Source organism: Liolophura sinensis, chromosome 2, assembly GCF_032854445.1.
Source record: "Liolophura sinensis isolate JHLJ2023 chromosome 2, CUHK_Ljap_v2, whole genome shotgun sequence".
Taxonomy (NCBI): Eukaryota; Metazoa; Mollusca; class Polyplacophora; order Chitonida; family Chitonidae; genus Liolophura; species Liolophura sinensis.
The window spans coordinates 17,070,661-17,214,839 of NC_088296.1; the positions used below are offsets into that span (position 1 = coordinate 17,070,661).

At 40.2% G+C, this 144,179-nt stretch overlaps 5 protein-coding genes across 6 annotated transcripts; 1 reads left to right on the forward strand and 4 right to left on the reverse strand.

The window, feature by feature from the left end:
- Positions 1 to 12,993: 12,993 nt before the first annotated feature.
- On the reverse strand, positions 12,994 to 26,594 carry LOC135463200 (dynactin subunit 6-like). Its single transcript, XM_064740514.1, has 8 exons — positions 26,518 to 26,594; positions 25,834 to 25,898; positions 24,458 to 24,563; positions 20,396 to 20,472; positions 18,803 to 18,850; positions 17,106 to 17,248; positions 14,277 to 14,363; positions 12,994 to 13,522 (listed from the first exon to the last, which is right to left on the reverse strand). Exons 1-7 carry the CDS (start codon positions 26,562 to 26,564, stop codon positions 14,277 to 14,279), a joined length of 573 nt encoding a protein of 190 aa, XP_064596584.1. The 5' UTR covers positions 26,565 to 26,594; the 3' UTR covers positions 12,994 to 13,522.
- Positions 21,844 to 40,052, forward strand: LOC135463199 (ornithine decarboxylase antizyme 1-like). The gene is given in 6 exon segments (XM_064740513.1): positions 21,844 to 21,977; positions 26,778 to 26,922; positions 31,021 to 31,075; positions 31,077 to 31,333; positions 31,903 to 31,988; positions 34,298 to 40,052. Coding segments are annotated over 5 exon segments (627 nt in total). The 5' UTR covers positions 21,844 to 21,977; positions 26,778 to 26,824; the 3' UTR covers positions 34,429 to 40,052.
- Positions 40,053 to 50,898: 10,846 nt separating this feature from the next.
- Positions 50,899 to 75,238, reverse strand: LOC135462536 (fibrinogen-like protein 1). Its single transcript, XM_064739762.1, has 5 exons — positions 75,056 to 75,238; positions 67,480 to 67,596; positions 52,458 to 52,557; positions 51,899 to 51,967; positions 50,899 to 51,563 (listed from the first exon to the last, which is right to left on the reverse strand). The coding sequence occupies exons 1-5, from the start codon at positions 75,236 to 75,238 to the stop codon at positions 50,899 to 50,901; spliced, it is 1,134 nt and encodes a 377-aa protein (XP_064595832.1).
- A 6,558-nt stretch (positions 75,239 to 81,796) lies between these two features.
- LOC135462537 (fibrinogen-like protein A) lies at positions 81,797 to 86,373 on the reverse strand. Its single transcript, XM_064739763.1, has 3 exons — positions 86,161 to 86,373; positions 84,775 to 84,895; positions 81,797 to 82,461 (listed from the first exon to the last, which is right to left on the reverse strand). Exons 1-3 carry the CDS (start codon positions 86,371 to 86,373, stop codon positions 81,797 to 81,799), a joined length of 999 nt encoding a protein of 332 aa, XP_064595833.1.
- An 8,713-nt stretch (positions 86,374 to 95,086) lies between these two features.
- Positions 95,087 to 128,454, reverse strand: LOC135462789 (1,25-dihydroxyvitamin D(3) 24-hydroxylase, mitochondrial-like). 2 transcript variants are annotated; one of them, XM_064740049.1, is made up of 10 exons: positions 128,384 to 128,454; positions 104,598 to 104,998; positions 103,991 to 104,216; positions 102,954 to 103,144; positions 101,890 to 102,091; positions 101,349 to 101,523; positions 97,109 to 97,275; positions 96,168 to 96,249; positions 95,593 to 95,808; positions 95,087 to 95,289 (listed from the first exon to the last, which is right to left on the reverse strand). In XM_064740049.1, the coding sequence occupies exons 2-10, from the start codon at positions 104,923 to 104,925 to the stop codon at positions 95,161 to 95,163; spliced, it is 1,716 nt and encodes a 571-aa protein (XP_064596119.1). In that variant the 5' UTR covers positions 104,926 to 104,998; positions 128,384 to 128,454; the 3' UTR covers positions 95,087 to 95,160. The 2 variants fall into 2 exon arrangements, with proteins under 2 accessions (XP_064596119.1, XP_064596120.1); XM_064740050.1 differs by lacking the exon at positions 95,087 to 95,289 and having other exon boundaries at positions 95,649 to 95,808; positions 96,157 to 96,249.
- Positions 128,455 to 144,179: the final 15,725 nt, after the last annotated feature.

Sequence of the window (144,179 nt, forward strand, 5' to 3'; positions counted from 1 at the left end):
GGGAGGGAGTATGTACATTTCTGTTTTAGAATGAGATGTTACGACAACACCGTGGTCTCCCTTTGCATCATGGCGCCGACGTCTTACGATAAATGCTTTCCTGTTTAACTCAATAAGTCAAGGATTTAATATTTTTTTTCACTATGTAACATCGAACGACACTGAACAACAAAATTCAGTTGAAGATTGCAATAATGTGGGTATAATGATAACCATTGTCCATATCGTTCATGTTTAATCTTACGAAGACACCGTGTGTATGCCGTGGCGTACAATATGACAAAGTTTCGCCATGAATGGAAACTGGATATCTGTTATTACCAATTACAAAGTGTGGACGTGTCGTGGAAAAAAAAACGCCATTGGCAGGTAACAGTACTGAAGAATTATTGCATCAGTATAAACTATTTTTATTTCACCAGAAAAAAAAACCCAGCAAAAGCGATTGTCCTTCTGTTGCACACCAGTACGTTCAAGTTTATCCTCAAAAGGGATCAAATTGTCTTCTTGTTATATTTTTTGTTCAAGTGTCTCAAATGGCAAGACTGACAAAATGGTACATCTCGATCTCACAATGTTAGGCCTCATATTTAACGACCTTTTCTCGTTTTTACTGCACCCCCAAAATGTTAAAACACTAAAAGAGAGCGCACATAAACCAACTCTGGGATCAACCCTCTATTATTTATTGGAATAAAGGCCAAATGGCAATTGTCCATGAACCTAGCGCATCGCACAAAAGCAACAACATTAAATCACAAAAAAAAACCCCACGAAAGCAGATGTGGGAGCTAACATGCAGCCCACACACCTCGTCGCTGACGAGATGATGGCAGGTTGGTTTACTGACCGTCCTGTGTGATAATACCTCGTATTTGATGACTCCACCTGGGGGCCTACTCGCAGGGATCCATCACCCTTACCGTCAGGGGTTATCCTCCCCAACCCCCGGGTTTAGTCACGCGATATCATCATCAACGAGCCCCCTTATACAACCCCAGGATACGCGTGACCCTGTGGCTTTTGTTTTGCCCAAAGCGCGGACTATTTTAAATCGCGGATGGATTAACTTGAAAGAGATTGAGTGAGGTTATTTTGAGAGTGGTAGAGTCCCTATGGACAACTCGTTTAATTGTCATTTTTATCAATGTCTAACAACTGGACACATCGTTTTTGTATTGTTTTTCTTTTCTCTTTTGTCTTTCCCTCGTTAATTGCGTTAATTGTGAATTCACGCCTACATTTCATCCACTCTTTTTGATGTACAAATTCATGCCTCGTCCCTCATTTGCCTAATCCCTCACTTGCTTCATCCCTAACTTGCCGCATCCCTCACTTGCCGCATCTCTCACTTACCGCATCCCTCACTTGCCGCATTCCTCACTTGCTTCATCCCTCACTTGCCGCATCCCTCACTTGATTTATCCCTCACTTGCTTCATCCCTCACTTGCCTCATCCCTCACTTGCTTCATCCCTCACTTGCTTCATCCCTCACTTGCCTCATCCCTCACTTGCCTCATCCCTCACTTGCCTCATCCCTCACTTGCTTCATCCCTCACTTGCTTCATCCCTCACTTGCCTCATCCCTCACTTGCTTCTTCCCTCACTTGCCGCATCCCTCACTTGCCTCATCCCTCACTTGCCTCATCCCTCACTTGCCTCATTCCTCACTTGCCGCATCCCTCACTTGCCTCATTCCTCACTTGCCGCATCCCTCACTTGGTTCATCCCTCACTTGCCTCATCCCTCACTTGCTTCATCCCTCACTTGCTTCATCCCTCACTTGCTTCATCCCTCACTTGCCTCATCCCTCACTTGCCGCATCCCTCACTTGCCTCATCCCTCACTTGCCTCATCCCTCACTTGCCTCATTCCTCACTTGCCGCATCCCTCACTTGCTTCATTCCTCACTTGCTTCATCCCTCACTTGCTTCATCCCTCACTTGCTTCATCCCTCACTTGCTTCATCCCTCACTTGCTTCTTCCCTCACTTGCCGCATCCCTCACTTGCTGCATCCCTCACTTGCCGCATCCCTCACTTGCTTCATCCCTCACTTGCCGCATCCCTCACTTGCCGCATCCCTCACTTGCTTCATCCCTCACTTGCTTGATCCCTCACTTGCCTCATCCCTCACTTGCTTCTTCCCTCACTTGCCGCATCCCTCACTTGCTTCTTCCCTCACTTGCTTCATCCCTCACTTGCTTCATCCCTCACTTGTCTCTTCCCTCACTTGCCGCATCCCTCACTTGCCTCATCCCTCACTTGCCTCATCCCTCACTTTCCTCATTCCTCACTTGCCGCATCCCTCACTTGCTTCATTCCTCACTTGCCGCATCCCTCACTTGCTTCATCCCTCACTTGCTTCATCCCTCACTTGCTTCTTCCCTCACTTGCCGCATCCCTCACTTGCCCCATCCCTCACTTGCCGCATCCCTCAGTTGCTGCATCCCTCACTTGCCGCATCCCTCACTTGCCGCATCCCTCACTTGCCTCATCCCTCACTTGCTTCATCCCTCACTTGCTTCATCCCTCACTTGCTTCATCCCTCACTTGCTTCATCCCTCACTTGCCGCATCCCTCACTTGCTTCATCCCTCACTTGCCGCATTCCTCACTTGCTTCATCCCTCACTTGCTTCATCCATCACTTGCTTCATCCCTCACTTGCTTCATCCCTCACTTGCTTTATCCCTCACTTGCTTCATTCCTCACTTGCTTCATCCCTCACTTGCCTCATCCCTCACTTGCCGCATCCCTCACTTGCTTCATCCCTCACTTGCTTCATCCCTCACTTGCTTCATCCCTCACTTGCTTCATCCCTCACTTGCTTCATCCCTCACTTGCTGCATCCCTCACTTGCTTCATCCCTCACTTGCCTCATCCCTCACTTGCCGCATCCCTCACTTGCTTCATCCCTCACTTGCTTCATCCCTCACTTGCTTCATCCCTCACTTGCCTCATCCCTCACTTGCCTCATCCCTCACTTGCTTCATCCCTCACTTGCTTCATCCCTCACTTGTTTCATCCCTCACTTGCTTCTTCCCTCACTTGCCTCATCCCTCACTTGCCGCATCCCTCACTATAATAAACAAACATACACAATATTTAAACTAATAAAGTAGTTAATTTTTTTAGTACTGGAGTATGTAGTCTAATGTAGGCCTTGGTTTTTCTCCAGTCGCTTCATAAGGAGGAGAGAAACCCGTCATATTTAAATGTATAAAGAAGCACTGTTGCTTGATACATGGATGCTGCTTAACCATTCTCCACGCTTCGGTTTTGTGCCTGCCTATGTTTTGTGTCGGTCTGATTGATCTCCCCCATAGCGTTTCCCGTTTCCGACACCAGTGAGTCTCACAACAGTCACATGCGTGAAATTACAACGTATGTTGAGTGCAAACCTCGCTAAAATAAACCAACATTTCGAGGTACTTAAAGACTTGTAGGGCTTTCTCGTGGGAGAGAAAATGGATAAAGTGGAGGGGAATTAACAGCATGGTCTTAATCCTACTTCAGAGAAACGTATTGCACATGCGCGTATACTCATCGATCTAGGCCCTAGGTCCCATCCCCTGAGCGATGCAACGTAAGTGGTCCGAAAATCATTCACTATACATGATTTTTCAATTAACGCAACGATCGCAGCCTTGTTTCGAGTAAGGCCAGAGGTCAATTCGCTTCCACAGTAGGTCCTCAAAACACCGCCGAATTCTCACGGTGGAGCCACGAGAGTGGACAAAACTGCGCGTGGCATTGCGTTAGCGTTACGTCATCCTTTCGTCATCATACTTAGTTTTATAATACATGCATGGATGATATGTAGGTCTATAAAAGTGCCTTTAAGTGTCGACCAAAGTTACGATTCTTCTTGTTTATTCCTTGCCCTGCCCGGTTTCCTCCCACCATAATGCTGGCCGCCGTCGAACAAGTGAAATATTCTTCAGTACGATGTAAAACACCAATCAAATAAATATATATATTTGCAGAAAACATAATGTATTAGATGCTTATGTACGAAAACTGCACTAGTTACTTAAAAACCTCCATGACCTGCATGTTTATCCCCAGCTTAGCAAGCTGGCCATGTCATACATGTGGGCTAGCGCAGCGTAATGATTTCGAAGCCTCTCATCAATGCGGTCGCTGTGAGTTCGTCCTGCTCATGCTGGCTTCCTCTCCGGTCGTAAGTCGGAAGGTCTTGCAGCAACCTGCAGATGGTCGTGGGTTTCCCCCCGGGCTCTGCCCGGTTTCCTCCCACCATAATGCTGGCCGCCGTCGTATAAGTGAAATATTCTTGAGTACGGCGTAAAACACCAGTCAAATAAATGCATGTGGGTAGTAGTCGAGTAGTTAAAGCGCTTGCGTTCTAATCGCTTGGACACGCGGTCTTTGTGGGTTTAAACCCGGTCATGGACAAAGAATTTGTAAATTTCCCAGCACTCACTATTCATAGGGTTTTGGTGACAATAAGTGATAAATGGCCACCAAGAAGTTAAAAGGTCTGTTTTTAAGTTGCTTAGGACATACGATGCACGGGTTCAAACCCAGTCAAGAACAAGGAACTTATAGATTCTGTAGCATTCATTGTTCATAAGGCCTTAGAGACAATAAGCTGTTAGCTCAGTGAAACGTTCGTTGAATACCACTTGACCTTCACCAATATTATGTAGTACACATGTAACACGTGGGAAAGTTCGTCAGTAACTTACCAAAGGTGGGAGATTTTTTCCTGTCTCAGTGCTTATCCTACGCTTAAAGGAAGCCTAAACTGGTGTGAGTATAGGTGTCAGTGAAACTTATCAATTTGTAATATTTTAGAATTACAGAGGGGCTCCGTGGCTCCGTGGCTCCGTGGCTCCGTTGCTCAGTTGGTTAGCTCGCTAGCACAGCGTAATGACCTAGGAGTCTCTCATCAATGCGGTCGCTGTGAGTTCAAGTCCAGCTCATGCTGGCTTCCTCTCCGGCCATAAGTGGGAAGATCTTTGAGCAACATGCGGATGGTCGTGGGTTTCCGCCAGACTCTGCCCGGGTTCCTCCCACCATAATGCTGTCCGCCGTCGTATAAGTGAAATATTATTGAGTATGGCGTAAAACACCAATCAAATAAATAAATTAGAACTACAGATGAACACCACGCAGTTAAAAACTTTCTACCCATGGTCATATGTGCTTCTAGACTTCAATAAAGCTTTGCACCATCGGGCCATGGACATTAAAAAAAAATAAGCTGTCTGCGATATTGGAATAATATATTCTCCGTGGCTTACGTAGTGGACATTTTGACATTATTCCAGTTCTTAAGTTCTTAAGAGTGTGTCGGGGTGGAGGTGGGGGGTGGGGTAAGGGTTTTGTTGGGTGGCTTTGTTGCGGCTTCTGTGATGACCTCATTGCACTAAGCCGTCCGTGTTTCTTTTAAATACAAACCGACCATTCGTCCTATTTCCAGTTGCCATGGTACATTTACAATTAACTCCCTTAGGTGACAAGACTGATGTCACATGTCAGTCGGATCTCCTAATCTCGAGAGGCCCGAGATTTGCCAGAAATGACATAAAAAATGGCCCATAATTTTTAATTGGAGTGTTAATGCTGAAAGCTGCCACAGGTATAGTGCACACATATATAGACATACACATGTTAAAACATCATATACTGATAATGGCATAGGTAGATCGATTGGCATATTCATCGATTGATTGAAAAAAACTAGATTATTCTGGTCTTTTTACGGAGATACCTTTAAAGTACATGTAAACACCTACGTCGCGAAAACTTAACAAACAAATTCGACTGTAAAAAAAAATATTGAAATAATTATTTAACCGGAATCCGTTTTGCATCACATATACAATTAACATGTCATTACTTGTCTAAGGTAGTCATGACAGACCTCCCCACGTATGACTGGAGAGGAAGCTATAGCGTTGAGACGTTCCTTGGTGCTGAACTAGAGCGATAATCATTAGGATCCAACTAAAATCTGTTCCACGCGCCTGTCAACCACCAGGTGTCCATAGCTACATCGCCATTCAATGAAATTCCAATGGCTGTAATTATAACTACATTTATGTCATCAACTGTCCAGATCTGCTGAAACTGAAATCAAGTCCACATCAGGTTTTGATTGTGACATATACTAATAGGTGGCATAAGCTGCCCAAATCTGTAAAGGTTGAAAACAGTCCAAGAGTTAAATTAATTCAAATGATCGTATACATTATCGTTAACTTTTTAAAAATAAATCTCAGTAAGTTTAAATAGGCGAGTCGATCGTGCATGAATGTTAACTGTATATTAATATGAGTTTATTGCACAGGTTTATGTTGATCAGGACATGTTAATCATTGTATACGAGTCTTATACAGTCGTTGTCTCGGTGGGTTGTATCGTACATCTTGGACATAAAACATCTCATCTCGTACATTGCTATTTAACTGTGACAGGTGCTCTAATATACTGCACTATCCGCTGTTGAAACTAAACCTTTTCAGTAGTCTTCAGGTACATTTTTAAGCCGACGATGAAAAAAAAAATTAGTTTCAATTTAAGAATCAAATTTTTTTTTTGTCAATTTGATGATTCTGCCTCAAAGTTTAACAACAAATCGCACCTAATTTAGGAGAAACGCTCTTTTATAAAAAGACCTTTACACACTTGAATAAAAACAAGTTTCAGTAATCATTATTTGCCTGTCTTTCCGTTCGCTGATTCATGAATTTAGAACCTGTCTTGAAATTGTGTCCAAGAAAACATATGGCTGGTGATCTCACTAATTTGTTACACAAGAAGAAGGAGACATATATATTAACCGGTGCCCACAATTTCACTAGGATGACGCGCTATATAGTCAAAACCGTTAGAAGGTCTGCTAGTAACCTGCGGATGGTCGTGGGTATCCCTCGGGCTCTGCCCGGTTTCCTCCCACCATAGTAGTGCTGGCCGCCGTCGTATAAGTGAAATATTCTAAAACACCAATCTAATAAATAAATAAATATATAGTCAAAACGTTCTGGTCCAAACTTTGCTGGTCATTTAACAGCAGAAATATACATTCAGAATAGAAAGAGTCATATTTTAGCCCCCCCCCCCCAAAAAAAAAAAAGAGAAATAAGAAACGTTTAAACGTTGCAGTTACGTGTTGCTTTAACATTTTACTGTGAGATTTGAGGCAGATTGCAGTCAGGAACACAGTTACCTTTTGTTTTCTTTTGGGAGGGGGTGGGGGGGGGGGCGCTTTTTTGTCTTGAAAAATCATTTAATAAATACTGAAGCTAATTATAAATGTGTTTGTTATTTGCTTCCAAACGCCATAATGAATAATGCTTTTCGGATATACTGGACAGCACACTGGCCAGCTTAGTGGGTACGTACCACCACCATTCGAAGTGCCATCATTTTTTTTGCATTATACATAACAGTTAATTTACTGTGAAACTAAGGGCACTCCAGAGGTACATTTGATTTTAATTATTCAAGAGCTTGTCACATTGGAGTTAATTAAAGTCGGATTGTTGGCGTGACGGCTGCAAAGCTAATCACATTCCCGCCGAATTGCAGTCAGACCATCAAAACTTTTCGCCCCGTGGTCGTTAAATTATTAGAGAGCTGCAGCGTGTTGGGTTTTTGGCAGCGTTACAACTACTCGACTCCTCTGGATCGTGGGGCATACCGTGTCCCCCACGGGGCGAGGGAACGTTACGTGAGAGACACCTATTCAATTACCAATCGTCCTGTAGGCAAGCTTTATACCCAGGGGGTAAAATATCATTAAAAACTTATGCTCCAACATGGAGACGCCAACGGAATTCGTGCCAAACTGAATGCGAATGCCAATGGCGTTCAAGTTTCGGCATTTCGCAAAGCTATAATCCTATAAAACAAAATACTATCGTTGATGTTTACTGCGAAATAAATGCACTCCTGGCACGTGTTCATCTTACAGCATTGAGGATCTCTCACAATTATCAACTTATCGCCAAACCGTTATCTTTGTTAGTCTGAAACTTAATTAACGTAACACACATAACTACATCCTCAAATGTAGAATGAGCCGATCTTTCGCCACTCAGATGGCCACCCCTAACATTTTACATCGTGGTGTTTTTTCCTCATAAAACTGGCCTTCAACAAACGTGACGTCACAAACAAATTCACATTTTCAGATTCGAATAGCACGATCTCGCAATTCGCTGATTCGTTCAGATGTATAAACAACGTAACCAGCTGAATAGTCACTCTACTTTCGATTTAATAGCGGATATTTTGTTCTGCCTGTATGGTGTTTGTTGGTAAATTTTGTGGACAGTTTTTTTATTGCCAAAAAGATTTAGTGATCGTTGGTTATTGATTACTATCAATACACATAGTATGCGTCAACAACGTGTCTTAGATCAAATCAAGGGAAAAGTAAAAATGAAACAGGGGCCTCCGTGGCTCAGTTAGTTAGCGCGCTAGCGCAGCGTAATGACCAAGCAGCCTCTCACCAATGCGGTCCCTCTGAATTCAAGTCCAGCTCATGCTAGCTTCCTCTCCGCATGTGGGAAGGCCTGCCAGAAACGTGCGGATGGTCGTGGGTTTCCCCAGGGCTGTGCCCGGTTTCCTCCCACTATGATGCTGGTCTCCGTCGTATAAGTGAAATATTCTTGAGTACGGCGAAATCAAATAAATAAATAAAATGAGACCCTTGAATTTCTGCTCAAATCTGTGTCGCTTGTCCCTTTATTGGAACTATCGAAGAGATTGTTTTGGTAAACTGAAAAATAAAGGTTATAATAAAGCGCAAATATTAAAACCAAATTCGGTGAGATTATTACGCAAAGAACCTTGCCCCGGAATCACGAAGCCATCTTAGGTGTAAGTCAAAACTTCAATCATTAAATTTGGCATTTTCGTTTCCGTCATTTTAGCTGAAATTTGTTGTACACTAACTTACTCAAAATTTACGTTGTCAAGAAATATATTGACCTTGTTACATCAAAAATAACAATTTCAAAAATGATTTGAAAGTTTGACTTAAGTTTATGTTCACTTCGTGATCCTGGGGAAAAGGCCTGCTAAGGACAGACACAGCTCATGTTACCATGGTGACAATAAGCGGTCGACGACGACGGCCAGGTTGGCTGTTTGCGTTGTCTGACGTTCACTGAAGTTCACTTGTCTTCCACCATAATAGTGTCAATATCTGTATGTCACATGTGAGAAAGTTCGTTAGTAGCCTGTTGAAGGTCGACGGTTTACTCTGGTTCCCTGCACAATTAAAACTGACCGCCAATGTGCAAATGAAAAACCCTTGAGTAATGCATAAAGCATCCATGAAATAAAAAAAATTAAAAGTAAAATCATGCATGTTTCAGATGGTATTCGAAGACATATTGATTGATCTCTGTGGATTTGTTCCAAATTAAATCTCCAAATTTGGGGAAATTTCTTTGGTGTTTTTATATTTAAATATAACATGAATATATAAATAGTATTTATATAATTTCCGGGCGTGTATCAAGATTCCTAAAATCCATGCTTGTCTACTTTGATTCTCCTCCCCCACCCTCACCGCACCGCCATCTCCCAGCAACACACCCAATCCACACACCCCGGGTACCGATGGCACTGGTCGTTGTAGCATTCTTCTTTACTAACCGGGCCCACGTCGATTGGTCGCACGCTTAAATTCAGCTCTCGCTAGTTCGACCGCGGCTTAAATCTGGGAGTTCTGTCAGGTACTTATAGTTGGTGGAATGGTTTACACCAGACAGCCTGGTTTCCTTGCCTGACCAAGAAAACAGTAAATGTAACACTTTCCGTCACACCCATTCAGGCACAGTATCACCGCCAAGCACTGTCACCAATAGTCGCTGTACAGACCTCTGAAATAAAGTAAATCGTCTACCTCCAATCTTTCCTTGTGTTTTTCCAAATATGGGCCGACCGTATAAAAAGAAGATGGCTGTACGTAACCACCTGTTCGCTGTAGATGGGTACATGTATACTGAACTCCAGCAATATTTTTGTTCTTACCGTTCATGCGAAGGAGGAATTGCACTTGTGAATTACTGAAGACCTTACAATGTTGTTCCAAGAACACAGTGACGACTTCCAACAGTCGTATTTTAATGGTTTGTTTACGATTTGCACATATACTTAAAGGAGAGGTACCCAGTTCCTCTGGATAACTCATGACGGCCCCATTGAAATGGAAAGTCAGTGAGGCAGCATATACATCTGTTTGTGAGTGATTGAATGCTTGGGGTTTAACGTCGTACTTAAAAATGTTTCGGTCATACGGCGACGAAGGAGTCTTTAGAGCGCATGTAATGTGCCCCCCTGTTGTAGGATGAATTTTCAACGCTCTTTTATCCAGAGCCGCTTCACTGAGATGACCGAAGGCAAGTAAACCCCCACATCCGAGCCATTACACTGATACAGGTCTACTTCCCCTTAATGCTGAAAGCCACAGCTTCCTCCTTTAACGTCCTAGGTCTGGACTAAACCTGGATCTATCGCACCCAAAGCGGACGCTCTACCAACTGAGCCATAAAGGCCAGTGCATCTCTTTGTTTCACGAGTGTGAAACGTTACGGCTAATTCCACGACCAAATCGTTGTAAGAATTGGTGTTATACAAAACAAAGGTAAGTGGGAAGGTCTATCATCAACCTGCGGATGGTCGTGGGTTTTCAGCGGGCTCTGCTCGGTTTCCTCCAACCACAATGTTAGCCGCTGTCGTACAAGTGAAATATTCTTGAGTACCGCGTAAAACACCAATCAAATGAATAAATAAATACAAAGCAGCGTAGTCGACCAATTAAATGCAGTGATATATTCTCATAACTTCTCTTTAACGCAGCGATGATGAATATTTCACTTATGTGACAGCGGTTATACATTGTGTATCTCGCTGCAGATCACATGCACCAGTTCTGGAGGTCATCATATTACCTGGCGACAGATTTAAGCTGTAGGTCTTAGCCAAATGTTCGAGGGGTTACACCCGAAATTTTTGTCCAAAAACAAAACAAAACAAACATTCGCCTACAAAATCCAATTTTCTCTAATTATTGCCACTGAGTAAATAATGAAACTCATACCTGTACTATCTACAGTGTTAAAATTATTCCAAATTTTGACAATTTTATAATGCGTCTACATGTAATTTATAGCCTAGAACAAAAAACGCGCATACGACGCTGTTATTTTGTGACATAGTAGTCTATTTTATGACAAGAGCAAAAATTCGACTGCATTTTCGCTGATCGGTTTGTTTAACTCAGATCTCTGGTATATCTTCTTTAAGATAAAATGAAACGATAGTGGTGTGCGAAACATATTTTCCGAAGAAAACATCGGTGATTTCAACCATGTTCTCCATCGTACTCAAGAACATCTCACTTAATACCACGATCTTATGGATGGAAGAGATTGCGTAATCCGCCGTGAAATGGTTACCATTACCCCTCTACTTCCAACCAGCCCTGTTACTTTGCTCTAACCTCTCACTTCGAGCGCCAAGTGAGGCAGCAGCAAAAACCATTTTACGCCTTGGGTATAACCCCACCCGGATTTGATCCCAGATGTCCCAACTTCAAGGCGAGACGCTATAACCACTGGGCCACTAAAGCGGTCATAACCACATTGCGAGTGTTGGTATACTGGCGCCCTTACTGGCTCATTGACAAAGAGCGTCACACTCGCGGTGCAGACAATACAGGCCCATTTTGACTTATCAGTGAGTCCAATTACCCGAATCCAATCTCAATGATTTCGGCTGGAGCATTAAGTCACAGGGTTTTTCACGTAATTGACTAGCGACAGAGGTTCCATCACGATCCGATTTCTCCATCCATTAACCTTAAAATCTGTCTATATAGCTCTGCACATATTTAAGTCTGGACAGAACTTAAAGGAAAAGAAAACATTAAGGCGAAGCATACAAATAGTGTATATGAAAGACCGTTAAATACTGTCCATAAAAATAGCTCGATTTATTTCTTTACACTTTTTTCAACCTAGTAAAATGTATTTGAAAGTTTGCATTCTATGTTAGTCTTTTCCGACAACACTTTGACCAGTAAGGTCACAATCATGTTTTTTGGCACTGAAATTACATTGTTAGATTTCATCAATAAGAATTTATATATATATATATATATATATATATATTTCATGATCACATTAATTGAATGGACTTTAAAACGAGCTATTTCAAGCAGAAAGTAGGGATGTGACGTCACTGATACCCTGCAGTTCACGATGTCACTGATACCCTGTAGTGATCAGTAGTTCACTACGTCACTGACACCCTGTAGTTCACTACGTCACTGACACCCTGTACTTCACTATGTCACTGACACCCTGTAGTTCACTACGTCACTGACACCCTGTACTTCACTATGTCACTGACACCCTGTAGTTCACTACGTCACTGATACCCTGTAGTTCACTACGTCACTGACACCCTGTAGTTCACTACGTCACTGATACCCTGTAGTTCACTACGTCACTGACACCCTGTAGTTCACTACGTCACTGACACCCTGTAGTTCACTATGTCACTGACACCCTGTAGTTCACTACGTCACTGACACCCTGTACTTCACTATGTCACTGACACCCTGTAGTTCACTACGTCACTGACACCCTGTACTTCACTATGTCACTGACACCCTGTAGTTCACTACGTCACTGACACCCTGTAGTTCACTACGTCACTAATACCCTGTAGTTCACTACAGACGACCGTAGTATCAGTTGTTATTAAACTATTTTACTGAGTTGGAAAACTTCTAAAAAATAAATGAAACAATTTTTGGACAGTTTTTGGTGGTCCTTCATCTGAAACATACTTCATTTTAGAGTTTTCCTTGCCTTTAAACAAGAAAAAAAAACAAAACAGACAACCAAATGGTCACACTGCAAACACTTCATGATCTTCATATAAACCGATTCAGTGACAAGAACTTGTATAGTGCAAATGAAAAGCCAGGACAACTGTAAAACCTGTTATGCATAGCATATTTAATGCAACTGTATGCCAGGTAAATCAAAAGAGAACAAATCGCAATTGACAAGTGAATAGAGCTATACTGAAACATTCATGAAACTCGCACAGAGATTTCTCTCTGTATAATATGTATGATGTAGGTCTACGTGTACACAGCAGCTTCTGAAGTGATATGAAATTTTGACTTATATCTAAGATCGTTTGGTATTTTGACTTAAATCCAAGATTGTTTTGTGGTCTTGAGACCTGACATGGCATCTTACATGACGATTAACTTCCCAACAGAACAAAAAAAAAAAAAAAATCACACTGCCAACACCACAGATTTTCAGCATTTTCTTGGGTTAAGTATTTGTCTACATATCATGCCATGAAAAGCTGGTCCTCTCTAGTTACATAGCAGCCTATACTGTACATAATGAAACACCGTTGTCTACAATCAGGTTGTTGAAGATCAGTACATCTTCAAACATGAAATGATAAATATACATAATAAATAAGAATCTTCCATCCTCTGCACAGGACACTGGAAAAAGAGAGAAATGGAAGCTATTACAGCCTGGAGATCATCCAATTACAGTAAATAACTCATGGCATTTGTCAGCAATCACCCCCTGGCTGCACAAACTGCAGTACAGAAGAATCATTTATTGATCTATTTGATCGGTGTTTAACGCCGTACTCAAGAATATTTCTATTATACGATGACGGCCAGCATTATGGCGGGAGGCTCACCTCCAACACACTCAGGAGCATTGCTCCCATCTGAAAATGTGCATTAGGCAAGAATACCCAGTCTTGATTAGTAAGTGAATGAGTGCCTGGGGTTTAACGTCGTACTTACCAATTTGACGACAAAGGAATCCTTAGGGTGTACGTAATGTACCTCCTTGTCGCAGGACGGAGTTTCACCCGTCTTTTATCTAGTGCTGCTAGACTGAGACTATCCTCTTCATGCTGAACACCAAGCGTGGAAGTCACAACTTCCTCTTTATATATATATAAAGTCTTAGGTGTGACTCGATCAAGGATTGATCCTGGATCTACCACTCCCGAAGCGGACGCTCTACCAACCGTGCTATCCGGGCCGGTTGTCTTGATTGGGGTTAGACAAACTAGAGTGTACAGTATATAGTGAGTATGTCCAAAACTCAATGTACTGATCAGCTGATCACTGGAATTTCATAAGATAATGAGACTGACCTATATCAGAGGTAATGATAACAAGCTATCAAACTTATTTGCTGTATTTCTCCGACATTGTTAGAAAGCAGACTCACCTATTTGGCTCCCAGTTTCTGAGACTTCATCAAATAATGGTAGTTAGGGATAATTTTTGTCAGGAAATCCAACTGGAGTGTCTGAGGCTGAAAGGCAAAGCAAACAACTGAAAATACAAGACACTGGTTTGCCTTTTGGCTGCCATTATCAGTGGTTGGTGGGAGCAGCTTGTGTGGTTATCTGGGCTTGCCTTCAAAATCACTGGTACACAAGAGATGCAGGTTTTAAACCAGTAGGGGAGTATGAAGATTCCTCTGCTCTCAGTGCCTCTGGGGCCATGATGACAACAAGCAGTCCATGAGTGACCGTTTGCACAATCTAAAATTCGAATCTAAAATTGAAGACTTCTAGCCTTCCACCATTACGGTATGTGGGAAAGTTTGTCAGTATCTTGCCAAAGGTCGGCAGTTTTCCCTACATGATCTGGTTTCCTCCACCCATAACACTGATCACCATCATAAAAGCAAAAAAACAAAAGCATCAATCAAATGAATAAATACATGTACATAAATAAATACATTAAAAAAATTAAATGCATGTCAATCAATAAGGTTTTTGAGAAATACTTTATCACGTGTGAGCCTAGCTGAATTTTGGTTGAACCAGTTGATTTGAACAAGTACTGGTTTATTTATTTATTTATTTATTTATTTGATTGGTGTTTAATGCCGTACTCAAGAATATTTCACTTATACGACAGCAGCCAGCATTATGGTGGGAGGAAACCGGGCACAGCCCGGGGGAAATCCACGATCATCCGCAGGCTGCTAACAGACCTTCCCACTTACAACCAGAGAGGAAGCCAGCATGAGCTGGACTTGAAATCACAGCTTCCACAGAACAAGCACTGACCTGACTGGCCTTAATTTGTCTACACCTGATTCAGTTACCTGTTGACCAACAAGTTACCTATACAAAATAATCATAAAACAGTCAAAATATGGCTTCTAATTTGATGACAGTGATAGAGGTATAATCCCTGTGCATAATTTCTAGTCCCAAATGATCAAACCAAAAGATGCTAGGCATTTAAATGAAAGTAAATGATACAGATGTTTGATCATGTACCCCTTTGTTTACCTCAAGGATCATCTGGTATTGAGTAAAATCAATGAGCCTCAAAGGATGCTAATCCTTTTCACCAGGAACCTTTTGAAGTTAATTCCAATCTCTGATTTACTAGTTACCAAACAAAAACAGTGAAATCTGCACCCAAGGACCCATCCAAGGGACACTACTCTAAATATGAGTAAATACTTCTTGGTCAATTTGAATTACCTCCCTTCATTGAGATTTCAACACAAGCTTTAATATTTCTGGAACGCACAATGTTTAAAATTCGACATTTTCTGCAATATATATGTAAATACACATTTCACCAGCACCTAAATGCTGGAATGATTACAGAATGACTAGAGAAAACCACCAGCCTTTAGCAAGTGCAATGTAGACAACTGTTCATCCACAGACGTATGCAAGCCAGATGTCCACCACTGTCATCCCTTCGCCAACTCGTGACGTGTCTTAGAAATTGACAGATAAGGATCCTTACCCCTAGACTACTTCCACCCCCGCCTCCCAACCAACAACATTTCAGAGAAAATGTAGCAGGTTAAATATTTCAACTATGTATATATCAGTACTTCAGATTTTAGCCTACATGGTCATTTGGTAATATTATTATTTTGGAGCTAAATCTGACAGTTGAAAACTGCTTTACGTGTGAATATATCGATAAATTTTATTGAATTTCCCGAAAATAATAGGCTCAGGTGCCCTGTTTATCCTTACAGCTAAAACTTTCACCTCCGTATCATTCTCAATAAATAGAAATATTTTATAATACATGCTGTATTAACTCAGTTTAGTCCAATGTTTAGTTCCATTTTCATCATTTTCTGATACTTTACTTAAAACGTTTAATATCACTGAACTCGTGCTGTATCTACCCTTCAGCAGACTGACAATCTACTACAAGAATAAAGTGAATTGCCACAAAACTAAATCAGGGGAGGTCACTCTAAATACTATTTAGAAATTCTTAGTAGTTCTGAATTATCCCCCTTGCTTCGCAAATATCTTATTAAACAGCGTGAAAAGCTATTTGCAAATAGGGTCGTCAGTATTTTTGTCCAAAAGAGGATTTGAAAATATTTTTGTATGGTGGATATTTGGGACCGCCTCTTGGTATATAACATCTTCACATAATAATGTTTTAAATCAGGGTGTAATGAAAGTAGGCCTATAATGAATTTATTTCAATGTAAATTTGTTGTTTATATCCAAACACATGCACTTGATCTGAATTATGGTAAAGGTAAACATCATGATTATGAATATGGTTTAAATGCATGCTGAACATATTTGTTAGCTGAAAAGGCGAAATTCTAGCACAAATATATTTTACTGAACATGTGTCAGATCCTCATCTACAATACTATTACACAAAACCTATTAGTATATATACCAAGAGGACGTTCCAAGTACCCGCCATAATCAAATTATTTTCAAGTGGTTGTTTTTGCATTATGGAAAAATCAAAACAAAAAATATCTAAGACCATACATAACTAACTTTTCCAACTTTTTCATCTTTAGGTTTTCTCCACCTTTGAAGGAGAAGAAACTTTAAATATCAAACAAATACCATTGAAAAGCGTATGAATTTCCTTGCATGTGCATCCCATAAAAAAAAATTCTAATATGCTGCTAGTTTAGCTAGTCAGCTCCCGGTTTTTAGTGCAAACCATCCTCCAAACCATTGCGCTGAGCATCAAGACAGAGGTGTTCGATTTTAGACTGTTAGGCAGGCCTGACACAGAAACTTACTGGTGGCTTATCTTGCTGTATGCGTCTCTCGCAGTCTGAACTGAAGATGACTGTGTTCTCCTGTAAGACTTCGTTACTGGCCACTGAGCACATTGCCCCGATAATACAGCCATTGGTTAGCTCTGTCTGACGTCCCACTCGGGCTGTGTGGAGAAAAACATATATATGTACAAGACCATCCATGAGAAGTCAGATCCCACTTCTGCAATACACCCATTTTAATACTGCATCTTATTTTATATATTTGATTGGTGTTTTACGCCATACTCAAGAAGATTTGACTCATACGAGCAATGGTCAGAATTATGGTGGGTGGAAATGGGGGCCTGAGGGAAACCCACGACCATTTGCAGATTGCTGACAGACCTCCCGGCTTACGACTAGAGAAGTCAGCATGAACTGAACTTGAACCCGCAGCGCGCAGATTGGTGAAAGGTGCCTAGGTCACCATTTCAGCCACTGAGTCTTTTATCTATAATATTATACATCAAATGTTTTCATATTGCCTAGGAGAGGCATGCAGTATTCACTGAAGGTCTAAAACGTGAAAACATTCGATAACTAATTATTTCATTAACTGAATGTGTTATGTTATGATCCAAGTATTGCTGTAAGAATTTGATCTCTCTTTTTGTGGGCAACTGTCCTGTACTGAACTGAACTGTGCAGCACTATACTGAACTGCACTGTCCTGTACTGTACTGTACTGAACTGTGCAGCACTATAATGAACTGAACTGTACTGTATTGAACTGCACTGTACTGTACTGAACTGTACTGTACTGAACTGTGCAGCACTATACTGAATTGCAATGCACTGTACTGTATTGAACTGTGCTGTACTGTACTGAACTGTACTGTACTGGACTGTGCAGCACTATAATGAACTGTACTGTACTGTATTGAACTGCACTGTACTAAACTGTGCCATACTGTGTTGAACTGTACTGTACTTTATTGAACTGTGCTGCACTGAATTGCACTGTATTGAGCTGTGAAGTACTGTACTGAACTGCACTGTATTGAACTGCACTGTACTGCAATGAACTGAACTGTACTGCAATGAACTGCACTCTACTGCAATGTACTGCATTGAACTGCATTGTACCGTATTAGACTGCACTGTACTGTATTGAACAATAAAATGTACAGTTTGCAAGTCAAAACTACATCATTTACCCTAATTCTTCAACCTACACAACCACCTCTTCAACCAGTATTTTGAAACATTCTGACAGAGCTATGAGGATCAGAGAAATACAATTTAATTAGCACAGTTTAATGAAGCTTGCATCTTCAATGACACAAACAAATAATTTTTGGCATCATTTTCATAATAACTGTATGCATAACTTCCGTTCAAAAAAGTGCTTTAGTGGTTGAAAAAGCTGAAGATCTACAGTAGTTTTTCAACTTCAAAATGACCCACAAGCCTCTCACCAATGCGGTCGCTGTGAGTTCAAGTCTCAGCTCATGCTGGCTTCCTCTCCGGCCGTATGTGGGAAGGTCTGGCAGCAACTGGCGGATGGTCGTGGGTTTTCCCCGGGCTGTGGCCAGTTTCCTCCCACCATAATGCTGGCCGCCGTTGTATAAGTGAAATATTCTTGAGTATGGCGTAAAACACTGATCAAATAAATAAATAAATCAACTTCAAAAATATTAATGATCCAAAACCTTAAATTAAAGTTTCCTACTTACCTTTGGCCTCTATGACGTTGTGCTCACCAATTTTTAACGCTTCGCTATCTGATTTTAAGTTAAGTTCATGTATCGCTATCTGATTTTAAGTTAAGTTCATGTATCGCTATCTGATTTTAAGTTAAGTTCATGTATCCAAAATGCGAAACATACAAACGAGAATCGAGATGTTTGAGATACCATTCGCCAACGTTTCCAAAAAAAGGAAAAAGAAAACTATTACGAAAACCTTAAAAGAAATGAAAGACCGTCATGTTGCTTAGACTGACTTCATACAGCTTGATTCATGGGACATTCAAGGTGCGCACTGATCACATTACTGGCACATCTAGTTTATATGGAGCAATGTAGCAAGGTTTTGGAATCTATATGGTGTTCATGGAAATGTGTTAAACTTAACCGTGCACAAGTTTAGATAATGGAGAAGATGTGCACCAAGTTTCCTGGAAATAAGATCTAAACTTTAGGAAGAGTTGCACAGACAAAATATGAATACACGGAAAAGCACTATTACACAAAGTCTAAACAGGGGTAATTATAAAAAGTAATTATGAAAATAATTACCTGATTTCCATAAAACTTAAGCATGCAGAAGTTCAGATGATTTGCAAAATGCATAGTATGTTTCGTTGAAATTGGCACAGTATTTGGTGAGAAGGCACAAGGACAAAAATCACTTAGATCTACAGACAACAGATGAGGTGATTCTAGTATACTGCTATACTATACTAACTTGGTTGGGGTGTGTGTTGGGGGGGGGGGGGGGTGGTAATAAAAAATGAGTTCAACTTCGAAATGAGTTAAGATTCCCGGCAATCAAGTGAGATAAAGTAAATTTATTTATTGATACGACTGGTGATAATGTAGTCAGTTTCGTGAGTGAGGGAAGCTGGAGTCTCTGGAGTCTCTGGAGTCCTCTAGAGTAAAGCACAATCGCATGATTTGCCCATGTTCCTACAAGTTCACTACTGTTCTGTCATTATATATTCTGACTATGATGTTTTATCTTAACCTGTGTTAAAAAACAACAGGACAAAACAGAAAATACCCTTGTGCCCAATAACTGGATGATATTACCATGCAGAAAGCATCTGGTATTGCGCAGTTTCAATAGTGTCTCTTCGGAGGGCCGATGTGCTACCACAAAAGTTAAGATCTGCACTAAATAATGTGGTATGAACCAGGGCCATATCTAGAAAAATGATAATTCTGACCCCAAATTTGACAGGTGACACTGTGACCAATGCATCTCAAAATTAAAATTTCACTTTTCATTGGTAAACTATCATATCTTCGTTCAGTTTACTTCTTAGTTCTAAAACATCTGGATTATTTTTCGGGAAATGCAAGTGTTTTCCAGAACTGAAATGCCTCTAGATATTCCCATGTGAATGAATAGCAGCCGTATGGCACCGTGTGGTCTCAAAGTCCATACTAGGGCTGCGTGGTACTTGAAAATTCACTTGAACTGTGTGGTATCAACATTAAACTGTTACACAGTACTGAGCAGGGAATGGAAAAACAATCATAATCACACCCTGATTGTTAGCTTTTCTGGAAAAGGGAAACATCACTGGACACTAGAAAGGATACGGCTTCCAACTTCAAAGACATTATGGTTGCCAATGATCATGACAGTTTGGGTAGATTTTTCCACTCCCTCTGGGAATCTGAAACAATAAGATGAAGAGAATATTGTGGGCCAACATGTTGATTGATTGGTTGCATGATTGATTGATTGATCATAACAGTTTGGATGGATTTTTCCACTCCCTCTAGGTACCTGAAACAATAAGATGAACAGGGTATTGTAAGCCAACATGCTGACTGATTGATTGCATCACTGATTGATTGATTGCTAATAACAGTTTGGGTGGATTTTTCTGCTCCTCAGTTAGGGAGCCTGAAACCTGAACATTGACAGGATATTGTAAGACAATGTGTTCATTGATTAATTGATTACATGATTGATTGATGGATTGATTGATTGTGATAGTTTGGGTGTGTTTGTCTGAGCCAACCTGATACAACATGACAACCATAGTATCACCTCAAAATTCCTCAGAGTTACCCTTATACTCTACTATGCTCGGATAAAGCTGTGACTGGCTGGTTGAGTGATTGAATGATGAGAATTACTGTAATTCTTCAACCTTTTCACACATTTGCAAAGTGTTCACTTACACATATTCTGAAGGCATTATTCTGTGTAGTCTGATAAAATTATACTTTTGGTGAAGCCCTGAAATAAGTCCATCCAACCAATGTTGTTTTGCCTCCAAAAACAAATCAAAAATGTGCACAAATTGCACTGGAAGTGGCTCTTTTATATATCAAAATGTTAGGGGATTGGGGTAGTTGGATTTTACTCATCCTTCTTGGGCCCTGAAATACAAATACTAAACTAGAGCTCAATGGCTGAAAAATGAGTCTATAGTTCTTCTTTTCACTTTATTTTTTCGGAACTAATGACCAGATGTCTTTCAATACAATTCTTAGGTTTCAACCCACAAAGGGCCCATGAGTTATTCTGTCTGTAATGGATACACCCGACAAGAGATTATTAATTCTTTAACCCTACAACAGTTAAAAAAAAAAAAAAAATGTGTAAGCAAGAACACAAATGGGCTGATCATATATGAACATGAGCACAGAGAAAGACTAAATGTTTGAGCATAGCCTTAAATAAAAATGCTGACTATTTAAAGAGGCTCTGTGAACAAAAAAAGTAAATTTAGTCAATTGGTCTTCGTCCACGATTTTTTTTTCATAGCGGCTCACCGGTTTCTACCTCTGATTGACTGGGTGCAACACTTTCGTCAAGGGAGATAACCCCAAGGGAAGGTTCGGAAGAGAAACTCAAATAAGAAAAACAACAACTTCTTAATATTTAATACTTTGACAATTTTGATATCAGAGTACTAAACCTTAAGTTGTAAAAAAGAAACGTGAACCATGATATTATAGATAATGGTCCTCCACATGATAACTTAGCTTCAAACTAAAAGAAAAAACATCCGAGTCTGCCATCTTGAAACTTGATTCTGAAACACGCATTGCTCTGGTCCGTAAAGGAAGGCAGGGACTACAGATTTTCTCGGTTTTTAAGACACCTGCCAGCATGGCAACTCATCTAAGTGTATGCCAGTTAAAGTACAGAAGTGTCAGTGAAAACGTAAGAAGTGCACGTCATCTCCAGTTTGAGCGCTATCCGCCATCTTGAACAAGTCTGTTTTACTTTCGAACTGTGAGTTTGTCAAGACTACATGTACGGTCACACTCTCAAACTGATCTAAAATATCTGATGTGTGTTTTTGATCGCAACGTGGCAATATTTTTAAAGTAGTGATTCACGAGTGAGCTCATACGAGATTGAAATCAATCACTACGACGGCTAAAACTAGCTCATTCTTCATCTTCCATAACAAGTTAAAAGATGGACAAATATCTTTTGTTTATTCCGCAGAAGGTTTTCCTCGTTGTAGGAGTCATTTGCGAGTGAAAAATTATCTGCCGCTAAGTGAGTTAGAAAACCAAACTGACACTCTGACGCAGGCACGCCATGCAACAACGACAACGTGGTATTACAATATGAATTTCATCTACAGAAGTGGTAAAAAAAAAAAAAAAAACATGATACAGTTATATTTTGACCATATGACTGTGGAGAATTTGTAGTTTGTACGAAACGATGTTGGGAAAGCACCCACATAGCAAACGCATGAAGGAAAAAATGATTCGTTTGAAAGATTTTCTCACAGAAATAGAAATCCTGTAATAATTTCCCATTTTCGCCATTAGGCCTACACTTTATTCAAATTTTTGACTTACCAGACACAGTGTACCTTTTCTTTTCTGACTCTGTGACTACAAAATGCCTTCATGAAATTCCTTCCACTCTGTTAATTTATGCTTAACAATACAGGATTTGAACCAACACCCAGATGAATTCTGATAGGCCTGTCAAATTTTATTTGTGAACTTGAATAAAAGTTAAGGCAAAATGTATATGAATAACTTATATTTATATCAATAAACATATTGATACCACTATTTTTCTTCAGTTTGGACAGTAATGTTTTGGTGTTCACTATACTTGTGTGAAAAAACATCATGGGTGTTTAATAGGCAGCAACAGCAAAGCAGATTATTGTAGGATTAATCTGGGATTAAGACAGATGTCTGTCTTAATCCCAGGCTTAAATAGAATATTCAGAAGTGTCATGCTGGAACCTGGAATTAGCTTCCAGCAGTGACACTTTGCCAAAACTGAAGAACAATAGGCATGGTGTGTTTGAGTAAGTAAATCATACTCACAAGCGTCAAATATACACTGTATGGTTTTGAAAATTGTAAACAGTAAGAAAAAATTAATCTCTCAAAACTGGCTGCTGGGGCTAAATTCACTTTCTGTGTACATCACTCTTCTGTTCAACTCCCCTGGTGGCAATTTGGTCAGCAACTGAGCAAGTCTGTATAGACAATCAATGATGTGGGCTAATCTTGAAAGCTTCGTGAGTACACCATGTATTTGTACCATTTTGATGACTACCTAAGCACATGAGCAAGGTAAGCCTAAACATAGTTAGGAGCTGTTAAATACATGCACTGTTAAATGTTAAATACATGTAGGTTACTCTACAAGATACTTAAGCCTTTTTGTTACCACATGCAATCAAGGTACAGACTCGTATGTTACATTTACCGTCAAAATACATGTAGCACGAGCGCATTTCATAACATTTCAAAAAATAAAATTGTAAAGATCATAAATGAAAGCGCACAACTTCAAACATAATTACAGTTTTTATTCAATGTATAATCACTACACATAAATCCCACAGAAACAATGAAGAAAACACCGTTCTTTTATCTAGTGCTGCTTCACTGAGACACCTTACCGAAGGCAAGTAAGCCGCCCCGCCCGAGCCATTATCCTGATATGGGTCAACCAGTTACTACACTATCCCCTTCATGCTGAACACCAAGCGAGGAAGTTACAACTTCCTATTTTAATGTCTTAGGTGAGACTGGACCCAGGATTGACCCTGGATCTACCGCTTCACAGCAACTTTGAACAAATATCCGTGTAAACTTGTTCCACTGACATCCACAGTGTGAAGATTTCCATAACAACTATACCGGTTTCTAAGAAAAAAAAAGCTTGAGACTGAAGCATTGTTCTGGTCACAGGCTTCTCCTGCAATCCAAACCTTGAGAATGACAGGGATATCAAAAATCTGCAAATAGTATACTTTGTTTATTTTATTGGGGTTTAACATTATTTCACTGATATCACGACAGTGTTTCCTTGTAGCAGACCGAACCCAACGGAAACTTTTCTATAGTGCTGCCTCACTGGAATGCCATGTTGAAGACACCAGACATGATTCAGTCACATTTTACGGACACTGGGTCAACCACTACTAGGCCTATTTGTCTTTTGCTGTGTGCAAAGCGATGTAGTTCCAAGATTATCAATCTCAAAGTCTTAGGCATGACTCGATTCCGGACAGAATCCTGGATCTGCCAATTACAAAGGCAGACGCTCTATCCTCTAGGTCACATCTGTCAGTTGCAAGTGGTCACGTAGAACAGCTGAAATTGTTGGCTAAAGTTGCTTGCAACATACATTATTCAGTTTGAACTTCTCACCTGTTGATAATGACAGCCTGCTCCTCTATGAGATTGCTTTCCCCGATGATGATTGGTCCAGCTTCAGCGATGATCTGAGCTTTTGGGTGAACAATACTTCTGGCACCTAAGCAACACAAAACACAACAGTTCATTTTCTGGCCTCTCTCCATCATTGGAAATCTCATTCCCTTTTGTTTACTTACTTCTTCGATGTGAGCTTCATGCCACACTTAGAAATTTTTCACTACAATCAATTTACTTATTAATTTTATTGGTGTTTTACACCATACTCAAAACCTTACGACGACCAGCATTATGATGGTAGGAAACCTATGACCATCCGCAGGTTGCATTAATTTATACACTTGCTCCATTACACCACAGGGGCTGTACAAGTGTTTCACTGTCGCAGCATTCCATTAAAATACGTTTGCTACATTACATCATTGGGGCTTTACAAGTGTTTTATTGTCGCAGCATTCCATTAATTTATACACTTGCTACATTACATCATTGGGGCTGTACAAGTGTTTTATTGTCGCAGCATTCCATTAATTTATACACTTGCTACATTACATCATTGGGGCTGTACAAGTGTTTTATTGTCGCAGCATTCCATTAATTTATACACTTGCTACATTACATCATTGGGGCTGTACAAGTGTTTTATTGTCGCAGCATTCCATTAATTTATACACTTGCTACATTACATCACTGGGGCTGTACAAGTGTTTTACTGTCGCAGCATTCCATTAATTTATGCACTTGCTACATTACATCATTGGGGTTGTACAAGTGTTTCACTGTCGCAGCATTTCATTAATTTATACACTTGCTACATTACATCATTGGGGCTGTACAAGTGTTTTACTGTCGCAGTATTCCATTAATTTATACACCTGCTACATTACATCATTGGGGCAGTACAAGTGTTTTACTGTCGCAGTATTCCATTAATTTATACACTTGCTACATTACATCATTGGGGCTGTACAAGTGTTTTACTGTCGCAGCATTCCATTAATTTATACACTTGCTACATCATTGGGGCTGTACAAGCGTTTCACTGTCGCAGTATTCCATTAATTTATACACTTGCTACATTACACCATTGGGGTTGTAGAAGTGGTTCACACAAGTCCTAGAAAATATATATAGCACTATGTCTGTCAGATAAAAATCCATGGATTATTTTCACACATCTGTTTTAAAACTACAAAACCGGTATCGTCAATCAGTCCTCCTATTTATTTGGAATTTGTAAAGTTGGGGTTGATACCATGCGACAGAGGGATGCCAATTCATAGAAGAATTTGGTTTTCAAGCAAGAAAGGCAGCAGCCTTGTCTTTACAACAGCCTCAATATTTGACTTGCTTATCAGCATTCTGCTTACCTATTGTCACATCGCCAACTATTTCTGCTTCTGAGCATACAAGTGTTCCTGGGCCAACTTTGAGGCTGAAAAACACACAATGTTTAATTCATAAAATATTTAATTAGTTACATAACTGCCACGAAGAGTTATACTCATCTACACATTGTAAAGCAAACCGTTATCCTGAGTTGATCCAATGATCACTGAGCTATCATAGTTTGTGTGTGCACCATTGTCGCAAATTGTACCTGGGTAAAACCTGGAAGATGATATGCTGTAACTTTCATTTACCTTCCCTTCATGCAGCAACATTATTAAGAAAGTCCACTCCCTAATCAATGGTTTTCCCACTTCGCTGATGTGACTCAACAGGAACAGATATCCCCAACGCGTTCACCTGAATAAGTTACCATGTTGTCGTCTTCACAGCTGAAATTCCACGTGACAGTAGATACGTAACACCGATGTTACGATGAGCGTTGGAATTTTTGCTGCATAGCAATAACTCTGAAGTGGTATATCATCACCGTTTTGATAAGTGTGACTTCCTACGAACAGTGTCACCTTACATGAGTTTGAATAAGAAACCTTGAAACCATCATTAAACTGGGACACACAACTCCTGTATAAGATGCACGCATCTTGACAGCAGCCAACAGAGCAACATTCAGACTAAACCAACCCTAGCATTACTCAACAAACCTTGATGTATACTTTTGTGGTGAACCTTTATGCGCCACAGCAGCCATTTTGGACGAGCTCTACTGGTCACATGACCTGATACGAACTTCCAGAATAAGCCTTTTTCTCTTTAAAAAAATATTTAATTAGATACATTCCACAGTTATTGAAGAACTATTCCTTGGTACGTTAGTTTTAATCTTCAGAAAAAAATTCAGACTTTGTACGATGACGTCATTTTGTTGATCCATAAATAAATGACAACTTCCTGTGCCTTGCAGACGGAGAAAAACTTTGAAGCGAGCTTCAAGCTCGACTGAAGTACGGGATGTTAAAAGCCTCTGAGGCCATCGTAAAAGCCGAGAACTTTGGCCCGAAAACGGAAGAAAAAGAAGAAAACATGCCTTCATTACAAAGCACCGACATGTAAGTGTGATGAGGTGTTCAGAGATGCGTTTTTCTGTCTGTAAAATTCCGCGACGTGTCCGTATTTTTCCTGCCACCATAGTCGCCATTTTGAAACCCAGGATGTAGGGTAAATCCAGCTGAAGTAAACATCACGACTTTTGTTTAACTGCTCAAGTTTGTGAGGTAATGTTATCACTAATGTAGCGTAACACTCAATTCACTGTGGAAGGAATCAGTAATGATTTGTACTGTCTACTGTTTACTGTTTAAGTGTGAAATCGGTGGTGGTGGTAAAAAAAAAAAATACTAAATATGCTGTTTTGCACACATCCCATAAGTGGATTTTTGCTATCTGGATCGTTTCTTAAAGAGTTATTGCTGTGGCGCAATTCAGACTTGGAGTGATACTTGATAATTTGGGCCCCTTGTGTCAAAATCACATTGGGGTTGTTTCGTACAACCACCTTATGTGTCCTTACCCCATATACAGCGAGGCAGCCTGTGATGCTTGTGTGGACTTAGCGTTTCTGACAACTGGTCTTTAACCCGAGGATTAATCCGTTCTTTCAGTCTAGCACTTCAACAAATTAGTCAGAACGCCCTCTACATGTTTGTAAACGAATTAGTCAGAACGCCCTCTACATGTTTGTAAACTGATTTCATGTAAATATGATTGTTGTATAGAGCACTGAATACGGGGATCTGTTGTGGACATGATATTTCTGACAAAGATCACACATTTAGGCCTACTGATGTTTGTCGTGTACTTCCTAAAATACCTAGACTTACAGGAATGGGTACATGTGCACGGCGCTTACTGACTGACCAGTGTTGCTGTTGTAGGCCATCAACTGCACACTCGTTGGACCCGACATTTAGGTAAAGGTTGTTAAAGTAGAGGGCGTTTTGACTTGATCCCACTTCAACATAAAGCCTTGCCCTGTCTTTTTCAAACAAATGACTGGAATCAAGCACCCGAAAGATTAGAAGTTGTGAAGACTACATTCATCCATGACTTGTTTGTCAGTGAGCCCCTTCTCCGATGTTCATTCTGAATTGGCGTCACTCTACCACTTGACAGCAACGTAAACTTAACATTTCACATGATAGGTGAAGAAGATGGCGTTGTGGCCCAACTACTCTTGTATGATCACATGCGCCCTTCCCACTAATGGGATAGTGGCAGAAGTCTGAAAGTGGGATGTATTACGTCATTTCAGTGATCGTCGTCATATGACTGAAAAATTGTTGCGTACGACGTTAAACCCCAAGCACTCACTCATTTCAGTGACGCTGGAGATTCCACCACAGCATCATCAGTGCAACGTCGCAGTGGGTAGACCAAATATGTCACAGAACGCAACATGTCTTGCGTCGCGCAAGTCCTAATTCACACTAGCGCCGCCTTTTATGAGTAAAATTCTGCTGGTTGGAGCAACACGTGTTCAAATCTTTCAGGCTATTATTCCGTATTAAGGATTGTGTTAAACCGATGAATGCACTGGCTAACTCTTCTTCCACCAGTGTGGTGTGCATACTGCTATGTCCCGGGGAAAATTTTTGTCACTAATTTACCAGACATATTCATAGTTTTGAAGTGATGTTATAGTTGCTCATTAGCACACTCTTTAATCACGTGACTAGAGTACTGAATTTAACCCAGACAATGTTGGGCTTGAATAAGATTTTAGCATGAATAAAAGAAAATGTAGCTTATAGGTTAGAAAATCTTTGCTGGAAAAGTAATCTGAACGTGCCTAACCTTCAGATTTGATGTGTCTTTGTCCTGTAGTTCTTTTCATTTCGCCATTCACCTCTGCGTTATTTATCACCTCTGCATTATTTATCACCTCCTGGTCCCTGCGAGGAACCCAGATGCTCAAAGCTATGAACAAAGAAGATTTACGGTGCAAAATTTGTGATTTGATTGGTCTAGAGAATGATCATGTGGGTGATTCTGCTGTGTTAGTGTGCAAACATTTTTTTTTGTTCAACGGACCTCTGTAAGAGTAAACTGTTTGTAAAGTATGCTGTTTGGACGCAATGGAATAAGTAAATCTAATGTGGAGGAAAATGGCAAAAATTCCTGAACTGTTTCCGTGCATTTCACCAATTCGCAGGATTCCATTTCATTTTATATTCAAATTGGAAATCACGCTGTTGTGGTTTGTAGACAGGGTGTAAGCAATTCTATTATGCAAAATATTCTGCTGGGTTAATTTTCCTCCATTCACTTTCTTTACACTGTAAATGGATTTTCAGTTCTCCATGGAACTTCCAAATTAGGTGAATAGGGAACTGGAAATGCTATGTATAGGGCGTATCAAAAGATTATTAGACACGTTCTGTAGCAAAATGCTACCGACTCAGCGGATTGAATGGTCTTGATTTTCTTTGTTCCGCAGTGTAAAATGTGTCAAGATTGAAGCAGTTTTTTATCGAGATTTCACATATTATGTCACATCTGAGGGCTGGTCTGTAAAACTGAAAGGGTTGCCGGATAGTCTGGATTTGAGTGGTATCAGCCATAATATAATGATCCAGTTGACTGTTACCTAGAATCTACTGCTTTGGGTGTTCATTAAGGCCATAGATTAAAAACTCTCAGCACATTTGAAGCCATTCAAGAATGTTGTATGAAAAACGGCTTTATCGTAAGTTTAATTTCTTGACCTTTAGTGTAGATAGAGTTGAAAATTAGAGAAGAAAATTGTGATTGCTCTACCCTAAACGCTTGTTTGTTTCACATCACCATCACTGGCAAGGCAAGCGGGAGAGATCACCCATTTTCCTGTCAAAAATGGCTTCTGAGGCCAGAGTTTGCGGTTGTATGAGAAATCACTTGAGATTCAACCAAATCAGGACTCAGTTTCTTGAAATTTTCCTTGCTTGAATCCATATGCCATACTTGCAGTGTTACGGTCCAGTGTGTAATAACTGTGACCAAAACGTCTCCAATTCTTTTTTTAATTTTTTGGTGTCTTTTTTTTTCCTGTGTCGCTTCTTAATTAGGCCTTTAGACTTGCCTCATGTCAAAATGCTTTTCTTGAAGATGGCCACCCTTGCTTCAAAGCCCTGTGAGCTTCATCACTGTGGTGTATATGTAGTTCACTCTTGACATTGATTTTTGACTATAGGAAATACATTGGAAGTGTATCGTCAGTGATTCTGGGTTAATGCGTTTTTCTGGAATCAATACTGCCAGACCATTTAGTGCCTTTCATTTATATCTAAAGGTTTTCAAATGATGTGAGTAATAATTGATGGTTGGCTCTTCATGGTTTAGGATGTTTCCATTCCTGTACAGTATATTGCACAATCACTATACATTATCCGGATATAGGTGTGTACATTATCTGATAACCTGCTGAATACTAAGCCTTGATTGGTGGAGAAATCTTCAGTCATATTGATAACCTGCTCTGTACTCCTTACAGTGTAGGGCGTATGGTTAGTGTGCTCCTGAAATTCCATTTTGTTTTTCTCCCAGACAGCTTACTGCTGAATTTTTGTTTTAGCTTATGTTGTACCCTGAGCATCTGCGTACTATAACGGGGAACGTAATTTTAAAATGTGAGGGGTGATATCTTAATACTGCAGGTATCGAGGATTGGGTTTGAATACATGTAGAGCACTATAACACGAGGGGGGATAATTCATCATAAATTGGGTATGTACATACAATTACCGTAAATTTCTAAATTCTTGACTTAGTGTATTGTTTATGAGAATCAAAGTTAAACAAAATTTTATGGGTGGTATCTCATAAGGTACAGCATGTATTGACCTGAAGTTTTACATGCATATGACACAGTGCGGATGTTCTATTGGTGATGCTCTGGATGCATGTTAAATTACCAAATTCACTATTTTAATACTTTATGTATTGAGCTGAAGTTTTGCATTCATGTGTCTCCTACAGGCGAGCTGTTTTTTTGTTTTTGTTTTTTTTTAAGGTCTCCTCGTGACAGGAATCATTAATTTCATGATGGGTTAACGACCTAATATTCTTGTGACTGCTGTATTTTGGTACATGTGTACTCAGTGCCCTATTCAGTACATGTCTAACATTGTAATTTGAGTAATTGCTAAGGCGTGCTGTTATTTTTATTTCAGTGTACCCAACAAGCGATATTGCATATCGCTGGGTCCCCGGCCTCAGTGGTGTTCCTGATGTGCCCCACGCCGTCTTCGTGTCCAATGTGGCAGAGGGCAACGGCGTGGGGGTTTTAAAAGCGCCCCCTGTCAACGCCAAAGTCGTGTTCCGGGAAGGTCCGGACCACTTGGCGCCGGTACAAGTTGCCTCGAACTTGTGCTTCAACGTTCACCTGACTGACAACCTGAACGTCACATGGGAGACCGTGTACGTGGATGGCCGACTCTACGTAGAGATTCCAAACGGTATCCTCCCGGAAGGCTCCAAGGAAAGGTGAGGAGCAGAGCGTAATTTTCCGTGCCTTTTATCGCTCTGAGAAAGGTCCTGTATCATTCTCGCAAGGTCACTAAGTGGAGGCTCTTGCAAACTAAAACCACTAAAAGATGTTATTTTATGCTTGCTGCCATTAGTGTCATTGAGACTACAAACTCCTTTGCAAGACATGTCCAGTATAGCAAATACAATAAAATCACACCTCTTGGCCAGGACAGTTTGCAAGAGTCAGGGCTGCCCTGCCTTGTCCAAACCAGCTAAGATTCGTAAGATTCAGTTCATGATGGGATAAAGAAAAATTACGTTTGAGACAGTGCATCTGTCTGTCTGTTATCTTTTTTATTTTTTTGGTACATGTTGTTTGGAAAATGTACCTACCCCTATTACACCCTTGTTGAATCAGTTATCTGAGATCCTGCACAGGGACCGGAGTATAGCTGCTTTGTCGCTTCTTGCCCAGTGTCTTCAGCTGAAGCAGAAAAAGATCTTTCTGCTGATTTAGATGTACTTTGAAGAATGAAAATGGGAAAAGTAAGATTTGTTCTAAGATCTTTGTTTCATTTTGACAGCTTTGTTACTCTGTTGGAGTATGCTGAGGAAAAGCTTAAGTGCAGTCATGTGATCGTTTGCTTCAAGAAGAACCGAAGTGATCGTGGTAAGTACACGTATGGGGGGTTTTGTCCCGTTGTACCAAGAAAGTGACAAGTTAACAAACTTGCAAAGCATGCTTGATTAATATCGCATTTAAGTGCTTGATAAACATCGGTTAGCTAGTTTTTCTATTAGGTGGGTGAATCCACTGTGTGAGTCCCATCCTTAACGCCATGACCTGAATTAGATACTGTTGATGGAATCTCTTTAATGTGTATCAACCACTCTGGTTTATACAGTAATACCAGTGCTTGTACATGTATCTCTGCAAGGAATTGGAAAGAAGAAACCTGTTTTGATGGATTAAAGAAATGTCGCATACCTGTGTGAGAATAATTTAGACATATAATTGAATTGTTAACTGGTTCAGATCCTTAAGCCTTTTAGCTTGTGGCCTAAATATCCTATGACAAACGGATGCTCAAAGTTATCTCCCCTTACACATCAACTCTTGTGCTTTGAGAAGTTAAGAATACATCTTCAGATTGGAGTAATTTGTTTACTTCTTGCTTTGCTGCTGCTGTTCAGTTTTTTTTTTTTTAATTTTACCTGCTTTATTTTAGGAGCATGGCTTTAAATAATTCCTCAATCTTTTCACATGTAAATGCAGCAATCCTCATTCAGCTGTGACCTAGATATGAATTTTGCTTGTCTAGAGGAAGTGCTATTGCTTTCTTTCGAACAGAAAAAAAGGAATTATATTACGCAGAGAATTTCCGGGTGCTATTTATAAAATGTGTATCAATTTGTTATAATTTGCCTGACCAAATGAAATGTGCATTATAAAGCTTGAGATTCATAACAATTACATCAATAATCCCATGTTATCAACGGCAGAAATTTCATTTATAGCATGAGAAAAGGTTGAAGAATTATGTTTCGTTGCACTTTGCCTACAAAAGTTTGTTTCTAAGGTAAAATGATGTATACATGCATTGGTGTTTACTTATTTGATACAATTAACGTAACTTTTTGAGCAGTAAAAAGTATGTGATGATATTTCATGGGAGCCGGACATTTGCTGCCTTTTAATTGCCACTTCGAGTTGACAGCCTTGAAAATGGAGGATAAGAAAGCTCTCTGGAGCTTCGAAGGATAGCTTTTGTTTGTAAATGCTGAAAGATGGATGCCTGATGGAGTAATTAAGATCGAAACTTTGGAAAAAAAGTTTTAAGGGAAGAACGAAGTTGGAGCCCAATATTTGTGTGAACAATGGAGAAGGTTTGGATGACGTTTCTGGTTTCTTTCTGTCAGCGTGTGTATTTCTCAGATTGGATTCTGTTCTTGGTCTAGTGGGTATATATTGTGCTGTGACTTTGTTCTCCAATATTGGCGCTCTACCAATAGGAAGTCCTTACAGCCCAGTATGAACCCATATGGGACCTTGGCAAAATCCAATTACCCCTGTAAATGCCGTGCTTCCTTGTTTCCTCAACCTTTTCTCATGCGCTCAGCTAAGATTTTTGTTTAAAGAAAGTGGCATGACATACATAATATGTGCGAGATATTACCATTCAGTAAGCAGTAGAAAAGAACAATCCCATGGATAGATTAGAGGCAATTTTTTTTGCAGAATTGTTTGCACATCTAAGTTATTGCATGTGAAAAGGTTGGGGAAATGAGGATAAGATCATTTTGCCTTCCTAACTATGTCTTCTACATTCCCACTGCACATCCATTTATCATTATTGGTTCCTCTTGATGAATGCATACTCCATTAAACCCAAGCTGCATACCTTCTGCGTGTAAATGTTGAAATTATTGGACACCATTTTAACATTAACAACCCTCTCCTTTCACTCTTATGATACACATGGTGTTGGCTCTTGTTCTCTTTTCCATCCTGTGAGTGGGGATGTCTTCAATATTATCATTTAGAAGTTTTGTATTGTTTTATGTTTGGAAAAATGAAATATTTGTCATGTATGTGTGAGTCACAAGAGTTAAATTTCATGAAATGACACCATACTTGACAGTTTCGAAACAGGTGTGAAGGCAGGCTGCTCAGTGTTATTTAAAAGGTGTGTGTGGCACTTGTTGGACTCGCTTAATGCTTCACCCATTGCTAAGTTACTGATTTGGCAAAATTCTAGTGGTCTAAATAGGTATTTTAATGCTGGTTTTCTATGGTGGTGTTCTACTTGCAGGATGTAGGTTTCAAGACCAAAACCAATATTTTGACATTCTTGCTGTTTGAAAACATGCTCTTGTTGGGGTGGAATTTGAGGAAATGTACCATATTTCAAACTGTTTGTTACCTGTGAGACCCATTGTTGACCTTTGTTTTTTTTTTTCTCTGATTTGCTTCCACAGCGTCACTGGTCCGGACTTTCATGTTCCTTGGTTTAGTTGTGGTACCTCCTGGAGATGCGCTGGTCCCTCAGATTGGAGACGTCATGTTCATGTCTTATGCCATAGACCTGGACTCCGACACAGAAGGTTAGGACTGCGGAACAGGAGATGAACGCCTAGGAAAGACCACCATCAAACCAATGCAACAGGATTTTGGCCCTTGATTAAACAAAAACAATGTGAGAAAAAATAATGGAAAAAAAAAAACTTTTTTTTTTTTTTTTTGGGGTGATTGAGGTTTTTCACATCAGCTGGTGCACTTTATCCTGAACAAAGGTTTTACTTATGTATTGTACACTGATCAACAGACTTCTATGTAACATGTATAGCTTATTTTATGGAGTTCTTCTACATTACTAGAGTTTTGTTCTGCAGCCATGTTGCAGAAATGTTTATTTGAGATTTTATCTTTGTTGCCAGGATTAGGCTATCAGCATTGTTTAAGCATTTACACAAATTGTGATCAACATCAGAATATTTTTGTAATTATTATTATTATTTTTTTTTTGTATCCTTCTAAATGTAGCACTACTCCTTAAAATTTTTTTTTTTTTCATCAAGTATGTTTCTGGTATCCTGTTTGTTAGTACAGACCTTGCAGGTAGTGTAGTGTCTCTTGGGGAACTTGCAAAGACCGGAGCCCATTGATTTTTATATTTTGTCTGCAGGACAGGGTGAAGTTGTCAGGAGGTATGGGATTTAGAGAGGTCTGGTAGAAGACCCGGGGAAGATGCATACTGCTAACAGTAGTTCAGCAAAGTAATGGGGCAGTGAGTTGCCCAAGTGGGATGCTGTTCATTTTCAATGTTGTCAGCACAAAAAGGTGTGAAAATGAGAAGGGTTCACAGTTTACAGAAATCATGATACCCTAAATGGGGTAACAGAAAGGTTCAGAGATCATTTGGGGACCTTGAGAATCCTAGAGAAGCCCAAAGTGAGGGGTCTGGAGCGGATGCCTCTGCCCTACATGGGTGCCATCCAGGGATGAGTTTGGAGCTCAAGGCGGTTGGAGTCTTGGTGTGGATCCATGAAACTCGGGGTGGTTTTGTGAGGAGAATCCATTGACCCCATTGGATGGGCTAATTGGAGAATTCAGTAGGTCACAGCGTATCTGTTACAGTGAGAACTTTAAATTTGGACAGTTGCCTAGCATGAAGCTAGTTGTGTGTGTCCTTGCACAGAGAGACAAAAGATGAACGCAGATGTTTTAGATCAAAATATCCAGGTTGAAAAACATTTCTTGACTACGATTTTATTGGAACAGCCCAAATGAATTGAATGGATGGCATGCTTAAATTTTGTGGGTGGAGTCGAGCTTATCCTATATACAAAAAACTGTTCACCTTTGGAAAGGTTTCAATGATTGTTGAGGACTTTGTGAATGTGAGCAGTTTGTCTGTAGTAGCTTGGGTTGCTGAGGTAGTAACCTAACGGAAAAGCTTTTGGCCCACAAAAAAGTATCTCAGTCTAGTGTTCACCCCTTGATAGCAGTGGGGTGAGGTGGCAATGTGTGGGGTTGGGGGAACTCCACACAAAAACACAAGCCTTGTTTTGGGGAGTCCAGTAGAGAAAGTCTGTTAGGTGGAAAAAGATGCTCAGTATTAAGATCCTAAAACCTTAAAGGGTTGAGAAAGGTTCAGAGATCATTTGGGGACCTTAAGGAGAATTCTAGGGAAGCTCTAAGTGAGGGGTATGGGGCGGATGCCTCTGCCCTACATGGGTGCCATCCAGGGAAGAGTTTGGGAACATGGAGCACAAGGCGGTTGGAGCCTTGGTGTGGATCCATGAAACTCGGATGGTTTGCGGAGAGGATCCATTGACCCCATTGGAAGGGCTAAGTGAAGAATTCAGTAGGCCATGGAAGATCTGTTATAGTGAGAACCTTAAAGTTGGACAGGATCATTCGTGTAGCGTTAAGCTGGCTGTTGCTATCCTTTGGCTTCTGGCAAAGATCTAAATGGCCATATTGCGTAATGTTTGTGAAACGCATAACGTATCAAGAACAGACATTGGCTTATGTGTATAGAAAATTCCTTTGATAGTAATACAGTGGGGGTGCTGAAAAGTTGTGGGTGTTGCACGACCGATCCTCTATACAGAAGATTATACATATTTGCAGGGTGTGTGAACTGCTATTTTACAAGGTCTTGCCGACTGATATAACGGATCAGTAGAGCTGGTCTGTTATCGGTTTTGATATATGCCTCTGCAAATGTGTCTTGTTTGTCTGTAGCATGGATTCCTTCCTTGGCAATCTGTGATGGACAAAGTTGTTTAACCCACATGAGGTAGCGCCCAGTACACGGTTACCCCGATAGGTGGGGGTATTTTTGAGGGTGGGGGGTCCCCAGAAACCTACATGCTGATCAAAGTTGCCTTTTTACAGCTCAAGGCAGAAATGCTGCACTCATAAGTAACAGTGGAATGCAGTATAAAGAAATCGTGAAACCCATGATGGGTTTGGAGATCAATTATTAAAGAGAATCCTAGGGATGTGAGGGATGTGAAGAGAATGCCGCTGCCCAACATGGGTGCCATCCAGAGAGGAGTTTGGAACATGGAGTACAAGGCGGTTTGAGTCTTTGTGTGAATCCATGAAACTCAAGGGTGGTTTTCCGAAGAGGATCCATTGGAACTGACTGGCATCGTAATTGCGGTTTCACAAAAAGGCTGAACCTCGCCCTATTTGGTATAAGGCACTTAACCAGTTATTTGGGAATAATCTTGCAATGTCAAAGCCAAGTTGTGTATTTTAGGCTGAAAAGGGTTGATTCGTTAATAAGTAATCATGATCGGACTTGATTAAATCCTGATGTGATATATTTTCTATATGCTCGAAAACTAAGGGATTTCTGGTAACTGAAATAGCCATCATTTGTACATGAAGGTTGTTCACATTTGTTGTTTGAGATTTCAATGGTCCTGGGATTAATATATTTTCGATCTTCTCCATGTTCGAAGTAGACTGCATATCAATTCTGATATATCCAAACTCCACAACTAGGGTCACAACTACCTTCAAAGCAGTGAAGAATTTTTCCCTGAACCAGTTCATGGGTAGTTGCGGCCCTCTGCATCAGATTTGTGTTCAGGTGGCTTCAAGTAGCATGGGTTATCTCCCTATCATTTTATCCATTAAACAAATGTGAATTGCCTGTCTGTAGAAGGAATTGTAACCTTTATGATTGGCTCTGTACCAGTCTCGCTTGACTGGCAATATTTACTCTGAGCCTTCGCAGATGGTCATTGTTGTTGAAGATGTCATAGATCCATTACGGGCCCAACATTGTGGGATTCCCCTTTTACCTACTGCTCGGTCTGGCATGCACATCACAACTGTATACATGTGCATGCATATCATCAGGGTTTGTATGTTGTTGAACACTACTTTGTCAATATTTTCGTTGCTGTGGTTCACTTTTCTGACGGGTGTTGCCGGTAAACAACGAGCAGCAAAAACGAATGTGTGCTGTTACACTTACGTCTACTGCCTGTGAAATAGTCGCTTGTACATAGCCTTGTTAATCTGTTGCCGCTATTCTTTCGGTCCGCGTAGCTATGTTACTCGGTGAAATGAATCCAACGTGAAACGGAAATTACGCTGTTTAAATTGGGTATGCCACCGTGGCCTGCGACAGAGCAATGGCGAAGTGGCAAAGCCTGCGTGACATGCTTAAATTTACAGATTTCGTGATAGTGAATTACGCTCTGACAACAGAGCTTTACTGGTATAACAAATGTTTTATTTATGAAACTAATCTGGGCGGGAAAAAATTAGTTCAACTTCCACCACATTGAATTGAATCAGATTATCGTTGAAGTCATGGAGGTAAAGTATCGATTCGCAGTCTGATAGGCTTTTTGTGAAAGGACAAAAGTATGAAAGAGTTGAATAAATGGAAACGCCAAAAGCCTTTTCACTGTTAGTGTCGCCTGATGCGGAAACATTTCCAGTGGACCTTTTTAACTTTGGTCCCAAGCAGTGGTGCTCAGTCGTCATTAGAGAAGTGGAAGATGTCCTCACCAAAATTCCGGGCGTGTGGAGGCTTTGATCAGTCGTTGTTTTGGAGAAAATTCTGGCGTGCAGCTAGGGTCGCCGTCACACCTGGTCCCTGAAGGTGTGGTCAAGGTGGCCAGTGTACATGAGGGCGGGCCGGCAGTGCCCTCCCGCCTCTGCCTGTAGGTGGCTGTACGCCAGCTCTCTTGTAATGTCCTCGGATCGGGGGAGAGGCCCAACGACTGTGACGGCACTCGCACCCCGGGACAGTCTCCTGATTTCCTCAGAGACTGTTTCTTTTCACCTCTTAAGTCGCGTCGTACACGGTATAGGTCGTTATTTGTATTCGCGAGAACCCATCACTGTTGGGTGTAGTCTTTCTATCAAGGGTTTTTCTTGGCATATCCTGCGTCCTGTGCGTGGGCAAAGGCACCAGAGGCTGCGGGATGAGTGTCGCACCAGAGATGTGACGCATCAGTGAGCTGCGTGGTGCCAACGGGCCAAGAGCCTTGGGGCGCCACCTAGCTGAAAATATATCGTCTGCTACCCTGGTGCAGTTGTGGCATGCAGATTTCGACGTGATAGTGCAAACGTCAAGTAGAACCCGCGCGCAATTATTTCGCGTTTGAATTATCTCCCTTTGTGAAGAGCTCTCGTTTACTGTAGGCGGACTAGGCAACAGGCACCAGATATATAAGGAGAGAAAAGCGTCATCTGGATCGCTGAAAAAGTGGTTTTAGATTGAAGTATGTACAAAAAAAAAAAAAATACGACTGACAAAGCTATGTACGTAAATTACTATTAACGGCAGATGTAAAGACTAGGCTGATGCTTTTGTTAGTCAATGAGCCCCTTCTCAGATGCTCATTGTGTAAACCTGGTATTTCAAAGAATTGATGTCTCCGTAACGCGTGAAGTAACCTGAGCTTAAAGTCTCTCGTATTAGGGACGTTTGACGATCAAATTTCACGGTCGATGTTGTGCACCAGCTGATGGTAGAAATGTGTTAATTTGGTTATTTTTATTGTGAGTTTGCCCTCTACACATTGGACAGCCGCACTGGCAAACCAAATACATATTAAACCAATGAAAATGTAAAAAAAAAAAATAGCAAAAAAGAAAGGAAAAAAAAAAAGTCGCTGCTTTGTACTGAAGGCATGGTTTTCCAACCTCCTTGTCTGTGAAGCAGACATTTCTCTGTGTAGTTACTTGTGTACTTGTAATTTGTTAGAACAATTATGATTATTCACCTTTTTCTGTTTGAACTTTACTTTTGATCTAAACATTGGTACTATTCATTCCGATTTACCGTTCCAACTTGAATATTCGTCTGTTACGTCTTAAATTTGGTTCAGGGGTTTCCTGATTGTTTTTGAATCAAAATAGTTTAGCATTATTATTTTTTTTTTCATATTTTGGAAGTTTTTAGACCTAATATTTCCAGTCCACTGTGTTTACTGTTCTACAGGTTAATAGAACAGTATCTTGAACAATATCTTGCAGTTCATTAGTGGAAGCTTTACTGACCTGCTATTTTTGTTAGACCAGTGATCTCTCCCTCATTTGACTATTTGTAACTGAATAGCCTTTTTTGTCTACCAATAATGTTTTGTTCAGTCTTCACATTTAGTTGAACTTTCCTTCGATGTAACCTCAATTTAATGTAATTCCTTCGTAAGCACTTTAGCTCTGTCTGAAATAAAATCTGGAAAAAGCGTATCCATTGTTTCCAAAGAATTTGTTTTCCTCGTTCACAAGATGGGATTTGTCGCATCTGTCGGATTCTTTGTTTTTAATTGTGAAGTGGCTGCCGGGTACCAAAGCAGTGCAAGAAGATGCACTAGCTTTCTCAACGCACTTGACATTTCTCTTACACTTTTCCACGCTATATTGGATAGTGCATTCGATGTAACTGTTAGATGTGCTCACAAAACAGTATAGAGCGTCCGCTGCGGGAGCAGTATGTATGTTTATTCATCTCTGTGCCCGCTTCGAGAGCGGTAGATCCAGGGTCAATCCTGGGTCGAGTCACACCGAAGACCTTAAAAGAGAAAGTTGTAACTTTCTCGCTTGGATGACCCGTATCAGTATAATGGCTCGGGCGGGGCGTCTTACTTGCCTTCGGCAAGTCGTCTCAGTGAAGCAGCATAGATAAAAGAGCGGTGGAAATCCGTCATTCAACAAGGAGGCACATTACATGCACTGGAAGGATTCCTTCGTCGTCATATGACTGAAAGGTTGTTAAGCACGACGTTAAACCCCAAGCACGCATTCACAGGCAGCGAAATTTGGCCTGCCGGCGAAACCCAGAAATCGGTTACATCTTTTCCGCCTCGCCTAACCGATCATTCGGTTACGCCACGTATGTTTATCAACCCGATCGGTTACGCTAATTGTTTACGTGGTTTATGTTTCAGGCATCATTATGGATCATTAATAAAAGTATTCAGCTCAATGTTATGTTTGTTTTTCTTTTCTATATCTAGCAGCTCATACCGTAAGGTTGGTGAACAAAAGAAAGAGAAATTTTACACTCACACGGTGTTTCAACGTTGTGTGTTGCCTGGTTGGTACTTGACTCCTGTGGCACATTTTTACGTGAAATTCCGTTATGCAGGCTTATATGTTTGCAATATGCCCAGTCCAACATTAAGTACTTCCAGTAAGTGTCATTACGGTATTGGGGAGCGAGTTTGGTATCTCTGATTACTGATAATTAACGCAGTTTCCAACGCACGTGGTGTGAGTCTTACCACAGTGATATATATATATATACTCGCTACAGGGCCGGGAGAGACCTTGACGTCACAGGCCTATGCGTCACAGGCCTGTGCTCTAAATCAGAACGCAGCCGGTGAGGTCCCGTAAGGGTTCCATCAATCTGTACGGTAGACTCGACTAATTTGGGCTCGAGTAGCAGTTAAACTACATGTACATGAAAAGGTAACCTTGTTTTATTTACTTGCGTGATCGTGAAAAGATAAGTCAAAATAAATAATTTGAGTATTATCTCAAAGCCTGTAAAGCATATATGAATGATTACATTTCCATGTGACCAGCACAGGCAGCTGGCTGTGGCTGAAATCGATGTTTCTATTTTTAGACGCGTTGCCATACTGGCCGCGTTGTGATTATGAAAGCTGTTCAGTCCAGTTTATCTGTAGTTACCTAATGCACACTGACTCTAAGGACGTTCTCGTTGGACAGTTGGCCTAACCGATTTTCCGGTTAGCCAAATTGAACCGCACGTAACCGTTGCGCGACCGACGGTTTCGTTCGCGCCAAATTTCGCTGCCTGCATTCACTCAGTACGCTGAACATTTCAGCAAGGGGGATTACGAGGCCTTCAGCGAAGGATTAACCTTGCTGTCGGCAAAAAGTTTAACTCCTGCCATTCCATAATTCTCCCCACAAACCAGACAGCCGTCGGAGAGTTAAGAATTTCAGGTGTTCGATTTGCAATCAGTGAATTATCTAAAATACGGAAGTCATGTGTCTATAACCCCTTCGTTATCCTCTGAAAGTTTCTTGGCAATTGGCTTACCCTGGATTGCTTCGGTTGGTTATGTTTAAACTTGCGCTCGCAGTCATGGCTTGCTCACATTAACTCCCTACCTCAAAGTGTCGGAAAACAGTTGATTATACAGACCTCCCCATACTGCTCAGTTACTAACTCCTTTATTATTTTCATGAGATTTCACTGAATAACATGTAGAACCAAATGACAGTACTGCACAAATGACTGGTGTGAGCGGAAGCAGCCATCTTGAGAATTTTATCAATTCAAACACGTTGCAATCAGATTGCGCAGCCTAAGTTGTAACTAGTCATTACCCATTCCCTCCATGAAGTGACATATGGTAACACAGAACCACTACATAAGACATCATTTTGCGATCGTTTACAACGATTTACCTACCTCTACCCGAAGAGGCATTTCAGAAACTGTTGTGGGACAGGTCTGTATCATTTACGGACCACCATAGACGTAAAATCACTTGATTTTACAAGCCGTGTAATATTCAACGACGGATTCACAAGTTATGGAAGACAACAACATACCGTCTCGGCCCAAATCACATTCATCTCCCGAAATTTATTTTTGTCGTTCAGTTTAGCGTTTAGTCAGTAGTTTCTAAATAAAAAATATCAGAGTCAGTGCAAAAGTCATCAGGGATGTTTTTTGGGAGTGAGAAGACCGCACCTCACCGGACAACGCTTAACATTAATTAAATCCTGTGACATAATTTTTTCCTCTCAATTTTTTTACTGTGTACAACTGAAGAATTTAAATATTGCTCCGCCTTTCTCACATACAAGGGATGTTTTTTTCAGTTTTCGTCTGTAAAAGACAGTAAAAGTATTGAAACACCATGTTCATGCTGAGGTGCCTGCTCTGACATCCGCGATAACTAGGTCAGCTGGTGCTCAGATTTATGTCAGTTTGTTTCAGTGTTGAGCATGAATCTAGTTGTACAACAATCCTATTGTAATTTTGTAAACATTTAACAGGGGTCAAAAGCACCAGCACAACACCTCCAGCGGCTACGACCCGAATCAGGAATATTCCGGTCGTGCATCTGTAGCTGGGTTATTTAAACAGGGTCGTTGGAGTTCCATGTAAATTATATAGTAGGCTTACTGTACAAACTTCAAGCAGTGGAAGAAATGTTGTTCCATTATGTCCCATTTCCAAGAAAACTAAATTTATCTCTTGGGCCTTCATCGCCGAAGCACACAACTTTAGTCTGCCATAGGCTATTGCTTAGACCATTATATGGAAACTACCTTCGACGTTAGAGAGCTGGAGTAAACGTGACATCGCCTTGCCCTAATGCAGATGTACTGAACTGTGTCGAGACGAAGTTTCATCACACTATAACTGGATTGAAAAAAATCTTTAAAATATTTAATGCCCGTTTAAGATACCTTGAAAGGTAGTCTTTCAGTGGGCATAAACATTAGTCAGGTGCTGTATTTCACTTTAGGTTCATCTTCTCCGGTCACTTGAAATCTTACAAAAATGGCTGTATATCGGATATAGGTTTATGACCTGACTGGGTTCTTGGGCCACACATTTTAATCTTTTGTAGTTGGGAGGTCCAGGGACCTGAATAATCAGGTGTCCAGCATCCTAACAAGCAAAAGAGAGCTGCAATTTTGGAAACTTAATACAGGGGGAGAGGTTGAACTTGATGGAGTTTGGATGAATAGTTACCTTTGGGATGATCGACATCTTAGGATTTTAACAATCTGGGCCCAGTTTCACAAAGCGGCGTACGGCATTTTTTTATCGTACATTTGTCGTACGATATTTTATACGTCACTATTATCGTACCATTGTCCTATACGTGCGATTATCGTACATATACGACATCTTTGTGAAACTGGCCTCAGGTGTTCAAGAGCCCAAAGCATAGTGAAAGAGTAACTAGAAATTGCCCAAGGAGGTTAACAATCAACTGTATTCCTAAACTTTATGCAGTATCTTGCAGGATGACTGGCAGCAAGCCATGGCTATGCGAGCGACTGTCCAAGCATAAAAAAGTGAAAATATTTTGTCATCCAAGAATAGCATTTGGGATTGTGGACAAATAAATACATATACCTGTAAGTATTTCGAAAGCTTTGAGTACGTGTTTAGTGCACTGTGGATTTGTCTCCAGCAACACTATGGGTTATAGATTATAGGACATTTTTGCACTGCATTAGACGTTTCATAGACCGGGTAGATAACGAGATCTAGTCCATGTAATACAAAATCGCACTTCTCGACGTAAATATTCTTCAAAACGGAACACTCGTCAGCTCGATCTGATAAAATAATATGTGCAAAATGCGCAGGAAAGCGTGATTCCATCTGACATGAACTTGGCATTAAACATTCCATTAAAACCTGCACTTGGTTAAAACCGAAACAATCGAAGTTAATTTTGTGGAAATTCTTTCCTCGGAGCCTCTTCGGTTCAGGTTGTTAGCATACTAGCTCGCTGCAACCATCCAACCCGTAACCGATGAGGCCGCATACTCGAATCCTGCTAAAAGAGGTTAATGATACATAAGTCAAAATTTGAAAATTTTAAATGAAGAAAACAAATGTATGAAAATAGTTTTGACTTATTTATTTGCTTGTTGGTTAACGGTAAAGCACTTATACTGTGGCGGTTATTGTGTGTATATATGTGCTGGGTTTGAACCCACACCCCATAATTTAATATTCTTAGGCTTGCAACTACATGCATTTATGACAATAAAGTTTCAGATTTGTACTTAATTTTATGTTTTGTGGAATATGCCGGGGACGCGTTGAAAATAAAAGAAAACACAAGACCAAATGCATAAATTCGTGGATGAAGTTTAAAAAGGATAGCATTTTTTAATTTTTTTCTGGTGTAGCATAACTGAAACGAGTGTTGCAATTCAAAGTAAGCAAAATTGCGCATATTGGATAAACTCAAAGTGCCAACATGCCATTTATTTTAAACAATCAGGCGCGAGTTGTTTATAAATCCCTCAGAACAACAGTTAACAAAATAAAAAGTTTATAAAGGTGACGGATATATCTAAGCAAACCAAAGCGTTGGCGTGTTGTTGAGAACGATATCAGCGTTCGCAAAATAGCAGACATCAAAAACAGTGGACATGCTGATCTCCTACGGCAAATGTACGATGAAAAACTGTCGTAAAAATTAATGTTTAACAGTTGAAGTCTTACGGGTGGTATCTCAAAAAGTACTGCATGCACTGGGCACAGGGTTTGCACACATGTAGGGCGCAATAATACGAGGGGGATATTCCATCGTTGATTTTGTGTGTATATATTAAGTATCGTAAATTACTCTAGTCCTGACTTAATGTATTGTGTATAAAAATCAATGTTAAACAAAATGTTGGTATCTTAAGAAGTATTCCAACATACCTCCAAAAACCTTAGCACAAAAAGCAAAAGTGAACGAAGTGTGCTAAAAATCGTAAGCTATACGCAGTTGCCATCCTTGTCATGGACAATGAGACGCCTCCATTAGGCTAATAAAATAGGGTGTCTGGGTTATTCTGTCAGAACGTCAATTTTCTTCGAAATTTGACAGCTCACATGTTTGGAGGACAAATGCAAAGTGAATTTACATATGATTTATGTATTTATTTGATTGCTGTTTTTTACGCCGTACTCTAGCATGTATCACATATACGACGGCGGCCAGAATAATGGTGGGAGTTTTTTTTTTTTTTTTTTTGATTGGTGTTTTACGCCGTACTCAAGAATATTTCACTTATACGACGGCGGCCAGCATTATGGTGGGATTTTTTTTTTTTTTTTTGATTGGTGTTTTACGCCGTACTCAAGAATATTTCACTTATACAACCGCGGCCAGCATTATGGTGGGATTTTTTTTTTTTTTTTTTTTGATTGGTGTTTTACGCCGTACTCAAGAATATTTCACTTATACGACGGCGGCCAGCATTATGGTGGGTGGAAACCGGGCAGAGCCCGGGGGAAACCCACGACCATCCGCAGGTTGCTGGAAGACCTTCCACTTACGAATTATGGTTGGAGGAAACCAAACCGAGTCAGGATGAAACCCACCCGCAGGTTTGTTGGGAGACCTTCGAATGTTCGGCCGGAGAGGAAGTAGCATGAGTTGGACATGAACTCACAGCGACCGCTGTTCCTGGGTCATTACGCTGAGTTAGCGCGCTAACTAACTGAGCCACGGAGGCCCCTACGTATAATTGGTTTGGCAGTAAAGTTTAAAGGAGAAATGGTTACCTTTACCTACACATTGTAGCCAACAGCTATATATCCCTTGAATAGGATTTAAAAAGGTGACATCAAAGAACAAACATCTAGGTACTATATCTGCATAAGCGCAACATGGGCAACGATGTGGGGTTTTTTTCAACGTCCTCTTACTAAGAAACCCTCCAAAAGCCGCATATTGCAGGCTATGGGAGTAAACAACTTGCGCTCGATGATGGCAGACATCTCCGATGATGCCGGACTCAGCGTTACACAAACCACTGTCTTCTCACCTCTGTAGCTACAGTTCTGAGCCACGCTGGTGTTGTCAATAACTGCCACGTGTCTCGCCCTGACTGGGTGATTTATTTCCCACCAATTCCATTGCATGGACTTGCCCAGAATCATAACAACACAACCCAGACTCAAAAAAGAGAGGGCGGTTATTTTCGGTGTTATGTTTCCCTCTTATGCCTCCATTAGTTTATTATGGTATGTCAGACTAGAAATAATACATAGATTGCCATACTCAATTCACCTAGATAATGCACGACAGACGGGAGTTATTCACTATTTGAGAACGAGGGGCCCGGTCAGTGGACAACTCCCGTCTGCTGTCCATTATCTAGCTAATTTGATCGTGGCAAACTACGTTTTATTTCTCATTGTTTATTGACCTGAAGTTTGATATGCATATAAAGCACAATGGTGTAGGAATGTTCCATCGCTGACGTTCTGTGAGCATATTAATTACCGTAAATAATAATGTTCACAATTTCAATTCTTTATGCATTGAGCCGAATTTGTGTATTCATGTGTCCCATACAGACCAGCTCTTTGGTAGTCTTGCTACCAATTCTAAGTTTATTTCACAGTTTGATTCTCCAGTTTCTTTAATTTGTTTAACAAATTTGAACGTTTCAACTGGGTTAATAGAGGCCTTTAGTTAGAAGTTCCAAGTTGTAATTTCTAACTTCAAACTACAATTAGTTTACTAACTAATGGTCTCTATTATGGTCACCTTGTTGAGATCTCACTTTATTGCCATGCAGCGCACGTGTAAGTTCTACAAAGGATAGCTAGATCGTTCTTTCAAGAAAGAAGGAAAAGAATATAGCCTATAATCTGAAACATGGAATCTCTTGATATTACATTTGCTCAGGTAGTATATGACTTGTTTTATTCAACAATTAAACCGCGTACACAGCTCTTAGGAATAGAAGTGTATTGAGTTCGAACTCTTTTAGCGCTAACGGTTAAACGTGTCATAATGTATCATGCCAAAAAAAGTTTAGGCAACTACTGTGGATAACATTTGCTATAACACGAGCGTTTGAACAATAATCACTAAAACATAATTAGAACAATCATGAACTTTGAGGAACTGAAAATATGTGAACTTTAGAAGTTTCTGTATAAAGTCACATGATACAATAGGACTGTGTTCACCTCTGGTGAAAAAAGAGTTCGAACTCGAAACTCCCCTATTGAGCTTGACAATCTTCTTGGGTAGGAAATCAGGTTAAGTGGTTAGATCCAGTGAAGCAACACTAGAAGTAGGTCGGCCTACTATAAACTAATATTAATCAGACGAAAGAGTGCGAAAATTTATTTGTAAATGTGGTCTTCAATATTTTCTTCGATTTTTCTTGAAAGAGAAAAAGACGCATGAAAATGATTTTTGTATGGGGGGGGGGGGGTATTTGGGACCACATCTTGGTATATATTGTATTTGCGCAATTGTGCTATCAATGGGGATGTAACAAATGTTTAATATATGTACTGGAATTTGGCCAATAAATGTGTTAAACCTGGATTTGATCATATTTCTTTTTTTGTTATATTCACAAATATTATCATAATTAAAAATAAATGCATGTGTTTTCTTTATGAACAACAAATTGACATTCAAAGAAATACATTGTAAACACATTACATCCTTATTTAAAAACATTATTATACAAAGACGATAAATACCAAGAAATAGCCCCATATAGCCACTATACCAACAATTTCAATACTCCTTTCTCCTGGGAGAAAAAAAAAACGAAAAAAAATGTTAAAGACCATATTTGCATATTCGTTTTTACGCTTTTTCATCTATTTTTTATGGTTTCGTCTAATTTACCAAGTTTTTAAGTTTTTAAGTTTTTAACATAATTGACATAAAGCCAGGAAATATCCAGGGACTTTTTTTTTCATTAAAGTTGTTTGATTTGACAAAAGCTCCCCACAAAACCAAAGAAAATGGGGAAAAAGACTAAACGGGCTACATTTAAAGCACGTGGGAAGGTCGTGCAGCAGCCTGCGGATGGTCGTGGGTTTCTCCCGGGCTCTGCCCGGTTTCCACCCACCATAATGCTGGCCGCCATCTTTTAAGTGAAATATTCTTGAGTACGGCGTAAAACACCAATCAAATATAAATAAATAAATAAACATTTATAGCACTATGATTCTCAAACAGGTATTAATGAAATGTTCCTCTTCTAATGAGGAAAAAAACCTTTTTTGACTTGTTTTTGTATTTGATTGTTGTTTAACGCCTAGCATAAAAGTGTTATACGGTCAGTTCTATTGTTGGCGGAAATGGGGGTGCCTGCATGGTACCGACTTTTGGCAACTTACTAACGAACTGTATGCACACTGTATTGTTGGATGCCACCAATTGTTAAGTTGTCCACAAGAGCTGTTGTCACGAAGGCTTGACAAAAAATGTAAGTGGTGAGTAAGGGTTGGGATGGGAAAGGAGGTGATCAGATTAATTCTGAAACGTCCCGTTAGTAGTGATGATATTTACGTTTACTGCATTCAGTCGTTGTGTAACGCGGTGTTGTTGTTTTTTTTTTTTACACTTATAGAACACCGGTTATTTTTACTGGTGGAGAAAACCAGAATGCATGGAGTACAGCGGTGACCAGGTACCTGACAAATCCCTAGCTTAAAGCAGTAACAGACAGAGCTGGGTTCGAACCTCAGCTTTCAAATGCCTGCTGCGTGAACATGGGCGAGATTCCCCGAGACACTAAGCCTCACTGGTCAATGGCCGATTGGCTGCTGCGTGAACACGGGCGAGGTTCCCCGAGACACTAAAACCTCACTATTTAAATGGCGGATTACCTGCTGCGTGAACACGGGCGAGTTTCAACGACACGCACCGGCCTGGATAGCACAGTTGGCAGAGCGCCCGCTTCGGGACCGGTAGATCCAGGATCAATCCTTGATCGAGGAAGTTGTAACTTCTTCGCTTGGCGTTCAGCATGAAGAGGATAGTGCAACGACTGGTTGACCCGTATCAGTATAATGGCTCGGGCGGGGCGGCTTACTTGCCTTCGGTAAGTCGTCTCAATGAAGCAGCACTAAATAAAAGAGCGGTGGAAATCCGTCCTGCAACAAGGAGGCACATTACACGTACGTGCACCCTAATGATTCCTTCGTCGTCATATGACTGAAAAATTGTTGAGTACGACGTTAAACCCCAAGCGATGAAACAGGAAGTGTTCAGAAAACTGAAAAACTCTGTCTCAGATTTTGGTTACAATAATACAATACACATTCATTCTCTTGATACAAAGTTTGCCCAGTATGATTCAACTCTTGAAAAAATTTTCTTAACGAATGCTGATTAAATAATCCCGCACGAGGACACCAGTGATGAGGCTAAACAAGCCTGCGTGGGACGCACCGACTCCAAGATTGTCTAGTGGTGGCAGTCATGTAAAGCGAATGGAAATTTCGTCGTCCACACCAACCCAGTACTCCCAGTACGTAATACACACCCTAGGTGTGTGCCTGCGGTCCCTCGTTCTCAAACATTCGCCTGTAGTGCATCATCTAGGAAAAGACGGTAAATTACGCTTTATTTCTTAAATAAAACAGCGTTACATATCTGATACAATGAGCCGATGTCAGTGAAGGCGTGACAGCACCAGATGTGCCTGTCTCTTCTGCTGAAGAGATTAGCGCCATCTGACATCAGGGAAAGGGAACCAACCAGATGTGAAGCAGGGTCTCAAGCCTTTGCATCGTCGAACATTGGATGTAGCACACGGTCCACAATGGTACAGTGTATCAGTTTCTACTGTAACGTCATTCTGTTTTTATTGTGGCGTCATCATCATGATCTAGGAAAAGAACAGTTGACGTCAATAACCTGAGGGCGGATTCCTGCTGTCTGGCATTCGCCGGGTCCCCGGGTGTTTGCAGTGTCAACGATGGAAGCAAGAGCCTCTGCGAGACTGTGATAATTTGCTAATGGTCGCACGTAATCAGTTATGTCCTGCCGCCTGTTAATTTACTTCAGTTTAGGTTTTATTCTGATTACTTAACGTAAAGAGTAACAACTGACAAGTCCGCTAACACAAAAGGCTGTTACTCTATATGAAAACATATTTAGAGTATCCCAAATGCATTATGGACTTCACATAAGATAACTTTCTGGTTCTTTTGATGTTTTGGAAGGCCTCCGTGGCTCAGTCGGTTAGCGCGCTAGCGCAGCGTAGTGACCCAGAAGCCTCTCACCAATGCGGTCGCTGTGAGTTCAAGACCAGCTCATGCTGGCTTCCTCTCCGGCCGTACGTGGGAAGGTCTGCCAGCAACCTGCGGATGGTCGTGGGTTTCTCCCGGGCTGTGCCCGGTTTCCACCCACCATAATGCTGGCCGCCGTTGTATAAGTGAAATATTCTTGAGTACGGCGTAAAACGCCAATCAAATAAATAAATAAATCTTTTGATGTTTTAAAAATCCACGAGGAACTTTTTTTATCTTCCGGCAGCAACTGATTTCTGAGCTCAGCAGAGACCTCCACTTTTTCATCTCTCTGTCTCTCTCTCATGGCATTTCGCTGTAGTATTTTTTGACCCTTATTTGCATGTATCCGCCTTGAAGTGGCTGGCTTCCATAATTGTATAAATAGTTGAGCCGGGGTACGTTTGTTTTCAACAAAGGTCCGTTGAGATTGGCCGCAGTACAGTCCTCAGCAAACCACCAGCCGGCTTGAAATGTCGTTGTACAGTCGTTGCTGACGTCGTTGTCATAGGTGCTGAACGGTTTGCCGTTAATGTTACGTCGTGGGTCGATGCTCGGTGTCAGGGAGTCGCCGTCCATTGTACCTGGGCGATAAGGTCCCAGATGTATAGCGTAGCGCTCGGTTTCGTTCCCCACATATATCGAGTCGTAGTAAACAAATTTGAAAGATTCTCCGTATAGCGCTACTCCGACTTCCACTTCGTACTCTCCTTGTCGTGTGATTTGATGAATATACTCGTTCCCAATCCAGAAGTCCTTGTACCTGTTCCCGAATCCTTCTTTGTACGCCTGCCAGGTCTCCACAAAGCTCGGTTTAGGATTAGCCCAGTAGCTTCTAAATGTCAAATGGGTCATACCGCCAGTAGCGTGGTTGTTACATTTCACACGGAATGGGTGTGGTGAGTCCTTTGGTTGGATGTAAAATTCTTGGGTTACCCGAATCCGATCGATGTGCCCTTCAGAACAATCTGAAAAGAGAACAAGAAGTCCATTATCTGTCTGGCCTTCCCTTCAGAACAGTCCTTTAACTGACTTAAAACAGTGAGTTCATTAATTATGTTTGCCCCCTGAACAGTCTAAAACAGTAAATCCATTAACTGACTGGTTTTCCCCTCAAAATATCTTAAAACAGAAAGTCCATTAACTGACATGTTTGACCCTCAGAACAGTCAAAAACCAGAAAGTCCATTAACTATGTTTGGCCCTCAAAACAGTCTAAAAACAGAACAGTCTGAACACAGAAATTCCGTTGACTATACTTGGCCCTCAAAACAGTCTAAATACAGTAAGTTCATTTTCTGACTTGTTTGATCCCCAGAACAGTCTAAAACCAGATAGTCAGTTAAGTGCATTGGTTTTTCTCTGAGAACACCTGGAACAGAAAACATATTAACTGACTAATGTGCCCTTCAGAAACGTACAGGGAGTCCACCAATTGATATCTTATTGTAGCATTTTTCACCAGCTATACATAGTCAGGGTCATTGTTGTTTTCGATGAGGTTTGTTACATATTTATTTGTCCCTAGTTTATCGTCATACTCACAAACATTTTAATTATAATATAGTGGACATTTTTATGCCCAACGTGCCATGGTTGAACGACTGACTGCTAGTTACTCACTAATCATCATCACCAATGTCATTACCATCGTCGTCGTCTTCGTTGTCGTCGTCATCATCATAGTCGGAACCATCACCGTCACAATGACCACCATCATCATCATCATCGTCCTCGTCGTCATAATCATTGTCATCATCATATTGAAAAATTCACATCTCATCAAAATTACTTCCCGCAGATGAGCACGACTATAAGCAGTGTTATCTGTCTACTCACCTGTATAGTTAATAATGACTTACCTCTCATTATCCGTTGACAGGTGAGCCCGGCATAACTCTCCACACATCTACACCTGTCTTCAGCATCCAGGTATTCCCCACCATTCTGACAAGGGGATTCCTACAAAACAAGCAGTGCGTTTGACGAAAAAAAAATTCTAGCATGTCAAAGCATGAAATACCCCGGTACGCAATGTACATACGGAGTAATACAAGTGACATTGAGCAGAATATGTTTTATGGAAAAACGGCAATCGGGAATTGGGAAAGACATAACGTGACATAAGTGATTTGGTAGCAAACAAGTTATCTTTTTCACAAATCTACACTGCTCTTGTCTATAAACAAAAAACTACGTGGTATAATAGCTCAGCTTTGGTTCCCTTGCAGGAAAGAAAAAAATACACTTTTTTATAAACTGGATTTTCCAAGGATATATATATATATATATATATATATATATATATATATATATATATATATATATATATATATATATATATATATCATGGCCTACGGACTTTCATAGACAGAATTTTTAATAAGCTTATGTAATCGTCAGTGCCCAGTGAACACCAACAGGTGTTTTATAGAACTCCGAATTATATACTTATATATACATTGCACGCAAATGAGTTATTTGTGTATGCTTGGGGTTTAACCCTGTACTTAATGATTTATGTATTTTATGTGGTTAACTACATACTTATATGTCAGGTACGTAAGGATTTGGTGTGTTTAACTACACACTCATAAGTTTTCACATACATGTCACGTGTGTAAGTATTCGGTGTGTTTAACAACACATCCAGAAGTTTCAGATGCATGTCACGCGTGTAAGTATTTGGTGTCGTTAACTAACCACTCACATGCTTTCACATGCATGTCACGTGTGTAAGTATTTGGTGTGTGTAGCTACACACCCACAAGTTTTCACATACATGTCACGTGTGTAAGTATTCGGTGTGTTTAACAACACATCCAGAAGTTTCAGATGCATGTCACGCGTGTAAGTATTTGGTGTCGTTAACTAACCACTCACATGCTTTCACATGCATGTCACGTGTGTAAGTATTTGGTGTGTGTAGCTACACACCCACAAGTTTTCACATGCATGTCACGTGTGTAAGGATTTGGTGTCGTTAACTAACCACTCACATGCTTTCACATGCATGTCACGTGTGTAAGTATTTGGTGTGTGTAACTACACACCCACAAGTTTTCAAATGCATGTTCCGTGTGTAAGGATTTGGTGTGTGTAACTACACACCCACAAGTTTTCACATGCATGTCACGTGTGTAAGTACTTGGTGTGTGTAACTACACACTCCTAAGTTTTCAAATAGATGTCACGTGTGTAAGGATTTGGTGTGTGTAACAACACACCCACAAGTTTTCACATGGATGTCACGTGTGTAAGTATTTGGTGTGTTTAACAACACATCCAGAAGTTTCAGATGCATGTGACGTGTGTTAGTAATTAGTGTGTGTAACTACACACCCACAAGTTTTCACATCCATGTCACGTGTAAAAGGATTTGGTGTGTGTAACTACACACTCACAATTTTTCACATGCATGTCACGTGTGTAAGTATTTGGTGTATTTAACTACACACTCACAATATTTTACATACATGTCACGTGTGAAAGTATTTAGTGTCGTTAACTAACCACTCACATGCTTTCACATGCATGTCACGTGTGTAAGTATTTGGTGAATTGGTGAATTACGATAATATTTATAATTATTTTGAAAATATAAACATGACCAAAATCCAGGCTTCAGCTGACACAATTGTTAGTTGAAAATTCCAGATTCTGGTGTAAATACATTTATTAAACATGTGTTACATCGTCATTAATAAAATTATTACACAAAGACTATATATACCAAAAGATGATCCAAAATACTCACAGTTCAAAATCATTTTTAAGTGTATTTTTCTCTGTGCAGAAAACTCGAAAATATATTGAATACCACATTTACGATTAACTTTTCTCACCCCGTCATTTTAACTTTATGTAGTGAGGGTGGGGGATGTATTCAAGAGTGTAGTTTCAGCTATTTTACCACTGATTTGATTTTTGACCTGTTTTAACGTAAAACACCAAATCAAACGAACAAACAGATAAAGAATTGATAGAAAACGGCAAATTGTTTGCAGTCTAAGGAAGTGACCCAATCACACCTCGACTGTTCCCAACTGCTTGAATTTTACTGTCATTATCTCGCATTAATAAGTATTAATATATTCCTCACGAGAATTAGTTACGGTGTCTTGTGAAATTTGGTGCATACGTAATATGGAACTTTCGGATGTTATTATACCTAATGCGTAAACTGATATCACGATCACAACTGTATCGAATGATCGTCGTCTATTTTGACGAAATCAGCGGTACATTTTCTGCTATTTATCCTCCAGACATAGACTTACAACATCACAAAGTTCGAAAATAATAACATTTACTACTACGATACGATCTATTCAATTTATACATTTCTTGATATCCCATCTCTTGTGTGCATATTTTCCGCCAATTGTCACGAATCTCGGAAGTAATGTCATTGGTGAGCATACTGTTGGCACGGGACCAGCTTAGCGATCCACATTCAGTCACACTGACCAACAAAGTTATTTTGACAGTTATTGCCGTTGACGTCAGCACAGCAGGCTACCAAATTTCCGGATTGACTGCTTGGGTGTTAAAAGCACATTCTCTTGAAGTTATTTTCACACGCCAAGTGGAAAGCTTTTGTGTACTTTTATATGTTAGGCCACATCCTAAACACCACATTAAGAAATAAAAACTAAGCGTCTTACTTGTCTGCGCTTTATTACTTCATGAATGGGAAGACGAGTACATATTTCAGTGATTGGATTTACAGTATAGTGAATGCAAGACGTCTTCCTTACCCCAACCCACTGTTGTTGATATGCTAAGCAACGGCACCAACTTTGACAGTGCGTTGAATTATTTGCGACGTGTTCCTTAACACATAGGCAAATATCTACGTGGTAATCAATAAAGTCATAAGTTATTTTGATAGATGCTTCTATAGCTGAGCACGGACGAGTAAGATTGCTTCGTATGTTTACAAAAGCCACCACAGCACTGACTAATCGAAAGAGCTAGACAAAGCGCTATGCTCTCGTAAAGTTTACCTCGTGGTTTGATTCAGCGCCTGTCGTCTGTATCGAGGTACATGTAAAATATGGTTCTCAATGACTAAGTGGCTTAGGTAAAATCAATCATACACCTATTTTTCGTTGCAAAGACTTTAGTAATTTAAATAGCCTACGTCTGTTTGATAGTAGGTCCTTTTGGTAATCAAACCGTTTTCCCGAGTTTAGCATGTCGTCGATTTTTTTCTGATCGACCCTGTATTCCCTCACAAAATACGCACACATTCAAAGGCTGCATTTTCTTACGTTGACCTTTTCAGGAGTAGGCTTGAGTCTCTCACCGATGTGATCTAACTGAGGATTAAACATCGGAGACACAGGTCTCAACCAGAACACATAGCAATCCAGGTTAGTCCAGGCACAGGTCTCAACCAGAACACATAGCAATCCAGGTTAGTTCAGGCACAGGTCTCAACTAGAACAGATAGCGATCCGGGTTAATTCAGGTACAGGTCTCAACTAGAACAGATAGCGATCCGGGTTAATTCAGGCACAGGTCTCAACTAGAACAGATAACGGTTCCAGTTTGGTTGGCCGAAGGTCTCAACCAGAACAGATAGCCATCCAAGTTAGATCAGGTACAGGTCTCAACCAAAACAGATAGCGATCCAAGTTAGATCAGGCACAGGTCTTAGATACAGTAGTCTCAACTACAGGTCTCAAGCAGAACAGACAGCAATCCTTGTTAGGTCAAGTACAGGTCTTAACCAGAACAGATAGCGATCCGTGTCAGGTCAACCACAGGCCTCAACCGTAGCAGATAGCTATCAGAGTTAGGTCAGGCACAGATCTCAACCAGAACAGGTAGCGGTCTGAGTTAGCTCAAGCACAGGTTTCGACCAGAACAGATAGCGATCCAAGGTAGGGCAACCACAGGTTTCAACCAGAACAAAGAGCGATCCTTGTTAGGTCAACCACAGAATTTAACCAGAACAGATAGCGATCAGAGTTAGTTCAGGCACAGGTGTGAAACAGAACAGATAGAGGTCCAGTTTTGGCAGCCAGAGGTCTCAACTAGAACCGAAAGGGATCCAGTTTGTTCAGCCACAGGTCTCAACCAGAGCAGATAGAGGTCCAGTGTGGTCAGTCATAGGTCCAAACCAGAACAGATAGAGGTCCAGTTTGGTCAACCATAGGTATCAACCAGAACAGACAGAGGTCCAGTTTGGTCAGCCACAGGTCTCAACCAGAACAGACAGAGATCCAGTTTGGTCAGCCACAGGTCTCAACCAGAACAGACAGCGGTCCAGTTTGGTCAGCCACAGGTCTCAACCAGAACAGACAGAGGTCCAGTTTGGTCAGCCACAGGTCTCAACCAGAACAGACAGCGGTCCAGTTTGGTCAGCCACAGGTCTCAACCAGAACAGACAGAGATCCAGTTTGGTCAGCCACAGGTCTCAACCAGAACAGACAAAGGTCCAGTGTGGTCAGCCACAAGTCTCAACCAGAACAGACAGAGATCCAGTTTGGTCAGCCACAGGTCTCAACCAGAACAGACAGAGATCCAGTTTGGTCAGCCACAGGTCTCAACCAGAACAGACAGAGATCCAGTTTGGTCAGCCACAGGTCTCAACCAGAACAGACAGAGGTCCAGTGTGGTCAGCCATAGGTCCAAACCAGAACAGATAGAGGTCCAGTTTGGTCAACGATAGGTCTCAACCAGAACAGACAGAGGTCCAGTTTGGTCAGCCACAGGTCTCAACCAGAACAGACAGAGATCCAGTTTTGTCAGCCAGAGGTCTCAACCTGAACAGATAGAGGTCCAGTTTGATCAGCCACACGTCTCAATCAATGAATAACGATCCGATTTCGAAAGTGTGTAGATCTCAGTGAGAACAAATAGCGGTTCTCTTTTGGAAGGGACATTGATTACCGCTTACATTTTTGGTCTGATACATAGACGTCAGTCAGAATTGACAGCGATCCATTTGGTATAGATGCTGATCTCAGTTAGAAAGGTTATCTCTTCCGGTTGTAGTCCAGCACAGGCCTGACACAGAAAAAGGCAATGTTAAGCCACGTACAATCATTAGCCAGAACAGAAAACGTTCGTTTAGGTCTGGCATGGGTTTCAGTCATAACAGTCTTAGGCCATTTATCACGGGTCTGAATTGGAAAAGATGACAGTACCGCTTAGAGCAGACACAGGACTCAACCAGAACGGGCTAAGGTTTGCCCTTGCACAGACAAATGTCTCGGCAAAAGAGGTAACCGAAACTGTTTGACCCGGAAAACAGAAGTGTGTACAGCATAAATATGGGTGCACCAGTCTGACCGGCTAACTGCTGAAGTCTTGGGATTACATTTATTGGTTAATTTGATTGGTGTTTTACGCCGTACTCGAGAATATTTTACTAATACGATTGCGGCCAGCATTATGGTGGGTGGAAACCGGGCAGAGCCTGGGGGAAACCCTCGACCATCCGCAGGTTGCTGACAGACCTTCCCACGTACGGCCTGAGAGGAAGCCATCATGAGCTGGACTTGAACTCACAACGACTGCATTGGTGAGGGTCATCACGCTCCGCTAGCGGATGACGCTCACTTACTGATGACGCTTCACTTGACCTGTATATGTGATATCACTACGCGGTTAGACGTCGGCGCAGTTTCCGAAAAGTTTAAATCGTAATAATTTTTTTCCGCCACAAATTTACGGTAAGGCATTTATGGCACAAATAAGATATGAAATTCGTGACCCTCCACATCAAATTTATTAAACTCAAGTAGCAGCTTGCATTTGTTCCTTGCAGGAGTCTCGAAATGAATACTACTCTCGTTTAATAAATTTGATATCTTCGGGTAACTCATTACATTATCAGGAACGTATCAAGGGGGATGACCACCCCCTCCACCCCACCCCACCCTTTCAAAAGTTGGGCACCAAGCCCCCCCCCCCCCCCCCCCCCACTTTTGAGGTTCCGGAAATTGTATGTACTTGTAACACAAACAGGACCCTTCGCCGAATAAAACATCACACTAATGCGAATATATTTTCTCGGTAAACTAAATATGGTAAACTACAATTTTCCCAGGATACATTACTACTAATATAGGGCCTACATGCTTTTTCCTCCTTGAGCCACCCACCATAATGCTGGCCGCCGTCGTATAAGTGAAATATTCTTGAGTACGGCGTAAAACACCAATAAAATCAAATCAAATCCTCCTTGAGCCTACATATTTATATATGTTTATGAGTTAGCTCCCTTGGATGGGACTCGTCAGTCGATTAAATGGAGCCGACTGACAAACTTCGTAGAGTTCAACGGTCGATCGATTCCTTTTTCACGACATCTGCAAATCGAACTTCGTCGTCAAGCAATACAAGGCCCTCCCCAAGCCACAAAGTCAGGCACTGAAGTTACACAGTCAACAGCAAATCAAGAGGTAAACAATAACAAAATAAACAACAACAACAACAACAACTACTATAGCGTAATACATTTATGAATAAATATTATGAACTGCTGACAACTTTGTCATATGCCTGGGTATAATTTAAGAAAAAATATTTTATGGGATGAAAATGTGTATTTTTGAAAAATTGGCGTACTCACAGTGATAACCTAGGGATAAAACGTCAAAAGTGTGTGGGGGCCTCCGTGGCTCAGTCGGTTAAAGCGCTAGCGCAGCGTAATAACCCAGGAGTCTCTCACCAATGCGGTCGCTGTGAGTTCAAGTCCAGCTCATGCTGGCGGCCGTACGTGAGAAGGTCTGACAGCAACCTGCGGATGGTCGTGGGTTTCCCCCGGGCTCTGCCCGGTTTCCACCCACCATAATGCTTGCCGCCGTCGTATAAGTGAAGTATTCTTGAGTACGGCGTAAAACACCAATCAAAAAAAAAAAAAATCAAAAGTGTGTGTGTGAATTATTGAATATAGAAAATCCCAGCTTTTTTAATACGAACTTCCAAAGAGTTATCATCTGCGAAGTTTAGGCCTAAATATTTGACAAAATTAGCGTATAATAACAATTAATAGTGGGTAAAAGTGTAGGACTACACATAGGGCGTACAATCTCTCCCATAGCCCGACTGGCGTTTTTTAAACGTTTTTTTACTATTATTATTGTTTCGAATCAAATACAAACGGCAGTTAAAGAATAAAAAAAAAATACATACAGATACAATCTCAAGACATAGGGCCTATATATATTGACGAGAAAGGGATGGCCGTGAATCGAAAGCAAGCCAGCGCGAATAGGCCAGCAAGTTTACCATGACAAAGCCCAGTAAAAACATGGATGTTTCTTCCCACCGATTTTCCTCCATACGAGTTAAATGCTTGCATTAGTCAATCTACACCAACCTTTCCCCGACATGCATAAATTTAATGCTGGATTCTGGATAAATTATTACAATGTTCTTTATTGTCCCGTGGTTCTCCAGGCAAAAGCGTCAAGAATTGAGCTAAACGTCTATTTCAATTTTTTCAGGCAGGCTTAAATAGTCAATAAAACCTCAATTGGCATATCTAAGATACTACACAACCCACTTTATTGGTGAAGCGGAGAGATACTCACAGAAATAACGACAAACTAGGATGCATCGAAAGTGGCTTATGGAACAGTTTGCATATTACGTAATTCGAAATAAATAAGAACGGGTATAGAGAACTTTTTAAGTATTTATAAAAAAAAACTCTAGCGTTTCTAAAGCCAAGACAGTGAGGAGGGTGATTCGGCAGACTAATTGTTTGATATTTATTTTGAAAATCCGACTTGAAGAATGGCTTTTATCTAATGGTCTATCTACTTTAAGTGAAAAAGTCTCAGAAAGTTTCAGATATAGGTCTACCTTTTTTATGATAAAAAAGGAACTGGATTTAAGTGACATGCGCCAAGAGGCGCGTTATAGATGTCCACCTAAATAATAAACTATATATATTGGCGTTACCAAGGAGCGTGGAACAGAGCGCGTGATAGTCAGGGTGTTGTCTAGCAGCTGCCAGTAACAACGAGACTCAATTGTCAGACAAGTTGGAAGGTATCACTGAGCATGTTCGGAAGTCGCAGGTTTATGGCTTTCATATCTGCTCTACAAACGTTCATACTTTTTGTTCTCGTAATTTCCTATCTCAAGTGTATTTCAAGAATGTCAATGCCCACTTAGGCGTACTTCTTCAAACTGACACATGCATATATGAAGTCGGTAACAATGCTATTTTGCGATCAATGCACGGTGTGGACAGCTTCTCATCAGTACAACGCCTATCATAAATGACAAACACAAAACAACACAACAACAACACAATGGCAGTTCACCCAGGCACTACGATGCCTTCCATTTACATTCCGATAAACAATACATATGATTGACGTTTTAACTAAATGCACTTGTTGTTAGACAGAAAACAGTTTTCGTAGAATATGACCGTCGAACAAAACATGTCGGAAACATGTCATGAAAATAAAAAAAAAACACAATAAACAAACACACGGTCGATACGCTATGGTGAAGATCAATTTTATTAATGACTTTTGAACAGATTATCGTTTTCTGCATTACCAATTTACTTAAAAAATATGATTAATTCTGTCGATGCTTTTTATGCAGACTTACAAAGTACACCAACCTGGGTTTAATGACTTCAGAGAATAATAAATGAACTGAATACATTCACCCGTATAAGCAATAATCGAAAAAGAATGGTTTTAGAAAGACTGCGATGAACATAGATCATTTGGATGCAATGAAGACTTTTAACATTACACCTTGTGAACTGTCAAATTCGATTCATTTAGGTAACCAAGAGATTTTGCCGTACACGTGGTGAATGAAGGAATCAGGTTCATGTTAGTGACCCACAGGTTTCGATTAAATTTAAATGACCAAGAGGTTTCAAGGAAACGGTAGACTTCGGCTAAATTTGAAGGACCAAGAGGTTTCAAGGAAACGGTAGACTTCGGTTAAATTTAAAGGACAAAGATGTTTCAAGGAAACGGTAGACATCGGTTCATTTAAGTGATCAAGAGATTTCATCCTTAACCTTCTAAACGATAGACACCGGTTCAGTTAAGTCATCAAGAGGTTTCATCGTACGCCGTGTAGACGGTAGACTTTGGTTTTAAATCACCAGGAGGTTTCGCTGCACGCATTGTAAACGGTAGACTCCTGTTCATTGAGGTGATCAAGGGTTTTCCTTTTTCACATTGTAACAGGTAGAATCTGGTTTATGAGGTGATCAAGATGTTTCCCCGTACGCCTTGCAAACGGTAGACGCCGGTTAATTTAAATGACCAAGAGGTTCCACCTCACACCTTGTAAACGGTAGACGCCGGTTAAATTAAATGACGAAGATTCACCGTGCACGTTGTAAACGGTAGACGCCGGTTAATTTAAATGACTAAGAAGCTTCACGGTGCGCCTTGTAAACGGTAGACACCGGTTCATTTAAATGACGTGGACATGTAAACGGTAGACGCCGGTTAATTTAAATGACGAAGATTCACCGTGCACCTTGTAAACGGTAGACGCCGGTTAATTTAAATGACTAAGAAGCTTCACGGTGCGCCTTGTAAACGGTAGACGCCGGTTAATTTAAATGACGTAGAAGTTTCACTGTGCGCCTTGTAAACGGTAGACGCCGGTTCATTTAAGTGATGAATAGGTTTCATTCTGAGCCTTGTCTATCTAGACACCGGTTTCTGTACATGTACATATATTTTTATGTTTCATCGCACGCCTTGGAAGAGGTAGAATCATTTAAGTGATAAAAAAGGTTACACCGAATGTCTTGAAAATTTCATTGAAATGACCAAAACGTTTCAGTGTAGAATCTGTATAATCCGAACATTTCATATGCAAAAAGGTTTCACTGTAGACGCCGTACGTAACGGCGGAATCTTGTTCACCATAGCAGCGTTCACAGGTCTTGTTCTTGGGACTAAATGTCGAATTCAAGGAGTCGAATGAAAATAAGACACATTGGGGCATAAGCGGCAGAGTTAACGCCTCTCACCTATGCGGTCACGATAAGTTCAAGTCGAGATCATGCTGGCTTCTCCGGCCGTACGTGGGAAGGTCTGCCAACAACCTGTGGATGGTCGTGGGTTTCCTCCAGGTTCTACCCGGTTTCATCGCAACATAATACTGGCTGCGGTCGTTTAAGTGAAATGCTCTCGAGTACGGCTTAACACACCAATGAAGTAAATAAATAAATGAAGTTCATGCCATAGTGTAGCATTTAATTTTATAAACGCGGTTAATAAAATGAACGTGTCTGTGTTTTTTTTCATATGTCGAATCGAAAGAGTCGATAAAACTAAACACATCGTGTGAACTCGTCTTAAGATCACCAAGAAGTTTCGCCGTAAACCTTGTAGACGGTAGACATCGGTTGATTTAAGTGATTAAGTTTCAACGTATGCCTGGTGAATGTCAGGATGAGACTAATTTAGACGATATTAACAAAGAGTTTGAAATGTTTTCGTCTTATGTTCCGTTTAAGGAGACACACTGTATATGGTATTCCAGGAAATACTCAATATATCGCATTCAACACGCCATTTATCGTATCGCATTCAACACAACACTCGGTATATCGCATTCAACACGTCATTCATCGTATCACATTCAACACAACACTCGGTATATCGCATTCAACACGTCATTTATCGTATCGCAATCAACACAACACCCGGTATATCGCATTCAACACGTCATTTATCGTATCGCAATCAACACAACACTCGGTATATCGCATTCAACACGTCATTTATCGTATCGCATTCAACACAACACTCGGTATATCGCATTCAACACGTCATTTATCGTATCGCATTCAACACAACACTCGGTATATCGCATTCAACACGTCATTTATCGTATCGCATTCAACACAACACTCGGTATATCGCATTCAACACGTCATTTATCGTATCGCATTCAACACAACACTCGGTATATCGCATTCAACACGTCATTCATCGTATCGCATTCAACACAACAGTCGGTATATCGCATTCAAAACGTCATTTATCGTATCGCAATCAACACAACACTCGGTATATCGCATTCAACACGTCATTTATCGTATCGCAATCAACGCAGCACTCAGTATAGTGCATTCAACACGCCATTCATCATATAGTATTTAACACAACACTCAGCATGTCGTATTCGAGTATCCCATCCACATAACATCCATTGCTATACTTCATAGACTTATTCTTGGCCTCCATTTGTCAATACACTGTCACATTACAATCAACATAACACGCAATACAAAGATAGCGCGTTATATGCGTGACGTGCTCTCTGAAGTTTGCTTGTTTGTAAAGTACAAAATCAAAAATTTAAACCATCAAGTGCACTTTTTTAGTTACGGCATAATACTAGTAAAAGATGCAGTGCATGCTGGAAAGTGAAATATCAGGAATTGTATATCACCTCTCGAAGAACGACACATCACAATCAACACAACACGCAGCACATCACATTCAACACAACACGCAGCACATTACATTCAACACAACACACAACACACTGCATTCAACACAACACGCAACGCATTATACTGAACATAAGACGCAGCACATCACAAACAACACAACACGCAGCAAATTACATTCAACATGCATTATATTGAACATAAGACGCAGCACATTACAATCAACATAACACGCAGCACATAACATTCAACACAACACGTAGCAAATTACATTCAACACAACACGCAGCACATTTAACACAACTGCCATCAACACAACACTCTGAATATCGCATTCAAAACACTCAAAACATCTCATTTAATACAACACTCTGGCCATTTCACATTCAACACAAAGCGCAACCTGGTTTAAGGCATATCTAATACTCGGAATTTACTTGTTTCTCCTGTTTTTGCGCGTTGAATTCATGTGACCAACTAACTAACCCTCATCTGGGAACAAGAAAAAAAATAGATCCGTTGCCCAACATGACACTTCGCTCTGCATAATTATGACATCACCCGATGCAGGAAGGCCTTGGTGTTGAAAACAAGTTGCATGTACTTTATAATAATATCGGTGTCCAATATATCGAGTCTGAGAGACTGTGATGTTAAATATCACAGAGAAATGGCGATTTTAGTGGAGAGTGAGTGAGTGAGTGCTTGGGGTTTACGTCGTACGTAACAATTTTTCAGTTATATGACGACAAAGGAATCCTTAGGGTTCATGTTATGTGCCTCCTTGTAGCAAGACGGATTTCCACCGCTCTAATATTTAGTGCTGCTTTACTGAGACGGCATACCGAAGGCAAGTATGTTTGCTTACATTTACAATAGCATGGGCGTCGGAAAAAGTTTCACAACAAAATATTTAGAATAGACGAAAGATGGAGAAAACTGAGGAGATGAACGTATGTGAAATTCAAAAGGAAGAAGTGTCATTTAGGACTCGGGAAGACGGCGAGATAAGTGACCAGGCGCATTTTTTTTTTATTTCTGGCTGGTGCTAATTTCCAACAGCCATCGAATGTATGATCTGCTTAAATATTCAAATATTTCACGAAAAATACATAGAAATGGACGTTATTAGTTGCTGATATATTAACATTGTAGTTGTATAACTTGAAATGAAATGCGTTTTGGTAAACAGAGAAAAAGATCTTGTAAAGGAAGTTGTGTCGGACGAGTCTCTTTTGAACGTGATTTAGTCTTACCCTTTCATAATATCGGCACTCCGACGGGCGTAGCTCTGACCTCACCGCCCTACGCTTGAACATCTCACACCTGGCGGGATATCCTTGATATGTTCTCTGACAGACATTAAAAGACATGCAGACAGTCTGGTGAAGGCAGTGTATGGAACATTCCAGGAAAGAACGTGTTCCCAGTAACGTCACTTCATCGTTCAGATCTACCAGTTCTTTCCGTGTGTTGGCAAAAGACTTAAAGTTGGTAATGTCTAGAGCTCCCCTCGATGCTTTGAAAGCCCTTACTGGTATAGTCATCCACAGACAGAAGTAAGCAACGACTCCGAACCAAAGTGCCGCCATGGCTGAACTGCCGTCCCCCTGGGAGATATTGCAGACCCCCAGGTTATCGAAACGATAAACGTTTGCCGACAGAGCTTCTGTATGAATCGCTACAATATCAATGTCAAGAATACGCGAGATCAGTTGATTGGCAGCTCACGTAAGATAAATGGCAAACAAAAAACCATTCTCGGAGTCGTCTTCAGTTAAGATTAAATCGATCGCGCCTGAGCTAAAAAATGGGATTTATTTTACTGGGGGGCCTCCGTGGCTCAGTTGGTTAGGGCGCTAGCGCAGAGTAATGACCCAGATGCCTCTTACCAATGCGGTCGCTGTGAGTTGAAGTACAGCTCATGCTGACTTCCTCTCGGGCCGTACGTAGGAAAGTCCGTCAGCAACGTGCGGATAGTCGTCGGTTTTCCCCAGGCTCTGCTCGGTTTCTTCCCACCATAATGCTGGCCGCCATCGTATACGTAAATATTCTTGAGCACGACGTAAAACACCAATCAAATAAATAAGTAAACATTTTACTGATTTACGCTGTTGACCTTTGTCGTATACGGTGGAAGCCACGTACGTTAAGAGCTACAAATGGGATATAGATTTGAACCCCTATACAGGCGTCAGCGGCCTTAATAATTGTAAGAATTCTTCACCTTGATGTTACAAAATATGCCGTCATAATAACTTGATGATAGAATGACTATTAAAACGCTGCCGATTCAAAACCGACTAAGGGCAGATAAATACATATTTGCCGCTCTCACTCTTGTGGTAGATAATGCAAGCTTGCGCTCGCTGGCGATCCAATATTTCCGACCAATATGCTGTGCATATAATGTATTTTACATGTGGGAAAGGTCGTCAACGAATTGCCAGAGGTTGGTGGTTTACGGGTAATCCACCTTTAATACTAACGGCAATCATTTAAGTAATCATGTAAGCTGATAACGACAATTTAATCATAGGTCGTTTTGTGAAGAACGTTCCATTCTCTGTTACTCTGCTAGACTAATTCTTTGCTATGTACATAATTCACTTTGAAGGGAACTCCAAACACAACATATCTCAACACAACCCAAAACCCAGTGACAAATGTACCAAGATACCATTTACACATGACTTTCGGTGTTTCAGCAGAACGCGATATTTACTTAAAAAAACGTAGTTAACTGAAAACGTTAAAAATTTTAAAATTTATTTATTGATTTGATTGGTGTTTTACGCCGTACTCAAGAATATTTCACTTACTTGGACTCGCAGCCATCACATTGGTGAGACGCTCCTGGGTCATTACGCTGCGCTTAGCGAGCTAATCAGCTGACCCACGGAGGCACCCCAATTTAAAATTTAAATATGGAAATTATCATTTTATACTTCGATACCAAACTCTAGCATTTACCAAAAAAGCAGCTTAATTTCCACATGATGATTTCAGATTTTTGAAAAAATATATTCAAAGGTTAATTTTAATTTTTTTCTTTTACAATGGCTAAAATTAGTGGTCTGCCCAAATATAAGTTTAAATCCCATCGTAGCATGATAAAGAGATTTTCGGTCATTTTATTAACGCTTATTCTATCTGCCTGTAATAGCTGTTCTTCAATATTTGCATGTAGGCCAGACTCAGACTGTCGTTCCCAGAATGATATAGCCATGTGACTTTTGCCAAACCAGGATAAAACCAGTTATTATTCGCCCGAAACACCAGCCGGGTTGGCATGTCGCCGAGCAGTTGTGGGTGACGTCTTTGTCAAATGTGCTGACTGATTTGCAGTTGATGTTACGCTGTGGGTCATGGATCAGTGACCTCTCTGAAAGAACCCAGGTACAGGATATAACGCTCAGTTTCGTTTCCAACAGATAGCTGTTTGTAGAATGCATACTTACGCCATGCTTCGCCACTCCAACATCCAGTCTGTACACGCCTTGCTTCGTGATCTGGTGTAAGGACACGTTGCCAATCCAGAAAGTGTTGTAGTGAGCTCCGAACTGTTCTTTATACGCCTGCAAATTTTGACATAAGTTTGGTAAAGGTATCTGCCACATGGCGCTGGGCATTATGTACGTCATCCCGAAAAAGGCTCTGGTTGTTGCAGAAGGCCTGGAATGGTCCCCGGAAATCCTCAGGTTGGATGAGGAAGTATTCGAATGCCCCAACACGATAGACGTAACTACCAGAGCACTTTCAAGAGAACACGTGTACATGTAGGATAGGAAAGAGAATTCTTCACTGATGTCTTGTAGAAACGTCACTAATGTCTTGTGGAAACGTCACTGATGTCTTGTAGAAATGTCACTGATGTCTTGTAGAAACGTCACTGATATCTTGTAGAAACGTCACTGATGTCTTGAGGAAATGCCACTGATGTCTCGTAGAAATGTCACTGATGTCTTGTAGAAACGCATTAGGCCTACATACTTTTTACGCAAAATAGAGAGATATTCGCGCACATTATGGAACGTACATCTATGTATGCGTTACTACGAGGTAAAATGAGATCGTTTTGAAATTGATGTTGATGCAAAAGTGTATATGATATATGACACAAATGTTGTATTTTTCGAAACACAAAGGTGGCACAAGAAGGCAACAGCATAAGTATGATTTTAAACGAAAATGCATTAACCAGCCTGTTTTTTTTTTGTTTACATATACTGTGTTAGGCCAGCGTGTTAAAAGCTAGCCTTAGGTTCAGGTAAACTGCTAGTTAGTCGTTTTTCATCCAGTCTATAAGGTGTGCAATTTAACTCTCTCAAAATGATGTTACACGAAGCTTTTCCTAATGTTGTTGTTGTTAGGTGCTGACACATTAGAGCTCTTTTGGAAATGAAAGAAAGGGAAGTTATTGGCCGATATTGGTATCGGTTGGCGAATGCGTCGGTGACTCCGTAGGTATACAGGACAATGTTATCTATGGCTAACATGTAGCTGTTACTAATTAAACAGGCTGTTCTTATAATTCAAAGAAAGATGTGAACTACTCAAATTATATGAGCTAAGTAAATGAAAAACAGTTTAAAAAAAATAGAGGAAGGACTCTTGTGCATTGCTTGCTTGCACTGAACAATTTCTTTCACAGTATTGTTTCCTTCCAAAAGCCTATTAATAAATAAACCAATGCATCATTCGATCTGTCTTTATTAATTTGCAGAATAAGCTCTGATATGTATATTTGAATGAATAGGCTTCGTATAAAAGTGAGTACGTATTAGCTAAAGGTGAGAGTGTTAAATTGTAGGAACACACAATCATATTAAAATATTGTGGATGTCCTATTGGACGCTTAAGAAGTAAGGCTTTATAAAGTATAGCAAACTTTAGGCTCTGATTTTATCAGGAGAGGCGACGTATCGCCAAACATCTAAATAGCTTAGAACTGAAATATTTTTAAAATGAAATGTGGTGTTTTCTTCTCCTTGTGCTAGAGTCAGTATTCGTGACCAGGGCGACATGGAAACCAGATATGCAAAGTTCATGATGTAGGAAACAAGAGTTGTTCTCTCTAGCTCATTTAGAGTGGGTCTAGCACATTTAGAGTGGGTCTCTCTAGTTCATTTAGAGTGGGTCTCTAGCTCATTTAGAGTGGGTCTCTCTAGTTCATTTATAGTGGGTCTCTAGCTCATTTAGAGTGGGTCTCTCTAGTTCATTTAGAGTGGGTCTCTAGCTCATTTAGAGCGGGTCTCTCTAGTTCATTTAGAGTGGGTCTCTAGCTCATTTAGAGTGGGTCTCTCTAGTTCATTTAGAGTGGGTCTCTAGCTCATTTAGAGTGGGTCTCTCTAGTTCATTTAGAGTGGGTCTCTAGCTCATTTAGAGTGGGTCTCTCTAGTTCATTTAGAGTGGGTCTCTCTGGCTCATTTAGAGTGGGTCTCTCTAGTTCATTTAGAGTGGGTCTCTGGCTCATTTAGAGTGGGTCTCTCTAGTTCTTTTATAGTGGGTCTCTCTAGTTCATTTAGAGTGGCTCTCGCTAGCTCAATAAGCTCAAGCATTTTTTCTGGCCATGTAAGATCGTGTCCAGGCCACCTACCCTAAAGATGGTTGGACCGTGGCAAAAAGTAAAGAGGTTGTAAAATACCTGTAAGCACCGATGGGATAAATCAGTAGGATCAATATAAGTATTGAAACCATGACAAAAATCAAATCATAATATATGTCACTTAAATATACATCACCTGTCTGCTTGGTTAGCCTGTGGTGTTTGAAGACAGATGGCTTACATTCTTCATTTTGTCAGTTGCGTATGACGACTTTCTAATATACTGTAGATACATGTAGTTTTAAACGAAGGATTGTAGAATACTCATTATATATCACCTAATACGAAATTTCATTAACCTGTTAATTCTATAAGAAAATTATACATGTAGCTTTACTTTTAGCTACCTATAAAGGTAAATAATAGGTGAGAAGTTAATTTTCTAACTTGTAATGGAAATTCATTACCCTGCCTATTAAACATGACGACTAAAATTATATATGTAGTTTTAGCATGCTCATTTTTCATTGCCAAACCTTAGGAGAAATATATGAACCTGATGACGACAACGGTAAACCTGGGGAAAGTTGATAATTTCACACTCTTGGGACTTCCTTGTCTACTTTTGAAGATCATTGTGACATTACAATCATCATGCAAATTTTCATTCGTTGCCGTCATCCTGTAAAATCATTACCAAAAGGTGATCGTGACTTACCTCTCATTATGTGTTGACAGGTGAGGCTGGTATAACTCTCTACACATTTACACCTGTCCGCATCATTTAGGTATTCCCCGCCATTCTGGCACGGCGAACAAAAGATATGTCGGAATAAATGCTGAAATCAAGTTGTGTTGTTCATGTACATACGCGTTTGTTCCTATCTCTCAATAAAAACAATAGAGATCGATTCAAACTTTTATCTGATTTTTATATTGGATTGATGTTTTACGTCGTGCTCAAGAATATTTTACTTATACGACGGCGGCCAGCATAATAGTCGGAGAAAACCAGGGAGGACCATGCGGAAACTTACGACTATCCACAGGTTGCTGGTAGGCCCTCCAGCGTACAAACGGAGAGGAAGCCAGCATGACCTGGACTTGACTTCACAGAAACTTGCATTGGTGAGAGGCTTCTAGATCTGCTGACACGCTAAGCACCTGAACCAAGAAGACCCCTTAGTATATCAATATCATACGTTTTTATGCATTCATTTGTCGTCTTTTCATTAACATGGTGTATTTCTGCATAAACATTTTATAGACCGTGATGTAAAAATAAATTAAACCACTTCTGTACATTTGAGACAATACCGAGAAGCAAAGAAAGACTATACATGTAATCTCCTCTTACCCTTTCGCAGTAATTGCACTGCGATGACAGACGTAAGTTTTAGTGATTGGCTCTCCTCTTGAGAAGCTCCCTCTTGATGGAATATTCCTGGAATTTTTCCTGACAGGTATTAAGAGACATGTAAATACCCTGATTTAGACACCTCACGGAACACTCCATGGCGGACCTAGTGGTAAATAACGCTACACGTCTACACGCTTTGAGAACTCTTGCTTCAGGTTTACATATGATTTGCACTTTGTAATGACTTGACGACCCAGAATGGCCCTAAGATTTGCTTCCGATAGAGTTGTGTAAAAGCAGAAATGAACAGCGACTACGACACAGAGCTTCACCTCTACTGCTTCTCTGTGAATCTTCTGCGGAGCAAGACGAGCTGGGAACAAATGATAAGCACAAAAATAACGGACCATTTGACACACAAACAATGCGTTACTTTTTAGGTTTGTGGTTGATTTAATGAGCATATGACATAAAGTGTTTATCTCTCCATTATCTATGAATTCAATGTGGCAATATTAATCCCAACGATACAAAACGTTTCTCATTTGCCTTCAGCAAAGCCGCGAGTCACACACAAGGTCAATTCTTCACGAGAGGTTACCGAGCACTGATGATAAGAATGTTATTAACATCCATATTTGTACGCTATTCAGTAAGGGAGTTCATGTAGTTTAAGGGTTTATTATAGTATGAAAAGACTGTCAAGCCGAAATATGCAAGTGTTCCCTCCACAGATGCTTAATAATGTCACATAACGACAGACACAGGCATACCGGGTAAAAGTAATTAGCTATTGCACCAGTGACACCGTCGAAACCGTCGTTTGGGTCTGCGGCAGAAATTCTTCAATTCTGAATACGATGTGTCACATCTGACAGTTTTTTTTTATCACGTTTCAAAATGTAAGGCTCAGAGAAACAAACTGCTTAAAACTTAAATTTATTTCTTTAATTTCATCTTTACAACCTGACTGAAAAATTTTTTTTCGGTTATATGTTGGCATCACATTTTTCACCTAGTAAAAAGCCGTTATTTTAAAAAGCCTGTATTTTATCATGTGACAAATGTAGAAAATATTTGGTTAGCGTGCTATATGGACCATGGAACTCATGGAACTCTTGGAACTCATGGAACTCATGGAAACTATCGGTTCAACAAGTAACCGATAAACAGGTCGAGCTTCGTTTTCTTTTTTCTTTTTTGGTTAATCTTTGGATTTAGAAATAACTTTCTAGCTGAAAGTGCTAACATGTAACCCCACTGGTTTGTCCGTTTGTTGGCTTACGATTTAATGTTGTTTTCCAGAATATTTCTTCCTTATCACGACGGTGTCTGCTGGTAGCAGATTGGATCTAAATTCTGACATCCCAACGAGAAACTTCATACTGGCACCGCGCATGGGTGCTAACCACATCCGCCCCTTATCATGGACTAGATTCATTAATAGCTAAGGTATGGTGCCGGTAATACGTAACAAACGTACTGAAATCACTCGTGAACCCCACTCGTGAACCCCACTTGTGATCATCAATCATTAACTTGTCATTAAGTGTCCTTTATTTAATTTGTTAGTGATCAACGGCGTGCTCTATAAGTTTTCAAAAATTTACACTCTGAAAAAAGAAGTGGCCTTACAAGTGTGTCAACCGGTGTCAGTCACAGCTATAACCAGTTTCTTCTGTTGCCCAGCTTCTTTGCAATGGGGCCAGTTTCCCGCCTTACCATACCAGAGCCTAACTCGCATGATGGTGATCGTAGCTACCCCATAATTCCCTTGTGTAAGCAGCATAACTTGGCTGGTGTAGGTATTGTGGTGGTGAAAATCTGTGTACTGACGAGGTGGCTAATAAGCTTATTGTGTGACTTCAAAAATTAAAACTCTGTGTTGAAAACTGTTTAAAACCCACCCCACCCCAACGCCCCGTTTTGGCGGCGGCGTATTTAAACAGCTTTTGGAACTCCACACATAGAGGTGAAATTTTCATAGAATAAATTTATTTATTTATATGATTGGTGTTTTACACCGGACTCAAAAATATTTCACTTATACGACGGCGGCCAGCATTATGGTGGGAGGAAACCGAGGAAACCTAAACTGAGGTAAATTGACACGAAGCCGTATTTCACCAGACTGTCACACTGTCGCCGCGCATGGAGTTTTACTCTCTATGCCGCAGTCTTTTATATCGGTGCTATACATTCACAGTGAGCGTTGTGTCTCTGACATGCATGGCAGTTGACGGCACTATACCTCCACAGAGAGCGTTGTGCCTCTGACATGCATGACAGTTTACAGCACTATACACTCACGGTGAGGGTTGTGCCTCCGATATTCATGACAGTTTACGATACTATACCCTTACGGTGAGCGTTGTGCCTCTGACATGCATGACAGCTTACGGCACTATACCTTCACAGTGAGCGTTGTGTCCCTGACATGCATGACAATTTACGGCACTATACCTTCACAGTGAAGGTTGTGTCTCTGACATGCATGACAATTTACGGCACTATACCTTCACGGTGAGCGTTGTGCCTCTGACATGCATGACAGTTTAAGAAATGTTGCCTTCCGGATGCAGTAATAACAGTTTTTACATACACATTTACAGGTTCCTGAGTTCCATAGGGTCATAAATCGTTTGTGTAACAGCAGTAATATTAAAAAATACGGAAGTTCCGTAAGGCTGCTGCGTACGTAATATTTGCAGGACAGGAAGTGAAAGTGAAAAAAGACCCTTTATCCTACAATACACAGAATTAGATTCGAACAACGTAATGTATAACAGACGCCTGGCGCGATTTTCCGAAAGCCCCTGCCATCAACATATATAAAAGAGGCTCGTTTACAGAGTTACATCCCTTGGACTTGCACAGGGCAACCTACATGTAGCAAATGCAGATAAGACGGATAAAACCCGCATAGAAAATTATTGTTCAGTAACAGTGGACAAAAAGAAACAATTAACTCGACTGCTCGACTGCTCGACTTTTTCAAAAAAGAGTCATATCTCTGGTGTGAGTTTCTGATTTTATATTAATGCCATAGTAAAGTGCCCAAATTTTCTACCCCTTTCTTTTTGAGAGATTTCTGAAAAAGAGAAATAATTTAATCAGGAACCAGTCCCCATGTACCTAAACTACTAGATGCCTTATTCGCTATGAACATGAAGTATGCCAGCTTTGGGCAGAGAAACTTGAACGCAATTACCTACCATGTAAACTTGCCAACTACCATACATCCACTGTCTCAACAGTTAACGAGTAAAAACATCACCTCACAGATTTGGTTTGAAGGATGGGGGGGGGGGGGGGGGGAGGGGAGGAGCTGATCTGTGCAACATTTACTCATTTATTTATTTATTTGTTTATTAATAAATTAATTTATTTATTAAATAATTAATAATTTAACCACCTGTGCAATAGCCCAGTTACTTAAGGACGATGATCATTATAAATCCACACTCTCACCAATGCGGTCGCTGTGAGTTCAAGTCCAGCTCGTGCTGACTTCCTCTCCGGCCGTACGTGGAAAGGTCTGTCAGTAACCTGCGGATGGTCGTGGGTTTCCCCCGTACTCTGCCAGGTTTCCTTCCACCATAATTCTGGCCGCCGTCGTATAAGTGAAATATTCTTGAGTACGGCATAAAACATCAAATAAATAAATAAATAAATAAATAAATAAATAAATAAATAAATAAATAAATAAATAAATATAAATCCACATCGGCGGATACCTGAGGTAAGGTAAACGCCATTGAATTAAAACGAATGGAAATAATACGAGGGAAAATTTTAGAATCTTGGAAGAGGCATCTTTAAACAAAAGTTAAAAATGTGTAATATAATATATTGTTGGCGTTGTTATACCAAGAAAGAAATGCAGGCCGTGCGGAGGCAACCTGTTCAACAAGCAAAAATCAAAGTGGTACTATTAAAAGTAATACATCAGTTAGAAAATTTGGTGTCATCATACGCCAAATACATATGCACCTAGCGTAATATGAATCTTTATCAACTTTAAAACAAGATCACACAGGATTTTGCTCATTAATTTAGAGTTACAAGAGCAGAACTTTCGACTTCCGGGAACTTTTCCGTAGTTCCGGGAAAATGTCTGAAAACATACCCACGCTTTCACACATATTCCACATTTGTCAAGAGGCCCGTTTAGATTGGCCGCTTTACAGTTCTTGGCGAACCACCAGCCGGCTTGGAATGTCGCCGAGCAGTTATCTCTGACGTCGTTTTCAACAGTGCTGAACGGTTTGCCCTTAATGTTGCTCGGTGTCAGGGAATCCTTGTCACACATGTCCGTGATATAATTTCAGAGGTACAGGGCGTAGCGATCATTCTTGTTACCAACAGATATATGTTTATAAAACCAACTCTTGAATATATCAAAGGGCGCAACTCTAACATATAGCAGGTATACCCGTATCTCCTAATGTGGTGCATACCCCTTCTATACACGCCTGCCAGTTTTGATAGACGTCTGATAAAGGTTTCTGCCATCTGATCGTGTACATTATGTAAGTCATCCCACCAACGGCTCTGTTGTTACAGAATACCTGAAAAGGTCCCGACGAATGTTTAAGTTGGGTAAGGTAGTATTCTTTGGTGTCAACACAAAAGACGTTGCCTTCAGAGCAGTCTTGGAGAGAAGAGAACACGCGTAGAATGGGACATAGAATAATTCATTGATGTAAAGTAGAAAAGTATGTACCGGAATGTTTCTTACTTGTATGTAACTTACTTGTAAGTCTAGCTGCAGTAACTGACGAGTGTGTTTTTTACACACCAGAGGTGTACACCTTAGTGTGAGTCAAGGGTGAGCTTCTACCCGTCATCTACACCTCGGTGTGAGGTACAAGGTAAGGTGTGTATGGATTGTGCGAAAGATGCGAAAAAAGATGACTACACATGGACATGCATGAGTGACAGTGAAAAATCAAAAATGTTTCTTTTTTATGAAAAAAAGTTCACTAAATAAATGTAGGCCTTTTTCTAACCATGTACTAACTTGCCATCTAGTAGGCAAATATTGACCAATCACTGGGTATGGATGCAGTTGCTCCTGATTATTCCGGTATGGTTACCCCCTAGCACCAAGGTGTATGTTCCTGGGGCAAAGCAGCCCAGTTATTCTTTCGATGATGCTTCCTTGGGCAGAATATATGATACGCCCGGGCACACGAACATATCCCGATGGCACAGAAAAGGAGTAACATTAACAAATTTTCATCATACAGTCAGAAAATCTCATGTAACTATATACCGGTATTACTGTTGTTCTACAGCACACAATGAAATTTAAAGACATATTCTGACAGTTGAGAATAACACAGGTTAACATTGCAGGAGGTTGGTTTTTTAATGCGATGTTTACAAGGACAATTATTTTCATCATAGCAAATAAGATAAGGAAAGAAATAATAAATAAATAAAACCAAACCAAGTAGCTTTATTTTGTAGGCCTACATGAGTGTGATATTGAAAGTAATAAATGACTTATTAGTTGAAGACAACAACTTTGTGATCAGCAAAAATCTGACAAGGGGACTCCTGAGGAACAAAACTCTCTAACATTTGTCCGATCAATTGGCCATATATCATGTTGCAACTGAGCAATAATAAAACAAAAGACAACACTAGACCTAATGTATATATGCATGTATAAAGTAACGCATAAAGTTTAAAAAGCTACTTTTCTTTAATTTTGTGACTTTGCATAAACTTAACATTGCAGTTCAGAATAAACCAAATCGACCACATTCAGAAAACAGAAAGTGCCTCTATGTTATCAATATGAACCAATCAGGCGCGAGTCATTTCTATAGCCCGAGCACTTGTTCCCGCTGACGTCACCCGAACCCAGCTTTGCGTTTCAACCAGACATGTCTGTGCATGGGATACGAGTGACGCCACATCGTGTTTACGGTGTCTGAAATATAGCGCCTCTCTTGGCTTTTTAAGAATTCCAGACTAACACCTCATTTAAAGATTTACCAAACTCGTCAGAACTGTTTTGTTCTCTCTTCCCAAGTCACTGAGGCTAACATATTTGGTGTCATTTCTGTTAAATTTGTACGCGTTTAATCCCTTCCTCTATAAAGGTTTCGTGTTTTATCCAGCCTCAGTTTTCCTGCCGTTTTATAAGACGTTATTTTCTCCTTTTTCAATCTTTTCCAATTATGCTTACGGTAATTTACCCATAAATTCACCTGGCACATTTTTATTAACACGATGTTTCTGAATAAACATTTTGCATCCTTAGCGGTACACATGATATAAAAGATTGATGTAAAGGGGAAACAAATTACAGAAATATGAAAAAAGTGTTTATGTAATGTTCACATACTCATTCGTAAGTATTGCACTTCGATGAAGGATGTAAGTTTGTTTGGATGGATCTCTTCTTGAAAAGTTCACACTTGACGGGACATTCTTGGAAAGTTTCTTGACAGACATTTAAAGCCATGCAGATTTCTCGGTTAAGACATTTCACGGAACACTCAGTGGCAGACCTAGAGAAAAATGACACCATCTCAATTCCAGAATCTGAAAAGTCTTGCTTTTGGTTTGCAAAGGATCTGAAATTTACGTTGACTTTACCACCCATAGAATCCTTCACGGTTGATGCGTACAGAGTTGTTCAAAACAACCAGAGAGGAAAAGCGACGACGACACAGAGCATCATCTTAACTACCTCTCTGTGAATCGTCCCCAGGACAATACTTGATCGAAGCAAGTCTTCGATTACTGGACTAAATGACAAAACACACATCCCTCTAGTTGCATACCTAAATAAGTGCTTTTTCATCAATACATGGCACAACGCCATTCATAAGTCAATTTTGATAATATCCCATTTATCAATGGCTGTCGTAGGGACCTTAGTAGCAAAGTCCATTAATGAATTCCCTGACAGTTCTACTTTAACGGCTCATAAGTCAAAAGTTCATACTTCTCTACGGATTATCGAATGCAATAGACAGTGCCATTTCATCTTATGGAAACTTAACAAACTGGCATTTTCTATGCGTTAGATAGTACGACATTTTGTGTTGGATAAGGGTTGATTATAACAACGATGAACCGTAGCGTACTTTGACATACTCTTGTTCAATTCAAGCAAGCATTTCCTAACCACTCTCTAGTCAAGATTTCATCGAAAGCTTTGCGTTATTTCCATTTAAACATCGGTATCATTGTTATATTCTTGCTGGCAAACACGGCTTTTAGCTAAGAAACTTTACCCGCTGCCTGGTGAAAAGGAATGGTACATTGTAGGAAACAAGACATTCTTCTTTCAGAACATCAATTTGATAAATCAATTTTTTTGCTGAATTACCTCATCGAAATGTGTAGATTTTGCCTTAAAGTTCTGAAAACTCCAGGAAGGTAATTTGACGGAAAGAAGGCGAGACATATATCGAGCTTACATTTAAATCTATCTTCTAACACCAGTGAACAGCGGTTGTTTACAGTCTGGTGGATCTGCGTCCTTTGGATGTAATTAGCGCCATTAGGCGTCAGGGGTAGAAAAATCAGCCAGCGGTTGATCCGTACAAATTGCCCCAGCTTTATCTAAAAGATGCAATGTTATGAAATGACACTGGACCGGTTGATTGGTTGTATAGATGTTTTGGGTAGTACCACCAAATTTCCGTCCTGTCTTTTCGTATCTTCTTACTGTGACAGCGGCGTCCAAACAAGGACGATTTCTGAGTACACTATTAATGTTACACAGTAAACCCTTGTGTTTTTCACAAGGGGGTTTATGTGCCTTATAAGAGGGGGTTTATGTGCCTTAGCAACACATATTCTTCCGTATCGTAAATAATCAGCGCCGTAATTGATGCATTAAAGAAATTGGAATGCATGTACAAGGAGAGAAATTACTGTATCGTCATGTCCACTCTTAGGCTTTTAAAACTATTTGACTGTTCCCTGAGCATTAATACGTCGTTTCTTTCCTTACCGAGGACTATTCTCTTAATATCCAAAATCAATGATTGCAATATGTCAATGCTAAACGCTCTTGTCGTTTACTGACGTTGTCAAAATGCGAGAGCTGTCAAAGTTGACTGGCAAAAGCACCATAAAAATGATTGTTTGCCAGGATGCTACAATTCTCCTTTATTCACCGTATGTCGTACAATAAAATCTGCTCTCTGCAGAAGATGCAACACTAATTAGCCTCGCCTAATCCAGAATTCAGAATATGCGGATACTTATTGGCCAGTTTTTTTAACGTCATACTCATACTTTAACGTCATAAACGATGTATTTGATTTGCATCAGAATTCCATTACCTTGAAGTATGCAACACTTATATAGCTAGTCTCCACGGCACTTTACACTTTTCTTCCATCTCTAACACATTATGTGACGTATCTGCGCAGCCATGTATTTTTTTTTCTCTCTCTACTTCGCAGTTAACGTTTGAGAAACGGCTGATGCATGGTGGGATCCAAAGGAGGTTGTATTGAAAAAGACTTTAAAAAATTTTTTCAACGGAGAGTTTTGTAAAAGGACAACAATGCCTTTAATAGTAATTATTTTAGAGTTGCCTGGAAATAGTCAGTGGGTTAATAACTGCACAGGAACAATGATTATCAAAGTCTTAGTTTTTAAATACGGATTTTCGGTTTCAAGGTTAGGCCACTTCTTGTAGCAGCCGTTTACAAATAGATTTCCCATGATTCATTTCACAATTTCCACCCATGGGGTGGGCATATTTCTGCATCAGGTGGCGCGAGATTTTTTACAGATGACGTAACATATGAACTGTGCCGTGGAGACTAGCTATAGGGAAGTTGCATACTTCTAGGTAATGGTCTTCTAGTTGCATGTATTGAATGGAGGAAAACGGAGTGCCCAGTGTGTACCAGTGATGACCCGTCCACTGTCACGAAGTCCCCACACGCAGTAAGAGCAGGGATAATTCAGAAAACTATTAATGCAAGTTTCAACAAAAAACAGGATCCAGAAAAGTTTAATATAATCGGAAACTATAATCTAAATTTGACCTATTTACTGTATCTTTAGTAGAAACATTAAGAAAAAGAAACAGTCATTGACAGAATGTAAAACTCGAAGCTGGTTTGATGGCTAAACATTGTCAAACATGGCCAAACATTGCCAAACATTGCCAAACATGGGCAAACATGGGCAAACATTGCCAAATACAGAGGGATGCTTCAGTGTTCGTATAGGTCCACTACCTGAAGAATACTACCATTATATTTATTATAAAATCATGACTTATACTGTATATTACACAAATGGCACAAGTCTGCAATCTTTATTATACACCAGGGCCCCTATTTACCAAGCGTTTTAAGACTTAAGCCAAAACTTCAAACGCACCTACAATTAAAACGTTTTGCTCTATGAAATTTAAAATTTATACATTGATTCTTTATCGCGGAACAATGTACGAAGAACTATTTGAGTACATTCCTGTTATTAGTTTGTCTTTTTGAGCACTCCCAATTTATGAGTCTGAAGTTCCTTATCAAGCAAATTTTAGATTTAAGTCAGAAGTCAACACGAAAGAGTTCAAAATTATGATTAGTATAATGTTCTACCGTAAGAAATCAGTTTGGAAATTTTCAACTCCCTAGAGCAAAACCGTTAATTGAAAATCTAAAGGTGTGTGATGAATTGCAAGTGCTTAAAATATCCAGTCTCAGCACATGAAAGTGGTCAAAGTGTGATTGGTTCATTGTACTACCGTAAGGCATCGGCGTGCAAATTTTAACCTTCGTGGGGCAAAACAAGTTATTTGCAGCTCTATTTGAATTTTTAACTTAAGCCTTTAATCCCTGGGTCGAAAGAGACATTCGTATGCCAGCCGTCAATCAATAAGGATGTTCCGGGTCAATAATCGCTAGGCCAATGCCCAAAAGGACTTTTGACTCCAACTAAGAAAGAATGTGAAACACGAAAACAGGGCGGAATCATACAAATCATGTAAGTTTTAGGCGACTGAGTGAAATCCGCATTCATACTGTGCACCATGCTAGAATATAAGCTGTCAATACTAAAATAGGTATCTCAGTTGCGCCTAAATTGCAATTGTTCATATATCCAGAGAGGCTGCCCAATTTAACACGATGAATATACAGCACCTACCTACCCCCCCCCCCCCCCCCAAATCAGGCGGAATCAAACACAATCATGAAGCAGAGCGCCAGAAATTCTGGACGCTCTGTCCATACTTACTTATAAGAGAATTATACTCATTGTACAGCCTAATTGTACTTGGAGCAAAGGCGTTTGATGGAATAACCTTGACACACTAGTCTTTTAAAGAACTTTGAAAAATATGGGCCCAGGTCATATGATCTCGCAGCTATCTTAGACTTTAGTCAGACACAATCTTCAGATAATAATAATAATAATAATAATAATAATAATAATAATAATAATAATAATAATAATAATAATAATAATGATAATAACAATAATAATAATAACAACAACAACAACAATAATAATACTAATAACAAATCCTGACAAAGTTAAAGAGATAAAGAAACAAACAAACCTTATCTCATTTTTTTTATAAATGAATTTATAATTTTAATTGATAAATTTGTTGTTGGTGCAATATTTGTCTGATAGCGAAGGAAGCAGGCATTCCTATATATCACAAACCAGCAACCCTACTTTATTTATTAGCGAAATAGCACCCCCCGGACTAAACAATTTGAGCACACTTCGCCTATAATTGCTCATGCGTATTAAAACAGAAGTATGTTACAATAATATCATTTGCCCAAGCTAAACGTCTTACTAATCCAAAAAAAAACATGCTTTCTTTGGTGTATTTTATATTCTGCACCAGGATGTTTTATTATCATGGCATGTCGCTGTAATAACTTTTAGCTTTTATTTGCATGTAAACTCCAGTTATCCTATCGGTTCCAAAAGGATATTGCCAATAGACTCGCGGTGAATTCGGATAACTTAACGGTCCATGTAGATTAGCCGCCGTACAACCTTCAGCGAACCACCAGCCGGCCCGCAGTGTTGCAGCGCAGTTATCACTTACGTCGTCGTCATAGGTGCTGAATGGTTTGCCGTTCATGTTACGCTGTGGGTCATTGCTCGGTGTCAGGGAATCCCCGTCAAATGAGCCCATAAAATAAGGCCCGAGGTGCAGGGCGTAGCGCTCACTTTCGTTTCCAACAGATATCTGTTCGTAGTAAAGATACTTGAATTCTTCCGGGTAGCGAGCCACTCCGACTTCCAGTTCGTACACCCCTTGTCTCGTGATCTGATGCAGGTGCTCGTTGCCAATCCAGGCGTTCACGTAGTGAGTTCCGAACCCTTCTTTATACGCTTGCCAGTTCTGGTAAAAATCTGGTCTGGGAAATTCCCATTCAGTCCTGTGCATAATGTAAGTCATTCCACCGTCTACCTGATTGTTACAGTGGACCTCGAACGCTTCCGGCGAATCCTTAGGCTGAATGAAGTATTGTTCCCTTTTCCCTACACGATCAATGTAGCCTTCCGAACAGTCTGAAAACGTGGAAAATAGAGGATTTATAGACCTACTATATTGATCTAGAAAAGTGATTTACTGATAGACGGAAACACCTGATTTATCCAATCTGTCGACAATAATATACCTTGAAAAAAGGAATGAAGTGTTCGAATGTCTGCACTGGTTTGGCTGCGACTGTACTTCTTTTTTTTTTTTGTTTGTTTTTTGTTTTGTTTTGGATTGAAAAAAGGCTCATAATTACATCAATGGTTTTACTATGGATACTCCTGAGTGTATTTATATGTACAGTGAAAAACTTCTGGTGTATCAGGTATATGTCTCAAGGGTGATCAGGGGGTTCGGAGAGTACACTACGTCTTCCACATCCTGTATGGACAAATTGAATGCATGATGAATTTAAGTGTTGCTTTGGGTATTGTTAGCAAACGACAAATGGTTCTTTGTGAATAATATTACATGTATTAGGTTTACTGTTTTCATGTGTGTGTTAAAGGAATCAGCTTGTATGCGTAAGAGCAGTTTATACCTTGTACATAATTGATATACCTGAGCGTTCGCGTGGGAATGGTTAGTAAACTCCGGTTTGTACGTTGCGTTTGACAGTTATATCTGTATGTTTGCGTGGGTGTGATTAGGAAACTGCGGTTTGTACCTTATGTTTGAGATATATCTGAGTGTTCGCGTGAGAATAGTTAGTAAACTCCAGTTTGTACCTTGTGCGTGACTGATCAACTTGAGAGATCGCGTGCGAATAGTTAGTAAACTCGGGTTTGTACCTTGTGCGTGACTGATCAACTTGAGAGATCGCGTGAGAATAGTTAGTAAACTCCAGTTTGTACCTTGTGCGTGACTGATCAACTTGAGAGATCGCGTGAGAATAGCTAGTAAACTCCAGTTTGTACCTTGTGCGTGACTGATCAACTTGAGAGATCGCGTGCGAATAGTTGGAAAACTCGGGTTTGTACCTTGTGCGTGATTGATCAACTTGAGAGATCGCGTGAGAATAGTTGGTAAACTCCAGTTTGTACCTTGTGCGTGACTGATCAACTTGAGAGATCGAGTGAGAATAGCTAGTAAACTCCAGTTTGTACCTTGTGCGTGACTGATCAACTTGAGAGATCGCGTGCGAATAGTTGGAAAACTCGGGTTTGCACCTTGTGCATGACTGCTCAACGAGAGTGCCAGTGTGGATAAGGTTGGGAAAATCCGGTTGGTACCGTGTAAATAAACACCACGAATCGTTTTTAAGTGTAAATTAAGAAAAATGTTTGTACACGGGACACTTGTTTCTGTGTGTAACAATTACTTTGAGTTGGTGCGTGAGGTCTTTGCTACACACGATGTGTACACTGGGAATCCATATTTCATATTTTTTTTGTTGCTTCTAGAGTGTCTAACCTCAGTTAACCACTTTTTCTAGCTTCATCACTGACTTAGTTGTGCAAACAACTAATTGCAAGGATATTTAGCTCCAAATTTAAATTTTTAAATAATCATAATCAGGATGATGGCAACCTTTAGCATTTTCAGCAAAACGATCCACATTTACATTCACTTACCATCCACATCTACATTCACTTATCATCCACATCTACATTCACGTCTACATTCACTTACCATCCACATCTACATTCACTTACCATCCACATCTACATTCACGTCTACATTCACTTATCATCCACATCTACATTCACGCCTACATTCACTTACCATCCACATCTACATTCACGTCTACATTCACTTATCATCCACATCTACATTCACGTCTACATTCACTTATCATCCACATCTACATTCACGTCTACATTCACGTCTACATTCACTTACCATCCACATCTACATTCACGTCTACATTCACTTACCATCCACATCTACATTCACGCCTACATTCACTTATCATCCACATCTACATTCACGTCTACATTCACGTCTACATTCACTTACCATCCACATCTACATTCACGTCTACATTCACATCTACATTCACGTCTACATTCACTTACCATCCACATCTACATTCACTTATCATCCACATCTACATTCACGCCTACATTCACTTACCATCCAGATCTACATTCACGTCTACATTCACTTACCATCCAGATCTACATTCACTTACCATCCACATCTACATTCACTTATCATCCACATCTACATTCATGCCTACATTCACTTATCATCCACATATGAATTACTTACATCACAATTACGACACTAAATCATACTGTCAGATTTAGTCATTACTTAAAAATCATTACCAACAGCTTAGGCTGATTGTTACTGTACTGTTACTTTCCCGTTTCTCATATGTAAAGGTACTGACTTACCTCTCATTATCCGCTGACAGGTGAGACCGGCATAACTCCCCACACATTTGCACCTGTCTTCATCATCCAAGTACACCCCACCATTCTCACACACCAGAGGTGTTTCTTGCGAAAAATGTTCCTGGAAATTGGAATCGGTTATGAACATCGATTTTTGATAGTTCCCTGTTTGAAATGATAAGAAAACGTTCACGCAATATAGCAGTACAAAAGCATGCACCACCATGCAACAAGCTCGCAAGAGTCTTAACGAAGGTATTAGCAGAAATACAGCCAGTTTGGAAAAAGTACCTTAGTGTCTTTGCTAAAAAGAGTGAAAAAGGTTCAGATATCATCTGTACATGACCCCCTAAAAACTCTATTTGCCTTACTGAATAGCTAGACGCTCAAATATTTATTTATTTATTTATTTGGTGTTTTATGCCGTGCTAAAGAATATTTCGCTTATACGACGGCGGCCAGCATTATGGTGGGTGGAAACCGGGCACAGCCCGAGGGAAACCCACGACCATCCGTAGGTTGCTGACAGACCTTCCGACGTCGAGTAACTGTACATTCCTGGATGAAGATAGTAAGAGGCACGAAGCGTTGAGGATTTTGCATGTTGTCCATGAATATACAGCTAGAAGGGTTTTCTCCCTCGCACTGGTTTAGCTAATTCTATTTAAACCATCTTGCTAAGCGGATTATGATTGATTCTATTTATGTATTTACAGTTATAATGAAATCTTATCTGAGATAAATCAGTAAGGCGCCATGCTGCACCGTTTATACCTGGGACCTTTTACCAACTATCAGACTATCTTCGCTGCTCTCGTTTTACTCGCTATGCTGTAAGTCCTTTTAATTTACGCGTTCTTATTTCTTTAGTGGTTTGTGTTAAACATTGGTATAAGAATTGGCCTTGTCATTATTGACCCTGAACGACTATTTTGGTTGTTCCCGGGGACTCGATGACAATAAACGACCGTTGGCGATGAACTGACCGATTGATTAGTTATACCGTCATTGAAGACAATCAATATGTGTGAGAATGCTTTCCGTAACTATACAAAAATCGCTGATTTACCGCGGGCAATCTCACTCATGAAACTGACCAAGTGTTATTTAAGTGGGAAAAAATACGATAAACAAATTTATTTATTTATTTATTTATTGGATATTTAAGGCATATTTAAGAATAACTCTCTAAGCTTTATAGAGGGAGGAAACCTGGCAGAGCCCGAAACAAAACCACAACCTTTCGCAGGTTGTTGATCCTTCCTACGTACGACCAGAGAGGAAGCCAACATGAGCTGGACTTTAAATAAATAAATAAATATGAAAATAAATGAAAGTATGAGAAAAATGGAAACAGCCTTTACAATGTATTTAATGGTGCCTTACCCGTTCATAATATCTGCACAATGACGGGATTAACTTGGGATGCGCAACCCTCTTCTTGAACAGCTCACACGTGACGGGGTATCCTTGAAGATCTCCAGGACACGCATTAAAAGACTCGCAACCAGGCTGCCGGAGACAATATACTGAACACTCCGTCGCAGACCTGGTACGAAATGACGCTACTTCCTCAGAGCTCGAAGCATCGCCCTCCATGTTCACAAACAATCTAAAATTTGCAATGTTTGCAAGTAAATGAGAATTACCAAGCGCTGCCAGGGATAACGTTGTGCAAATGCAGAGATGAACAGTGAATACGAGACACAGCTTCATCATGACGGAATATGGCAGAACTTCATCCTGGACTCACATACTTAGAAGAAGTCTGGTATTTGCATTATTGGATGGACGAAGTTTGCAACCTTTTCTTCATGGCTTCTGCAGTCGATAAAGCGGTCGTTTTCTTTCTTCCTTCTGACGTTCGTTATCTTTAACAACAACCCCACTCGTGTTCATCTGAAAGCGTTGTATAGCTTGATTATTAAACACAGCAATCCCATGGGCGATTCACTTAATGTCTACTTAGCGGGTAATGTTAACTTTGTGACGTATGTGTACTGGATACCAGCGAGGTGATACAGTCGTTGGTCGTTCCAGATCAATAAGCGCGAGGCCAATTTTCAGTACTGTAGTATATGTGACTATTTGCGAACTGTCACTGTCGTCGCTGCTCGTTTTACAGTTTGTGTTGTACCCCTTTTACATTGTCCATCAAACGTTACCTAAAGCATCTCTCTAAAATAGAGGATTTCATGAAAGAGAAATGTTCGTGATGGGGAAAAAGTTGTTAGTGTCCAGGACGTGAAGCAGATTATGTACGATTTACCCCACACCCCAAAATCCGGTGGCAACAAATTCGTCGAAGAAGACTTCGTTTGAGAAAGCGAACACAATATAATGCCATCATCATATATAAACATAACATATCGACAGCCTCTGAGTGTCTTGTGTGCTGTTCTACTTACATTTTCTTCCCAGAATTACACCGTGACAGAAATATTGTTATATCCATAGGCATTTCTAACTGTAGTTACATCCATTTTCACACACTTCCTCTTTACTCTACATCTATTTCCATACACTTCTTCTTTAGGTTTGATGTATTTTAACGCATTTCTTCTTTACATCTATTTCCATACGCTTCTCCTTTCGTCTCCATATATTTTAACACATCTTCTTTACACTACATCTATTTCCATACACTTTTTCTTTATTCGACATTTGTGTTTATACAGCTGTTCTTTATTTCACATTTATGTTCATACACTTCTTCTTTGTTTCACATCTTTGTCTATACACTTCTTCTTTATTCCACATCTATGTCCATACACTTCTTCTTTATTCCACATTTATTTACATACACACCTTCTTTATTTCACATTTATGTCCACACACTTCTTCTTTATTCCACATCTATGTCCATATACTTCTACTTTATTCCACATCTATGTCCATACACTTTTCTTTATCCCACATCTTTGTCCATACACGTCTTCTTTATCCCACATCTATGTCCATACACGTCTTCTTTATTCCACATCTATGTCCATACACGTCTTCTTTATTCCACATCTATGTCCATACACGTCTTCTTTATTCCACATCTATGTCCATACACGTCTTCTTTATTCCACCTCTATGTCCATAAACTTCTTCTTTATTCCACATCTATGTCTATACACGTCTTCTTTATCCCACATCTATGTCCATACACTTCTTCTTTATTTGACATCCATGTCCACCCACTTCTTCTTTCTTTCACATCTATGTCCACACACTTCTTCTTTATTTTACATCTATCCCCCCACCCCCCGACTAGATGTAACCTGTTTTGGTCTTATTGGCTGCATTATCCACGTTGGCAAAACTATATTTTGAATCAATTAAGGATATTTTTTTCTACATTTAAATCAGTTTTAAAATTTTGACTGTTTTTGTTCTAATTTCTTTTAATAATCATTGCCGAAAACAAAAGATTCAGTTAAGAATATTCTAATCAATAGGCCCTCCTAACATTAAAAACGACAATAGATTTATCCATTCCAACCTTTTATCTACTATTAATGAGGCTAGATATGCATTTCAATGCTGGATAAATAGTACCGTATGAAAAAAAGCCTCTCAGCGTATGAGAATGAAAGGTCAAAAGTTAGCAAGACCAAGCAGACAATGACCATTTCAGATAGCCTTCTTATGTCGTTTCAGAGCACAACAGCCTCTTTTTATCATATACCTTACGTTAAAAATTCAATAGACTCTCTTCAGAACTGACAACCATTTTCAAAACTCCGTAGATACGCCAGGAAAATCTCTGTTCAACCGTGAGCTTAAGTGTTTAGCCTATATGTTTTTACAACAAAACAGACCAGGCTTAGCAACGACGTGTTGTCTCCGTGAGAACAAAACCAACCATTGTGCTGGTCGATGATTTAATCATTGCAAGAGGAAAGATAAGCCCATATGCCATCGTTCGCAAAATATTAACAAAGGCAGCCTCATCTATGACTATTCCCTTTCTTTTTTCCGTGAAAATCCGTTGTCAGTGATTGAAACACGGCAACGCGAGGGCACCTTTATTAGACTGATTCTTTTATTCGTGCCATAGTGATTAACCCGATTCTACTGGTTAATTATTTATCCCTAAGAACAGGGTGCTTTACACTGTTTGTTTATTGAATGTGATAACAACGCAGCGATAAGGCAAGCGTGACCGAGTGCGAGTGACCATTTGCTAACTATCGGTGGAACAGAGGAGAAGGGGATCCCAGAGCCCAGATATGCTTCCCACTAAAACCCCCCACCCCCACCCCACCCCACCCTCTTCCCCTTCCCCTGCTCCCTTAAAAATCAGTACAACTACCACCACACAAGCACACACACATTTTACAAGCCTGGGAGAATTTCATCCGGCAGGAGTTGTATAGTACATACACTTGGGTGTCAGGATCTAAAACTTCAGTTCTTCCACATATACTGCACCAAAATGAACGACAGACTGGACAAAAATCATCATTTCTTAAAGCCATCTTGGCCAAATAATGTCAAATAGTCTGGAGTACAGGATAAAACTGCCGTCAGATTCAACAAATGAATAAACTTGTCTATGTAAAATGCGGGAACATTCGTCTGCTGTAGCTCATCAGCAATCAGGACAAATCTGGCATATCGATTACTACCTTGTCAATATTACAGAGACGAAAGTCTATGTTTATGATGTTAAATATTATTGAACGCCCATTGACTTTATATTTGACAATTACACCTACTGTAAACATCAGTAGTAGATTCTTATATGCATGAGCACAATTTTCCCTTGGCCTATTGTGTAGAGGCTGGTCATGCTTTGCCAAAGTATTCATGGACACCTGAATAAAAATATACACTTCGATTTTTGGAATACGAACATTTAAATTCTTTTCGGTGGTAATTATAACAAAAGTCCCGTTTAGCAACCGAATTTAAAGGAAAAAATGAATTGTGCATCTTGAGGAGGGTTTTTGCTAACGATTTTCTTTTCACCTGTTTACATGCAATCATGAAAGTCTGGAAAACAAAATGGGTTTTATTACTGATGAGTGTCGCTACTGACGCCATTGAGCTATTTATTATTACATAAAGGTGAAATGTCAGGATTCCCATCACTGATAAATACAGATTATCATCACACTGTGATGATCTGCATCGTCGTATCTATTCGGGTTCTCTGCGGTTGCATCGCCGTATCGACCGACCCCGCAGGGCTCGGTCGATACGGCGATGCAACCGCAGAGAACGAGACGCTCATAGCGGAAGGCTATGTGACTGGTGCATTTGAAATGATGTGGCTCATCTTTTCCTGCATACCATGAGAAGCAACAGCGTAATTATTTACACTTGCAACATTTTTGTGGCCAGTGAGTTGCATAATAGTCGTGGGAGCTATGCCAGCATGAAGGAGACGGGTACATATTGTTTTGCGGGCACCGTGGTTTGTCAAACGGCCAGGTAAGTTCGATCGTTATGCCATGGTTTTCATAATTGATTTTAGGGTGTGCTCTCCCATTGGTTTGCATTTGTTCCATACATTACTGCAAGCTTTTCTTCTGTAATTGTAATTGATGCCGAGGTAAAATGGATTGTCGGCTGTGCACATTTTTGGTAGCCTGTGGTCCTTGTAGACTTTGTACGCCTCTACCGGGCAGTCATCCTTGTTATCGAGCGCAAATTGTTGCGGCTGGAAGGGGCGGACATGCCTGTTTGGGTTTTCACCACTCCTCGTTTTAGTTTCGCGCTCATTGTACTCCAAGTATTCTGTCCCCTGTTCATCACATTTTAAGGTCACATCTCCCCATCTGAGTATACGATTTTCTTCCCCTCCAAGAAGGGCAAAATGAAGGGAATTCATTAACCATATTTTGTTGACAAGTGCGCGCGGACTATGGTTCCCCATTACTTTATTTTCCTTCAGGATACATTGACCATTTTCTGTCAGCGGCTCAGCTCTGTTTGGTCTGTTCCCTTTGCCTTTCTGTTTGAACTCCTTGCGTTTTGAAGCAAGGATGTGACGCGAGGTTTGAAACTCTTTGTCAAAAATAAAGCTATATGCATAGTTACGCTCACGTAGATAGCTTTCTATGGCCCTGTGATAATTGGCCAGGGTGTCTGGTTCATACTCGCTACCGTCGTGTTTTCTCAGAGAGAGAAGGTACGATCCAACGTAATTGTTCAACTGGACGGCTGGTATGTCCTCAATTTCTCGATCTTCTTCGCGAGGATGCTTGGCAGGAATCCAGAAAATATTCTGACTACGTTTTAAGTTTTCCGGACAGTGTTTTTGTTCCTCATTGACACGACAAACTCGATTTCTCCCTCTCACCGCATTCAACGAAAGTTGGCCTCCTGTTCGGAAATGACGCCCGTTTTCGGTGGTTGTCATGGGCGTCGGTGACCAAAATTTCCTGTTCGAAAGCATCTCCTCTAGCAAGAAAATCACCGTCATAGTCGGATAGCTGCTCACTGTCCCTGTCCGACCAAAATCCGAGTTCAAAATTTGCCATGTCTGAGTCACTGCTATTCTCAGCTTCCATAATGGCGAGGTTTGCACTGGTAATACTAACAGTATAGCACAGTTCCAAAGATAAACAGTTGCACTTTTCGGAAATCCAGAAATAATATAGCAGCAACAGCAAACATTTGAAAGGAGAACGAACAGGAAAAGACGAATTTAAATATTTACAGGAGAAAACTTAATGTGCAGATGACTTGCAAACGTCTCGAGCTAGAAATCTGGCCTGAATCGACATCAACAGCTATCAGCGTTGCGGAATGTAATTTGGCGCCAAAAATCACGAAGCAGACGACACAAAAAATTGACGAAAATATTTGATTATAACCTGTTTGTACATAATGTTGGCATGTAGACAGTGTAGAAAAAATTTTATTATTTTTTCTGGGTCTTAAATTTAGGGAGAATAAATCGCATGTTCGTGTAAGTAGGTCAGCACTGCATGGAAATCCCCGTCGAGGACCGCATGGCTTTCCCAAGGAAAGGTCACTCGGTGAGAAAGTAGTTCCGCGCGTGCAAAATGTGATGGTGATACAAAAAAATATCACGGGGCTCTGTATCAGGCGGATAACACGCATAGGTATATGATAAACGTCATGTGCCACTGGCTCAGTCAGATATCACTTTTATTGTTACACACCCAGACGCCATGACGTCAAAAAAGAAGCATTTTTTTAGACGTTCCAGTCCAAGCTCAGCGGAATTACGTAGCGTCACGCAAGGCACGGCGTCATACAAGACGTCATGTGCGACGTCACGCTATATCCACAGGTCTGTGAAGATAAAAACTTGTCCAAATACACAAAATCATGATATTATTAAAATATAAATAATAAATAGAATACAGCACAGTGAAGGTTGAATATCACAAATCTCGAGAAAGGTGGAAATCAGTCGACGTTTCACGTGTCGTGGGTTATCATTTTCACTCGAAAAATATTCGTGATATTCAACCATCACCGACACCGTGCAATGACCTCTATATGTTCACTTCTCAGTAGAAATGTTCTGAGCTTTACCCCTGTAATGATTGCCTGTAAATTAAAGAATCAACTCTGTCACGAACAGCAAGTGCTTGCTTAGGTAAAGACACGATGGGGTATCGGCAGATTTTCTTCTCACTAGTGGCGCTGGTGTGCACGCCACAAGTCTTTTGTTGTATGACGCAAAACATGTTGCCTGCTGCGGTTTCATCTCTGACGTATTTGGTCTACCCACTGTGACGTCGCGCTCTTAACACTGCAGTGCATGGAATGTCCAGCGTCACTGAAATGACGTCATACGTTAAATGACGTTTTCCCCGGGCTCTGTCGGGTTTCCTCCTACCATATATACAGCCTAAAACGCCAATAAAATAAATAAAGAAATAGAAAACAGTGTCCACGAATCTTTGCTTCCATTCGCTCTCTTTGGAACTGAATGAACCGATCGTGATAAACATCGAGAAGAAAACAGGACAAAGTACCGTTTTTTTTCCATCAGGTAAATTGGAGTTTTATTGTATATGTAGAGTTTCACTGGCCAAGTCATTTAACAATGCTAGATTTCACAACATCACAACAGCATCATTACCAGTATTACATTCAATAACACATAGCCTAAAATATTTAATATCAAGTACAACCTTCCTATTATATCATATAAATATTACCAGGCCCGGGAAGACTCGTAACAACTGTACTCATATATTACTACCAAGATGACTTTGTTTAAACATTCATATATATTCTTATACTAAGACCCACCTTCGGCATACACATATTTGAGAACACCTGTCGGAGATTGAGGCGTTTCATTTAACACTTACTATTTAAACGTTTTGGCAGGATGTTTCCATCCAGCCCTTATTTTTGCCACGAAGAGAGATTTGAGATGATTTATTCTACAAACTTAAAAGGCGTTTAGGAGAAGGAACATGGTAAGTTTAATTGTAGAGAATATGGTTTACTCTTTCGCTCCAGGGCTTTTATTCTCTGCCAACATTACTGCAATGCAAGTGTAAAACGTCACCAATGGTCGAGCACTACGTCATGGAAAGGGAGAAATATCTATAAAAATGTAGACAAATATATGATTATTTCAATTTGGGTTGCACATTTTCTGCTAGAATTACACAACAAGACAAGTGTAAAACGTCACAACTTGTTGAGTAACACGTCATAGGAAGGAAGAAACATCGCAAAACACAATTCAATCTTCGTAACAGGGAAATCTTAAATAGCCCTATATCTATGTAACATCTGTGACAATTGTAAACATCAAAAAGTTACATTCACCGTTGAAATCTACCACATTGTAAAGTACTGTCTTTCATTCAGTAGGCGTCTTTTTATGTATCTTATTTCACAAAGCTTGCATGTGTTTTTTGTAGTATGGTTGCGTACATACAAAGGGGAGATAATCCTCATTCCCTGGAGGGTTGTAAACAGATTTGGCTTTTAAACAACATAAATACAAAATGCATCAATAATACCGACTGGTGAAAAAAACTTGAAAACAAAAATCAACAAAACAAAACAAAACATAATGAAACTGCGAGCCAGCACAGGTTTCGAAAGATAATACGGTATACACTGAAAACCAGTATTAAATACGAACTGTTTTTCCTTATCATATATCAAACAAACGGCAGTCAAATAATCATTATGCGCCTGAAACTAATACAAAGACCCCAATCGGAGTTAATAAACTAACGTCAGTGTAAGCTCATCAGAGCTTGATCTATCATTTACCTCACTCATACGACATCATACAATAATCAAGAGTTTTGTTCAAACGGTTACTAAAGGCTTACATGTATTTTACGTTAGCCTGATTGCTTTCATCCCCTTTCCGAATCAGCTCTAATGAAACTGTGCCCTGTATTTGCAAGCCGTTACACTTTTGGCGCATTCTGGCGTATAATGTTGCCCCCCCCAAAAAAAGAAAAAAAAATCTCGCTAACATAATTAACTCAAGCATCCATTCTTTTCCGCTACCACAAATCTAACCTGTACAATAACATCCTACAATTTGTGCTTTTGGTGTACAAGTTTGCCAAATAACAAGAAACTAAATTCGTTAAAATAAGCTAGAAGTCATTCCCTTCTACGTCTACGTAAATACCGCATATTTTATCACCCAATACGCCACCCATTCCACGGAATTCGTGCAGTGATACATTTACGTAGGCTGTATTACATAACTTAATTACTCTCGCTTGCAGAAGAAAGCCCCGAATAATTCTTGTGTTAGCACAGCTCAGTCTCAGCTACACTGTTAAGGTGATGGAAACATAATTTAAACGCACACATTTCGCATACTGCACAAATCGTACATGCATGACGGTTTATTGTCATGCATTTTATTTCGATGGATAGATAGAAAAAAATATAAATTAACGATCTCCGATGGACATATTGTAAATCATGTAATATAATTATCCCATGCACAGATGTTATCATTAATCAAGTGACATGGATCAAATAAATAGTAGTCTGTCATGAGTTGTTTCCCCTTCACTCACCCTAGTTACAGGGTTACGTCATGGATAGCGCGTGACGTATATCACAGAAGGACGATTGTTCGCGCAACCAGTGAAACACAACCTAACATAAATGCATACAGCTATGTCACTATCACGAGCTATATCTATTAGAGTTTCTGACAGGTGGTATATGTCACAGCATTTTCACCGGGATTGTAGGACTATACTGAAAATGTTGATTCAACAATTTTGTATCATTTTTTAGACTTTCCCAGCTCTCATTTTCGGATTGTCCCACCGTTGAATGCTGCAGGTTCCACGTTATTTTCATCTCTCTGTTTTTTTTTGTTTTTTTTTTGTTTTTTTTTTTTGTTAAAGCCTACCTCCTCACAAATACCGGTATTGCCATAGACTTGTTATTCCGCCATTTTGGTTATCTTTGTTTTTCAGATTTAGAACGAGGGATGAAACGGACTGTTAGAGGTGTATCTGTGGTCTGGAAAATCTGAGCAACAACGTTGATCTTTTCTATATCGCATTCCACACGAAAGTTCTGTAAAATCTGAAATTGAGCAAAGAAGAACGACTTGCACGTATGACAATCTCAACTCTCAGCTACATTACTGATAAGGCTTAATTACAGCAACTGTTTAGTTTTGTTACGTACATCTACAATATAGAAGGAAGAAAGTTGGTTCACAACAGTATCTAGCATTTATTTACTTAATTGGTGTCCCTATGCTACACTCAAGAATATTTTACTTATACGACGGTGGTTAGCATTCTGGTTGAAGGTAACCAATCAGAGCACGGGGAAAACCCAGGACAATCAATCGCTGGAGATAAATCTTGATTGCCAGCTCACCTTGATAGCAGCAACTTGTACATTCTGTTCAGCGAATCGCCTTCCCAGGCAATTTCGTACACCATGGCCAAATGGCAGAAGGATGTATTGGGAGAGTGGTGAGCGATACAGATGAGAGTTCTCTCCCCTTAGCCAGCGTTCTGGAATGTATTCGTCCGCGCGTTCGAAGTACTCTTCCATCCGGCACATTACAGCATTCTCCGGGAAAACAGGTGTCTGGAGTGAAACAGATCGTGCAGTCATTAATACTATAACACAATGGCAATATTTTCCACATATATTAACGCAAACTTTCACAACGTTTGTTTGATTGTAATAGAGCGAAGAAAACGTTGAGCTATTCGAGAATTGGGAAATTCAAAGCAGTGTATACATACTGCAAAACTCGACTATCTGCTACCTAAACTTACCACATGTATAACAATGAGATTGTCTAATACCTCAAACAACTAACTGTACACAAACGACAAATACGAAATCATCTGCTACCTGGCATATCAGGATTATCTTATCCACAATACACCGTTTAATCACTGTATTCGTAGGCCTATAGCACGAGCTTACTCTCCACTTACTCCTTTGGGCACATGGTAACCTCCCATGACAGCATCTTTAGTGAGCAAGCGCGGCGCGCCGGCCGGAAGTGGAAATATATACCTGGAGAAATAGATATATAGATATGAAAGCTTAATAGAAAAAGTTCACGTGAAATACATGAATGATCACATAACCTAATAACTAAATTCTTAAATAGGTAAATATGTAAATATCTTGCTTGAATTGCTGCTAAATATGGAGTTATTTAATCAACCTTTGGCTCACAGAAGAAACATCTAAATTTTAACACCTTCCAAAATGTCCTTACAATTTGCGTATGTCCCAAGTATAGCTACACGATACACAAATGTTTAATGCTGTTTTTGGACATGTATCGGATTTCTTATAAGTTCACTGACATGTTTTATTACTATTTTGTTTTTGGTTTTTGTTTTTGTTTTTATTTTTTTATTTTTTTTATGTGCCAATACTTTATCCGCGCTAATGTAAGTTCATATTTCATCGCTAATGCTTGTACACAACTGTATGAGATTTCAAAAACTACCTGGCAGACAGGCCATACAGAACATGGCCAGTATACAAATCATTACAATAGAAGGTACTGTTTGAAAAGATGTACATGAAAAGTGTTCAATATATCTATTGCGCATGTGGGTTAACCTCACCCAAGGAATAACTTTTCTCTCTCATTTCAGCTAATAAGTTCTCATTTATAAACAAGGTCCCGAGAGAAAATAATGTTTAAATTGGCGTACATGTAAATCAATTATGATATTTAATAATATACGTGTGTGTTGGTCTCACAGGAAAGAGTACCTTTTCTGTACTTATTGCAAACACCTTTCAGTTGATAAGTTTACGTGTCCAACTAGTTCCGACAGAAAACAATGTTTAAAATGATGCAAATAATAATAATAAATAAATATTATCTAATAATATATATGTGCGTTAGTCTTACCGGAATGATTCCTTCCAGCAGGCTTTGAGGTACGGCATATGGTCCAACACTGCGGGAGAAAGCGGGGTTCGGTTGGGCAAGAGCCGGTTGATCTCTTCATGCAGACGTTCTTGTTTTTCAGGGTTACGGCTTATTGTATGTAGGAAAAACGTCAGCGTGTTGCTCGTCTGCAAAGAGAACAGATGAGAATTGCACATAAGAACCTGTTTTACCCTAAAAACGCTACATTTAGTCATTCTTTAGTGAATCACCAGTACATGGAGAGGGCCATTTGTATTCGCCGTATTGAATATAATCAATACCTGATTGTATGGAGCGTTGCTGCACTGAATCAAAGCAGAATAAAGAAACACATTGATTGATGACAAATGAATTAAAACGCAACAAAGATGCACATAATGATTCACGAGAAATCCTGACCTTCACTGTATTATTAGTTACATTGTTACTCGGTGATAGCATACGGAAATATATGGTGTCAGTGATCCTAATATGAACGTTACTAACACCATATATTTCAGTGTCCTCTCACTGAGTAATCGTACAACGAATTTATCCGCCCATAGGTCCATCAGTTCAGCACAGAAGACCGATGCATAGGTGAATCGATGCATAGGTGAATCGATGCATAGGTGAATTGATTGAGCAACATTATTATCCTGATCTATTATTATTTATTTAGTTATTTGATTGGTGTTTTACGCCGTACTCAAGAATATTTCACTTATATACTACGGCGGCCAATACATTAGCTTACACGTATATACTTTCGTAGTTCTTTGGAAAATGGTCTCGCGATTATGGACCCAGAACATCCATTATGGTGGTCGGCTGGTGTAGAAACGTCTGTTTCAACGCCTAGATTGCCAAGTATCTCAAGAAGTATTCCCCATGCGGTAGACGACTCTTTACCTCAGCTGCCTAAATAAGCAAGTTATATTAGCTAAGGTCAAACGAACTCGATGCAAGACAGCTTTAAATCTAGTCGCCAAGTCTGACACTCATGAACCGTTAAACGACGTTTCCGATCGATACGCATATGGCTCATTACCAAAACAACCGAACATACGACAAGTTCGACACGGTCGTTCTTACGGGTCGTAATATATGCTCTACATTCTGATTAAGGTAAGCTCTATCCCTGGAAAGGTTTTCAAACTGGGTTAATTGTACGACGAGGAAAAATGAAAATATACACAGCCATGTGACTCTTTAAAAAGTAGAAAACCTTATGTTCTTGGTACAATATTTACTTGTAAATCATAGCTAAATTATAAGCCTTGGTCAAATGAAACTCCTACCTCACACCACCCTCGCAAAAAGGCGTTTTCATCGGCGCCCAGCGGTATAATAAAATCTGTTATGCGATTTGTTTACATGTTTGATACTGAGTTAAACTGGCGTCCGCTTACAAAAAAGGTTTTGATGACAATAAATTTTGAATTCATATATTTAAGTATGTGTAGGCTATTTGTTAAGCGTTTTCATATCTCGCGACATACAGTAATCGCTCAGATTATCCAGATTATGGACGTAATGGCAAAGTGTTTAATCCAGCGCTCGAGGAACATTTGAAATACCTTAACATAAATATCTTAATTATTTGTTTAACTGTCAAATAACACGTCTAACAGGTTTTTTGGTTCAAGGATTTTAGAGGTCAAGAAAGAAGTCCAAGGTCGTGCGTAGGCCAGGAGAATGAAATATTCCAATGAGGGGTGGGTGGGTGGCCTTAAAAAAGATATTTGTTAAATACTCAACACATTCAGTCACTCAGACTGTTTCCCATGAATGAAGCTTGATGTTGATAGAAAGAAAAATCCACAACTCGGACGTTAACGAGGCACGCAGTCCTTATTACGCCTACTCCACCCTTCCCGCTATATCCTTGTATCCATCAGCTCTGTGTTCTACCTGCTTTCACCTGTACACCCACGCAAACACACGCCGCTATCACTTCATCTACGCAGGGGCTACGCCTAGCTGATCAACAGTTTGTAACGAGAAAAGCTTAACTCCCACCAGCTGTTTATTTTCCCATCACGTGCATTCGACCTTAACATAAACCTGCACAGAAGTCTCTCCCCAGGGGGAAAATTCACTACATCAAAGTGATAACTCGACAACCCCCAGGAACAGGCAGAGTAACACGGCAGAGGAATGTCATTCATACTTCCTGTGCCGCCTTTATCTCCTGCCCCCTTCTATGCTCCTCCGCTCTCATATTCCCTCTGTCTTCATAGTTACAAGCAGTCGATTACAGCGCAGTCTATTTTTCTGTCATGTGTCGGTGAGCTCGCTAGTAAATTGCCAATGGCCTTCCATTTTGTTCCAGTATGAAGTTGAGGAACAACCAAATAATTCAAAATAAAGAAGTCAGAATCACAAAATAAGCGAGTGGAGGTTTTTTTTTTCCCCGTCACCAGTGAGTATTGTAAGAATAAAAGGGTATGATGTACTCCTGTCTTGGACGTTATTCTATACCTCTCTCTATAATTATGATGGGAAGAAACCGGACAGAGCCTGGGGGTGTCCTACAGGTTGCTCTATCGAGTATAGCTCGACGCCTTGCCCAGCCTCCCACGCAGTGTTGAAGTTATCTAATTACTCCACCAGCCTTGTGTTAAGTCGGATCCCCACAGCGGGGGATAGTAATCCGAGTAATGAGATCTATCCAGCAGACCTAACAGGCGTTTCTAGCATAACAACATACCAGAGTGCGTTTTTAGCTCGTGCAAAACGAAAACAGCGTTAACAAAGAGACATAAACATCAGTCTGTGTGTTGATAGGATCGGCATTACACCTATTCCCACGGCCTCCCCCACCCCCTTCCGGCAGCATCCCTTACCTATAGAGCCATGTAAGCCATCATTCCTTCAGGTAAGCCATCATCATTCTTAGAATACCTTTCCACACTCCAAAGGCCGCTTTTGAGTTCTTTTATCAGGGCGATATTTGCAGCCGCGGAAGCCCTGTTCACTCATTAACCATGTTCTGGCCCCGTGAGCGAAAGTCAATATGCGGTGTTCTTAGACAATAGAACATTTTGGAAATATTGCTGAACTGTTATCAAGACAACATAATGCTGTTTCAGCTAACATGGAAAGCCATGTGGGAGTCGGGGTATTGTGACCCCAGTATTAGGTGAAGGTGCTCCTACAGTGCTTAATTGTCATATCGTATATGTATATACTTTGGTCGGAATACTTTTTTTGTTAACTTTACATGACGTTAGTTGGTTTATTGCGTTAGCCAGAGCCGATTAACTTCTGATCTTACTTTTTCGCTGACGTCCGCGAAAAAAACATATTTTCGAAAAAAAAAGGAAAACATTTCTACGATACCTGCATGGTACAAAGGAGAATTATTTCGCTTTTTTCGCGCAACAAGTAAATATTGGAAAAGGCATCACAGGGTATAAGCAATTCAAACCAGTATCTTGCAAATCAACACACGACATCCTCGTCAATGGGCAGACATGGCCGATGAATCCATGTCTTTGTTCATGACGGTGTGTTTTAGACGTAGTTTGTACACAGTGCTGTTTTGCACCATGGAGGGGTATGTGGATCTTTACCCCCCCCCCCCCTCCCCCATGACTATGTCATCTCTTGTAGAGGTCTTCGAGGGCGAACGTTTCCCATCTTAGGTAACAAACGGGATCAATAGACTGATCCTACCCAAATATGTAATCACAAAACTTGATCATTTTGCGTGGTTTGGTGTTCATCTTGCCTAGTTCATGATGATTAGTTAGCTAACTTTCGTATTCCAAAAGAGTAACGTTAAACCCAGCCTGGGCCTTGGTCACCTTTGCGCAAGGGAAGATAGGCCATTGTTTGAAATGACAAATAAAACACATGCCGCTGAAAGCTTTTAAACTGATTTTTAAGTTTTGAAAGACCGAACACATAATCAAGAAGTGATTTCCAAGTATTTGAGCTCAGAACTTAGAAACAGGTACCTTATCGCTAAACAATGTGCGTTAAACGGGCATGCAACAGTCAATGACAAACGTGTAAATAGACATACCACAAAAAGATTAGTTGATTTCAGCTTGAAAGAAGTGTTTAGTAGCTTTGAAAATCGGTATTTGAGTTTTCTCTGTATGTGCTCACGCTTTGTTACGAACCACAGTCTTTCCTGAGACTGATCCTACACAAACATTTGATCACAGAGCTTTTGTTTTTTATCATTTTGATATCAATTTCTACAAGGGAATATATAAAGTCTGCTCACCGATTCTACGGCTCCGCGGAACATATCCATGGCAATAGTCGTGACGTAATCCAGATTTAAATTTTCATCTTGTAGTAAAGCTGTGATAAAGTCCGACTCGTCTTCAGGATTAGATCCATTTTTTCTCTTTTCTATTGCCACTTCCATTGCCTTTAACATATACTTCCAGCCTATACTGTTGAAAAGAAAAGAAGATATTTCCATGAAATTATGCCGGGAACAAAATTCCTGATCAAATCAAACAACACAGATATTTATTCATGGAATCTAGAGCCCAGGGAAAACAGTTTCTTTTTAATATACATACATAATTACTTGGTTAGGTACCATTGGCGTAATTCAGAAGAATTAAAAAATAACATCCGTAATACTCACCGCAAACAATTTCTAAGCATGCCTAATTCGGTTACCCTAATTTTCACTTTAACATCCGAATGTTCACAGCTAGCATTTCTCATTAATAGAGTATTCTCCTTGTGAATTAGCACGAAATTAAATGAACAGGATTTGAACCTCCAGCAGTTACATTGACTTAGCTTACCTATGAATAGTGTCTCCAGCTTTTTTAAATCGTTTGTAAAGACTCGACCTGAAGAGCATGAACCAAGGAAAGACACGAGTGCTGAGCGCAAATTCTTTGAATAACTCGTCTGTTGCCTGGATAAGTAAGTCCGCTTCCGACCCTTTGACAAGTTCGCCATTCATGCACCCGAATCGGTGATTAAATAATACTGCACTGATTTCTGGTATAAAGAGAAGAGAAGATATTGTCATTTCAATTCAATACAGAATGTTTGGGATGCATCCCACTTTGGAAACTCATTTCGTTTAAATTAAACTTAAAAATCTGCAGCATGTTGAACACTGAACGGATGTACTGTGCGTTTTCATTTTCTAGTAAACGCAACTACCTTTACATCTGTACCAAGTACCGGTTTCAAACCTGATAGTGTTTATAGAAAACAAACTCAGAGCTGTTACATAGACTTGGTGAGAAACGGAAAATATCGTAGATTTGAAGGAATACAATCTGCAGTCATCCAAGTGGGGTATAAATGTCGCCAAGGTAAAAAGAGATACCAGTAGAACTTCCTCTTGCAACGGATAACACTGTATGAGCTCAGCATATAAAGGTCAATTGTCCGGACAGGACACAAAGGTCAATAGTCCGGACATATGACAGAAAGGTCAATAGTCCGGACATATGACAGAAAGGTCAATAGTCCGGACATATGACACAAAGGTCAATAGTCCGGACTCAGGACATACAGGTCAATAGTGCGGACTTAGGACAGCGATCCTATAACGATCCTATAACGATCCTATAACGATCTCTCAATTGGTATATTTCGTGTTTTTATATAGCATTACTGATTTGGGAAATACTTTGGAAATGTTTTACATTCCCTTATTTAAATCGTTTACTTTGAGAGGACCGATAGGTGGCCCTTGGCTGTGGGGAATCATCCGTAAAGAAGTAAAGAATCAAATTAAATCCTCTTGAAGCAAAGTTGCAAGTCAACATTTTCTAGTAATGATGAAGGTAAAACTGCCGATGTGGTGTTCACCACTTAGATATTTATCCATTTAGTCATGGCGTTTTACCTTCAACAGCGTATTTCTGCAGTTCATCCCGCATGTTGTGGACGTTCCCTTCGGAATCAGCAATTTGTTCGATCTTATTGATGAAATCTTGAGCCACTCGGTCCATTCTGGTGACAAAATACCTCATGTGCTGTGGCCTCATGAGCTTTTGCTGAACCGCCTTTCTCATCCGTCCCCATTCCTCTCCGATTCTGTTGAAAAATATAATGCCTCGTGTTAGTTTTTTCTTGTTCACATGCTTTGGCTGTTGTGGTCTATATTTTCCGGTACAAACCGAACGACATCACAATATGGAAGCGCCTCGGTTATGTTCCTTAGACGTTCTCTTTGATGGTTTGATTCAAGACGCCGTTTGCAAGATTTGCATCTCTAAATGGCGGCGAACTCCCAGTCGAACATACATTACAAAAGAGATATACATTTCTGTCAATTTTCCTCGTCACAGTGAAAAGACAGGCAGTCCGCATAATTGATGTTACATATGGCCGACGGTACAGTGTACTACTGATTAAATATCATCTCCCTTTACGCACTGTACAAGGCTCATTCGGATTGTTGATAATCAAAGCAAAGAATATTATCAGGTAAAATTTGCAAAACAGACAGTCGGTTAACGCGCTAGCGCAGCGTAATGACCCACGAGCCTCTCACCAATGCGGTCGCTGTGAGTTCAAGTCCAGCTCATGCAGGCTTCCTCTCCGGTTGTTAGTGGGAAGGTCTGCCAGCAACCTGCGGATTGTCGTGGGTTTCCCCCGGGGTGTGCCCGGTTTCCTCCCACCATAATGCTGGCCGCCGTCGTATAAGTGAAATATTCTTCAGTACGGCGTAAAACACCAATCAAATAAATAAATAAATAAATATATAAATCAAAACGGACAATTTTACCAAGGAAAATAATATAGCAGCTACGAGCACTGAATACCACTCAAGACAAAATGTCTAAGTCAAGCAAATAAAAAAGTGCAAACATCAAGCGAATTAAGTTTTTATGTTTTTCCAATACGCTGTATTCTTACTGCAAAACAGTCAATACTTACAGTGATCCCATCCCTATTTGGCCGATTTCCCGTCGGTCGTAAACTTCAAATATACTAGGAAAGCCTCTTTGTGGATATTTGCCCTCCACGCTGAACATAGTAGCGACATCTACCGGGTCATGAATATGCACGACCCATCCAAGGCCCAACACTTCACGATACACCTTCCCGTATTTTTCCATATATTCTTTCCGCATTTCTACCACCGACTCCATCTTGTGTTTAGCTGAAAATGATAAGATGATCAGATTATATTACTTTTGACCGGGAGACTTCTTTCAAACATTTTGCCATAATATGGCTGTTTAACCGTAGACCGTTACTCCTCAAATAACATTTCAACTAGTTAATTAGTTCAGTTCATTCTATGTAGCTACGGAACAAAGTTAAGCATTTGTGCTTATATTGAGTTCGAAAACTTGAATTAAAACAGAAATTAATAAAGAAAGATCGATGTAATCTTGATCGCTGTCCTAAATTATTGCCAATTTTTGCCGCAATTTATTTGCAAATGGTTGTTTGTTGTCTTGTGTCTTCTTAATATATTAATCATAAATGTTCAAAAAAGTGATAGAGAGTTCCCGTGAAAACAGACGAAGCAGCTTACTATAAGGAGCGTAGTGAAATCTGTTTCCTATGACGGGTACATTTCTAAGACCTTTGGGCCCGGGCATCTCGTGAAAAGGCTTAGCCTCTGATAGCCGTGGCACTTCCGGTATAATCTCAATCATTTCCTGTTCCGCTGTGAAGCCTTCTGGTCTGGCGTCTGACATCACCGGCTGCATTTGGAGGGATTTAAAAGGACACTGAGCATGAGTTGCCGAAGTGGAAATCTCGCGAGACTTTAAGCGGGACCGATATATTGCTTTGCAACAGAAAGTCAAAAGTCGTTCACACGTCTTTTTAGGCATAACTGTCATTTTGTGTATGAGCATAGGTTAACACAAAGTGAATCTGAGCGGGAGTGACTTTAAATCCTGACGAAACATTAAACAGGCCTGAGGAAATCTGAAAAGACAGAAAAAAGCAAGATGTTTATCACAGCAGTATAAGGCATATATGACTCTCCAAATTTGCACGACAGCTTCATTTTTTCTTCAACAAGGAGGCAGATTTTTCCAATAAGTAACTGACATTTTTTGAGCTAATCGTCACTTTCAAAATAATATCAGTCATTCTTTTGGTTAACAGGCAAGTAACCACCCACCCTCACCCCAACCCCTTCCCTTGCCCTAGTGCACATACAAAAATCAACAGTCTCTTTCAAAGAATCAGACGTCTCTTACCGAACCTCAAGTCCATCCCGTTTCCCAGACTTTTGTGCTAAGATGTTCAAGGTGATATGACTGACAGTCGAGTTGAACTATAACTGACAGTCAACCTGAACTATAACTGACAGTCGAGTTGAACTATAACTGACAACGAACCTAAACTCTAACTGACAGAATCTGTCAGTCGACTTTCTACATCGCCATGCCGCTCTGTGTTCCTAGAGCCTTGTTCATCAACGCTTTCAAAAGCAGCAAACACGTCTGTATCGTGGCTGTGTTATGTATACACTCTGTTTAGTCACGTGACATATAAAGCTAATGTGCACTAAAGGCAAAAATGAATTACACATTTGATAACCCCAAAAAATACGGGAAAGTTAACTGTTATGCATGAACGCTACGAAAAATGATACACGTGCACAGATGAGTAATACAGTCAGATCACGTGACAAACTGGTGTCTAATTCACCAATCAGAAGGGCTCTGATGCATTTCGTTTCGTAAGGCAGGTAAAGGCGAAGGACACTCGGAAACTAGGGGTTACAGGATCACACGACGTTAAGCAAAACGCGGAAGTATGTTTAATCATTGGAACGTTAATAAAGTCATTAAGAGCCTATCTATGTCATAAGCAAGAAATAGCGAACGAGAATCACGAATGACTTTAGAATACACTGGATGCAAGAAGTAGCTAAAAAATTTTTTAGAAAATGATAATAAGTTAACATTTCTATAGTAAATTATTCTGAAAATGGGAACAAAAAACAACAAAAACAATGTTTAAAACGTAAGTCTGCTTTGAAGCGGATTCGCTTAAGTCCTGGTGAAGCAGATATTTTTATGTTTAACACAGGTTAAGTCATTTGATTTCTGTACACTCAGATAATAAATCTATTACATTTAACATAAAGTCTGTTATATCGCTGATGCTAGAATGTATTATGTTATTATACCTGATACTTCTGTTAAACATAACAGACATATTCTATTAATTCAACATAAAGATTCTATTAGACTAACAGGATATTATGTCGAATGACACAACGTAGTGTTATAATAACAGAATACATTCAAGCATCACTCAGGCAAACAAGACTTTCTGCTAAATATAACCGATTAATTTTTTTTTTTTGTTTTTTTGTTTTTTAATTTGATTGTTGTTTAGCGTTACACTTAAACTACGGTGGCGGTCAGTTTTATGGGCGGAGGAAACGCAAGTGCCAGAAGTAAACAACCTACCTTGGGCAAGTAACTGGCAAACTTTCTCGGGTGAGACATTCAGATATGCCGACCATATTGGTGGAAGAGAAGTGGTTCTTTGTGAACATTAGTATGCACAAAAATCACACGAGTTTCGCTTTTTTGCGTAAGCGGAATTATGCTAAATTGTAGTAGAAAGTACATACATAGCTAATTCATAAGTCATTTTCGACTGATCGCTCGAAATTGCCTGTTTTTTTTATAGGCGTATTTAGGCGGGTGTGATATACTCTATTAAAATGACATTTGTTTTAATGTCGACTTTTTCGGTTAAATCCTGGTAATTTAAAGGATTGGTATCCATATTTACTCTATTTATTCATAATTAGCTACTCCTGTAGATACGGCTAAATTGAGTGGAACCAAACAATGAAAAAGAATATTTCATCTCAGTAATATGGCATTTAAAATCACTAGATAATGAGGCCGGTTTTATGTATTTTTCCACCAATACTCGGCCGTCTCCGCCGAATTACGTCATAAAATTCAAACCTTTACGAGCTGTCAGAGCTTCGCCATTCAGGTCAGTGTTAAAAAGGTTACAAGAGTGACAACAAGCATATCGAATATCTCCACGAAGTGGTTTGCTGTTCTGCACACGGTTGTATAAACAGGTCGCCAAAGAACCCTGGGGTTAGTTTTTTCAAGACGTGGATTTACAGCCCAAGACGGACGGATTTTGTTCCCACCAAAATAGCTGTGTCTGCATGTTCACAGCTGAAAGCTGCGACAGTAAAATACAACTGAATTTCCACTACTGTACCTGCACACAGTGGCCATAAAACACTTATAACGGAACTCAACGCTGACAGTAAATCTCTACACACTAACACCGGTGGTTGTCATCGCAGACAGATATGAATGTAGAATCCCTCGGGGAACAGAATGGTGGTTATTGTGAAGCTGACAAAGGGAAAGAATAGTAACTCAATATGGCAATACATTTTGCTAGAGTCCATCAAGGTAAAAACATCGTTTTGAAAGCAATTCCCAGGTTATTTAGGCCAGCTGGACTAAGGTTGGCCATCTATGACGTCACCTGCTGAGCCTTACGGATGGCCGGTTGGAAATCATAGTGAATGTATTGTTTTTCGTGGATAAAAAGTGATTATTACGATTCTCAGGCGCCCTAGCGGTAACACATTGTTTAAACAGGTTACTGCCGTTATAATTAGAACCAGCAGCTAAATATGGACACTAATCATTTAATTATCGATAGCACGTGATGCTAGGTAACTAACCGGTGTACAGATGGCTTTTTTGGGGGTTATATGATTTATACACAGTGAATTAAAATAACCAAAACCCAACAAAAATGTCTTGTTTAGCTGACATTCCGAATGTCAGGACATCCATTACTTTTTGATCAACGCCATGCTCAGACATACATGTGCTTAACGGCAACGGGGACATCAGTTTACCCGGAATAAACCACTCCCATCTTTGAATTATCGGATGAGCTTTTCGACATGTATGCACCACACAGATTTTCACAGCTCTACTTTTTTACGCCAAAAGGTGCATATTCAAAGGCAAAAAAAAAAGTCATAAAATTTTACCTTTGGTGTTGAAACTTTCTCTCTTAGGACATCACCCTACCTTCCAAGCAAACCTCAAAACACCTTTCTATGATCATCAGAATTCTCAGAATCAGATGAGATATTCAGTTCGCTCATGAACAATAACTAAGTTAAGCGCAGTAATCTTCAACGAATTTATACAGAACCATCCAGCAGGCTTCAGACGTTGTCGCCTAATTTTTGCAGCTAAGACTCTCAAGGGCAATGGAAATGGCCTGGGAAGTTTCTAAATTTTCTGTCTCAGGGTTTGTGACGATGCCCTGCTCATTTATATATTTTTCACTGCGTTCTGTGACGATATATTTCTAAACTTTATGACAGGTGATTTGTAGGGTCAATGGTAGAATGTGCTGCAGTATATAAAGCTTTCGATGGCAAATAACAGCGATTTGCTAACGGTCTAAACTACCCGGCAAAAACGCGAACACGAAAACATTGTGAGCAGGAAGCGAGAGCCAAACAGTTGATGATCTGTAAACAAACAGGACGATGTAGAAACAAGAGGGTTATCTGGTGTAAACCTGCAGAAGTATGTCATTGTATTTTATACGTGCATGTTTAGATTGTAAACTACTCGCGGTAGAGTGACAAACGGAATGAACGTGTCCAGCAACGTGTGTGCTGTGGTTGCGTAGAGCTTGGTACGATAGTTCATGGAAAATTTCTAGCCCTAATAGTCAAATTCGCGTGTCAGAATGCGCGCTTACTGCATTCGCTACAACAGATCAGCCATGCCCAAATTAGCACCAAGTCGCAGACAGTGGTCGTTGTGGTTTCAGAATGCAACTGCTTTCCTCTACCAATAAAACGGCACCATTACTTGGCATTTTCATTTTCTCCATTGTTGTTACTATGCCTTACTTCTTCACATGGGGCTGCGATTTCTACTGTAGATTTTCAATAAAACGGATATCCTATGTAGTAAGCAGGCCACCATTAGGTTACATTTCGACTAACAAATTTATTTATCTACTTGATTAGTGTTTTACGCCGTACCCAAGGATTTTTCATTTATACGACGGCGGCCATCATTATGTTGGGAGGGAACCGGACAGTCCCCGGGGGAACTCATGACCATCTGCTGATTGCTGACAGACTTTGCCACGGCAGCCCCGCCAAAGTAAACGCAAAGTAATGAATAATGCGCAAGAGGAACTTAAAAAACAAGTGCTTTCGTTAAACATGTTAATTATAAAAATATGATCACACAAGTAAAATGCTCCACAGTGCAGGCCATGTGTTTCATTGGATCAAGTAGTTGAATGCGGGAAGTACGGAACGCATCACTGAACACAGTCTCCAGAGCACAAATCCCATGGAGGACAAAAACAGGAAATTATTATGTCCTATTGTTAGCTTACGTTGTACACTGAAGCTGTAAAGGCACGACATCGTGACTGTGCTACAGGTTTGAGAGCACTGTGACATTATGCGATTAGTGTGCTTAAATTCTTCGAATTTTAAGTCCGAATTAAATATCACGTGCAGCTCGGTGAAAATCTCGTTGTTATCACAGGAAAGAGTTTTTGTGTAGCTAAGCACATATCTTCACATATCTAATGTGTATTTATGTTAAAGGGGCAAGTACACTAACATGAGTTCGAAGGAATAAACGAATGCTTGGAATCGAAATTAGCATGGACAGGAGTAAGTACATAACTAGGGTAAACACGATGATTTTTGTATTCAATGAAAGCTGAAAGTCACAAATCGACGTGCAAGTTAAATAACGTTGACTAATGCGTTAAACCGGAACTAACAGCCAGATATATCAGTATAATCAGTTTGAGTGCGAAATAGTTTCTTTTTTGCTCCTGTACCATCGCGCTGTTCTCTTTCATTTGCATTTTAATTATGCATCTAGACAGTTAAAATTAATCCACTTTAACTCGCCTTTCTGTTAAAAAAACAGAACATCAAAGAATTCGACCGACCGACTGACCGGTCGATAAACAGACAACGCCAATTACTGAGTGGTATTTCACAGCTAAAGAGGCGCAAATCTGATATGCCCTCTTGCACCCGGATCCTACGTGTAATTAAATGACCGACAGACAAAGCCGCTTACAGTGATGCTTGATGCTTCTAAAAAAAGTAGACTGTAGATCCTGCTCCCAAAACGAGTCAGAAATAAACGAAGTGTATGCAAAATAAAGCGCTACACGCATGACACTGGGTATATTAACATTTAAAACAATGAAAACAATATTACCTCGAATACTATATTTGTTCAACTAATATTATTGACTTGGATTTCCTACAAGGGAAGGTTGATGTCATAATCTGCGTGGCAAATACAACCTTGCCCAGTCCGTAATACCTTTGAATCCAAGGATCCAAAACTTTCGTCGTCAGTGTCGACGGGCGTGCACTTAACACCCGGAGGTCGTGTTGTGCGCATTCACAACCTCCCTGCTCTACAGTCTCCCCCACCCTCTCAGCCCATCAACATGATATTATGTTATAACGACCCTGACACAGCAAACCTGGGGACAGATACTAAACGAACTTTGATTTTGACGCCAGTCGTTCTCCTTTTTTCCCTCTCTCTCTCTCTCATTTGCTGTTGACTTTTATTATTTCTGCCGTTGACACAATTTCACACGAACCTAACATGAGGTCACGTGATAATCATATGTTACGTAATTCGCGAGCATTGGGTGAAGAACACGTGTAATCACGTGACAGATGGGGGTTCATCGAACGTGGAGGCATACCCGTCACTCGTGGCGCAATGTAGTACCGAGGGTAGGTATAGTAGCATATCACAGCGCAAGTGCCAGTTATTTCAGGGGAATCCCCTCTGTCTATGAACCACTGTGATATATACGTATACAGGTGTTTGTGAAATGCAAGTACAGAGCTAGGGGTGGGGACTGAAGGTGGCGAAGGGTGGGAGGGGGGGGGGGGGGTAATCTCTGTCAAATTAAGCCCAATTATCTACCCAAACCTATATAACTCTGGACGTTCACTCTTGCAGTACTGTACTTCTTCGACTCACCGTATTGTATCCAGGTTGGAAATTGTAATGTTTGGTGTGACAAAACTAAGGTTTTAACCCAAAACCCTTCCGTGACATGACAGTTTAAAGAGTTAAAACTATTTTGAAACTGGATTAATGTTTTAAAACGCATCTTCTCTAAAGCGGTTAATTTAGAAATTCCCTACTTTATGCGTACTTATTTCCTTATAAACTGTCGACTTCATGCCTGAAATAGAAGCTAAGTATAGAACATTTTTAATTTCCAGTTTCCGGTGGACCATTTTAAACTTAATCACATCAAGTTTTTAAATATTTGATATACGAGAAAAAATTTGCACCCAGTTAAAACAGGTTCATTTCTATTTCTGCGGGGGACATTTTGCACCACACTGACATGTAGTCTGTCACCGCCTTAGGCAATGCTTTTCAGGCTATACTAAGAATTTAATGTATAAATATAAGTAACCAGGCAGGTTTGTCGGAACGATAAAGAACGTATAAATAGAAACTGGGGATTCCCCAAGGCCAATTGGTGCGCGCAAGCGTGAAACCTATAATGTCCAGATTGCCGCCCTTTTTTTCTTGTGACAGCCACATTTAATAACTGTCTGATATTTATTCAACACGTTAAAATGTTGCAAAAAAAATTCTGGTTGCTCAGTGACAGAGGTCAAGTCTTAGGCGCTGTCGGCGCTCCAGACGTTTTGATATTTCTTCAAATATATAACAGGTACATGTATTAGCTCTATTCTCCTGCTTCCTTACTGCTCGAGCTATTATCTCTGTATAGAGAAACAGACACGATTCGATGACACACGCCATTCATGACGTCAGCATGAAACGGCGAAAATCTCCTTTAAGCGTGTTTTATGAATTCCATGGTTCTAAACCGTACATTGTATTAACAATATATATGAATAAGCATTTGCTTTATCATAGTATTAAAAAGCAGAAATACTTCTCATTTGACTTTTATTCGTCAAGGCTTAAATTATGTTATACCTTGCTCAGGCGTGCCACAGACAAGCTTACTCATAACCTGTTCACGCTGGTGCGTGTAAAGCCATATAAAATGGATAAACCTGGGGACAGTTTTCAATAAGTGATATCTGAGTCTACTGTCACGATTCTACCGTTAGATCTTCTACACTTGGGGTGTGAGCGCAGTTGCTTGGTATGCCATATTTATTTATGGCGTTCAGCATGAAGGGGATAGTGAACCGACTGGTTGACCCGCATCAGTATAACGGCGTCGTGCGGGTCCCCTTGCTTCCCTTCAGTAAGGCATCTCAGTGAAGCAGCACTAGATAAAAGAGCGGTGGCAACCCGCTCTGCAACAAGGAGGCACATTACATGCACTCTAAGGATTTCTTCGTCGTCATATGACTGGATAATTGTTAAGTACGACGTTAAATCCCACTCACTCATATTTATTTATTTGATTTTTAGGTTCGCCCTATAGTGAAGAACATTGCCGATGTGGCGTCAAGACATAATCGTTCATATGTGGGAAATATTATTAGTTACTTGCTAATTATCGGTGGTTTTCACTGTCTTTAAAAGGCTGAATGTGAACAAACGCTGGACATACTGCGACTTCAAGCTGATTGGAGTGCTATACTTCATGCTGAACACACCGCTACATCATGTTGAACAGCTTCTACATTACACTCAAAAAATAATCTGTAAAATTTGACATAAAGTCTGTTGTCTAAGTTATGCTGGAAAGTGTTCTGTTATCATAACACAATATATATGCTGGATTAATAGAATATGTGTGTTATATTAACAGAATAGTCTGCTGCAATAACAGAATACATTCTACCATCACTCAGATAACAGGTTTTCTGTCAAATTAAACAGATTCATTTTTTTAGCGTATGTGAAAAGACTAGCGACTTTACGCAGAGACTAGCTATTTCTAATACGACATAAATCCTCAACCCTACCTGTAAAGTGATCTTCGATCCCTTATCGTCGCCTGATCGATACGTGTATTCTCGCTGGGGATAATATGATGCAATCCGCCTGTCCCAGCTGATACAGAACGGGAGTCACATTCACTCATACGAGATACACCGAGCGCTGGCTCTAGGTTTCCTTTTAGACTTCGCGTCATAGCAGCCAGCTCATTGGTACAACATAGGTCCATTCGTTACATTGGGAACAAGAGACGTAAATTAATCCATGTGATTCAGCAATAAAATATTTCCTTCCTCGTGGGTAGAGATTTGCATCGCTCATTCATATATCCCATACTAACGAGGTGTTGTTCTCACGGTAAGCTCGACAATAAACCTTTAACATACATGCTTACTCAGCGATTTGCAAGAGTACATTTTTTTGGAGAGGTTTGAGGTGAGGGGAAGGCATGTCTCTTCATTCTAGAAGAAGGTATTACTTTCTGTCAGTTCGCCTCATTTGCTTAGTTGTTTAGCTGTGCGCGCTAAGGTCACGTGGGAACAATTATTTCCGCCGGAAATAACGCATGGTATGGTCCGAGACACGATTCATGACAACAAAACAGAAAAAAAACAATAGGAACTTGTGCGGAATCAGCAAAATAACACCAGGGTAATCATTTTGTGTTTCTGTATATTTGTAAAACCGCACCATATAACTGAAGTTTTGTGTTTGCAAAAATAACAAAAAAGAAACATACACGGAGAGATTGGGTAGGCAGCGAAATTATGCGTAAAGCTTATAATTCATGCTGTCCTGGGGGCGATTAAGCAAATGCATTCCCAGCATGTTCAGCATTATGGAGATGACGACCAGCATGTCTGTATACATGCAGGACATCTTCTGGTATGGCATGTTATGTTAACGGAAAAAACGAGGACCTCCGTGGCTCGTTGGTTAGCGCGCTAGCGTAGTGAAATGACCCAGGAGCCTCTCACCAATGGGATCGCTTCCTCTCCTGGCTTCCTCTCCTGCCGTACGTAGGAAGGTCTGTCAGGAGCGTGCGGATGGTCGTTGGTTTTCTACCCCACCATAATGTTGGCCGTCGTCCTATAAGTGAAATATTTCTTGGTACGGCGTAAAGCATCAATCAAATAAATAAAAAAAAATAGATTGAAGGAGAACAGACCGATAAGGGTCATATTGGTCCGTGGTGTGGCCGGTGTGTTGAATGCACGATCAAAACCAATACAGGTCTTCACCCCCGGCCACTGCCTGACGTCACAGCTAATATACCTTAGGACATCCGACTATCTTTCCAAGATAATGTACCGAGATGGATCGGTACTGCTTCGATTCCGGTTCGGGTCCGGTTCTTCATGGGCTGTATTAAATACACGATCGAAACTAAAACAGTTCTTGACCAGTGTGAGTGAAATCGCTAAAATATACAGTCTACATGTATTTAATTCTAGTTCAGCCATTGTGTTTGGGGGCGTGCAATTTGATATTATGTGAACATTTAGAATAATATCACAACTGAGACATATTGACAAGAGACCGTATTTCAGCGGTTATGTGCGCATGCGCGAGCCTTTCAACAGGAAACTTGTTAGCTACATGGGTGTGTGGTGCGGTCACTTCACGTAGGACAATCGCATTCTTTTAATCTATAACTGTGACAACCATCCAAGAAACGATAAATATAAATGCTGATTTCATTTTAGACAGAATCTTCATGACAGAAGGCGCAGAGACAGATACAGTTACGGCTTATGCACATGTTTCATATAAAATGTTTGTATAAAACAAATACACCTGCTGTAATTAGATTTTAGCTGTGACGACAATGATTAAATATATAAGCAAGCCATGTTCACATTTTAGAAAAAAAATGAAGTGAAAAAGAGAGAGACTCACAATTTGATACTGTTGTAAATGATCAAACAGTTTACAATGCAGCTGCTTGTGTTAAAAAGTTTTCTTTTCTGTCAATATTTTTCTTGTTCTCAGCTCTGACAGCGATTCCACCTCAGATTACAGGCAATATAGTATATCAATAAACCGTCTAATAGCCGTATGAATATTTAACGGAACTTTCAACGCAAGTACAACTGAAGCCGCCATTCCCGCCTTGTTTGAGAACGACGCATTCAGCCATCGGATCACTTTGCCTGCAGTCTTAGGTTGTTTCCGACAACAGAGAGGAAAATTGAAGTCACGCAGCACGCGATCGCGTGGTAAAAATAGGGAACACACAAAAGCCCAGAAATTAGTTTCAAACCATGGCAACAAATCCGATGGAATTCCGCGTGGGCGACAGTAAAATGGTCAAAAATGCTGACCTTAACAGGAAACACGAAAAGTGACTTGGATAATTCCATAGGAAACGCCAAGTTTAATTATTTTTGCCAACGATTTTGAAAGCTTTTGCGAAAACTTATCACGAAAGACTTTGCAAAGACGTCGGTTACCATGGTTACATCTAATAAAAATGACGGCGGGGGAGGAGGTTAAATATTGAAATTGTTGACCGTCCGGAAAAGTGGAAGCGGATTGTCTAGGGAAGTAGGGTCATGCCGGCTCCGCAGGGAAACCTGTCTAGATTCGGGTTTTTACCGTCTACGCTTAGGCGACGAGGCTCCCGGACGCATTAATGAGACTGTGTTGTGGTAAACCAACGCCGACAGGCTCTTACCCTGAGCTGCTCCTGTGTGAAGGGTTGCCGCTTGCTTGCGGGGGTGTGCGGGGGTGGTAGGCATAAGAGAAGTCACAGCTGTTACCAATATAAGCCTACCTTAATACTCATTGAGTTGCTAGCCTGTCGGAGGGACAGACGGCGGCTCGGCTAAAAAGAGACGGAATCAATATGCTTGTAAATTCACTTAGCCCTCTCCTAGAACCACAACAACACTGCACAAGGCCAGTCACGCACGAGACGAGTGGTCTAATCCTATCTTTTATAAACTGAAATAATCAGTCGCCATGTTTTCTTTACCGGGTGTCAATTTTAGCCGGATTTACATGTCATTATAGATGTAGTGTATTAATAAGCCAGATTCTGCGCAAACAGTTATTCAAATACAGCTAATTATATTGTCACCTTACCTCGATCCCATGACCTTGCATATTTTAGGCTCATATCCTGATTAAAAGATTATTGAGAAGCCTCAAAGTATTTGGCAAATTATATTTAACAATTTCTAATTTTGGCATGTCACGCAAATGTCAAGTGTGGTGCCCTTTTCCCTCAATGTGTGAAACTTCTTTCAATTTGAAGGAAAGAAGCCAAACGATCATTGTGCATCCGACGTTCATTTAAGTCAGACCTACACGGCTCATTAGCTATACTGCCTAAGGCAACGTCCTGCCTGATTGCATGTGATAATCTTCCCTTGTTAACGTAAAGTAGGTCCGGAACAGTTTTAGCTCCTACGCAGTGATGTATTCGTGTGAGACAGCTCTGTTCCTGCTCTCATGGGTGTGAAAACACATGACTCTGGCATGAAAATGATGAAAATTTCAAAGTATTAAGGATATGTTTTGTGCAAGAATTTGTATATATATATATATATATATATATATTTTTTTTTTTTTATCTGACTGGCGTTTTACGTCGTATTTAAGAATATTTCACGACGGCGGGCAGCCTTTTGAAGGAAACTAGGCAGAGCCCGGAGGAAACCCACGACCATCCGTTATAGCATGAAGTCTCACAGTCATTTCACATTAACTTTTTAGGCGTAGGATGTCGGCTTATAACGTAATAAGGGTCTTCCAACAACCCGTAGATGGTCATAATGCTGGCCGCCGTTGTATAAGTGAAATATTCTTGAGTGCGAAATAAAACACCAATCAAATAAATAAATAAATATAGCTTAATCCTGAACTTCCTCACCTAGACCTAAGCAGATTAACAATTCTGTGATTTTTCTTTAAAATAACGATTATATTCGCTATGTTATATCCAATTCTGATTGGACAAGAAAGACTTTTCACCTTGTTTCAATAGAAACGTCTATTAACTAGTTTAGCCTACGCATGAATTGGTAGAACTTTCAATATATTCAAATTTTCCCGCTTAATGGCGAGTCTGGTCCAAGCTGGACTGACCAATGTTCTCTTGTACTGCAAGAGACCTACGTTACATGCTTGAGTGTAAAAGGACATCACAAACGTCATCACAAAGGCGGGATCAAACAATTATTTTTTTTAACCAGACATCCTCCCTTTGGTATATATACTGTGATCAAAAGAATCAAATAAGCATGGATGCGCACATTCTCTAGGGTTTTTGAAGAAGTTTTCACAAACGTATGTATTTGCGATTAGCAAAATATGGATAAGCCGAGAGCTAATCGACTAGGTATCGGTTCACTGTGTATGACGGCATACTGCACCATTATCTGGTGTCTTCGACATGGTGCTTTTGTGAAGCACACGATAAAGATGGCGGCATTATATCCCCTAGAAAACGTCCTTAAGATGACCACAACTATTTTAAAGCGACGTTTAGCACTAACACAAATAAACAAACAAGTAGAATAATTTACAAGTGCCATGGGCTGTTCTTTAGTACACAGAGTGACGTTTAATAATAACACATATTTAAGGTATTGCTGATGTAATGCCGACTAAAAAGAACTTACAAAACTAGCGCAAGCGGTGACAATCTTAGAAACGGCAACAACCCTGTGTTATTTGCGTACAGATGTCGCTTCTGCATGAAGTGCACAGTATAGTTATGCGTTACCCACCCGTGTTACGGAAAAGGGGTAAATGTGCCAGGATGCTTATGTGTATTTCTTTCGCTTAGGTATTATAACTGCTGTGCAACATACCTCCAGCAAGCAGTGAAGTCGGAATTAGCTGCATTGCAGTGCAGCAGCATGTATGCGTCTTGTTGTGCAGCTGGAGATGCTATTGCGCCATGGTTTTCAAAACATTGCATAATAGGGATGAGTAATAGGTTACCAGTCGGCCTCTCGCCGACACCTTTTTCACACACTCAGCAAATTACATCATAAAAATAACATCCCTGATGGCAGCAAAAGACGCGTTCAGACTTCTGCAAAACAAACGTTTATCACTCAAATAGCTTGGGGACTCTAGCTTGGGTTTGCTCAGACGGGTAAAAGCACTGTTTCGCTGAAATTATCAAGATCTTCAGGTCATGCGTTCGAATCCAGATTTTTTCTTCTTCGGCTGCAGAATTAAGTTGTTTATTTCATTATTTGATTGGTGTTTTAACGCCATGCTCAAGACTATTTTACTTACACGACGGCGGTTAGCATGATGGTCGCAGGAAACATTGCAGACCTTCCCACATACGGCCATCATCATCATCCGCTTGACTTGAACTCGCAGCGACCACATTGGTGAGAGGCTCCTAGGTCACTACGCTGCGCTGGTACGCTAAGCACCTCGGCCACTGAGGCCCCACAGCATTAAGTAAAGAGGTTTCTGATATATTTGTCTGAAGTCCGTGGTTTTCTCCGGGCAGTCCGGATTCCTCCTTTCGCAGAGCTGAACCCCAACATGTGAAAATTCATTGAGCACGGCGTTAAACACTAGTGAAATAAATTAATAAAAACAAATGTCGACCATGACATAAATAGTAAGTGGTCAAGTGGTTAGCGTACTATAGTGCAGCACAGTGGCCCTTGAGTCTTTCTTGTTGTGGAAATGGATCTTGCGATTATCGACTTGGAACCCTTTATCGATCCCTTTACGGACTTCGAATGGTATACGAATGTCGGACATGACGCTTACAGTTCATCATGCAGTGCGATAAATGTGAGTTCAAGTCCAGATCCGGTCGTTGAGGAGGTCTGTCTGTAACCTGGGGGTGGTCGCTGGCCCATAATTCTGGCCACCGTCGTATAGTTGAAATACAGCCAACTTAACGCAAGTGGCTTCAGAACTGCTAGAGAAGTCAAGAAAATCTAAAACGAAAACCCTACCGCAGGCGCAGTGAACAAGCAAAGTGGTCCGTGATGTTCAACATTACAATGTTTAAATGCTGAAACATTTCCACAACGTTTCCTCGTTCCTTGTTGGCATACCGAACTGATCGTGTTGTTATTTACATCAAATGCCTACACCTGGGTTTATTTGAAACAAACTCTAACTTCCGCTGCTGTATCTAAACATTGGGATGTTATCGTTATTTTCAAACTTTGATACTGAGGTAAACATGACCTGCCACAGCCAAGCCTGAACGAACGAATGCGTTTACATTCAGTCAGTCAGTAAGTGAATTCATTAAAAATCAAATCCTAGTTAATACGCCGATTATTTCGCCACTAGCGCGTGGACATCAAACATTAACGTTGTGCTGCTTTAAACAATCGGCTACATGCACTGTTTGAGCCAAATAGCTTAGTTTTTTACGCCCTACTCAAGAATATTTTACTTATACGAGGGGGGCCAGCATTATGGTGGGAGGAAACCGGGCACAGCCCGGGGGAAACCTACGACCGCAGGTTGCTGGCAAACCTTCCCACGTACGGCCGGAGAGGAAGCCGACATGAGCTGGACTTACAGCTCACAGCGACCGCATTGGTGAGAAACTCTTGGGTCATTAGGCTGCGCTAATCCGCTAACCAACTGAAAATGGCAAAATGGCTTAGAGCATTACGTTAGAAAAGCTGTTGAAAGCAGTGTGGCATCAATGTCTACGCAATGCTTCACCCAACAGATTCCAAGGACATCGAGCTTAACTTCAAAAATTTCTTGCACTGAGTTGTTTTTATGTATGGATGAAAACTTAACTACACTGAAAAAAAGTTTTGGTCAACTGACTCAAATCTGAGTTATACAGTTAAGAAATAAAACGTAGCTTACTGTACTCAAATCACCAAGATAATGCCCAGCAGACGGGAGTCTAACAAACCATTGTGACATGATGGAGCCATTACGGGGAGGGGAAGATAACATCGCAATCAACCACTCTCTCCTTTTTGTTAATGTGTGAAACTCTAGATTGTTCTGTTATGAAGGACTCCTGCTATTTTTCTGACTAACCAAGTGAGTCAACAATATAACCAGATGAGTTTCATGACTCAGCTGATCTGGTCATATGACTTAGTTTTCTAAGTTGAATAAGCTCAGTTATATATTTTTGAGTCAGTTGAACCAAATTTTCTCTCAGTGTAATCCCTTGATATCATGCCCCGTGTCTCCATACGTGCACCTGTGTGTCAATATCCTCGCGTCAGTGAATACGTGGCCTTGACCCTGCCTAATGGCTTTACCGTCAGCTGGTTCGGTAAACATCAGATAATAAATATATTCGCTTATTACGTCTAGTCAATCCGTATGATTGTGATTATTTAAAGAGGGGTAAAGCGGATTAAGGCAAGCTTATACGGGTGACAGCTTTCATCAGTCTATTATCTGATAAAAGTTTCAGACAAAAGTGACTTTTACTCACTGATTAAGGTATTGACAGAGAAAGTCATTATACGGGAAACGATTTATTGATTGATTTATTGATTGATTGATTGATTGACTGACTGATTTCATTGGCGTTTAATGCTATGCTAAAGAATTCTCTACTTTTGTGGTGGCGACTATTTCACACATATGAGGACAGCCAGCATCACAATGAGAGGGGACAGGGTAGAGCCTGGCGGAAACCCCAGGCCATACGCTGAACGGCCTTACCACGTACGAACGAAGAAAGAGCCAGTATGAGCTGAGCTTGAACTCACATCGATCGATAAACCACTAGACCAAACAACACGTTTTAGAGGGCCACAGCGGTATTGCGGACATGTCTATGCGCGGGAGATACAGACGGAAAGCATTACATCTTAGTGGACGGATGCGGATATTGGATATGTTGAAATAAAATGTAGAGCCAATGGCTAGCTTCTTACACCTCTGTGATTGAAGAGGACTGAAGGACATTTCTAGAAGTACACAGACTTAAACTAGATTTAGGTATGGGTGGAAATAATAGATCCTATAGTTAGTATAGACCAGTGAACACCTACTCCGGACGTAAACTGGAATCTCCCCCTCCCCACACCTCCCAACCACCACCACCACCCTCACACAAACACACACATGGAATACAATGGTGATCAGCCAACGCATGGTTCATAAAACATGACGTGTGTGATATCATCTATACAGGCGACAGCTGAAGTAATACATGCACCCCCGCACCGAATTGACTTATCCACCTACTATCTCACTGAAATCTGTGTCTATAATAATTGTAGAGGTAACACGTATTGACGGATAGAATCAATTCACGCTTTATATTCAAAGTGTAACACAGGCAAGGGATTCAAGGAATATGGACTATCAAACGATTTCTTCCATTGTTGTTTAATTCTACCTACTCAAGAATTTTCCACGGCGGTGGGTGGAGAGAGAGCATTATAGTGCCCGGCGTAAACCACCAACCTTTGGCAAGTTGCTGACGAACTTCCCACATGTGACTTACAGATATGCACACCATATGGTGGGGGACAAGTGTTCTTCAGCGAACCTTAGACTGTGCACACGCTCACACAATCTCCGTCAACTGGTTATTCTCAACAAGGCCCACCAGGTAGTGGGAGCTGGGAAATCTACAAATTCACATTCAAAAACCAGTTTTGAACCCGCACCTGATGTGTTTCCTCGATTAAAGGATAAGTACCTTAACATCTAGAAGTGCAAAAATAGAATGTAAAAGTTTTTTTAAAAATCGTGTCATCGCCAAGGCAATAAACTGCCCATGCAATATATCATGCTGCTATAGCAGCTACAAGATCGAAGTATTGATTAAATTTCAGAAATACGTGAAAGACAATCGACATTTCTGGCGTGAAATACATACCAAGGTCGTAAAATAAAGTAGTGAAAGGTTCAATAATAAAAATGCAGATTCAGCAAAACATATCTCTGGCATCAGATTTAACGCTGACAGTTCGTACAAGCACTAAAAATGTCTAGAATAGAAACGCCAGTTCAGTCATTTATATGGTGTGCTTTTGGCATGGCAATCATTTAAGATTCTTTTGTGGACCAAATCTTCAGCAACGGAGCGTGCACCCAAATTCGGCTATACCTAAATCAGAATTGATCAGTTTGACGGAATCGACATGGAAGAGTGCTTGGACAAAGAATATCTCCGCAGTTAAGCATTCAATCCGCATATACCGTGATGTGGAGCAGCTGTTGAACTAGATACCGGACACCCACGCGCTCATAGCAAACACACATGAAACGTAGGCTACATCTTCAGTCAGTGATGTCCACGTGAACACATGGTATATAGGCGACAGTTCATGAATGACGGCAAAATGACCGGGATGTTATAGGTTCTCTTCAAGCCTGGCATAATACAAATAAAGACCACATTTGTCAGACAACAACAAGGCAATCATGCATGGCCAGACAAATATGCACGACCAGACAAATATTCAGGAACAGACAAATATGCACGACCAGACAAATGTGCAGGAACAGACAAATATGCACGACCAGACAAATATGCACGACCAGACAAATATGCAGGAACAGACAAATATGCAGGAACAGACAAATATGCGGGAGCAGACAAATATGCACGAAGCGACAAATATGCACGAAGGGACAAATATGTACGATCAGTCAAATATGCACGAACAGACACATATGCACGAACGAACAAATATGCACGACCAGACAAATATGCAGGAACAGACAAATATGCACGAACGAACAAATATGTACTACCTGACAAATATGTACGACCAGACAAATATGTACGAACAGACAAATATGCACGAACAAACACATATGTACGACCAGACAAATATGCACGAGAGGACGAATATGCACGATCAGACAAATATGCAAGACCAGACAAATATGTACGACCAGACAAATATGTACGAACAGACAAATATGCACGAACAAACACATATGTACGACCAGACAAATATGCACGAGCGGACGAATATGCACGATCAGACAAATATGCACGACCAGACAAATATGCACGACCAGACAAATATGTACGAACAGACAAATATGCACGAACAAACACATATGTACGACCAGACAAATATGCACGAGCGGACGAATATGCACGATCAGACAAATATGCACGACCAGACAAATATGCACGATCAGACAAATGTGTACGACCAGACAAATATACACGACCAGACAAATATGTACGAACAGATTAATTAGTTATAGTTCCAAATCTCGGTTTCTAAGCTCAAGCTGAATGAAACTTAAATCCCGCATTCTACACACTGGTTACAGTTTTATGTCACTGGTGATAGATTTAACTCATCAGAAATGCGGAGAAACGAATCAATTCACGGGATGTAACTGGATTAGAACACGAAGAGGTGCCCGCTGAAAGACTACACTAGGTGCAGAAAGTATGAGTAGGCTGATGTTCCCACGCACGTATAATATAACGAGCGTTACCATATCTGCTATAGGTAACAGCCCAATGTATTCCCATGTTTACTCTTTAGCCCTCCCTCATCATCCCCCACCCCCGACTCCGGCCCCTCTAAGCACACACACACTTGAAAACTGCATGTTTCCTGCTGTATCAGCCGGCAAACACTATTGCACATATGCAGCTGGAGCAGGGATAGCTCGCCGTGCAGTCAGAAATGTCACGCTGTCTGTCAGGAGGCATACTCCTTCCAGCTCTGCTATAACGCAGACGGGGCCTAGTTACATCAGACAGACCTGCGTACAGAGCACACGCCTATGACACAACAGGGCAAGGCTTTGACGTAACTCCCTATTCAGGCCTCTGACAGATGTATACGTAGCCCTACTGAAGTAGCAGCTGTCCCAGTCATGTACTTGTATCATTTGAACAGTGACCGTGTAAGGTAGTCTGCTTGTATCGCCACAACGAGCACACTGTGATTAGTTCTCCCCAGCCTGACAGTGAACACGGAGGTGATCATACTTAAACGGGTGATACACTATGTGTGGAGTTGGCGTCAGCAGCTTTAACTAACTTTTCAACTTAATAGAAAATGATTTAGATTTCTTACAAGCTCTTGGATGAAAACGTCGTGAGAGGTTTTCTTTATAATCACCCCGCATAATTATTAGCATAATTGCAATGAACAAAAAAAAATCGTCATCGGCATTGTCGTTGCTATATAACATGTAGCATGCATTATAGGCAGCTGCATCTGCAATAACATCAGTCATCAGTGACATCACTATTGTCACCACTGCAATCAGCATAATCGCTGTCATCGTAATCATTGCCATAGATATCATGCACGTTCACCATCGTATCCATTGTCCTTATCTACACGATCACCGGTGTCATCATTGCCACCTATACTGATTGAACTTCAGTGTGCTTTTTTATGATGATTATCGTCAGCATGTTACATACCTTTCTGTGTTGTGTTCAGTATCAGAATTATCTAACAACAGATGTCAAGTTTGATAATCGGGAATCCTGTGCATATATCGCATTCAGAGGTTAGTGTTAGCTTAATTCATTGTACACACTGAAAAAAGTTCTAAAAATAATGATGTAAAAAAGAATTTTACAAAAATGTACACACACACACACACGAAAACCTGACGCGGTAAGTAATGTCATTAATGTGTTTGTTTTTTCGAGTTCCGTCGTCTGTATTATGATCACTACGCTGTAGAAGAGCATGTTCAAGAAAATTGAAAAACAGCTTAATATTAGCACTCTTTACAAATCTGTTTCCATATTACATAGCTTAATATTAGCACTCTTTACAAGTCTGTTTCCATATTACATAGCTTAATATTAGCACTCTTTACAAGTCTGTTTCCATATAAAATAGCTTAATATTAGAACTCTTTGCAAATCTGTTTCCATATTATAGTAGAAAACATGTAAAGAGCTAACAGGAAGTCTACAGCGTGAGAAGCTAAACAAGCTCCACTTATTAACCCATAAATATGCCACACCTTACGACCAGTGTTGTGCGCATGCCCCCATGGCGTCTTCAACATCTCGCGAAATGTAACTTAACATCACGGTTCACACTGCTGCATTGACGAAACAGTACACATTAGTATGTAGCTTGGCCAGTCGGTATAAAGTGTGATTTCTGATCGAACATCGCGTCTTGAAGTGTACACTTAGTCAGTCAGTCATACGTCACTCATTTCTACCCCGCAAATTCAGCAAAGTCATTCACTATTGTTTATATTCAACCAATTAGAGCATGATCGTGGGGTAGCATCGCGTTATTACCCCCAAACAGGGCCATCGCTGGGCAAGCGCCCTTTAGCGTCATGCTTTCTACCACTTTCCAGCTACATGCTTGACTAAAACTAGTCATATTTCATTTGTTCCACCTAAGGCTGGATCGCTGTCATATAAAGGGAAATACGCAGTGCACATTGCTGGTAGTACCCAACCTCAATTATAAACAAATACATCCACAATTTACTAACAATGGTCTTTGTTCAGGGCGATAATTGTCTAAAGTGAATGTTCTAGCATTGTCTTACCTAGGGATGTTATAGCTTATATGAGGGACATTGTGTGTTTCCGTCAATGGGATTTCGTGCTATTTTCTATTTTCTTTTAAGTTTCAAAGTAAGACGTAAATAGAGCATTCAGTGTTCAACGATGCGTGTATCTGCGTGTTGAATAATGTTGGCTAAACGTCATTGGGGCAGAGACGTCATAGCACGTGCCACTGAACAATACCCGGATGTGGGTTCAGATCTATTACATCATTTAAACCGCACGAGTTCAAGATGATGTGGTTGTAGTGAGATCCCGTAAGGTTATTTAATAGGATACGGACATACTTGTAGTGCACAAAGTGCATGATTTTTTTTTTCTCAAGATGCTGTAGTTTCGATGGGTTCGTCCGTTTATATCACAGATTCAACTGGTTGCTTCACCCAGTATGTGCTCATTGGTTCACTCAAGTGATTTGTTAAGAGCCATAATGTTATTAATTAAAATATTTTAATAATAGTGTACTCAAGAAATGTTTCAACAACATATGATCATGGCGGATAATTTTTATCGGTTGAGGAAACGGGGGTGCCCTGCGTAAACCACGTACCTTAGGCAGGGTACTGAGGATCTTTTAAGTGGTTTTCAGAACGTTAGACTGTCCAAACGATCACACGACGTCGTCATCCGCTCATTGCCATCAATGCCCAAGAACAGTGAAAGAGGAAATCTACCAAGCCACTGCCTATTGCAGAGATAGAACTCAAGCACGTGTTTCTCAGCAATCGACCATGACTCACTCTCCGTTTATTGGTTCATCTTTTGATTGACAAATAGTAATTGACACATATATTGCTTCCTTTAGCAAAGTTCGTTCGTATAGCTAGGTTTACTTATTCGTCCAAAGGCTTCATTCACATAATACATTTTCAACAAATTATTCAGTAGATCCGTCCATTGATTCACACTGGGATTTATTCATATTACTGATCCGTCGAACATTGATTCCTTCTAAATAGATTCGTTCAATGGTTCACGAAATCACTGTGTTCATTGACTCGTGTAAGTCGAGCGTTTGCTTCCATTGATCCGCTTGTCTACTGATTGCTTTCTTGATTAGTCAGCACATGGGCAACTTTTGATACATGAAGCGTGCATCTTTATCCTCTTTGGCTGATTTTCTAACACAAGCGATGACTGCTTGACTGAATCGATGATTGACTGAATTCGTGCGTGATTCGATCGAATCAAATCGACATGCTGATTCCTTCTGAATCACAAAAGGCGTGTGAACAGGTGTGCTTTACTACGGCCTTACGAAATCTGACCTTCACTCATACAGCTGGATTGCTTATCCCTACAAAGCGTGCTCGCCGTGCGGACTGCATTCCCGTCATGAATGAAGCAAGTGGTACTTCGCTTAGAGTGTATGAATGAAAACATGTTCATTCCTTGCGAATAATTGTTTACTGGAGAAGATTACTGGCTGACTCAGAATGACTCAACTGTTAAAGCATATACGCGTGCCTATGAACGTACAGGTAATATTGCCTTTTCGAATCTGTAGATATATGAAAGTTAGCTTCTTGACACGTTTACAGGCCTTGCTCGTTCAAATTGTCCCAGCGATGGCTGGGATTGTTTTACGGCAGACCCATACTGTTACCGTGCTGGCTAAGACTGAGTCGCTCCTGCTACTATACAGGCACGGAATCCATGGGGTCACGAGTTCGGATCCAGCTGTCGCTGTGTAAGCTGAGGTTTTTAATCGAGAGGTTTGTTAGTTACAGTGGATTACTTCAAAACGTCCCGGTTTCCTTCATTCAAAAACCTAGCCGCAGTGTACAAATGAAAAAAATCTTATGCACGACGTTAAATACTCAAATAAATAAATAGATAAACGTTTCTGACAGCCACAAAGTATTTCACGATTTTCATTACGCGTATATATTGCGCATCACTGAATCTACCGTTTCCTAACTTTTGTTGCCGAAGGTGCAACGTTTTTATTAACAAGCCAACATTTACTCCCATGTCGGCAGTATTAGAAAATATTCCCCTTTATCTCTGCCTTGGTCTCGAGAATTTTTTCATTCAATGTGGATTTAAACGTAACATCGAATCAAGCATTCAAATTGTAATAAAACTATGTAATTCCCTTGTTTTTCCAGGTGAGTGAGTAATCAGTGAACCGTAAAAATCATTGACCGGTTTATTCTTCTTATTAATTGCACACGACAGTGACCTTGTGGACAGAAAGTTCAAACTTATCACAAAGGTACGGGTTCGATTCCGGGCCAAGAGTAACGAAGAGTGATGATCACTCCCTGTATCCTCACGTTCTACGCTTGTCGTGCGTGCTGTCAAATAGAGGATGTCAGGGTGTACTGTATGAATGAATGAACGATAACGGGTTAGCCTTCATTTCATGTGATCATACATGGTGTCATGAGAATGTAACTTCAATGATGCAGCATTATACCTGGGTGCATTCTTATGATCCCAAGTAAGCTTCTACTTGGCTGACCCAGGCGCCTTATGCTTCAGTTCTGAGTGGTTAGAGGGCGGATTGCCATCAAGGTTTATGGTGAATAAGCGATACATAGATCATATTTATATGTAACCTATTTCATATCGTGAATAAAAAAATTCTCAGAATAGAAGCCGGATAATAATAATAATTATAAATGATGATATTCGGTTCTTCTTAGTAATGTAATCAAATGTATGCCCGTATTAGTTATCCGTTGCCTTAGGCCTAAAGTAATCATTTTGTGTCATGTCCAAAAGAACCAAAACAACTCTGACTAGCTAAATGGAACGGTTAACTCTTCTATCCTTGATAAAAGTATGACAATGATTTAAATTTACATCAAACACTGCAGGTAATTTGCATAACGGTATAAATTGATACTTAGGCGGTTTAGCTTTTTGATGTAATTCTAAAAGGTAATCACTTACCTCTAATCGGTTGGTCAATCAATCACGTACGCTTCTTTCTGACTGTATGCACACACACACACTATATATATATATATATATGTATGTATGTATGTATGTATATATATATAGATATATATATATTTATATACATATATCAATATATATATATGTCCTCCGGACACTGTGTATACCGCCCGTTATCCCACCAGTGATCTCCTCCAGCAACTATCACAGTAAGTTGTGCATGTTCTACCAACCGTCGGTAATATAGGTCTATCTCAAACCGCTACTCGCGTCACAGCACGTAAAGGCTTGTACAGGAGGAACACGTGCGATTCACACAGGCTGCCAATCACGGCGAAGTGGGACGGCCTTCCGCATTGTGCCTATTTTATTCAATCAACGGCGTCGAGGCCGGTGTCAAACTGCCCACAGTTGCAGATCCCCTGAGACAAGCCAGCTGGCTGTTTGAAAATGACTTGTTAAACTCTCGTGTTTATAGGTTCTAGGTGTTGTACAATGCAACGTTCTTGTCTCGGCTGAAATGGGCAATAACAGCCGCTTCTGTGTAGGAGCGTGGCGGTAGACTACAATGGTACACGCCAGTCACCAAAATAAATAAATCTTATTGCAGAGCACACATATGTTGTCTTACTCACACGGATTACTGCCGCGCGATGTTTTATTGCTCCCCTATAATTTTCCTTCCTTATACACTTCAATATATGATTCTGCTGATAAGTATGTTCCTTTTCACAACGTCAACAATTTCATATCTGTACGTCAGCATAATGTGGAAAAGTTCACCGGTAACTTGACCAAGGTCATCTCAGTTTCCAAGCACACCAGTTTCCCCAGTTTACACAAAAATCAGCCATCGTATATAAGTGAACATTTCTTCAGTAGGGCGATGAACAAAAATCAGCACATATCAGTAAATAAATTCTGCCCAGGGACGGTAGTTGTACGAAATTATTCAAGATCCACCTTGAATGTGACTAGGATGCTGATGAATTGTCATACACGTGTTGTCACGCACGTGTTCTCACACACGTGTTCATTCTGCTAACAATGGCAGCCATTATCATTTGCCTCAGCACCCTTTTCAACAATACTGTAAAGAATACACGCACTTTCAACCCTTTTTACACCAGTGGATACCTCATCGCTGGTTAGTTGGTCTATAGCATTGTGTTCGTCCGAGTCGATTGGCCTCTGACGAATGAAGTGAAAGGTACTAGTCTAAGATGGCCTTGCAATGATCATAGTTACCACATAATGATGGTCCGTCGTCTACTCGTGACACTTGGGTTTCTCCACCCATACTCTAGATCCCCGTCATATATGTGAAGTAGCATTGAGTATACCATGGGCTTTATTCACCACACCAGTAAATATTTATTTGATTGGTGTTTTGCGCCGTACTCAAAAATATTTCACTTATACGACAGCGGCCAGTAATATGGTGAGAGGAAACCTGGGGAAAATCCCAACCATCCGCAGGTTGCAAACAGACCTTCCCACTTACGGCCCTAAAGTAAATAAATAAACACAATAAGGGTATAATAGTATACAATAGTACAATAAAATAGTACAATAGTATACAATAGTACAATAGTATACAATAGTACAATAAAATAGTACAATAAAATAGTACAATAGTATACAATAGTACAATAGTATACAATAGTACAATAAAATAGTACAATAGTATACAATAGTACAATAATATACTATGAACAGTTGCAACGCGTGACGGAGAGAACAATGCAGAAAAATAATATTATTTCTGGACTAATCCAGAAGGAAACCGTCGAACAAGGGAAGAGTCGTAAAGACCCGGATTAATCCAGAAGGAAACGGTCACACGAGGAAAGAGTCGTTAGGACCCGAACTAATCCAGAAGGAAACCGCCACACGAGGGAAGATTCGTTAAGTCCAGGAATAATCCAGAAGGAAACCGTCACACGAGGGAAGAGCCGTATAGACCCGGAATAATCCAGAAGGAAACCGTCACACGAGGGTAGAGGCGTAAAGAGCCGGACTGATCCAGAAAGAAACCGTCACACCAGGGAAGAGCCGTGAAGACCCGGACTAATCCAGAAGGAAACCGTCACACGAGGGAAGAGTCGTAAAAACTCGGATTAACCCAGAAGGAAATCGTCATAGCCAGATACTCCAAGGGGAAACCGATTCAAGCGCACTGATCCTGAAGGAAACTGTCATACCAGGACTCAACCTGAAAGGAACCGTTACAGATGGACTGATCTTGAAGGAAACTGTCACAGCATAACTAATCCACAGGGAAACCGTCATAGCTGGATTAAGCCTTAAGGAAACCTTCACAAGTAGACTGATCCAAAATAAAACCGTCTCATGCGCCATGATCCTGAAGGATACTTTTTGATGGGCGCATGAGTGATTGATATTTTATATCAGATTCAACCGCAAAATAAAAAAAAATGTTTTTCTCAACTATACCTTGCGTAGTTCATATTTAATAAAAACGTCTTCAATGGGTAAATTCGAACAGATGTCACCATACATAGGCTTTGTGAATGCAGGGAAATCCATCTACTCTTAGCTGATACACTCAAGTAAAATAAAATTCAGAAATATCCACTTTTTGTATTTCCTTGTTCGCCGAGGCACAACTCCTTCACGCCATATTAAATATGATCCTTCATATGCTAACTTTTGTCTGGTCATTTATCTACATATTAAAAACGATTTCTTTATGAATAATGATATCCTTAATCTACATAAAGGCCCAACGTGTCTGATACAGTATAAGAGAACTACGTGTTCAACCTTGCGCATTCGTAAGATATTTTTTTTTCTTTTTGATTGGTGTTTTACGCCGTACTCAAGAATATTTCACTGATACGACGGTGGCCAGCATTATGGTGGGTAGAAACCGGGCAGAGCCCCGGGGAAACCCACGACCATCCGCAGGTTGATGGCAGACCTTCCCACTTACGGCCGGAGAGGAAGCCAGCCATTCGTAGGATAAAAACCTATAAGACAGTCAGTTCACTCATACTACCAAATCATCACTAACTGTTATACAAACTGGGTAACGTCATATTCAGGAAAGTTTCACTTAGACTTGGTGGTTCTTATATAAGTCATCTTTTAATCTGGAATTAACAGACCATGTGATACCACATGTTAGAAAACCAGAAAGACAATGTCGCGTCGTACGTGGGAGGTCTGCCAGCAATCTGCGGATGGCCGTGGGCTTCCTCTGTGATTTGCCCGGTTTCCTCCCACCATAATGCTGGTCGCCCTCGTTATTCTTGAGTTCGGCGTAAAACACCAATCAAATAAATCAATGTCGCGTGACTTCTTCTCGCGCTATTGGTTAAACTTTACACCCTGGCAGCGCTTTCGATTTTGCTTTCTTTGAACTGCTATATCTCTGTTAACACATATCAAAAAAATTTTTGCTTTTTATGCTTCATGCGGGGTAGTTTATCAAGGCATACACGCATTTGGTCTAGAGTTCTCTTTTCTTTGAAGTCAAAGTTAAGTTTGTTGGCCGACATCCAAACTCACTGATTCTTTGCCTTTACAGGGGTAGTTAATTTGACCAGCAATTACAGGTCAATCTGTTGTAATATGACAAATGATTGATGTCTGTCACATGCTAAAATAAAGGCATATTTCAACAAATTCAACATCGTAACAAAGCAGCGACAATTCACCAGCAGTCAACCCCTGCATCACGGCACAGGAGATTCATGTCGTCTTACAGGGAGGATTCGTCGTTTAGCAAAAGTACCGTGTGAAAAAAAGGATGTCAAAAATTGACAGAACGCCCCGAAAGATAAAAAGATCGATTTATTTTTTTATTTCATTGGCTTTTTTACGCCGTACTCAGGAATATTTCGCTTATTCGCTCCTAACGCGGACAGCATTATGGTGGAAGGAAACCGGGCAGAACCCGAGGAAAACCACGAGCATGTACAGCCGGAAATGACGCCAGCGTGGAAGACCAATGTATAGACCTCCTTGTTGTGGTTACAAGAAGCAAGAGTAGTTTAGTCATACCTACGTATAATGTTTTTCATCGCCTTGAGCTGAGGGCTAAATAAAAACATGTTAGAATTTTAGAATTTTGATCCAGCGACCTATAATGATCGACATACACACATGGAACTGCTTGTCGATGGTAAACAACCGCCCCACGATCAAGAATAACTTATCTGACATCTCCACAATTAATAACTGACTTTAGTTTAAATGCATCTTGAAATTGTTTCTTAATAATGACAATAGCGCCTTTCTCACATGAAGTCTCATTACGCAGAAGGTAATTTTGTTGTCATTGTGACAAACAGTCAAATTTGGAATTGTTTATGTCGAAATATTGACTTTTTAATGTCGAGATTTCAATTTTTTTATGTTAAAATTTTGGCTTGTTTCTCGAGACTTCAATGAAAACCTGTCGGGAATTGTAGGTTTTTCCATTTATACTGACTACGCTTATGTGTATGCTATTGCAGTTATTTGATACCACGATTAAGAGCAAACCATGCATATGTGTTATATATGACTGCATACAATTCAGGATGTCTTTGTGTGTCATCAGAGAGAGTAGGTTTGGCCCACCAGGAAGTCCACATTTTGCAAAAAAGTAGAAATTTTGAGAAAAATGTCGAATTTTGTTACTATACCTGACACCAGTGGGCTTCCTTAGAAGTCAGATGCTTTTTCCAGTTAAAAATAAAAAAGCCGGTAATGAAACTCTAGTGTGATGGCCTGAGTATTGCTACTTGTGTAGTAAAATGAGATAAATAGGATTTCAGGAAGAACAGTATATCTATACTACAAGGAAAGTGCATTTTGAAATAAACTCAGCGTCATCCTCATTTTTGTAACATACACATAGGGGTTCCGTCATCTCAAGTGCCGGAAATTTTCATATTTTTTTTTTTACTTCACATAAAAATGTCTATATTTACCTTATTCAAACCACAACCGGCTCATCAACATTTAATCTGGAATTCTTAAAATTCGATGGGATGCGCCACTTTGGACCACCCAAAACATGATGTCACATCTCTCGCACCGCACGTACGTACCGTTAAATGGCAAGCAGTGTTTGGGTGACTTCAGCTGAAACCGTTGAGTCCCCTGAGTTACAGAAATTTGTAGCATCTGATTGGTTAAAACTGATAACATGGCCGCGCTTTCGATTTTCTCAGTGTGCGCGATTTTGTTTACATTAAAATATCATATCTCAGTTGTGCGACATCCCGAAAATAAAATATAGTTATGCTTTTTAAACTTCTTGTAGGATAATTTTCCGATGCATTTATACATATACTCTAGTGTTGCCTTTTCTTTGACATGCAACTGCTGTCTGAGCACAGCGTTAAACACCAAAAACAACAGATAAATAAATTAATAAAATTATTCTTCTTTACAGAGCATGCAGTCAACATGTTTCATTTCCGCAAGGCCCTAAAATGCAGTTCATTTATATAATGGTGCCATATAAATCTTTTTACGGTTACATTTAGAGGATATCTATATTTGTCATTGTGTTTTATTTTTATAATTTTTAGCGTCAGTACCTTATGTTATTGTATTGTGCCGGAAAGGTGAACCTGCGTTGGACTGTATACAACGGGTCTTCCGGTCCAACGGAAGAAACATCACCTTCCCGGTCTTCCGGTCCACCGGAAGAAACATAGCCTTCCTATTCTCAGGCAATGGGAAAAATATTACCTGAGTAATTAACGAAATGGTCTCTTATTGCTAGCAGCCTTGAATGCCAAGTTGTTAGCGTGCTAGCTCTAAACCATGCCTCATGAATCTGTCACTAAAGCCATCGCTTCAAGTCCAGCTCATGCTGCCTTCCTCTCCGGTCGTACGTGGAAAAGTCTATCAGCAACCTGCGTATAGTCGTGGGTTCTTACGGACTTTGCCCGGTTTTCTCCCATCATGTTGAATGCCGTCGTATAAGTGAAATATTCTTGAGTATGCGGTTAGCCACCAATGAAATAAATATCTGATTCTGATTTATTTGATTGGTGTAAAGACTATTTACTTTTACAACAGCGGCCAGCATTTTGGTGGGAAGAAACCGGGTTCAGGCCGGGGGAAACCCACGACCATCCGCTGGTTGCTGTAGACCTTCCCACGTAGAGGAAGTCAGATTGACCTTGACTAGGTGTCACAGCCACCGAATTCATGAGCGGTTCCTGGGTCAATACGCTGCGCTGGCACGCTAACCAACTGAGCCATGGAGGCCCCCATCAAATAAATAAACAAATCTCATAAAACTCAAGTGTTTAATAAACTTGCATCTTTAATAGTGTTAAATCCAACTTTTCTGCGTTGTTGGAGGGAAAATCATTGGTGTTCATAAGTAAGACTCTCTAAATTGTTTGAAATTAAACACTATATCTGATCTTCATTTATCTAACTGGTGTTTTACGCAATACCCAAAAATATTTTTCTTATACAACGGCAACCATCATTGTGGTAGGAGGAAACTGGACAGACCCCTTTAAACAGTATACGAAATGCCTATGATAGGTTACAGTCGAACACTGTCATAGGTTAAATCTGGAATTTTTGATAATGTGCTCTTCATTATAAATATTATGATATATTATAATCATGTATTTTTGCATTAAGTTATAGCTTGCAAAAAGTCATCAGTCGTGGCATCATTTGATAATGTAGGTAATCAATTTTTGTATCATTTTAACATTTAGAAAATGTTGATATTTTTAACATTTGCGCCGGCCACACGCGGGGAAGTTCTGCCAGTAACCTGCAGTTGATCGTGGGATTCCACCGGGCTCTGCCCAGTTTCCCCCCCATAATAATGCTGGTCGCCGACGTATAAGTGAAATTATCTTGAGTACTGCGTAAAACACCACTCAGACAAATAAATAAATGAAACTAGCATCTGTGTTTTATGACAATTCTCTGTGATCGTTCTGTATGAACGGTAAAAGAGGCGGTTTTGAACATCTATAAGAAATCAGCTGTTAACCGCACACTTTACAAGGCGTGGGCCTACATGTACCAGCATATCATTGAAGTTGGTGCTTGTGACGTCAGCTAGACGTCATACATGTAGGCTGTTGTACTCTCACGGTGATTACCACCACGTATGTGGGCGCATGATAGCTATCGAACGGAACAACAATCGCGACGACAGAGCGGCGGCAGAGGTATTACTTCAGACGTTGCAGGCTACGGCTCGTAGCATTTGTCACTGTGAGTAGTTTGTCACTAGGCTTCCCACGTTTTAGCACTGAGCTGACACAGTTGTGAAAACTGGGCCGACCTTGTCATCGTGTTTGAGAGGTCGAACACGTGAGCAGGGCGGTGACCAGTTCTTGAAGACATAGAAATGGGCCTAGATCTTTACCCTGTATTTATATAGGTTACTAGATCGTGTCAAATAGCATATTTTACGGCCTTTTAAATACGTTGAAATAGTTTGCATTAGTTTCATATCTATCGGTATATATTGAGAAGCATTCCCAACTGTAGTCTATGTTTATCACATAGAAGCAAACAGTGCTTGGTATAAACTACATTCTGCGCAATGTCACGTTCAGCAGTGTAAACAAAATACCAATGCACGACGGCTGCGATTAGCCACTTACTATGGACAGATAGGCCCTAACTGCTAAACCGATACATACATGCAGTAACACATCCTACAAACCACACATTATCCCTACATACATGTATTTGTTTATTTATTTATCTGACTGGTATTTTATACCGTACTCAACAATATTTCATTTATACCACAATGGCCAGCATTGTCGCGCAAGGAGTTAGGGCTGAGCCTACGCAATGAATGCTAGCGTATATGTTGTATGTTTTGCATACTCGATTATATCTGAATCACATTTTATTATGTGTTATCTACATTCCATTTTACAGTATACTTTATTTATTTATTTGGTTGGTTCTTTTATGCGGTACTCAAGAATATTTCACTTATACGAGGGCGGCCAGCAATATGGTGGGAGGAAACCGGGCGAGGCCCAAGCGAAACATACGACCATCCTCAGGTTGCTGGCGGACCTTTCCACTTACACCTGGAGAGGAAGAAAGCATGAGCTAGTCTTGAACTCACAGTGACCGCATTGGTGAAAGGCTCCTGGGTCAGCGCCCTAACCAACTGAGCCACGGAGGGCCCTATTTCACATTATACATGTCGAATTATTTACTCCACATTTTCTATTATATGTTATCGACAAATATTGTTTTACGTACTATACATAGTTTATTATATATTGCTGATATTTTATTATACATCACACATGTTGCATTATACAGCGCACATGTTGCATGCTATATTGTACATATTTTATTACACATCATACGTGTTGTATTACACATCACACATGTTGCATTATACATCACACATGTTGCATTATATATCACACATGTTGCATTATATATTATACATATTTTATTACACATCATACGTGTTGTATTACACATCACACATGTTGCACTATACATCACACATGTTGCATTATACATCACATGTTGCATTATATATTGTGCATATTTTATTACATGCCACACATGTTGCATTATATATTATGCATATTGAATAATGTATTATACGTATGTTGATTTATGTATTTCTTTGGATCATTTTTAGCAAGATTCAATCGTAAAGAGCTTTGCACTGACATGTATATGATAGAGGTGTGTTTCGTATATGGAGGAAACCCGAGTGCCCGGGATAAACCACAGATCTCTGGCTAGTTAGTGACTACTTTCCTCAAGGTTACACGTCAGACAACCGATTTTCGATTTCGAATTCTTTTACCGCTAAAGGTAAAAAAAGTCCCTCTGTATCATATGACCTGTCAAAAATGTTAGGTCACATAGTATTGGTCACATTTATTATTTAGAGTAGACGTTGTAGACTTTTTATAGCAGTATCACAGGAAGTGAAATTACACCACCTTGAAATCATGACGTCACACGCCATCGCAATGCTCAGCCAATAAGAAATAGTCTTGTATCGTCAGGAGTTTTTCAGGATGATATCGCCCACAACATTCTTGTGACCTGGTGGTTGAGGGTGGTTGTGCGTGTGTGTGTGTGTGGGGGGGGGGGGGGGGGTAGAGTGGGGGGGGGGGGCGGGTGGTAGGTGCAGACTTTTACTCTCATCTTCGAAAATTCCACAAGGCCAAAACTGAGCTACATCTGTGAGAAGTTGAGAAGAGGTCTCCACCCTTCAGCTCAACCTGTTACACTTCAATCGATCAACACCTGGCGATATACAGAGCGACTACGTCGACAGCCCAATGACGGTGTCACCACTGACATTATATTCTGACCTAAGGCCGTTACTTCTTGTGACCACGGAAAATTGGCCGCCCATGTACTGCATGAATATTGATATATTTCTCGGATCACTCATGGACTTTTTGTTTGGCAAGCGGAGAGACGTTCAAGAGGCTTGAAGTGGGGCGCGGGCGGTACGAGCTGAGGGTTAGTGCGTCAGAATAAATACAGGACACAGGATACGTGACAATTACAAGGGTGGAAATAACTGACGTTATGTTGAATATAGCTGCTTTTAATTATCACCGGTTAACAAGTGCGCCATTGACATGGCCTGTAGATCGGACAGCTGCCGTTGAAAATGGGACATGCGAGATTAGAGAAGCACGGCTTCGAACAGACCAACAGTACTAACGTCAGGTCTTTTAGAACCCTCCTATCCAGATCTCTTGCATAACATTTGGTCTGAAGTAATACCTTCCAGTGGCTGAATGCCGACCCCATGCGCCTATTTGATTCAAAATTCTTAAGAGAAAAGAATGAATGGTTGTTAGTTGGCAGTAATATTTCAGCCATGTTGTGCCCATTAAGGAAAAACAGAGCCAAAATATGAGGTAAGCTTCATCGTACAGACAACTAAAAACTATGAGTAAAATGCTTTCATTTATTTTCTCAGATTTTTTGTGTTGAAAGGCATTCAAATATTTGAATACTATGGTGGGCTTCATGAGCCATACTGACCGTATTTAGAAAACTCTGACATCACGTCACCTTCTTTCCTGATGTTCACCAGACGAAACGAATTTTAGGGAACATTATTTCAGTAATCTTTTACTAATAGGTAAAAAGAGTTATTCCAATATCCAGTGTCGTGATTAGAGCTGGAAAGACTTCTTGTGACGTCAGAGTTCCTAAACTCTGATAGTATGGTCTATAAAGCCCACCTTAGAATTCAAATGTTTCAACGCCTTTAAATCGATAGACAAAAATCTAAAAAAAAATAAATGTATTTATTTATGTAAAAGTATATCTATGCATAGTTTTAAGTGGTCCACTTGTTGACGCCTACTTCCATATTTAGATGTCCTTTCTGTTACGAGAAAAGACAACACTAGACCAATTGTCTACCACAGAGGGTTTGAAAAGCAATTTCCTTTTATTTTTGTGACGTTCACAACCGAGGTATAGCAGAATCACGAACATTAATACAATCGAAAGCGTCGCCATTATATCAGTTTCATCCAACCAGGATCAAGTTATTTCTATAACCCGAGGATGCGTCTAACTGTTCACCAAGCGAACCTTGTTTCGCCTTTTAGCCAAATGTGGGGTACGAGTGACGCAAAATCGTGTTCCCGGTTGCTCTAGCATTGCGTCATCTGATGGTCTAGTAAGATTCCCCAAGTTAGTCACCAAGTTACCAAGAACGTCAGAAAAAAAAATGTCCATGACCGTTTATTTCTCTTTTCATCCCTATTCTTAAACAAATAAGGTTATATTGTGTTCTGAATTTCCTTTCAATACTGTACGTGGGAAGGTCCTTCCAGTAACATGCGAGATAGTCGTGGCTTTCTCCCGGGCAGTGCTGTGCTATTTATCTATTCATACCAGTCGAATAGATAAATTCTTTCCATACCATTCAGATTTTATGTAATAGCAACTTGCAGATGGTCGTGGGTTTCCCCCGGAATCTGCCCGGTTCCACCCCTCCCCACCAACACACACACACATATTTCGCTAGCTGCCGTCGTATAAGTGAAATACTCTTGATAAAACACCAATCAAATAAATAAAGTATGTAACAGCAATAAGCCGCATTCACATTTTAGTCTAAGCGCCACTACAGAGCCGCCATGGTCAGTTGCGGAAACTGGTCTTTGAACTTTGTAATTGATTCTGCTGTACTGCGGCTAACACAACAGCATTGTAACTACGTAACATATCCTACGTGTTATTTTGAGTTTTTCCATTGATGTTGCTACAAACTACTGTGAATGAGTCTACAATTTGCTATGTAGAGTTTCAATGAAACGGCTATTTCTTGTAGCCTAAGTATGCTGCCTTTTTATTTTAAATGATATAGGCTAAAATTCTCACCTAGCTAATATTCCTGAGTACGCCGTAAAATACCAATCAAATCAATGAATACATCTAGCTCAAGTTTACTGCAAGATCGCGCGACGGCCGTCTGAAATGATAACGGCCTTTCCGACCCTTTCTCTAGCTAGGCGAGGCCTGTTCATGGACATTAATAAATCACGTCTAGACTAAATCCTCTCCCTGTCCCCTAATCCTAACCAGATCGTCCAAACCTAACACCAAACACACATTTTCATTGATGACGTGATTCATTATTATTCATCAATAGGCTACGCCTACCTGCAGAAAGGGTTGGAATCTAACCGCTACTGTTTGAAATGCTAATGTTGAAAGTTGATTAAACTAACGGCATGCGAGTATATGTTTTCTCAATCTAGTTTTCAACAGATTATTAGGTGTGTCTAGCAGCAGCTTGCGGATGGTCGTAGACTTTGCCCGGTTTCCGAAATATTCTTGAATATGGCATAAAACATCAAATAAATAAATGTACTGGAGCTGATATTAGTTAGACAGGGGCCAGGGGCCAGTATCTTCCTGATAGGTTCAGAGAGCGATCGGCTTAAAGCCCGATCTAAGACTGGTGATGATGATCAAGCTGTGTCTTGCTAGCAAAGGACAGAATATTTGCTCCAAAAAGAATTCACCGACACAATTTACTTTTACAGAAAATGTACACGTGCCTATCTTGCATGGCTGGATACCCATCAGCAATTTTGTTTAATTGTTTGATCGTGTTGTTTGGTAAACCTCGAACTCGAAGAGCAGTGACGCGTGAGATGCTAACGGTTTATTTACGTCATCTACATAATACAATTAGTTTATGCATAGCCTTTCCGAAGAGTCGATGTTCCATAGTACATTTAAATTGATTTATCTCGTTCGTGTTAGTATACGGTCTTTGTTTAAACCTGAAATGTTAATTTTAGTCAGAAAAACATGCAACTATATATAGTTGAATTAAATGTTTATTTTTATTTTATTTTGAGACACAAATTGTACGCTTTGGTATATGTTATATTTAGCGAAAATAGACCTAACTAGAAAAAATACTTGTTTTACCTTTTAGGTCATACTTAGCAATTTTTTCAGCCTTATGACAAGGAGGAGTCATTAGATGTGTGTATATATACTGTATCTTCTTCTGACATGGCAAGTCAACGAAGTATTATGCCGAAGACACCAGATATGACACCCCACCCAAACACATTACAGTGACACCAATTCTAAAGTCTCTGGTATATAACGCGAACTGGTTTGTTTTTGAGTTATTTAATGATCCCACAGTGAACAGGAAGATCTATATTGATATTTAACTCTGGCTTCCACATCTTGTTTCAAAAAGATATGATGAAACCAATGCTTTGTCCATGAAATTGACAAGAAGGTTGGCAAATCAAGAAGGAACAAATTTCTTTGCTAACTTGTCATATACGACCCCTTTAAAAGTTTTATGCCGTGCTCAAGAAAATTTGACTTATACACCGGCGACCAACATCATGGGAAGAAACCGTGAAGAGCGTGCGGAAAACCCATGACAATCCCGCAGGTTGCTGCCAGACCTACTCACGTACGAATGCAGAGAAACACAGCGTGATTTTATATATTTATTGTATACAGATATCTTTTATATTTATTTATATGTTTTTATGCCGCCCTCAAATTGTGCTCACTTATACGACGGTCAGGATTATGGGTGGAAGAAACATCAGGAAACTGGAGTTACCGGCGAAAACCACTGACCTTCGGCAGATACGTGATGAAACCTCTTTGCTAAAGGTTACACATGCACAATTCGAAGAATTATATCCAAGATTTGCTTCCAAACTGAAGAGTGAAAGAGAACAGGATCAGAGACATATCAGGTTGTGATACACGATAATTTTCTGCACTGTTATTTTGCATGTAGTAAAAATATACCAGAATTTTGTTTGTTTTTGATAGAACTGAACACTTTTCCCACCGTGTTACTTCCCACCTCCCTGGAGGTTACCAAGGTAATAGAATGCTATAACTTCACTTCCAGCAACCACAGCACAACACTTGGTGGTAATCTTAGTTTGATTTTTTGATATACTGCAGAGAATAGTGTAAGCTGTATGTGGTGGTATGGCATGGCACCACGCGAAAAGTTACGGGATTTATGTTGAATTTGACGAAAGTTGACAAATTTACAACCTAAATATGAAGGAAAATTAATGCGCTCATCTAACCTAAAAGCCACAGGCGAGATCCAAGCTTAATGCCATCGTCACGCAACCTTGTGCAGTTATAAATGACCCACTTTTAGACTATCAGTTGGTTTACTGGCCCACATTTGTTTTCTCGGTTACATTGTTTTCTCGGTTACATTAAAATTTACGCTCAATCAGGCCCAAGGTTTTGTGACGTATATATATATATATATATATATATATATATATATATATATATATATATATATATATATATATATATATATAAATTAGAGTTGGCCATCCATGAGGTCACCCGCCGAGCCGTACCGGGCGCCGAGCTGGGGATCGGCTAGAACTCAGTAAATCTATTTTTCGTAGCTTTAAATATCGGCTAGAACTCAGTAAATCTATTTTTCGTAGATTTAAAGTAAGTATTATGTTTCTCCGAAGCCCTAGCGGTAAAATACTCTTTAAATACTCTTTATAATCTTTATAATTTGGACCGGTAGCTAAATCTGGACACTAATTCTTTAAGTACAACGTTAAGCTCCCAGCTTACATACAATTTACGCCATCCTGTACTTTATCCTGTTATTAATTCTCTTACTATTTTTATACAATTAGTTCTGCTTTGGTTAGTAAATTTTGCCAAATGTCTGACTGAAAAGTGCGCCAAGATATAGAATTTACTCCAGATTAAAAGTGGCCATCACAAACCAGGCCTAAACACATCGACGAATTACAAATGAATCAGTGAAGCAGCTACATAGGTGAACGCAAAACTTTTTTGGGGTACTGTATTGATATGTGTATAGGAAACCCCCTTAATACCGTGAGATCACAGGTAGGCGATGGTTATATTTTCTCTGCGTTTTATGTTTTTTTTTTTTACCCTAACATCTGTTAATAAACCGCCCTACCCTTCTCACACACGTGTTAGTACAGCCTGTAAACCGCGCTGGCTTACCTCACATGGGGAGGGCAAGCCCAGGTATATACATAAAAAATACAAAGATACAAAAACTCCTCAAACTCCTGCAGTTCGTTCCATTGCCTTGATATAGAGAGCTGGGAACTCGTCTGTGTACCAACCAGGGTCGAATGGGTACAGAGGTCAACTCGGTGTAGTGCACAGCGTGTATGTCTGGGGTTGCACACATGGGCCCAAAAACAGGCGCAACACAATGTTTATTTCTAGACCAGACGTATAATTATTATTTTCTTTGTTCGTTTGAACTGTCCCAAACCTTGAATAACATTGTCCTTCATGTAAGACGTATGTACGAGTGTCGAGTTTGGGCACTGCCACACGCCAATTAGTCGAGTTTCTGGCTGGAGGAAGCCGGAGAACCAGGAGTAAACACCCACCCAACCCCCAACCCCACCCCTCGTCTCAAGTGTGTTAAACTTCCAAACTGAATGCCGCAGCCAAACTAGCGGTAGTTGGATTTGATGCCACGGCTCACTGGACTATAAAGTACTTGGTTTTACACAACACTTATTGCTACACGTGTATTATCGGCGGTACACAGGTCTTCCATCTACACGTATCACGTGCTATCAACACAGATCATGTCATAGCGAAGTCCAATACAGCAATTACGGTAGTTCTGACTGCTGCGTGGAATAACACACATTTCGTTCGTTCCGTGGGTTACGTTTCATTTTTGAAATAATATTTCTGGTGTTGCCATTTCACTCTGAATAGCTTAAGTGTAATCTTTAAAATTGTAGGATGTTATTGTTTGATACCCAGTATATCACGGAATTTCGTCACCAAATCCAGATGCGACGAAACCAAATTTTGACGCCGGTTTACGTCTGTACCACTCCTTTGCGTGACAATCTAAGATTGGGGACGATTCTCTATTCACTCCTTCCATCCTTTTCTCTGCGCCACATTAATGCCATACTAATGGCATTTCTATATAGCCTGGATTAACCCATTGGTTCACAAACTGAGATTGTTGACGATTCTCAACCCTTTACTTCACAAAATAAGAGTGATGTCATTTCCATACAGCCTGTAATAACCCTTTGGGTCACAAACTGGGATTGATGACGATTCTCTATTCGTTTCACCAATCCTTTACTCCACAAAATAAGACTGGTGGCATTTCTATATAGCCCGAATTAACCCTTTGGTTCACAGACTGGGATTGATGACGATTCTCTATTCGCTGCACCAATCCTTTTCTCCACAAAATAAGACTGATGTCATTTCTATATAGCCTGGATTAACCCATTGG

Excerpts from the sequence above, each read along its gene's own strand:
- LOC135462537 (XM_064739763.1), bottom strand. The coding sequence starts at position 86,373 with ATGGAGGGCGATGCTTCGAGCTCTGAGGAAGTAGCGTCATTTCGTACC. Across the intron at positions 84,896-86,160 it reads TGTGCAGATATTATGAACGG|GAACATTTTTCGCAAGAAAC; the intron begins GTAAGGCACCAT and ends TCCAATTTCCAG. Across the intron at positions 82,462-84,774 it reads CTGTCAGCGGATAATGAGAG|ACTGTTCGGAAGGCTACATT; the intron begins GTAAGTCAGTAC and ends CCACGTTTTCAG.
- LOC135463200 (XM_064740514.1), bottom strand. The coding sequence starts at position 26,564 with ATGGCTGCTGTGGCGCATAAAGGTTCACCACAAAAGTATACATCAAG. Across the intron at positions 25,899-26,517 it reads CCACAAAAGTATACATCAAG|CCTCAAAGTTGGCCCAGGAA; the intron begins GTTTGTTGAGTA and ends TGTGTTTTTCAG. Across the intron at positions 17,249-18,802 it reads CAACGTCATAGAGGCCAAAG|CCCGAGTGGGACGTCAGACA; the intron begins GTAAGTAGGAAA and ends TTCTCCACACAG.
- LOC135462536 (XM_064739762.1), bottom strand. The coding sequence starts at position 75,238 with ATGTGTGACAAGGATTCCCTGACACCGAGCAACATTAAGGGCAAACCG. Across the intron at positions 67,597-75,055 it reads GAATATGTGTGAAAGCGTGG|GCGTATAAAGAACAGTTCGG; the intron begins GTATGTTTTCAG and ends CAAAATTTGCAG. Across the intron at positions 51,968-52,457 it reads CTGTCAACGGATAATGAGAG|GTGTTCTCAGAGAAAAACCA; the intron begins GTAAGTCATTAT and ends TTTCTGTTCCAG.
- LOC135462789 (XM_064740049.1), bottom strand. The coding sequence starts at position 104,925 with ATGCTCATACACAAAATGACAGTTATGCCTAAAAAGACGTGTGAACGA. Across the intron at positions 104,217-104,597 it reads ATTTCACTACGCTCCTTATA|CTAAACACAAGATGGAGTCG; the intron begins GTAAGCTGCTTC and ends TATCATTTTCAG. Across the intron at positions 95,290-95,592 it reads TACAAGTTGCTGCTATCAAG|ATTTTACAGAACTTTCGTGT; the intron begins GTGAGCTGGCAA and ends GCTCAATTTCAG.